The sequence below is a fragment of the Pongo abelii genome, chromosome 10, assembly GCF_028885655.2.
Source record: "Pongo abelii isolate AG06213 chromosome 10, NHGRI_mPonAbe1-v2.0_pri, whole genome shotgun sequence".
Classification (NCBI taxonomy): Eukaryota; Metazoa; Chordata; class Mammalia; order Primates; family Hominidae; genus Pongo; species Pongo abelii.
The window spans coordinates 51,063,341-51,170,318 of NC_071995.2; the positions used below are offsets into that span (position 1 = coordinate 51,063,341).

The window sequence follows — 106,978 nt, forward strand, 5'->3', positions numbered from 1 at the left end:
TTTTCTAGTAACCCAAACCGCGTGAGTTCCTAAGTTCTTTTTGTTGTTATTTCTCTTCTCTTGAAACTTAAACTCTTGCCTGAGCTCTGAAGATAAAGGAGGAAAAGGGGTGGCATTACCGATAGCGACTAAGCGACAGGTAGCTGAGAAACTGAGCTCTGACTGGAAAAAAGGGGGAAACCCGCACCCCCAAGATGCCTTAACGCACAGAGCAGCAAGACCCTCCAGGGCGCTGCGGGAGCGCGCAGCGCGGCGGGTAAACTACAACTCCCAGCGTGCCGCGCGCCCGGCGTTACGCCGCGCCCGCTGATTGGCAGCCGCGGATATTTGAAAGGAGGGGCTGGCGCGGAAAACGAAGGTTACATTTTGGATCCTCGCGGAGTACTGGTCAGGCGGTTAAGTCCTGTACCTAGGAAAGAGGGTGACCTCTGGGGCGGTAAGGCCGGAAGGGACTCGTGAGCGTGAGTACGTGCCGAAGTGAAGGGGATCCCTCGCGCGGACGCGAAGAGAGGCGTGGGTGGCTCCTGGAGGGAGTGTCGGGAGGCCTTGGGACGGCCCCGGGCCGCTGAAGGGCTGGGCCGAGGCCTCTGAGGTAGCGCGGCGAGTGGTGTGGTAGTGCGGTCGGGGATCTGTCCGGAGGAAGGAAGAGCGGAATCGTCCGTTTATAACGGGAGCACGGCGTCCTGGCGTGGGTTTTCCCCCCGATGAAATTTCTGATGTGATTCTTTGCCTCCTTCCACGACCTTCAGCCCTCTTCCCTTCCTCCAGTTAGCTTCATTAACGATCTTCTCTAATTGGTCTCCTTTTCCCTAGCTCTCCGGTGTCATGAGGAGCTTCAAAAGAGTCAACTTTGGGACTCTGCTAAGCAGCCGGAAGGAGGCTGAAGAGTTGCTGCCCGACTTGAAGGTGGGGGTGCTGCCTGGCTCGGGATACACCTGGCTTTCCAAACTGAGCTGTTTTGTGTTTGCCTTTTGAAGAGATGGATAAGTAGGGGACCCTCTCTGAGCAACCTTACTTCTAGTTACTTTCTCTACCTCTTTCCTGCCTTTGCTAGCCCCGTTCATATCTTTCTCTACTCCTAGGAGTTCCTGTCCAACCCTCCAGCTGGTTTTCCCAGCAGCCGATCTGATGCTGAGAGGAGACAAGCTTGTGATGCCATCCTGAGGGCTTGCAACCAGCAGCTGACTGCTAAGCTAGCTTGCCCTAGGCATCTGGGGAGCCTGCTGGAGCTGGCAGAGCTGGCCTGTGATGGCTACTTGGTGTCTACCCCACAGCGTCCTCCCCTCTACCTGGAACGAATTCTCTTCGTCTTACTGCGGAATGCTGCTGCACAAGGAAGCCCAGAGGCCACAATCCGCCTTGCTCAGCCCCTCCATGCCTGCTTGGTGCAGTGCTCTCGCGAGGCTGCTCCCCAGGACTATGAGGCCGTGGCTCGGGGCAGCTTTTCTCTGCTTTGGAAGGGGGCAGAAGCCCTGTTGGAACGGCGAGCTGCATTTGCAGCTCGGCTGAAGGCCTTGAGCTTCCTAGTACTCTTGGAGGATGAAAGTACCCCTTGTGAGGTTCCTCACTTTGCTTCTCCAACAGCCTGTCGAGTGGTAGCTGCCCATCAGCTATTTGATGCCAGTGGCCATGGTCTAAATGAAGCAGATGCTGATTTCCTAGATGACCTGCTCTCCAGGCACGTGATCAGAGCCTTGGTGGGTGAGAGAGGGAGCTCTTCTGGGCTTCTTTCTCCCCAGAGGGCCCTCTGCCTCTTGGAGCTCACCTTGGAACACTGCCGTCGCTTTTGCTGGAGCCGCCACCATGACAGAGCCATCAGCGCAGTGGAGAAGGCTCACAGTTACCTAAGGAACACCAATCTAGCCCCTAGCCTTCAGCTATGTCAGCTGGGGGTTAAGCTGCTGCAGGTTGGGGAGGAAGGACCTCAGGCAGTGGCCAAGCTTCTGATCAAGGCATCAGCTGTCCTGAGCAAGAGTATGGAGGCACCATCACCCCCACTTCGGGCATTGTATGAGAGCTGCCAGTTCTTCCTTTCAGGCCTGGAACGAGGCACCAAGAGGCGCTACAGACTTGATGCCATTCTGAGCCTCTTTGCTTTTCTTGGAGGGTACTGCTCTCTTCTGCAGCAGCTACGGGATGATGGTGTGAGTTAAGGACCTGGAGGTAGGGTGGGGACGTGGTCTGTGGACTCACTACCAGCCTAGGGTATTTGGCAAGATCTGGAAGTCCTGGCTCCCTCCTTGTTAAGCTGCTCTCTGGACTGTGCCTAGCGAGCCAGCAAACAGCCTAGTCTATCCTGAGAGGGCAGTGGCCCTTCTGGATGTCCTTCCTCGTGCTCCCTGGGCTCTGTCAGCTCTCCAGGACTCCGGGTCAGTCTTCAGCTTGGAGCCCTCTTTATCTCTCCTCCTCATACCGACGTTCCGCTTCCTTCCTCAGGTGTATGGGGGCTCCTCCAAGCAACAGCAGTCTTTTCTTCAGATATACTTTCAGGGACTTCACCTCTACACTGTGGTGGTTTATGACTTTGCCCAAGGCTGTCAGGTACTTTCTGGGAATCAAGGAACCTGGACTAGGCTCATAGGGTTTGGGGTTGCTCCACTGCCCTCAAACAGCTTTGGGGTTGCTTGGCTTTGGGTGTGGAGTGCGGTGGAGGTCATCTTGGACCCAGCATGACTCCTCACTCTCAAACCCTTCTTGTCCCTTCAGATAGTTGATTTGGCTGACCTGACCCAACTAGTGGAGAGTTGTAAATCTACCGTTGTCTGGATGCTGGAGGCCTTAGAGGGCCTGTCGGGCCAAGAGCTGACGGACTACATGGGGATGACCGGTTAGTGCCCTGGGTCCCAGGCACAGAGTTCGTGGGAGGGTCATCACCCATTAGGCAGGTGAATAGTACTTGCCACATGGTTCTGACCACTGTGAGGGTTCCTTATGGTTCAAGGAGGCAGTGAGAGAAATGTTTATAAGTACCAGCTACTCTGTGTTTAACACCAGTAGAGAAGTGATGAGGCTAACTTACAACAGCAGACACTATTTCCTCGACTGGAATCTAACTTGGCATTAACAGTTGTACCTAATATTGCAACCTTATGACCTTTCAATATTTTTTTTATTTCTATATTTTTTTAATGTTTTATTTTTTTCCTTTTCTTCACTTACCAGAATCCAGAAATCATTACTAATGACCTTTCTGTATATTTAACTGGTTTTGTTTTGTTTTTTGTTTTGTTTTGTTTTTTTGAGACAAGGTCTTGCTCTGTCACCTAGGCTGGAGTGCACTGGCACAATCACAGCTCAACACAGTCTCAACCTCCTGGGCTCAAGCGATCCTCCCACCTCAGCCCCCCTCTTCCCGAGCTCACCTTGCAGGTTCAAGCAACTCTCCTGCCTCAGCCTCCCAAGTAGCTGGGACTGCAGGTGCGCACCACTATGCCTGGCTAATTTTTGTATTTTTTGTAGAGATGATGTCTGGCCATATTGTCCAGGCTGGTCTTGAACTCCTGGACTCAAGTAATCTGCCCGCCTTGGCCTCCCTGAAACCCTGTCTCTACTAAAAATACAAAATTAGCCAGGCAAGGTGGTGCATGCCTGTAATCCCAGCTACTTGGTAGGCTGAGGCAGGAGAGTTGCTTGAACCTGCAAGGTGGAGGTTTCAATGAGCCAAGATTGCGCCATTGCACTCCAGCCTGGGCAAGAGGGCACTCCAGCCTGGGCAACAAGAGCTAAACTCCATCTCAAAAAAAAGGAGAATTCTTCCCACAGAGTACTGAAGACTGACTTTATTTTCTCCCAGTCATCTACGTTGATGGCCAAGAAGCTGCATAAATAAGTTATTATCATTTATTCAGCAAATATTTGTTGCCGGGTGCAGTGGCTCACGCCTGTAATCCCAGCACTTTGGGAGGCCGAGGCGGGTGGATCACGAGGTCAGGAGATCGAGACCATCCTGGCTAACACAGTGAAACCCCGTCCCTACTAAAAATACAAAAAATTAGCCGGGCGTGCTGGCAGGCGCCTGTACTCCCAGCAACTCAGGAGGCCGAGGCAGGAGAATGGCGTGAACCCAGGAGGTGGAGCTTGCAGTGAGCCAAGATCGCTCCACTGCTCTCTAGTCTGAGCGACAGAGCAAGACTCTGTCTCAAAAAAAAAAAAAAAAAATTTGTTGAGTACTCACTGTGTGCAACGCACTATTTGGAGTACTTGGATGTGTCAGTAAACAAAACAAAGATTCTTTCCCTCATGGAGCCATGTTCTAGTTTGGGGGGGAAAGATAAACAGATTCAGTAAATAAGTGAATTATCAACATACTAGAACGTGATAAGAAATGGGGAAAGGAAAAGCAGAGCAGGATAAGAAAGGGAATTGGGAGTCTAAGGTGCATGATGGGGGGCAAGTTACCACCTTAAATCAGGTGGTCAGGGTAGACCTCATTGAGAGAGTGACATGAGCAAAGGCCTGGAGGATGTGAGGGAGTCAGCCATGTGGGTTCCTGGAAAAGAACATCCCTGGCAGAAGAAACAGCCAGTGCTGAGGCAGGAGGGGTCTGGTTTGTAAAACAAGTGCAGATGGGCTGAGTGGTGTGAAGGGCATGGGCCTATTTGGGGCAGGAAGGGGAGAGCTGCCCCTTCCTCATTCCTAGCAGTAGGGGTTCCTGTCTGATCTGGAAGCTGCTGAACTGACCACAGATCCAGCTGATCTCTGCTGCCTCTCCAGGAGGAGAGGGTGGTGGGAGCCTTTCCTATGGTCAATTGTGCCTTTTCTCCCCTGCAGCTTCTTACACCAGTAATTTGGCCTACAGCTTCTATAGTCACAAGCTCTATGCCGAGGCCTGTGCCATCTCCGAGCCGCTCTGTCAGCACCTGGGTTTGGTGAAGCCAGGCACTTATCCTGAGGTGCCTCCTGAGAAGGTACAAGGGAATGAGAGGTGCAGGAAAGGAGCTTATGTGGTTGGGGAGTGGGGGGAGCAGGAAAGGGCCTAGCCAGCACCCTGTCTTGGAGTGGGGGGTTAATAGCAGCATGTTGGCACCAGTATCTGGAACAGTGTTTCCCAAACCTCACTGTACTGTTACTTACTGTTGACTCTTTTTTTTTTTTTTTTTTTTTTTTTGAGACGAGTCTCGCTCTGTCACCCAGGCTGGAGTGCAGTGGCACAATCTTGGCTCACTGCAACCTTTGCCTCCTGGGTTCAAGCAATTCTCCTGCCTCAGCCTCCCAAGTAGCTGGGATTACAGGTGCCCACCACCACGCCCAGCTAATTTTTGTATTTTTTGTAGAGACAGGGTTTCACCATGTTGATTGGCCAGGCTGGTCTCGAACTCCGGACCTCAGGTGATCCGCCTGCCTCGGCCTCCCAAAGTGCTGGGATTACAGGTGTGAGCCACCGCACCCGGCCTGACTCACTTTTTATATTTAGCCTGGTCCTAAGCTACTGGTTTCCAGCCAAGCTGCACATTAGAATCACCTGAGTGACCTTTAAGAAAATTCTAATGCCTGCCCCAAGTTAATTGCATCAGAATCTCTAGTGTTTGCCGGGCGTGATGGCTCACGCCTATAATTCCAGCACTTTGGGAGGCTGAGGCAGGTGGATCACCTGAGGTCCGGAGTTTGAGACCAGCCTGTCCAACATGGTGAAACCCCATCTCTACTGAAAATACAAACATTAGCCAGGCGTGGTGGCATGTGCCTGTAATCCCAGCTACTTTGGAGGCTGAGGCAGAAGAATCGCCTGAACCCAGGAGGTGGAGTTTGCAGTGAGCCAAGATTGTGCTACTGTACTCCGGCCTGGGATACAGAGCAAGACTCCATCTCGCATCTGAATATTTTCAAAGATCCCCCAGATGGTCCTTTGAGCAAGGAGAGTGAGAACCTGGGTTCTTTTTTTTTTTTTTGAGACGGAGTCTTGCTCTTGCTTTGTCACCCAGGCTGGAGTGCAGTGGCACGATCTCGGCTCACTGCAACCTCCGCCTCCTGGGTTCAAGCAATTCTCTGCCTCAGCCTCCTGAGTAGCTGGGATTATAGGCATGCACCACCATGCCCAGCTAATTTTTGTATTTTTAGTAGAGACGGGGTTTCGTCATCTTGGCCGGGCTGGTCTTGAACTCCTGACCTCATGATCCACCCACCTCAGCCTCCCAAAGTGCTGGGATTACCGGCGCAAGCCACTGCACTGGGCAAGAACCAGTGTTCTTAAGCAAGAATACCTGTGAACTGATGCGTTGGCGGGATTGGCAAGCAAGATGGGTCATAGAGGGGCTTGGGTTTCATCTTAACTGAGATGATAAGCCTCTAAAGGATTTAAGTGGAGGCATGACAGCAGACAGGCATTTTGGATTTCCCTGACTTTGCTGTGATGAATGGAGTGCAGGAGAAAAGACTGGGTAATCAGGCTGCTATAGTATCCTAGGCAGGGAAGGGTGGGCTGAACTGAAGCAGCTGCACGAGGGATGGAATGCAGTGGATGGGTGCAAGAAGCCAAGGATTAACCTGGTAGGTGACTGGCGGGAGGGAGAGTGAGAGAAGGGAACATCAGAGATGGCCCCACATTTCTTACTCAGGAGAAGGCAGTGCCATTTGCTGAGAAGGATTACAGGAGAAGCAGGTTTTCAAGGGTGTGGATGATGAACATAGGGGTGGAGTGGATTGCAGCCTCTGAGTTGAAGGCACTCAGAGTATTTCATTCTTAGGTGTCTCCTGCCTTGGGTGGGGGTGGCTCAGGAGGCCCACCTGCCAACCCCGCCCCCTCATGTGGTATATGTACCTATGCATGCATATCCCCTTCCACCATACACACTCACTGGTTCCTCTCCAGTTTGGTCTGTTCCCTTTCTCTGGTCAGTTGCACAGGTGCTTCCGGCTACAAGTAGAGAGTTTGAAGAAACTGGGTAAACAGGCCCAGGGCTGCAAGATGGTGATTTTGTGGCTGGCAGCCCTGCAACCCTGTAGCCCTGAACACATGGCTGAGCCAGTCACTTTCTGGGTTCGGGTCAAGATGGATGCGGCCAGGGCTGGAGACAAGGAGCTACAGCTAAAGTGAGTTGAGGGCCAGACGCAGTGGCTCATCCTTGTAATCCCAGCACTTTGGGAAGCCAAGGCGGGTGGATTACTTGAGGTCAGGAGTTTGAGACCATGGCCAACATGGTGAAACCCCGTCTCTACTACAAATACAAAAATTAGCTGGGCATTGGCCGGGCACGGTGGCTCACACCTGTAATCCCAGCACTTTGGGAGGCCGAGGCGGGCGGATCATGAGGTCAGGAGATCGAGACCATCCTGGCTAATACGGTGAAACCCCATCTCTACTAAAAATACAAAAATTAGCTGGGCGTGGTGGTGGGCGCCTGTAGTCCCAGCTACTCGGGAGGCTGAAGCAGGAGAATGGTGTGAACCCGAGAGGCGGAGGTTGCAGTGAGCTGAGATCGTGCCACTGCACTCCAGCCTGGGCGACAGAGGGAGACTCCGTCTCAAACAAAAAGTGAGTTGGGGAGGGGGTCAACCATGTTTCTGCCATGGATAGGGTGGCTTTTGGTACTCATGGTCATGTCCTTTCATCTTTATGTCTGAAAAAGACTAATTCCTTCATTTATTAGTTATTCATTGAGTGCCTACTGTATGCTAGCCACTGTGCTACTTGGGGGGTATAGTGGTGACAGTGGTCTTGCTTTCATGGAGCTTATATTCAACTTGGGGAGATATTTTTAAAAAGTACATTTTGTGTCTGTTTTTTTTTTTTTTTTTAATAGAGACAAGGTCTCACTATGTTGCCTAGGCTGGTCTTGAACTCCTGAGCTCAAGTGATCCTTCCACCTTGGCCTCCCAAAGTGCTAGGATTACAGGCATGAGCCAGTGCGCCCAGGCTTCATGTATGCCCTATGAAGACAATTAAACTGATTTGCTAAAAGAGGGAGCAACTTGAGGTGGGTTACTTAGGAAAGCCCTTTTTGAAGAAGTGATAGATGAGACCTGAGGATGTGAAGGAATCTACTCTGTAAAGATCTCAGGGAGCCTGGGCAACAAAGCGAGACCTTGTCTCTACTTAAAAAATATTAGCCGAATGTGGTGGCATGAACCTGTAGTCTATTTACACTTAGTTAGGAGGCTGAAGTGGGAGGATCACATGAGCCTGGAAGATCAAGGCTGTAGTGAACTGTGATCACGCTATTGCACTCCAGCCTGGGCAACAGAGTGAGACTGTCTAAAAAAAACAAACAAAAATCTCAAGGAAGAGAATTCCTTGCAGAGAGAGTAGTAAATACAAAGTTTGCAAGGTGGGAACAAACTTGGGGCCATGTTGAGAAAGCCAGCATGCTGGGGGCAGTAGGATAGGGGTATAGGATGGGGAACCATATGGAATGAAGGTGGCCAAGGTGGGAAGCAGCCAGGTCACACAGGGCCTTACAGGCCATGGTCAGGGCTTTGGAGATGATTCCTAGTGGGAGCCCACTGCCATTTGTTAAACAAAGGAGCAATGCAATCTGATTTAAATTTTTAAAGCCATGACTGGAAACCTACTGAGCAAGCCAAGGTTGGGGCTCCTCAGCATGGGAGCAGAGGCTTTATGCCTCCTGGGTTCCACCCTGGTGCTGAGCATGCCCTGTCTCAGGACTCTGCGAGACAACCTCAGTGGCTGGGACCCGGAGACCCTGGCCCTCCTGCTGAGGGAAGAGCTGCAGGCTTACAAGGCGGTGCGGGCCGACACTGGACAGGAACGCTTCAACATCATCTGTGACCTCCTGGAGCTGAGCCCTGGGGAGACACCAGCCGGGGCCTGGGCACGAGCCACCCACCTGGTAGAACTGGCTCAGGTGCTCTGCTACCACGACTTTACGCAGCAGACCAACTGGTAAGGAGTAGTAGCTGCGGAGCCCACTCTTGCTCCTTGCCCTAGGTCCTCTCACCCTCTTGAGAACCAGTTTCCCTCTTCACATCCCTGAGTGCTCCCTTCATCTTGTGGCCATGGGAGCGCATGCAAAGGGCGAGGCCAGCTGTTCTGCAGCTAGCCCTTCCCAGGGCACCGTGGCAGATACTCATAGTAGGCCCAGCTTAAGCACATCTTCTCCCTGCAGCTCTGCTCTGGATGCTATCCGGGAAGCCCTGCAGCTTCTGGAGTCTGTGAGGCCTGAGGCCCAGGCCAGAGATCAGCTTCTGGACGATAAAGCACAGGCCTTGCTGTGGCTTTACATCTGTACTCTGGAAGCCAAAATGCAGGAAGTGAGTGTGGCTGCTGTGGGGCTCAGCAGAACTGGGTGTAGGAATTACTGTCCCTGGGCCCCCAACAAGTTGGTATCAGCCCTTTTTTTGTTTGTTTTTATTTTTAGAGATGGGGTCTCTCTGTTGCCCAGGCTGGTCTTGAACTCCTGGGCTCAAACAATCCTCCCACCTCAGCCTGCCGAGTAGCCAGGACGATAGGCCCACACCACTGTGCCCTGTTTTATACCTCGATCTTCCCATCCAGGGCATCGAGCGGGATCGGAGAGCCCAGGCCCCTGGTAACTTGGAGGAATTTGAAGTCAATGACCTGAACTATGAAGATAAACTCCAGGAAGATCGTTTCCTATACAGTAACATTGCCTTCAACCTGGCTGCAGATGCTGGTGAGGGGTAAATGGAGTGTGGCATGGGCATCTCCATGGCTTCCTAAGAGTGGAACAGGGACCCCTGGTGAGGGAAACCCTGACCTTGTAGGGTAGGAGGTTGTGGAAGCAGTGGGAGGTTGGCGTAAAGGGCAGAGGATGTTATGGAGGAAGGCAAGTTCTCTCCAGATGGCCCATGCTGAGACAGCAGTCATTTTCTTCTGGCTTAACAGCTCAGTCCAAATGCCTGGACCAAGCCCTGGCCCTGTGGAAGGAGCTGCTTACAAAGGGGCAGGCCCCAGCTGTACGGTGTCTCCAGCAGACAGCAGCCTCACTGCAGATCCTAGCAGCCCTCTACCAGCTGGTGGCAAAGGTAATGGGGTGGGGCATTGAGGGGGACCCATATAAACAAGGACTAAACCAGAAACAGCTCCCTTGCCTTCTTTGGCCTGTGATCCTGCTGAGAAGCCATGAAAGCCAATGATGGAAGCGCAGGGCTGTATCACCAGTCTTATTTTAAATCCAAGCTCCCTCATTCATTAGTGTATGGCCTTGGGCAAGTTGCTTAACCTAAGCCCAAGTTTCCTTATCTCTAAAATAGGGGCCATGCTACTGCCTCGTGGCGTTATTATTCAGTGCGGCAGTGCATGGAAGAGGTATTGTGTAAATGGTCTGCTCAAATGTTAGCTTTAGTCTGGGCAACATGGCGAAACCCCGTCTCTACAAGAAATAAAAAAAATACAGCCCGGTGCGGTGGCGTGTGCCTGTAATCCCAGCTACTCAGGTGGCTGAGGCAGGAGAATCCCTTGAGCCAGGAGGTAGAGGTTGCATTGAGCCAAGATCGCGCCACTGCACTCACAGAGCAAGATGCTGTTTCACGCTATTTCATTAAAAAAAAAAGTTAGCTTTAATTATTAGATGATTTGTTACCTATCAGAAAAATACATAGATGCCTTTAGACACAATTTTACATTCTTACATTCTTATGTGTGCCTTCTTTTTTTTTTTTTTTCAAGATGGAGTCTCACTCTGTCGCCCAGGCTGGAGTGCAGTGGCGCAATCTGGGCTCACTGCAACTTCCGCCACCTGGGTTCAAGTGATTCTCCTGCCTCAGCCTCCTGAGTAGCTGGGAATACAGGCGCGCAACCACGCCTGGCTACTTTTTTGTATTTTTAGTATAGACAGGGTTTCACCATATTGGCCAGGTTGGTCTTGATCTCTTCAGGTGGTCCACCTGCCTCAGCTTCCCAAAGTGCTGGGATTACAGGCATGAGCCACCGCACCCAGCTTTCCCCCCCGCCCCCCCTGCCGAGATAGAGTCTTGCTCTGTTACCCAGACTGGAGTGCAGTGGCGTGATCTCAGCTCACTGCAACCTCCACCTCCTGGGTTCAAGCGATTCTCCTGGCTCACTCAGCCTCCTGAGTAGCTGAGACTACAGGCGCATACCACCACACCCTGCTAATTTTGTATTATTGGTAGAGATGGGGTTTCACTATGTTGGCCAGGCTGGGCTCGAACTCCTGATCTCAGGTGACCTGCCTGCCTCAGCCTCTCAAAGTGCTGGGGTTACAGGCATGAGCCACTGTGCCTGGCCTATAAGGCCATGTACATTCTTATTTCAGGGAGTTTCACAAAATTCCTGAAGCTCTACGCTAGACTCCACATTAGGAAACAAACAAACAAAAAAGCCTTTATACATGCTGTTAACTATGAGCTATTAGACCATATTTCTAGCAGGGGAAGCTACCTCAGCCCTAGATTTGAGACTTGGTTCTGCCACATACCTGTTATGTGAACTTAGACAAGCAACTTAACCCATGTGAGTCTTAGCTTCCTGTACTGTAAAATTGGGATTAGACTTGTTATGAAGGTTAAATGCACTGATGCGTGTAAGCCTGGGCACAGTGCCTGGCACATAGTAAGAACTCAGAAAATCCTGGCTATTGATGATGAATGGCATCTAGGCTTTAAAACAGTAGGGGCAGGGTGATGATTGCTTCATCTGGGTAACCTCATTCCACCCAGACTCTGAGGTCAAACTACAGTCCAAGGTCCCAAAGGGCTGGGGAGCAGAGGGTAGAAATAGAGGCTTGAGCAGGGGTGGAGTAAACTTGGCTGCTTCTGCTGACCAGCCCATGCAGGCTCTGGAGGTACTCCTGCTGCTACGGATTGTCTCTGAGAGACTGAAGGACCACTCGAAGGCAGCTGGCTCCTCCTGCCACATCACCCAGCTCCTCCTGACCCTCGGCTGTCCCAGCTATGCCCAGGTGAGTGCCCAACCAGCCTAGTCTGGGGACTGCAGGGGGCCCGTAGCTTTAGCGGCCCACCTCTTCTCTGAGAAGACAGGATATCAAAGGGGCAGCTTCTCGGCCTTTTACCACCACAACTGGCTGGAGAATTGTGGAGTGTGGAGCAGTTGGAGGCAGCCGTAAGAAGGGGAGTCATCTTTGTCCTTCCTGCAAAACCAGTTGTTCTTTAAGTTTACAGACTGCTGCAGGAACCTACCGCCAGTCTTGTATTTCCTAACTGGTTCTGTTGCCCTAGTTGATGCTTCATTGCTCATGTAAAGCTATCACAGTGTCTCCTGGTTGGTCTCCTTGCCTCCAGTTTCTCCCTTTTCTGCTTCGTCTTCTTAACGACCACTGGTAGGCACAGATGTGATCTAATCTCTTTCCTGCTTAACCCTGTTCCCTTTTGCCCCAATAATACTTGCCAGCACTTACGGCTGCAGTGTTTACCCCTGGATAACTTTGCCACAAAATATCTCACTCTTACTATTTTTGCATCACTCTAGTATATTGACTTTGGAAACAGAAGACATCATTCTGTTTATAGCATCTGTTTTTAGTGGTGTCATTTCCATTTACAAAATATAGTAATTCTTTTCTTTTTTTTTTTTTTTTTTTGAGATGGAGTTTCACTCTTGTTGCCCAGGCTGGAGTGCAATGGCGCGATCTCGGCTCACTGCAACTTCCACCTGAGTTCAAGCGATTCTCCTGCCTCAGCCTCCCGAGTAGTAGCTGGGATTACAAGCACCTGCCACCATGCCTGGCTAATTTTTGTATTTTTAGTAGAGACGCAGTTTCACTACTTTGGCCAGGCTGGTCTCGAACTCCTGAGCTCAGGTGATCTGCCCACCTTGGCCTCCCAAAGTGCTGGGATTACAGGCGTGAGCCACCGCATCTGGCCAAAATATAGTAATTCTTTTTTTTGTGTGATGGAGTCTCACTCTGTCACCCAGGCTGGAGTGCAGTGGCTCAATCTCGGCTCACCGCAACCTCCGCCTCCCGGGTTCAAGCAATTCTCCTGCCTCAGCTTCCCGAGTAGCTGGGATTACAAGCATGCGCCACCACGCCCAGCTAATTTTTATTGTCTTTTTAGTAGAGACAGGGGTTTCACCATATTGGCCAGGCTGGTCTCGAACTCCTGACCTTGTGATCCACCTGCCTCAGCCTCCCAAAGTGCTGGGATTACAGGCATGAGCCACTGCGCCTAGCAGCCTGCTTATTTTTTTAAATTTATTTTATTCATTTTTTGAGACAGGGTCTCACTGTGTTGCCCAGGCCAGAGTGCAGTAGCATGATCATGGCTCATGGCAGCCTTGACCTTCTGCGCTCCAGTGATCCTCCCACATCACCCTTCCGAGTAACTGGGACTACAGGTACATGCCACCACACCTGGCTAATTTTTAAATGTTTTGTAGAGACAGAGTCTCACTATGTTGCCCAGGCTGGTCTTGAACTCCTGGGCTCAAGTGATCTCCCACCTCAGCCTCCCAAAGTACTGATAATACAGGCATGAGCCACCGTGCCCAGCTACTGCTTACTCTGTATATAGCTTTAATCTAAAAGTGGTTAACCAGGCTGGGCGCAGTGGCTCACACGTGTAATCCCAGCATTTTGGGAGGCTGAGGCGAGCAGATCACCTGAGGTCAGGAGTTGGAGACCAGCCTGACCAACATGGAGAAACCCCGTCTCTACTAAAAATACAAAATTAGCTAGGTATGGTGGCACATGCCCGTAATCCCAGCTACCTGGGAGGCTGAGACAGGAGATCACTTGATCCCGGGAGGCAGAGCTTGCGGTGAGCCAAGATCACACCATTGCACTCCAGCCTGGGCAACAAGAGCGAAACTCCGTCCTGAAAAAAAAAGTGGTTAACCAAGTGTTAAATGGACATTTTAGAGAGTGAATCAATAACTCCTATGCAGATTATAATATCTGAAATAATGTAATATTTATTGGACATGTTGAACATTTTGCTTGTAAATGCTTTACTCCACTTTATTTATTTAGAGACGGAGTCTCACTCTGTTGCCCAGGCTGGAGTGCAGTGGCGCGATCTCCATTCACTGCAACCTCTGCCTCTCGGGTTCAAGTGATTCTCATGCCTCAGCCTCCCGAATAGCTGGGATTACAGGCACGTGCCACCACGCCCGGCTAATTTTTGTATTTTTAGTAGAGACGGGGGGGTGTCACCATGTTGGCCAGGCTGGTCTTGAACTCCTGACCTCAGGTGATCTGCCCACCTTGGCCTCCCAAAGTGCTGGGATTACAGGTGTGAGCCACGTGGCCACCCTTATTTACTCCACTTTCGTTTGAAGAGCCTGGCTGCCTTTCCTCATGTGCCCTCTGATTGCTTCCTTAGTTACACCTGGAAGAGGCAGCATCGCGCCTGAAGCATCTCAATCAGACCACTGACACATACCTGCTCCTTTCCCTGACCTGTGATCTGCTTCGAAGTCAACTCTACTGGACTCACCAGAAGGTGTTTCTCACTTTCTTAATCTCCGAAGGCCCTGGGTATTAGAAAGAATTTAGGATTTTCTTGATATTTGTCTGGCTTTTGAGATTTCCCTGGAGCTAGGTAGTATGTTCCTGACCCTGAGAGGCAGCATATTTCCTAGCCTTGCCCTCGCCAGCGATTTGCTCACCAGTCCTCCTCTGGTAGAGATACAGTCCTTTTCCTTCTTCAGGGGCAAGGGGGAAAGCCTGTCCTGTGACGAAAAGCTGGGACAACAGTGATCCTGGGAAGGCATGGGAGCTCTGGACTAGAAATCCAGGGGATCGCAAAGACTTGAGTTTTCTCCCAAACTAGTTGTGTGACTTGGGCACGTCTTCTGCCCTCTCATGCTCTAGTTTCTTCTCTACGTTTTTATCATTCCTAAATTGGTGGACAAGTCACTGGTGAGGGCAAAGCTAGGAACTGTTACTGCTTCTCAGGGTCAGGAACATTCTGCCTAGGTCCAGGGAGATCTCCAAAGCCAGGCAAATATTCAGAAAATTCTAAAATCTTTCTAATACCCAGGGCCTTCAGGGATGGGGCCACGTAATCTCCAGGGCCTCTCAAGCTCTGGAGTGCCTGACTGCACTTACTGCCTCCTCTGGCACCTTCTCTCCTTCAGGTGACTGAGGGTGTCTCTCTGCTGCTGTCTGTGCTTCGGGATCCTGCCCTCCAGAAGTCCTCCAAGGCTTGGTACTTGCTGCGTGTCCAGGTCCTGCAGCTGGTGGCAGCTTACCTTAGCCTCCCGTCAAACAGCCTCTCACACTCCCTGTGGGAGCAGCTCTGTGCCCAAGGTGAAAGAATAGGGTGGATGACCCCCCTTGGATGACATGTATGGTTTGTCTGCTGTCAGCTCTTCTCAAACCTCATCCCCTCTGCCAGCTAACTATGTGGCCCAGCCTACCTAGAACCTGCACAGAGTAGGCCTGGGATAGCAGATGGGTTTCAGTTTGCCTGCTGACTCTAAACAATTGGTGACTGCCTGGAATACTAGCCTGAAAGAATTTTTTTTTTCTTTTTTTTTTTCTGAGACGGAGTTTCGCTCATCACCCAGGCTGGAGTGCAATGGTGCAATCTCAGCTCACTGCAACCTCTGCCTCCCAGGTTCAAGCGACTCTCCTGCCTCAGCCTCCTGAGTAGCTGGGATTACTGGCATGTGCCACTATGCCTGGCTAATTTTTGTATTATTAGTAGAGATGGGGTTTCACCATGTTGGCCAGGCTGGTCTCAAACTCCTGACCTTTGGTGATCCGTCTGCCTCAGCCTCCCAAAATGCTGGGATTACAGGCTTGGGCCACTGCGCCCAGCCAGCTGAAAGGATTCTGAGACCCCATGGGATCTCAGAGGGAAGGAGTTATGAGATTGATTAGCTCTGCCTGCCTTAATACAGAAGGAAGCATGGGAAGCAGGCTTTGCTGCCTTAGTAGCTGAAGGTGGTGAAGTTCTGGCTGCATCCTCTCCCTTTTTCACCCCCCACCACCACAGGCTGGCAGACGCCTGAGATAGCTCTCATAGACTCCCATAAGCTCCTCCGAAGCATCATCCTCCTGCTGATGGGCAGTGACATTCTCTCAACTCAGAAGGCAGCTGTGGAGACATCGTTTTTGGACTATGGTGAGTCTGGGGAGGACAGCAGGGCCCTGTTGGAATGGACAGGCTATATGAGAGGGCTGTGGTTTTTTCTCCAGAGGATCCACACTGTGGCTGAGTGATGTTGGTCTTGTCTCTTTTGCTACAGGTGAAAATCTGGTACAAAAATGGCAGGTTCTTTCAGAGGTGCTGAGCTGCTCAGAGAAGCTGGTCTGCCACCTGGGCCGCCTGGGTAGCGTGAGTGAAGCCAAGGCCTTTTGCTTGGAGGCCCTAAAACTTACAACAAAGCTGCAGATACCACGCCAGTGAGTACAGGGCCAGAGGGTATGGCAATGATGGCACCAAAGTGCCATGCACCCTTGAACATGGATTCCAAACTGTTCCACAGATTACATGCTATGTTTAGATGCATTCGTGGAAAAAGGCATTCCACAGCTAAATAAGTGGGAAATGCTGAGTTAATCAAGATTAGATGTTTTTATTTCCTGTAGGACTCTCGTGTCCTTCAGTATGCGGATATGCCTTGCAAATCTCCAAAAGGGAGATCTAGTGTACAGTGTTTCCCTAAGAATGTTTTCCCACAGGATCCTTTTATTGAGGAATGCAGTTTGGGAAATCCTGTCCCAAGGCACAAGGAGAGTTGGGATTAGAAAGAAGTGTAGAGGGTTTTCCCCAGGGAGCCTTTAAGTCAGCTTAAGGGAGTGAATGCCTTTTGGAGGCAGGGAAGGACTGAGGTAGCTCGGCCTGGGAAAGAGGCAAAGAGAAAGACTCTCCAGGAAAACAAAGGATTCCTCTGATTGGTTCTCCTCTCCTCTCTCAACAAGGTGTGCCCTGTTCCTGGTGCTGAAGGGCGAGCTGGAGCTGGCCCGCAATGACATTGATCTCTGTCAGTCGGACCTGCAGCAGGTTCTGTTCTTGCTTGAGTCTTGCACAGGTGAGCAGCCATGTCCCCATGACCATAGGCGGTGCTGAAATGACACACACTACAGCACATCTTTCTATGTAAAGGTTCCGTTGCCTTTTTTTATTTTTGAGACAGAGTCTCGCTTTATTACCCAGGCTGGAGTGCAGTGGCGTGATCTTGGCACACTGCAACCTCTGCCTCCTAGGTTCAAGTGATTCTCCTGCCTCAGCCTCCCAAGTAGCTGGGACTACAGGCATGTGCCACCACGCCCGGATAATTTTTTTTATTTGTAGTAGAGACGAGGTTTCACCATGTTGGCCAGGCTGGTCTCAAACTCCTGACCTCAGGTGATCCACCCGCCTCGGCCTCCTAAAGTGCTGGGATTACAGGCGTGAGCCACCGCACCCAGCCTTTGTTCCCTTTTTAATCAGATACTGACTTCTGGTCCCAGGGCAACATTCCCTTGACTTTAGTCCAACCATTGGTCTCCCTCTTTCAGAGAGCCTGTCCCAGACTTACCCTAGTTCTAGTTTTCAGTGCTTCCTAATACATTTTGGCTATTTAAATTTGATTTAGATAATATTTAGGGCCGGGCTCGGTGGCTCACGCCTGTAATCCTAGCACTTTGGGAGGCTGAGGCAGGCAGATCATGGGGTCAGGAGTTCGAGACCAGCCTGGCCAACGTAGTGAAACCCCATCTCTACTAATAATACAAAAATTAGCCAGGCATGGTGGCGGGCACCTGTAATCCCAGCTACTTGGAAGGCTGAGGCAGGAGAATCGCTTGAACCTGGGAGGCGGAGGTTGCAGTGAGTGAGATCGCACCATTGCACTCCAGCCCGGGTGACAGTGCGAGACTCTGACTCAAAAAAAAAAAAAGAAAGAAAGAAAGAAAGATAATATTTAGAATTCAGAATTCAGGTCCTCAGTCACACTAGCCACACTTCGTGTGCTCAGTAGTCACATGGCTAGTGGCTACTGTATTGAGTAGCACAAACATATCCTCAGGAGGGCTGAAGCTAATAATAAAACATTGCATTGATGGCACATTTTGTCTCCTCAATCACATATACTTCTAGTACTTCATTTGCCCCACACTAGACCCCATAAAGCTGGGTGGGAGCACAGATTATTTTCATTTGTTAAATGAGAAAGTTGAGAAGTCAATGTTTGGGGCCAGGGTCACAGGGTAGGAGGCAGGATTCAGGTGTGGGCCTGCTGGGGCCAGCCTGCTTTTCTCAGCCATGTGGCCCCTGAGCTGCAGGTGTAGGGGCTTTGTGGCCTGCATTTGATCCACTATTGGTTGGAAAGAAAACAAAGATTTTACCTCCAAGGCGGGCGGATCACGAGGTCAGGAGATCGAGACCATTCTGGCTAACATGGTGAAACCCCGTCTCCACTAAAAAATACAAAAAATTAGCCGGGCGTGGTGGCGGGCGCCTGTAGTCCCCCCAAAAAAAAAAAAAAAAAAAAAAGTCTCAAAAAAAAAAAAAGATTTTACCTAAAAAATAATAAGCCATACTAATATTTGATATGTTATACAGTAATACATATCTATATACACATATATATACACATACGTATATAAAACACGTATATTAGAGAATTGGGCCCCAAGGTCGCTCAGGAAGTGCTTGATGCCATTTCTCCCCGTTTTGTAATTCTTGTTCTGCCTTCTCCCCAGAGTTTGGTGGGGTGACTCAGCACCTGGACTCTGTGAAGAAGGTCCACCTGCAGAAGGGGAAGCAGCAGGCCCAGGTCCCCTGTCCTCCACAGCTCCCAGAGGAGGAGCTCTTCCTAAGAGGCCCTGCTCTAGAGCTGGTGGCCACTGTGGCCAAGGAGCCTGGCCCCATAGCACCTTCTACAAACTCCTCCCCAGTCTTGAAAACCAAGCCCCAGCCCATACCCAACTTCCTGTCCCATTCACCCACCTGTGACTGCTCGCTCTGCGCCAGCCCTGTCCTCACAGCAGTCTGTCTGCGCTGGGTATTGGTCACGGCAGGGGTGAGGCTGGCCATGGGCCACCAGGCCCAGGGTCTGGATCTGCTGCAGGTCGTGCTGAAGGGCTGTCCTGAAGCCGCCGAGCGCCTCACCCAAGCTCTCCAAGCTTCCCTGAATCATAAAACACCCCCCTCCTTGGTTCCAAGCCTCTTGGATGAGATCTTGGCTCAAGCATACACACTGTTGGCACTGGAGGGCCTGAGCCAGCCATCAAACAAGAGCCTGCAGAAGGTTCTAGAGTCAGGGCTGAAGTTTGTAGCAGCACGGATACCCCACCTAGAGCCCTGGCGAGCCAGCCTGCTCTTGATTTGGGCCCTCACAAAGCTAGCTGGCCTCAGCTGCTGTACTACCCAACTTTTTGCAAGCTCCTGGGGCTGGCGGCCACCATTAATAAAAAGTGTCCCTGGCTCAGAGCCCTCTAAGACTCAGGGCCAAAAACGTTCTGGACGAGGGCGCCAAAAGGTAGCCTCTGCTCCCCTGAGCCTCAATAATACCTCTCAGAAAGGTCTGGAAGGTAGAGGACTTCCCTGCACACCTAAACCCCCAGGCCGAATCAGGCAAGCTGGCCCTCATGTCCCCTTCACGGTGTTTGAGGAAGTCTGCCCTACAAAGAGCAAGCCTGAAGTTCCCCAGGCCCCCAGGGTACAACAGAGAGTCCAGACGCGCCTCAAGGTGAGGTGGGACTGTTGCTAGGTGGTGGTGATGGTGTTGGATGGGGTTAGTCCTGGAGGAGAGTGTTTTATACAGCAGGTGTCCCTGTGGAATAGCTCCGCAGGGCCTAGTGGAACTTTAATCTCCTGCTATCTGCAGTACCCCAATATCTTGCTTTTTTGTTTTTTGTTGTTTTTTTGAGACGGAGTCTCGCTCTGTCGCCCAGGCTGGAGTGCAGTGGCGCAATCTCAGCTCACTGCAAGCTCCGCCTCTTGGGTTCACGCCATTCTCCTGCCTTAGCTTCCCGAGTAGCTGGGACTACAAGCACCTGCCACCACGCCCAGCCAATTTTTTGTATTTTCAGTAGAGACGGGGTTTCACTGTGTTAGCCAGGATGGTGTTGATCTCCTGACTTCGTGATCCACCCGCCTCGGCCTCCCAAAGTACTGGGGATTGCAGGCGTGAGCCACCGTGCTCAGCCTCTTTTTTTTTTTTTGAGACGGAGTCTCACTCTGTCGCCCAGGCTGGAGTGCAATGGTGTGATCTCGGCTCACTGCAACCTCCACCTCCCGGGTTCAAGCAATTTTGCCTCAGCCTCCTGAGTAGCTGGGATTACAGGCGGGTGCCACCACACCCAGCTTATTTATGTATTTTTAGTAAAGACGGAGTTTTACCATGATGGCCAGGCTGGTCTCGAACTCCTGACCTCAGGTGATCCGCCTGCCTCAGCCTCCCAAAGTGCTGGGATTACAGACGTGAGCCACTGCGCCAGGCCAACATCTTTCACAGCAAGACCTAGTTCCAAGTCTCCCTTTGTTTCAGACAGACATTTTCCTTAACTCTAATGTTCCTTTTACCTTTTCATCCCACCTTCTGTTCCCTCATTTTCTCCCTCCTTCCACACCCAAGAGTCGCTGCCCCTGATCTAGAGTGTTGGGTGTCATGTGAGAAGTTAGTTCTGAAATCGTCCAGGGTCCTGTGCGATGGTGCCTGATGGTGCCTCCACTACGCCACCTGCTGTCACAAGGTGTCTTGTCACTGAAGACCTCTTAGCCCTTCACCCTTTCATCTCAGGTGAACTTCAGTGATGACAGTGACTTGGAAGACCCTGTCTCAGCTGAGGCCTGGCTGGCAGAGGAGGCTAAGAGACGGGGCACTGCTTCCCGGGGCCGGGGGCGAGCAAGGAAGGGTATGAGCCTAAAGACGGATGCCGTGGTTGCCCCAGGTAGTGCCCCTGGGAACCCTGGCCTGAGTGGCAGGAGCTGGAGGGCCAAGAAGGTGGCATCAAGACATTGTGAGGAGCAGCGTCCCCGGAGGGCCAATGACCAGGCCAGGCCTGGCCCTGAGATCATGAGGACCATCCCTGAGGAGGAACTGACTGACAACTGGAGAGAAATGAGCTTTGAGATCCTCAGGGGCTCTGATGGGGAAGACTCAGCCTCAGGTAGGACAGCAAGGGTGAGGTGGAAGGTGCATGTTTTGGGGGTTTGTTCTGGGGCAAAGCACAAGCAGTAAGTGCTGCCAAGGAAGTACAGGAAGAATGTTCTTTTGCCGACTCTAAGGGAGTGGATTACAGAAGGAAGAACAAAGAGAAAGGCAGGGGGAGGGAGCACTGTGAAAAAGGCCTGCTCTCTCCCCAGGTGGGAAGGCTCCAGCGCCGGGCCCTGAGGCAGCTTCTGGAGAATGGGAGCTGCTGAGGCTGGATTCCAGCAAGAAGGAACTGCCCAGCCCATGCCCAGACAAGGACAGTGACAAGGACCTTGGTCCTCGGCTCCAGCTCCCCTCAGCCCCCGTAGCCACTGGTGAATATGCGACCCCTGACGTTGGTCACTTGGAGAGGGCTGAGTCTCTAGGGCTTTTGACCCCTCTGTCTTTCCAGGCTGGATTCTGATCTGGATCCAGTAGCCTCTGAACTTGTGTTTGAACCCCAGCACTCTGTCTATGAGCTGTGTGCAGGTCACTTAACCTCTCCAAGCTTCTATTCCTTCTGTAAAAATGGGGTTTAGGGGCCATGGTGGAATAAGTTGATGCCTGTTAGTTGCATGGCACCCCACTTGGCACATTGCCCTTCATAAATGGTAGTTGCTGTTTGCCATGTGGGAGATGAGACAGGGACTCTTCCTTCTTGGAAAGTTCCTATCAACTATGAAATAAGGAATTCAGCTGTACCAAGTGTCCTGACATTCCTCTAGGTCTTTCTACCCTGGACTCCATCTGTGACTCCCTGAGTGTTGCTTTCCGGGGCATTAGTCACTGTCCTCCTAGTGGGCTCTATGCCCACCTCTGCCGCTTCCTGGCCTTGTGCCTGGGCCACCGGGATCCTTATGCCACTGCTTTCCTTGTCACCGAGTCTGTCTCCATCACGTGTCGCCACCAGCTGCTCACCCACCTCCACAGACAGCTCAGGTGGGTGCCAACCATCCCCAAGACTCCTGCTGGGGCAGACTAGAGAGAAGGTCCAGACTTTGAAGGAATGAGACCTCACCCTCCCTGTGTTGCTTGCAGCAAGACCCAGAAGCACCGAGGATCACTTGAAATAGCAGACCAGCTGCAGAGGCTGAGCCTTCAGGAGACGCCTAGAGATGTCCCCCTGGCCCGCATCCAGCGCCTCTTTTCCTTCAGGGCTTTGGGATCTGGCCACTTCCCCCAGCCTGAAAAGGAGAGTTTCCAGGAGCGCCTGGCTCTGATCCCCAGTGGTACGCGGGCAGGCTTCTGGCCGGCTCCTCTGTCCTCTTCTGCATCTTCTTACTTAGGAGCTGGGTGAAGGAGTTTTAGGCATTGGTTAGTTTACGTAGATTTATGACTCTTATGTCATACCTTTTCACCTGTTAGCATCTTAAATCAGGAAGGTTTGTTGTTTTTTTTAAACCTCAACTTTGAATTACCAGCAAATTCAGTGTCTTTCCTCAGAGGTGAGTTCAGATGACTGGGGTCTTCTGTGCTAACATGAAACATATTCACATGATTTGAGTGCCTCACTTTGTTAGTTGTTGTGAGGGACACAAAGTACAAGTCATGGTCTCTGTGCACAGGGAGCTATTAGAGCAAGGGAGAGCACCTTGACCTCTAGTGACCAGGGAAGGTTTCTTGATGTTGTCTTGAGTGATGAATAGGGATTGAGTGCCCAAGACAGGGAAGGGAATTCCTTTAACAGCTGAATGATTCTGGCTGTATCCTGTGTGTCAGGGGTGACTGTGTGTGTGTTGGCCCTGGCCACCCTCCAGCCCGGAACCGTGGGCAACACCCTCCTGCTGACCCGGCTGGAAAAGGACAGTCCCCCAGTCAGTGTGCAGATTCCCACTGGCCAGAACAAGGTAGGATTCCTGGGCCATGGAGCACAGTTGGGCTGGATTGGGCTTCGGATCAAGCTGCTCACATTCTTTGTTGAGGGAGGGAGAGATGGTGATCACGTGGACAAGCAGAGCTCTCACAGCTCCATCTCCCAAAGCTTCCTCTGCGTTCAGTCCTGAATGAATTCGATGCCATCCAGAAGGCACAGAAAGAGAACAGCAGCTGTACTGACAAGCGAGAATGGTGGACGGGGCGGCTGGCACTGGACCACAGGATGGAGGTGTGTGCTCCTGGGGTGGGGTCAGGCCTGCCCTAGGAATGACCCGGGGGGTCCCAGTGTCTTCTCTACCAGAGGGCCTGGGTCAGTGCTAAAGCCACTTCAAATCCTTTCTGGAAGTGTAGACCTAAATTTAAAAATATGTCACCTGGGGAGAACTTCAGAGCCCAGAACTTGAAGAATATATGGGAATGGATATTTAAAGATACGCAGAAAAAAAAGGACTTAAACCCAACTATCAGCTTCCCAGTTTTAGCTTTCATTGCCACCTGTTCATATTTGTCACAACAGAGGGATAGATAATAGTCTATACTCTCCCAGTCTCAGAAAATGAAAAAAGTTTCTAGATTCTTGCCTTCTATGACTAACAGAAAGATACGTAAGACAGACATGCACATTGGAAAACGCATTTTCTCATCTCCAAAATGTCAGTGCCTGTGAGAAAGAAGCTCGGTTTCCTCTCTGACTGAAGGGTCTGCCCTCTGCATTCAGGTTCTCATCGCTTCCCTAGAGAAGTCTGTGCTGGGCTGCTGGAAGGGGCTGCTGCTGCCGTCCAGTGAGGAGCCCGGCCCTGCCCAGGAGGCCTCCCGCCTACAGGAGCTGCTACAGGAATGTGGCTGGAAATATCCTGACCCCACTCTGCTGAAAGTGAGTGAGGAAAGCAGGGAAGGGGGCCAGGCCCAGTGGCTTGCCCCTGTAATCCCAGCACTTTGGGAGGCCGAGGCAGGTAGATTGCTTGAGCTCAGGAGCTCGAGACCAGCCTGGCCAACATGGTGAAACCCTGTCTCTATGAAAATACAAAAATTAGCTGGGCGTGGTGGCAGGCACCTGTAATTCCAGCTACGCGGGAGGCTGTAGCAGGAGAATTGCTTGAACCTGGGAGGCGAAGGTTGCAGTGAGCTGAGATCACCGCACTCCAGCCTGAGTGACAGAGCAAGACTCCATCTCAAAAAAAAAAAAAAAAAAAAGGATAGGCGCCATGGCTTACGCCTGTAATCCCAGCACTTTGGGAGGCCGAGGCAGGTGGATCACAAGGTCAAGAGGTGGAGACCATCCTGGCCAACAGGGTGAAACCCCATCTCTACTAAAAATACAAAAATTAGCTGGGCTTGGTGGCACATGCCTGTAGTCCCAGCTACTCAGGAGGCTGAGGCAGGAGAATCGCTTGAACCCGGGAGGTGGAGGTTGCAGTGAGCCGAGATTGCGCCATTGCACTCCAGCCTGGGCAACAGAGCAAGACTCTGTCAAAAAAAGAGAAAGCAGGGAAAGGGAAGAAACTGGACTTAATCCTTTCCCAGCAGCCATCATGAATGAAGATGGTGCTCACCACCACTGTTTCCCTGCAGATCATGCTCAGTGGTGCCGGTGCCCTCACCCCTCAGGACATTCAGGCCCTGGCCTACGGGCTGTGCCCAACCCAGCCAAAGCGAGCCCAGGAGCTCCTGAATGAGGCAGTAGGACGGCTACAGGGCCTGACAGTACCAGGCAATAGCCACCTTGTCTTGGTCCTAGACAAGGTAAGGAGCTGGGGCAGAGGGGCAGTGTCAAGTGGGGAGTGAATACCAACTCATCCCCATGCCCCTTCTGACTTCTGCATATACCTGGCTGGGGACAGTAACCTCTTAGTGCTTTTTGCCCAGGACTTGCAGAAGCTGCCGTGGGAAAGCATGCCCAGCCTCCAGGCACTGCCTGTCACCCGGCTGCCCTCCTTCCGCTTCCTACTCAGCTACTCCATCATCAAAGAGGTGGGGTTCAGGGAGTGGTGTCTGGGGATGACTGGCGATTGGCGAAAACCTCAACAAAGAAGGGCAGAGAAACCTGAGAAGATAGGAGAGGGTCCTAGGAATGGCTCAGACATGGAAAGGGGCTGAGATTGTTAGAGCTTGGGCCTCTTGGTGAGACAAGCATCCTAATCGCCAGTGTCTCCTCCTCAGTATGGGGCCTCGCCAGTGCTGAGTCAAGGGGTGAATCCGCGAAGTACCTTCTATGTCCTGAACCCTCACAATAACCTGTCAAGCACAGAGGAGCAATTTCGAGCCAATTTCAGCAGGTCAGGGGTGCGAAGACAAGAAGAGGAGTGGGGAAGGGTAGACAACATACAGGGGCAACAAGCCTTTTCTCCAGAAACAGCTGTTGCAGCCCACCTTCTATCTAATGATCCCTCTGCCGTCTTTGCCACCTCACCCCTGCCATGCATTTCCCTATTCTCACACCCGCCTTTTCCCTGCAGTGAAGCTGGCTGGAGAGGAGTGGTTGGGGAGGTGCCAAGACCTGAACAGGTGCAAGAAGCCCTGACAAAGCATGATTTGTATATGTGAGTGCTTAAGGCAGGGATGTGGGGAGAGGGGCAGTCCTGAGGATGGTATCACCATGGGTTGCTTTGGGACTTGAGAGCCTCTGGAGACACAGGCAGAGGCCAGGTACTGCTAGCTCAAGACTCATCTTACCTCCTTCTGCCTTAGCTATGCAGGGCATGGGGCTGGTGCCCGCTTCCTTGACGGGCAGGCTGTCCTGCGGCTGAGCTGTCGGGCAGTGGCCCTGCTGTTTGGCTGTAGCAGTGCGGCCCTGGCTGTGCATGGAAACCTGGAGGGGGCTGGCATTGTGCTCAAGTACATCATGGCTGGTTGGTGAGTCTCCAAGGGCAAAACCCATCCTAGGGCATTAAGACTCCTGCCCTCACCCCAGGTTCTTTCCCAGGTCTGAATCTTGCCTCTCTTGTGCCCCATTTTCCTCCTATCCTAGTTCCCTGGCATGCCTGGACCATTAACCCTTAGCTCCCTTCTGTTCTCTTGTAACCAAGGGCCAAAGGAGTTTCTCATTGGTTCAATCCTCTCCACTCACCCACCCCCACCACCAATGGTGTTTTCCTGTGTATTCTGTTTTAGAGCTCTTACTTTGTATTTCTTCCTTTTCTTTTCCCAGCCCCTTGTTTCTGGGTAATCTCTGGGATGTGACTGACCGTGACATTGACCGCTACACGGAAGCTCTGCTGCAGGGCTGGCTTGGAGCGGGCCCAGGGGCCCCCCTTCTCTACTATGTAAACCAGGCCCGCCAAGCTCCCCGACTCAAGTATCTTATTGGGGCTGCACCTATAGCCTATGGCTTGCCTGTCTCTCTGCGGTAACCCCATGGAGCTGTCTTATTGATGCTAGAAGCCTCATAACTGTTCTACCTCCAAGGTTAGATTTAATCCTTAGGATAACTCTTTTAAAGTAATTTTCCCCAGTGTTTTATATGAAACATTTCCTTTTGATTCAACCTCAATATAATAAAGATACATCATTTAAACCCTGTTTTGCGTAGTTTATCTGAGAACATTTAAAGACACGGCATGACTGCCCCCTTCCTGCTATGTGGTACTGTAAGCTGACAGGAACAGGTTACAGGAGATCAAGTTTGAGTGCCTAAGGAAGAAAGGCAAAGACACAGGACAAAGCGTGCTGGGCCTGGCTGGGCCTCAGCAGACAAATCTGGAGTAGAAAGGGGCATCAAAATGCTAAGTAGAGACAGGCCCAACGAAGGATAGTGATAGACCCTTTGAGAGTGTTTTGGCCAGGTACTATCCGTCCATCCTGTCTTCCTGCCTCAGGTATCTTTGGAGTGCCACTAGTGTTTTGTTTTTTGTTTTTGTTTTTGTTTTGAGACAGAGTCTTGCTCTGTTGCCCAGGCTGGAGTGCAGTGGCGCAATCTCGGCTCACTGCAACCTCTGCCTGCTGGGTTCAAGCAATTCTCCTGCCTCAGCCTCCTGAGTAGCTGGAACTACAGGCACATGCCATCACGTCCCACTAATTTTTGCATTTTTAGTACAGACAGGGTTTCACCACATTGGCCAGGCTGGTCTCGAACTCCTGACCTCGTGATCCACCCTCCTCAGCCTCCCAAAGTGTTGGGATTACAGGCGTGAGCCACCGCGCCCAGCCATGGCACTAGTTCTAATGCCTCAGTTGCCCTGCCTGCCTCCTAAGTAGATGTTAAAGGCTACTGCTGTCTGCCCATATACACCTGTTACACTTACCAATGTGTAACTAGCAGTAGAGTCTGTGGATCTGTGGAGTTCTAGTGTGGTTTTTCTCTCCAATTAATTGTTAAGCTCAAGGGAAGCAAATATCTTACACTCTCACATATCCCTCACATATAGCACATGGTGAAACCTTTTTTTTTAAGAGACAGAGTCTAGCTCTGTTGCTAGTGTGCACAATCACAGCCTACTGCAGCCTCCAACTCTCCAGCTCAAGCGATCCTCCCACCTCAGCCTCCCATGTAGCTGGGACTACAGGCGTGTGCCACCAGCCCGGCTAATTTTTGTATTTTTTGTAGAGACGGGGTGTCGCCGTGTTGCCCAGGCAGGTCTCAAACTCCTGGGCTCAAGCAATCTGCCCTTCTCGGCCTCCCAAAGTGCTGGGATTGCAGGCGTGAGCCACCATGCCGGCCAAAACATTTTATTGATTAGTTTGTGCTCTACTTGGTTGACAATGGCGCTTCCTTGCCGTTCTCCCGCCACCTCACTGGCAACGGGTTATAAACCCTTTTTCAGATCCTACTACGTGTCAGCGTACTTCCGGCTGGGTGAAGATGGTTATAGCGAGAGGGGAAGAATTGGTTCAGTGATGAGAACATAGTTGGTTCGTGCCTTCGACAAGCTTTCAATCTAATGCCTGTTTTTTTCAAGGACAATTCAGAACGGTCTGAGAAGGGATTTTTTTTATTTTTTAATTTTTCCTGCCTTTCGGCCTCAGAGACCATCATTCTAAAAAGAGTTTAGAATTTCCCTGCCATTTCCATGCCGTGCGGGGAGGAACACTTGAAATCGCGCCTGGCGGGGTACCAGCAGGCAGCAATAGCAAGCGGGGTGGAGAGGAGCAGGGCTAGGCCCCCGAGCCGTCCCCATGGCAATCCAGCCTGCTTTCCAGTAGCTTATACCACCCACGTGGAGTGGCATACACTACTTTGTAACACAACTTAAGATTTTGCAGTTCCTTGTGGGCAGGAGTCCTGTTTGCTGCTACTTTACTGTACTAGGCTTAGGATATTTTATGAAAAGAACTCACAGAACAGTCTCTGAGAGGCTCAAGCCCCTCCTTCCCTTCCGGGACGGAGGATCATAGAGCTGTCTGGCGCAGCGAGGCCTCCTGGCGCCATCGAGACGCGCAGAGGACGGCTAGAGCGTTATTCGCCGAGGGACTTCCTCTTCGTTAAGTCCTCCTTCCCAACATGGCGCAGTCTATTAACATCACGGAGCTGAATCTGCCGCAGCTAGAAATGCTCAAGAACCAGCTGGACCAGGTGGGGACGGGCCCCAGAGGCACCTTTTTCCCGCTCTACATCCCCCCTGCCCACACGTACTTCTCGCGCCCGGTTCCAAGTTGGGAGCCTACCTTTCCCAGGCGAAACCTCTATCCGGTCCCAGGACCCGCCCCCTCCCCGGCCGCGCTCCCTTCTCCCCTTAGCCCTCTCATTGACCCGCTATCCCCGTCCTCTGTAGGAAGTGGAGTTCTTGTCCACGTCCATTGCCCAGCTCAAAGTGGTACAGACCAAGTATGTGGAAGCCAAGGACTGTCTGAACGTGCTGAACAAGAGCAACGAGGGTATGGGGTAGGCGGGTGAGGGTAACCTAAAGTGGCGAGCCAGTTTCTCTCGTCCCACCTCCTAACCCAGTTTTTCTTACCTGAAACGAGAAAATCCATTACATTTCGCATACTGCTTCATGAACCCTTTGCATGTTGCCTACCTAGAATTGAAATGTACAGGACATTCCTCTGCTCCTATTGCCCCTGTTTCCGTTCTTTTCACACTGTCTGTGGGTGCTGTGCCCTGTTGGAACTCTCTTTAACGTCTTACGTTGGAGCCGCTAACCTTCCCCAGGTGTTTGTCTTCATTGCTTTCACAGGGAAAGAATTACTCGTCCCACTGACGAGTTCTGTATCCTTTCCACAGGAACGGCTACCTGCTGCCTTCTCCCTTTCTCCCTCACTCCCCCAAAAAGCGGGGAGGGGGATTGTTTTGATTACTTCAGATTACCCTCTCCCCACAATGATTTTGAGGATACCCTTTTTTTCTTCTTTCTTTTTTGAGACGGCATTTCGCTCTGTCGCCCAGGCTGGAGTGCAGTGGTGCGATCTAGGCTTACTGCAACCTCCGCCTCCCGAGTTCAAGAGATTCTGCCTCAGTCTCCCGAGTAGCTGGGACTGCAGGTACGCGCCACCACGACCGGCTAATTTTTGTATTATTAGTAGAGATGGGGTTTCACATATTGGCCAGGCTAGTCTCAAACTCCTGACCTCGTGATCCGCCTGCCTCGGCCTCCCAAAGTGCTAGGATTACATTACAGGCGTGAGCCACTGCCCCCGGCCAAGAATACTCTTATTACACACTTTGTAGCTCTTTTATCTAACTTCACACCAACATCCAGCTAATGTCTTGTGAACACCAAGGAGTATGTATAGTTGAGATGTAATATTTCCCTTTGCTGTTTGAGAACATTAATATGGAGATAAAGCTGGTGGTTTACACTTTGCTAACATCTTAGAAGATACAGGCAATAGACAAAAATAGGAGGATATAGAAACAGGGAGCTTGGCTAATTAATCTTCAACTTCAGCTTAATTGTGGCTCATTTCTAAACTGTCACTAAGAAACCTGGATTGTGTTCACTTGTTCAATGTTTTACTTGAATGAGCAAGTTATGGCAGTAGGGCACCTTTAATCTATAGTCAGAGAACTGACAGGCTAAAAGGAACACAGGAATAGTAGTGTAATAGGGAATGGTTAAAAAAAAAAAAAAATTAGCCAGGCACGGTGGTTCACGCCTGTAATCCCAGCACTTTGGGAGGCCAAGGCTGGCAGATCACCTGAGGTCAGGAGTTCGAGATCGGTCTGGCCAACATGGTGAAACCCCGTCTCTACTAAATATACAAAAATTAGCCAGGTGTGGTGGCGCATGCTTGTAATCCCAGCTACTCCAGCGACTGAGACAGGAGAATCGCTTTAACCTGGGAGGCAGAGGTTGCAGTGAGCTGATACTGGGCCATTGCACCCCAACCTGGGCGACAGAGCGAGACTCTGTCTCAGAAAACAAAAAACAAACAAAACATTGACTTTGTCAGGAATTAGCTACTTCATGATTGAGGGTGTTAAGGGAAGTGAGGCTGGCTTTTTACTTGTAGTACTCTACAACAGTAGGAAAACATTATATCTAGTCTTTCTGGAGGGGCTAATGGGAAGAATTGCAAGAACTGCTTAGAGAGTGAGAGATGGGATGAGGCAGGACAAGAGGGTGTTCCAGCATACATCATTTTCTCCTTAAAGAACCAACTTCTCTGTCTTCTTTTCATTTGGAGTTATAGGTATTGTTCTAAGGCCTCCAGATTATTCAGTCCTTATGCCTTGTAGCTTTTTGGAAAAGGAGGGTCTTTGGAGGCCAAGCAGGCTGGTTGGCGGAATCATGGCTCGTGCTGGGCTAGTTTTTCCCTTAATTCTTGCTTCTCAGATGTATGTCCCTGGGAAGCTGCATGATGTGGAACACGTGCTCATCGATGTGGGAACTGGGTACTATGTAGAGAAGGTGAGTGAGAGCATGTGGATGCCCCTCTGAACAGGGAAGGGAAATTTAGGGGAAGCTCTAGAGTGCAGCATGGCCAGAGGGAGTCTCCTTTTAGCCCCTCATTCACCTCTGATCTTGTAGACAGCTGAGGATGCCAAGGACTTCTTCAAGAGGAAGATAGATTTTCTAACCAAGCAGATGGAGAAAATCCAACCAGCTCTTCAGGAGAAGCATGCCATGAAACAGGGTAAGTTTTTCCTCGGGCACCTCTTGACCCCATCTCCATGATAAAGAACATGGATTGCAGTGTGAACCACGGGGGTGTCCCCTTTGCTGGAGTAAAACTATGTCTTAGTTTCTCTTTGGCATCTTTAGAATCTGCGTATTGCATAATCACTATCTGTAGATTCCTGGGTTGAGCATTTGAGAAATTTAGAGGAAGGAAATCATGTTTGTGCTTTGGTGGAGCTCCTATTTAATGACGATGGAATGGGGGAATGAGATGAACACACAGGAAGGAATCATGATCCAAACAAACTAAATACCAGCAATTATAACCCCGACTGCACATGAGAATCACTCAGGAAGTTTAAAAAGAAATCTTGGGCCCATTCCAGGTTGACTAAATCAACTTGGAAGTCAAAGGAGGGGAAGTTGTACCAAGGTCTGTTTTTTTTTTTTTAAAAAGCTCCCCTCTGTTACAATCAGGGTTCAGAACCAGTGTTCCAAAGGTAAAAATCTTTCCACATCATAGTTTTCTGATTATGTCAGACTCATTTAATACCATATTGTGTTGGTTTTTATGTCTTTGGTTAGCAGTTGTTTTTTTTTTTTTCCGAGACAGAGTCTCATTCTCACCACACCCAGCTGTGTTAGCATATTGACTGATGCATTGTAGACCCTAAATTTGTGTTAGTGACCCCACAGTGGATCACTGAGTTAAAGTTTTATTAACAATGCCAGGCGCGGTGGCTGACGCCTGTAATCCCAGCACTTTGGGAGGCCAAGGCAGGTGGATCACCTGAGGTTAGGAGTTCAAGACCAGCCTGGCCACCAAGGTGAAACCCCGTCTCTAGTAAAGATACAAAGTTAGCCCAGGCATGGTGGTGCATGCCTATAATCCCAGCTATTCGGGAGGATGAGGCAGGAGAATCGCTTGAACCCAGGAGACGGAGGTTGCAGTGAGCCAAGATCGCGCCACTGCACTCCAGCCTGGGTGACCAGAGCAAGATTCTGTCTCAAAACAAAAAAAAAAAAAGTTATTAACAAACTGTAGTTAGTTGGCCGCCTGTCCTTAAACTTGCCTGTCACTTCTCCTTAACTCTAGGTTCTCCTTTTTGCTCCTAACCTTTGACTCTTACTTTTTTCCACAGCCGTCATGGAAATGATGAGTCAGAAGATTCAGCAGCTCACAGCCCTGGGGGCAGCTCAGGCTACTGCTAAGGCCTGAGAGTTTTTGCAGAAATGGGGCAGAGGGACACCCTTTGGGCGTGGCTTCCTGGTGCTGGGAAGGGTCTTGTGTTTTAATGCCAATAAATGTGCCAGCTGGGCAGAATGTTGGTCTTTTCTTGGATTAAGCAAGGGACTGGTGATGAGATGGGGGGGTGGTCGAGAGTGCGGGCCCCGTCCCAGAGCCTGATGCGCAGGGGTGATGCGATGCTCCTCTTGGAGGCTCCACCGCAGGGCCCTTTGACCAGCTGGAGGAAATCCTAGGCTGGGAGTGTGCTGCTGCTCACTCTGCGGAGCTGGTTGCCAAGGGAACGGTTGGCAAGCGGAAGTGGGGCTGCGCTGGCGCTTCCTCTTCCGGGTCGGCGCTCCTGCGTACCTGCAGGGAGCGTCTTATGGGACACCGCTTCCTGCGCGGCCTGTTAACGCCGCTGGTGCTGCCACCGCCACCACTCTATACCCGGCACCGCATGCTCGGCCCAGAGTCCGTCCCGCCCCCAAAACGACCCCGCAGCAAACTCATGGCACCGCCCCGAATCGGGACGCACAATGGCACCTTCCACTGCGACGAGGCACTGGCATGCGCACTGCTTCGCCTCCTGCCGGAGTACCGGGTACGGTCCGCGAAAAGTGACCCTGAGACTGCATGCATGCATGCCTCCGGGGTGGATGGCATTCTGCCAACAGGGTCCCTCCGATAGCGCCCGGCAGCCCAAGCACCCTTCCTACCCTCCCTGCCTCCCTGAAGTCCAGCATTAATCCCCTACCCGGCGACACCCGGCAGCCCCTTCACCCCTGTGTACCTCGCAGGATGCAGAGATTGTGCGTACCCGGGATCCCGAAAAACTCGCTTCCTGTGACATCGTGGTGGACGTGGGGGGCGAGTACGACCCTCGGAGACACCGATATGACCATCACCAGAGGTAGGTTCTCAGATACCATTTATTTAACTTCCTTGACCTCAGCTTTCCTCTGTGCTCCAATTCAGCCATCCACTGCCGTGATCCGCGTCAGCGAAAAGAACTGCCTAATCATTGAAATCAAACTCACACTAGGACTACACCATCCTTAGGGCCCTGCCTGTTCTTCACCCATCTCCTTGGCCTGGGATCTCCCTTGGTTCCTAGGGAGTCCCTCAGGCCCCTTATCTCATCTCCTTCCTTAGCCAAGGCTTTTTTTCCACCAGCAACTTCATCACCCCAACTAAATAAACCCATCTGTGATTAATCCATTCTGGTGCCCTTGCTGCTGCACCTAACTGCTGGGCCCACATGATTGTGGCATTTGGTGACAGTTCAGATGTGTGAAGTTTTCTACTTCATTTACACCCTTCCAAAGGGAAATCCTTCTTACTCAAGTAGCCCATTCCAATCCTTTTCTTCCCCCTCAAGCCTCTACCGCATCAAACTGAGCGTCCCTGCCTCTTCTCAAAAGAAGTTAAGCATTTCCTCAGTCTCCCACCTCAAACATCCTCAGCTCCCTCCTACCAACTAAGGGAAATTTCTTCCCTTCTATTGGAGGTTAATCCTCTGTCCTGTTTCCAGTCTATTACTTTCTTCTCTAGGATTCTTTTTTTTTTTTTTTTGAGACGGAGTCTCCCTCTGTCGCCCAAGCTGGAGTGCAGTGGCACGATCTCGGCTCATTGCAACCTCTGTCTCCCAGGTTCAAGCGATTCTCCTGTCTCAGCCTCCCGAGTAGCTGGGACTACAGGCGCCCATCACCACACCCGGCTAATTTTTGTATTTTTAGTAGAGACAGGTTTCACCCTATTGGCCAGACTGGTCTCGAACTCCTGGCCTTGTGATCTGCCCCCCTTGGCCTCCCAAAGTGCTGGGATTACAGGCGTGAGCCACTGTTGGCCTATCCTCTGGGATTTCATGTCACAGTTCCACTAGTGTCTCTGCCTCTCCTTCCCTGCAGCCTAAAACACTTCTCAAGTATCTTCCATCTTGAAAAGAAACAAAGGTATAAAAACAAAATCCTCCCTCAATTATACCACACCACGAAAAGTAACTATCTTGGAGAGAGGGATTATGATGTTTTAAGTCTCTCTCCTTGTTTCTTTTTTTAGCATACATATTATAAATGATGTCAGGAGAAAACCCTCCCAATATTTACAGCCTAAGCTCTCACCCTCACTTCTCAGCTACCCTTCAAAAAACAGCTGACCGTGGCTTCACCTCTTTCTTTCCAGTTCATTCCCCTCAAGCCCACTCTCCCAGTCTCTCCTCTGGAACTGCTCAACAGAAGGGCACCAGTTACCTCAGCACCAAACCAGGGAGCTGGTAAAGGGTCTCAACTGATCTCTTTAGCACTTGGCATTATTGACCACTTCTTTTTATCAAATTGTTTTTAAGACGGAGTCTCGTCACCCAGGCTGGAGTGCAGTGATGCGATCTCGGCTCACTGCAACCTCCATCTCCTGGGTTCAAGTAATTCTCCTGCCTCAGCCTCCCAAGTAGCTGGGACTACAGGCGCCTGCCACCACGCCCAGCTAATTTTTGTATTTTTAGGAGAGACAGCATTTCACTATGTTGGCCAGGCTGGTCTTGAACTCCTAACCTCGGGTGATCCACCCGCCTCAGCCTCCCAAAGTGCTAGGATTACAGGTGTGAGCCACCATGCCCAGCCTCATTTTTTTTATTTTTACTTTTTTTGAAATGGAGTTTCGCTCTTGTTGCCCAGGCTGGAGCACAGTGGCACTCAGCTCACTTCAACCTCCACCTCCCAGATTCAAGCAATTCTCCTGCCTTAGCCTCCCAAGTAGCTGGGACTACAGGCGTGTGCCACCATGTCCGGCTAATTTTTGCATTCTTAGTAGAAACAGTTTCACCATGTTGGCCAGGCTGGTCTCAAACTACTGACCTCAAGTGATCACCTGCCTTGGCCTCCCAAAGTGTTGGGATTAGAGGTGTGAGCCACTGAGCCTAGCCTGTATTTACTCAATATTTAATAATAAAAGTCAGTTAACAAATGGAGCTCCCTAGGTAATTCTGAGATTGACTGGTATTTAGAAATCATGGCTGTAGTTTCTGCTTCCCTAACATCTGTTACATCTTTTCTCTATTTTCTGCCCCACTGCTGTTCAAATTCTTGCCTTCTTTATTCACTTGAACCATTGCAGGTAATCTCCTTGCATCTGTTCTCCATGCTGGCTGGTGCAATGCTGTAACATGCACCTGCCTGCTTAAAATCACCCATTGACTTCGATTACCCACAGATAAAGTCCGATGGTCTGGCCCTGCCTGCCCTTCCAGCTTTTTCTTTTGCCATTCACTTCTCACACCTGAGCTGCCTTTCCTGAAGTTCCATCAAGACACTTGTCTCTCAGCCATCATTCATGTTGTTCTCTCTGCTTGGAATGCTTTTTCTCTTTCACCCCTTGTCTATCTGGTGGACACCCACTAATTCATCTTTCAGAACTGACCTGAAGGCTCTTCTGAACCCTTTCCTCATCCCTTCCTTCCTTTCCCTTGTCTCGTCTAGTGAGAGTACTCAGGGGGTTGTGTTTGTCGGCCTCTGGCAGATGAATCTGAAAGCGAGGACAGTGTCTTGGTTTTTTATCCTTAATGTCTAATAAAACATAAAATGTGGCAGATAGGAAGCATTGAGTTAACTATTGAATGAATGCATGGAGACTCTAGCCAAGGTCCCTCACCTCAGCCCCACCTCCCTATGCTCCTCAGGTCTTTCACAGAGACCATGAGCTCCCTGTCCCCTGGGAAGCCGTGGCAGACCAAGCTGAGCAGTGCGGGACTCATCTATCTGCACTTCGGGCATAAGCTGCTGGCCCAGTTGCTGGGCACTAGTGAAGAGGACAGCATGGTGGGCACCCTCTATGACAAGGTGGGGACCTGAGGACAGAGATGCCCCCCACATGCATTTCCAGCAGGCTGCCTGGGAACAGTGCTCACACAGCACTCAGCACTGGGCCTCGGGTCAGGGTTCCTGGCCTATAGCAGGCCCAACACTCATTCTCTCCCTCAGTCAGGCTCATCTCACAAGGGAATGGTGATACCTCCCCTGCCTACATCCTGGGGTGGTTGTGAGAAGTGGATGCTGTAATACATGGGGAAGGGCTTTGAAAACCATAAAGTAGCATGGCCCCGTCTTTTTATTGACACACACAAACAGCAATTGCTCAGCACCTTTGGGTAAACAGAGGGGAGGCTGCTTATGTGTGGAAACAGATGGCTCAGAGGTTCTGGCTGCCCTGAAGGTTGAAGGGAGCATATGTTAGGCACCACTGTAGTTCACTAGTGGCACATAAATTGGGAAGCTCAGCTGAGAAGAGTTTTATTATGAAACTGTCTTTGGATTCCACCAGTGTCCCCTGCAAGCAGCTTCCTGCTTTTGGGGAAGGAATATGGCTAGTGGCCCTGGCATGCAAGTCAGGTCACACAGTACTGAGGACACTTACTTGTTTACAAGTCAAAGCCCAGGTTTAGTCAGCTGTATTTCTTGCAGGTAGGCTATTGAATTCAGTTCTGAGTTTTTTTATTTTTTTGTTTTTTTTGAGACGGAGTCTCGTTCTGTCGCCCAGGCTGGAGTGCAGTGGCGCAATCTCGGCTCAGTGCAAGCTCCGCCTCCCAGGTTCACGCCATTCTCCTGCCTCAGCCTCCCCAGTAGCTGGGACTACAGGCGCCCGCCACCATGCCTGGCTAATTTTTTGTATTTTTAGTAGAGGTGGGGTTTCACCGTGTCAGCCAGGATGGTCTTGATCTCCTGACCTCGTGATCTGCTCGCCTCAGCCTCCCAAAGTGCTAGGATTACAGGTGTGAGCCACTGCGCCTGGCCCATCAGTTCTCAGTTTTAGCTTGCCCATTTTCTGCCCTCTGTAACTATAGAGTTTTTGGAATATCAAGATTTTAGACTGCCTGGGTCAGTTTTCCCTTCCACTGCTGAAGGGTTTCTAAACAACTGACTAAATTTTTTTTGTTTTTTTTTTTTTGTTTTTTTGAGACAGGGTCTTGCTCTGTCATCCAGGCTGGAGTGCAGTGGTGTGATCTCAGCTCACTGCTACCTCCGCCTCCTGGGTTCAAGCGATTCTCCTGCCTCAGCCTCCCGAGTAGGTGAGACTATAGGTGCCTGCCACCACGCCTGGCTAATTTTTGTATTTTTAGTAGAGACGGGGTTTCACCATGTTAGCCAGGCTGGTCTCGAACTCCTGACCTCAAGTAATGCACCCACCTTGGCCTCCCAAAGTGCTGGGATTACAGGCGTGAGCCACTAATCCCAGCAACAATTGACTAAATTTAACCCGTGTGTATTTTTTTTTTGAGAGACTGTTGCCCAGGTTGGAGTTCAGTGGTGCCATCATGGCTCGCTGCTGCTTTGAACTCTGGGCTCAAGCAGTCTTCCCACCTCCGCCCCTCAAGTAGCTGAGACTACAGGTGCATGCCACCATCCCTGGCTAATTATATATCTTAATTTTTTGTAGAGAGGGTCTTGCTATGTTGCCCAGGCTGGTCTCAAACTCCTGGGCTCAAGTGATCCTCCCACCTCAGCCTAAACCCATGTTTTAACTGAGCATCAGGTTGGGGTCCAAAACAAGAAGTGCTGGGCATAGGAGTTACTTTCTTAGTGCTCCGAGAGTAGCACTTGTCTGCATACCACAGGTGTACTGTTATGGAGGCCTATTTTGCAGGGTAATTTTGCATAAAGTTTCTGCCCCGAGATTCTTAAGGCATTATCCTACCATTTATTCAGACCCAGGAGACAACTGCTGATGTCATGTGGCACATTATGGGCTTCCCTGGAACCCTAACCCAGCAACCAGCTTTTGGTGTCTAGTCTCACACTCATTTTCTCCCACTTGACTTGTGTTCTCAACCAGAGCCCCTCCTGCACCTCATTAACCGTGTCACTGAATACCTATTCACCCCACCTGGAGATTTACCAGCCTTCAGCCACAGGGACCCACTCCCACAGAGAGCCTCTAGCACCTAGAGACCTTCCTTGTTCAAAAGTTAGCAGTCCCCTCCCTACACGTGTTGGCTTTGGTTTGGGCTTTGTGCAGCAGAATGAGCATGGATTAGAAATCAGGTGATCTGAATTCCAGTCACAGCACAACGAGCTGTCTGAGCTTCAGTGAGCTGCTGAACTTGCCAATTCTCCCTTTTCTTATCCAGTTTATGTTGAGAGATCCTCACAGGGCTGAAATAGTGTGTATGAACATACTTTGAATCATGTAAGATTTCACATAAGTAGCAGGTAGCCTCAAGAACGTTTCCCCTGCTGCTGCCTTAGATGTATGAGAACTTTGTGGAGGAGGTGGATGCCGTGGACAATGGGATCTCCCAGTGGGCAGAGGGGGAGCCTCGATATGCACTGACCACTACCCTGAGTGCACGAGTTGCTCGACTTAATCCTACCTGGAACCACCCCGACCAAGACACTGAGGTAAGGTGGCCTGGGAGGAGACCCTGAGACCTGTAAGAACCTTGGGTGGGGGGAAAATGGGAGCATTTGCTCCTCCTAAGCCCTAGCAAATTCCAAGTTTGGGCCAGCACCATGGTTCTAATTCTCATCATTCCCAGGCAGGGTTCAAGCGTGCAATGGATCTGGTTCAAGAGGAGTTTCTGCAGAGATTAGATTTCTACCAACACAGCTGGCTGCCAGCCCGGGCCTTGGTGGAAGAGGCCCTTGCCCAGCGATTCCAGGTATAGGCCTTGGAGGAGTCACTGTGGCTTGGGGATTACTGACTGCCAATCAACAGGAGCTCCTGCTTCTTCTACTCTAAACCCTAAACCTTTTTTTTTTTTTTTTTTTTAAGACGGGATCTCTCTCTCTGTTGCCCAGGCTGGAGTGCAGTGGCAGACAACCTCAACCTCCTGGGCTCAAGCAGTCCTCCCACCTCAGCCTCCTGAGTAGCTGGGACTACAGGCACACACCACCTCACCCAGCTAATTTTTGTATTTTTTGTAGAGACAGGGTCTTACTTTGTTGCCTAGGCTAGTCTCAAATTCCCGGGCTCAACTGATCCTCCAACCTCAGCCTCCCAAAATGTTGTGACTACAAACATGATCACTGTGCCCAGCCTACCTTAAACCTTCTAGCTATGCTCTCCCTCTTTCAGGTGGACCCAAGTGGGGAGATTGTGGAACTGGCAAAAGGTGGATGTCCCTGGAAGGAGCATCTCTACCACCTGGAATCTGGGCTGTCCCCTCCAGTGGCCATCTTCTTTGTTATCTACACTGACCAGGCTGGACAGTGGCGAGTACAGTGTGTGCCCAAGGAGCCCCACTCATTCCAAAGCCGGTGAGGCCCTAGGGAACCACCCTACAGACCTTCAGGCTTGTCTCAGCCTTGTTAAGAGGAGGCTGCCAACTCTGACCCCTGCTCTACTCTCTCTTTCTGCCCACTTATAGGCTGCCCCTGCCTGAGCCATGGCGGGGTCTTCGGGACGAGGCCCTGGACCAGGTCAGTGGGATCCCTGGCTGCATCTTCGTCCATGCAAGCGGCTTCATTGGCGGTCACCGCACCCGAGAGGGTGCCTTGAGCATGGCCCGTGCCACCTTGGCCCAGCGCTCATACCTCCCACAAATCTCCTAGTCTAATAAAACCTTCCATCTCATACTGACCCAGTCCTTGACTCATTCTTGCCCTATGCCATTCCAGAAACTTGTGAAAAGTGAAACAACTATTTATGTGTAAGACCCTGTGCTAGATATATTTTCTTCACAGTAACTTCTCAGCCTTGCTTCCCAAATCATTTGAAACCACAGTTTCTAGGGTTAAATAACGTGACCAAATTCACAAGTGGCTAAAAAGTGACAGAACAGGGCCTTAACCCAAAGTCCATGCTTTTTTCCCCTATTGTACCCCAGTGCAACTCCCTGGAAAAGACAGACTGGTAATTGAGTGGAAAACAAAAGGAAAACTTTTATTTATTATTAGAGGCAGGAATGTGGGGAGTGGGGCAGAACAGGTGGTGGCCCTGGGAGAGGGTCCCAAGGGGCAGAGGTTGGGGATGTCTCAGTAAAGAGGGGCAGGTCATGAATAGAGCCTCCACCCCCAGCTGGGGGTTCCTGGGCCCGGCCAAGCACTGGGCTAAAACGTGGAAACTGGGCATTGACAAAGTACAGCGGGATGTGGGCAATTCGGCCTGTGGACCAGCCCTGCAGAGAAGGGAAAGAAAAGGATCAGAGTCTGGGCCCAAAGAAGGGCCACCTGGCAGAGCCATACAGCAGCCAAGGCCCTCAGCTTCTCCATCCAACTCCTGGAAGCCCCAGCAGCCTGACGCACTCACCACACTGAGCAGGGCCCCTTTGTTGAAGGAAGGATGGAAAGTGATGAGCTGGGGCTGGGCTCCTGGCTCCCCCTGGATAACGCCACTAGAAGAAAAGGTGAGCAGGCAACCGGAGGTGAGAAGGGAGCTGAATGTAGTGGGATGTGGGTTTTGTGCAGGAAGGCTGGTGAGAAGTCCAGGCCTGAGGGCCCACATGGCACTTACCAGGGAAGGAGCTCAAACACAGGACTGTTTCGAGTGCGAAAAAGGAGGATGACTGGTTTACCATCCTGTACCCTTGGGTTTCCTGTAAGAAATGGATCCAGGGATAGGGGAGGAACTCTGAAGGCAGAGTCCCAGGACAGGGGCAGAGGAGAACTCCAGGCCAGGGCACGGCCTCACTAGATTAGCTGGGAAGATGGCTGTGGGCTGAGCCCTTCAACCTTGCCTCTTACCTTTCATAAGCACAGCCAGACGTTCCCCACTGGGGTCCCAGACCATGGAGTGAGCCTCTCCCCCAAGCCTGTGGGTAAGGACAGGTTAGGAGAGTTTCGGTGTGGTCCCTCCCACCTGCTTTTCACTGCCACTCCCTCAACCACTCAGCTCACCTCTCCTCACCATCTGGTGTCTGTATTGTTGTCTCAGACAGATCTGCCACAATTGTTGCTGACTTTGCACCTCCAACATGCCCCTTTCCCTCACCTGTGGACGGATAAAAGCAGAGAGGTTCTTGCAAGAAACAGGCTTCTCACTGGTCCCCCACCAGCTCACCAAAGGCATCAACACCTCGAAATCTCCTAAGCTTCTATATTTCCCTTTATCCTTCAGAGCTGCATCTTACCAAAGGTTGCTGCCTCCCTCTGACCACCCCAAATACTGAAGTGTTGCCCTAACTCACCACAACGTTCTGGAAAAGACAGGGAGTAAATCAGTGGCTCTCCCAATACAGTGAACAGCAGTCGGCTGCCATCTGGGCTCCAGCAGCCAGTCTGGGGTCAGGGAGCAAAAGGCAGAAGGTATGTCTATAGTAGAATGCAGGAGGGAAAGTAGAGGTGGCCGGGCTTGGGAGCATCAGGGGCCCATTGGAATCATCTCCTCCCCAGTGTCTGTGAATCAGAGTCCCCTCTTACCTGACAGCGCCCTGATAGAGTAGGCCACCTCTCACAAGTCCACATCTGGGCCTCCCAGACTCTGACCCAGAGAAAAGCAAATTACAGCTCAGGACCTCTAAGTTCCAAAACTTGGACCTACCTCCCTTGACAGAGCTTCCAGGAGCTAAGTGCCTTTCTCTAGGTCCTTGCCCTCCCTCCATCCTTCTCCCACTCACCGAAAGACAGCTGAAGGAGTGGTAGCCAGGATTTTGCTGCCATCTGGGGACCAGAGCAGGTTGGTCACCCCACCTCCTCGAAACCAGGGAAGGGGGACACAGGTCTCTGTTGAGACATCCCATACCTAGGAGAGTGGGGCAGGAGATAAGGGAAAACTCAAGCACCCTATCATTTCACAGTGGGCTGGCCTCTCTAATGTACAAAGAGCCAGAAATGAGAGGAAGCGGGAGAGGGACTGTGAAACATGAGGCACAGATTCATGCTGACAATTAAAGACAGCGGAATTTTAAACCTCATGAGTCTGATGGCAAAGCTCCTCTCTGGGTAAGTTTAAGACTGAATGGACCAAGGTCCCTCCTCCTTCCCCAAGATGTTTCCACCACCGAGTGAGGAACACTTTTGCCAGGACTGAAATGTGCATGAGGGGCAGGGACCCACTCACCCGGATAGCAGCATCCACGGGTGAAGCTGAGAGTAGTCGCCCCCCACTGGGGGCCCAGGCCAAGCTGGTAACAGGTGTATGCCCAGGATGAGACAGCACTTGGGCACAGCCAGAAGAGGGTCTGGAGGGGAACACAGAGGATGTGGAGTCAGAAGATGACAAGAAGCCATCCCCAAAATTCTATTTCTTTGCCTCCTGCTAAAACCTCCTATCCTGATGGCCCACTCTGGGCTCAAATCCAGGTTGTGAAAAAGGAATAAGGATTGTGGAAGTTAAAAGAAAAAAACAGCAAAGGGGAAAAAAGACCAAGTCATGAGCAGGTCAACAGAGAAGAGGTTATCTGCAAGGTCTCAGGCCAGGGTGAAAGAGAGTGCTTTCACGAGATAGGCCATGAGGAGACAAAACCTAACCAGTAACCTAGAAGGTACTGCCCTGGGGCGATATCAGGCCCCACCCCAGAACACAGATCTCTGCCCACAGGCCATCCAGCCTGGCCATCCATCCATCCAGAATTAATAATCTATGACATTACTTCAAGGTTCCAACCTTTTCTCTCCAGAGTTATCTAACACTCCTCAGAACACATCCTGTGCTCCCAAACAGCCCTCCTGCCTTGCCTTATCAAAGTGCCTCCCAACTCTGCAGCTCCCGCGTTTGCTGCTTATCATAAAGATGCTGCAGGCCGGGCGTGGTGGCTCATGCCTGTAATCCCAGCACTTTGGGAGGCCGAGGTGGGTGGATCACGAGGTCAAGAGATCGAGACCATTCTGGCCAACATGGTGAAACCCCATCTCTACTAAAAGTACAAAAAAATTAGCTGGGCGTGGTGGTGCTCGCCTGTAGTCCCAGCTACTTGGGAGGCTGAAGCAGGAGAATTGCTTGAACCCGGGAGGCGGAGGTTGCAGTGAGCCGAGCTCGCGCCACTGCACTCCAGCCTGGCGACAGAGCAAAAAAAAAAAGGTGCTCCATGTGGCTTGGCCTCCATCACCAGCAGGGAACTACCTGAGGGCGCCTGCCATGTGTCTGCAGCTGTGTATTTCCAGAGCCATGTGCCTGGCCTGACAGATGAAGGCTACTACCTGAATTAATGCCACCTTCTCTTTCCACCTAACTATAACCACCTTCAGCTCCCAGTGAAGTCTTAGTCATGGATGTACAATTTAATTCTCTTGAACTTTACGATAAATCACAGCTGCCTTTGCAGGTAGGTTCAGATTCATCTCATTCTTTTCAGTGGCTCCATTGTATACCACTCAGTAGATAAACTATAATTTATTCAGTCATGCCTCTACAAATGGACATTTGACTTGTTTGTAATTTTTTATTATACATAATGCTGTAAAAAATATTTCCTGGGCCAGGCATGGTGGTTCACACTCCAGGCTAGAGTGCAGTGACACAGTCATAGCACACTGCAGCCTCAAAGTCCTGAGGCTTCTGCCTCAGCCTCTAAAGTAGCTAGGACTACAAGCGGACACCCCACGCCCAGCTAGTTTTTTTATTTTTATTTTTTGTATAGACAGCATCTATGTTGACCAAGCTAGTCTCAAACTCCTAGGCTCAAGCGATCCATCTGCCTCAGCCTCCCAAAGTGCTGGAATTACACGCATGAGCCATCACGCCTGGCCTTGTTTTTTGTTATTTATTTATTTAAAAAAATTTTTTTAAATCGAGTTTCGCTCTTGTCACCCAGGCTAGAGTACAATGGCATTATCTCAGCTCACTGAAACTTCCACCTCCTGGGTTCAAGCGAATTCTCCTGCCTCAGCCTCCTGAGTAGCTGGGATTATAGGTGCGCGCCACCACACCCAGCTAATTTTTGTATTTTTAGTAGAAACAAAAACAAAAAACCAACAACCTTCCAGGCGTGGTGTACGCACCTTAGTCCCAGCTACTTGGCAAGGGGCTCACTTGAGCCCAGGTGTTCAAGGCTGTAGTGTGCAATGATTGAGTCTGTGAATAGCCACTGTATTCCAGCCTGGGCAACATAATGAAACCCCATCTCTAAAAAAATCAAAAACTGGGCCAGGTGCAGTGGCTCATGCCTGTAATCCCAGCACTTTGGGATGCTGAGGCAGGCGGATCACCTGAGGTCAAGAGTTTGAGACCAGCCTGGCCAATATGGTGAAACCCCCGTCTCTACTAAAAATAAAAAATTAGCTGGTGTGGTGGCACGCACCTGTAGTCCCAGCTACTTGGGAGGCTGAGGCAGGAGAATCGCTTGAACCCAGGAGGCAGAGATTGTTGCAGTGAGCTGAGATGGCACCACTGCACTCCAGCCTGGGCAGCAGAGTGAGATTCCATCCCAAAAAAAAAAAAAAAATCTGTGATCACGTATTTTTTCTTATAATACCTATTGTCAAGGTTTAGGTATCAGGGTTACATTAGCTTTATAAAAATAAATCAGGAAGATCCTGCAACAAAAAAAGGGAGGACAGGCCGGGCGTGGTGGCTCACGCCTATAATCCCAGCACTCTGGGATGCTGAGGCAGGCGGATCACGAGGTCAAGAGGAGAATCGCTTGAACCCGGGACGCAGAGGTTGCAGTGAGCCGAGATTGCGCCATTGCACTCCATCCAGCCTGGGCAACAAGAGTGAAACTCCATCTCAAAAAAAAAAAAAACTCATTATTTTCTTCTACAATCCACTTTGGTAACTTATATTTTGCTAGAAAATCAAACATTTCTAGCCACAGGGCACGGTGGCTCACTTCTATAATCCCAGCACTTTGGGAAGCCAAGGCAGGCGGATCACAAGGTCAGGAGTTCAAGACCAGCCTGGCCAATATGGTGAAACCCTATCTCTAGTAAAAATACAAAAATTAGCTAGCACGTGCCTGTAGTCCCAGCTACTCGGGAGGCTGAGGCAGAAGAATCACTTGAACCCAGGAGGCTGAGGTTGCAGTGAGTTGAGATTGTGCCACTGCACTCCAGCCTGGGCAACAAGAGTGAAACTCCTTCTCAAAAAAAAAAAAGAAATCAAACATTTCCTTCAGATTTTCAAATCTGTTGGCCTAAACATGTCCACAATATTCTTTTATAATTCTTCTATTTTCTACCATATCTATATCTTTCCACTTCTGAAAATAGTATACTTTGGTTTTCTTTTTCTCCTTAATTAGGCTGACCAAAAGGTTTTCTTCTTTATTCATATATATGTGTATATATAACATATATATATGCGTGTGTGTGTATATATATATATATATATACATTTTTTTTTTGAGACAGTCTTGCTGCAACCTCCGCCTCCCAGGTTCAAGTGACTCTCCTGCCTCAGCCTGCCAAGTAGCTGAGACTACAGGCGAGCACCACCACGCCCAGCTGATTTTTTGTATTTTTACTAAAGACGGGGTTTCACCGTGTTAGCCAGGATGGTCTCTACCTCCTGACCTCATGATCCACCCGCCTAAGCCTCCCAAAGTGCTGGGATTACAGGCGTGAGCCACCGCGCCCGGCCTTTTTTTTTTTTTTTTTTGAGACAGGGTCTCACTCTGTCGCCCAGACCAAAGTACAGCTGTAGTGGCGTGATGTCAACTCACTGCAACCTCCGCTTCCCGGGTTCAAGTGATTCTTGTGTCTCAGCCTCCCAAGTAGCTGGGATCACAGGCATGCACCACCACGTCCAGCTAATTTTTTTGTATTTTTAGTAGAGATGGGGTTTCACCATATTGGCCAGGCTGGTTTCGAACTCCTGGCCTTAAGATATCCACCCACCTTGGTCTCCCAAAGTGCTGGCATTACAGGCATGAGCCACTGCGCCTGGCCTGATTTTTGTATTTTTAGCAGAGACGGGTTTTACCATGTTGGACAAGCTGGTCTCAAACTCCTGACCTCAGGTGATCCTCACGCCTTGGCCTCCCAAAATGCTGGGATTACAGGTGTGAGCCACTGTCCCCAGCCTTTAGTCATAATTTTTTTTTTTTTTTTTGAGACAGAGTCTCATTCTGTTGCCCAGGCTGGAGTACAGTGGCATGACCTCGGCTCACTGCAACCTCCGCCTCCCAGATTCAAGCGATTCTCCTGCCTCAGCTTCCCGAGTAGCTGGGACTACAGGTGTGTACCACCACGCCCAGCTAATTTTTGTATTTTTAGTAGAGACAAGGTTTCGCCATGTTGGCCAGGCTAGTCACGAACTCCTGACCTCAGGTGATCCACCCGCCTCCACATCCCAAAGCGTTGGAATTACAGGCGGAGCCACCGCGCCCAGCTTATTCATAATTTAAAGAACCAGTTTCTGGTTTTATTTTTAGTTAGTTCTCACAGGTATTCTTTTTCTAATTTCATTAGTTTCTGATCTTATCAGTGCTAATTTTCTTCACACTTCCTTTAAGTCTTCTGATAGTCCTCTAAAAAAGTCTTTCCACCCCATAACCCATTGACACATTGTCCCCACAATCCAAAAAGCCCCCAGTTCTCTTTCTCCAGATTAGAGTATTCTCAGCAACCCACCTTGATCTTACATCTGCTTTTCCCATAGCCCTGGGAAGTGCTGTGAGGACAAAGAACCTCTCCTTTCAGACCTCCTCACCACCCACCATGCCTAGCATTGCACAACTCTCAGGCCAAGGTAAGACAGGCTACTAGGACTTACCGGGTAGACAAGGAGGTAGGGTCCAGGGTCCAGATAAGAATGCAGCTCTGGCAGGCCACAGCCAAGACAGAGGCACTAAGGGGCTTCCAGGCCAGAGCCGCCACATTTCGCTGCAGCCGGTGCTTCAGGGAGGGGACTATGGTGCTAGGGTGAAGGGGCAGGAAACTGAGTCAAGGCAGGAACACTAAGGCTCCAGGGACCAGAGTGCAGTTAAGGAGGGAAAGCCACAGAGAAGAAGGATGATCCATCCAGGGGCCAGGGGCACTATAGGACAGGAGGGGATAAAGGTTAGGTCTAGAAAAAGCACACATCCAGTTATGGAACTTCCCTGATCCCAATTCTGGAAGGAGCCCTATGAATCAGGTTCAAGAACTACAGGACTCCCCGGAACCAAGGCTGGCAAGGGAAGGTGATATTGACAAGTCAGAGCCCACCTGGTGTCCCCACACACACCTGCTGGCATTATACACACGGACTGAGTCATCTAGCAGGGCCACTGCAAACTTGTTGGTGTGGGGGTGCCATGCAAAGACACGCAAGCAGCAGCTGGACCTAAGGAAGGGGTTAACATGAAGAGTTCCTGCACCTATCCCTACCCTAGCCCAGAAGCTCACATTCATTTCCAGTAAGGACATGGTTTTTTTCTACTTTTTCTTGTATTCTTTTTTGGGGTAACAGGAGGAATAAGAATATGGTGAGCAATCAGAAAAGGAGTAGGAGTCTTTGCCTTCTCCCCAAAGGAAGTTTCGAGGTTCAGGACTTCCTTCCCACAAAGCTCCAGGGCTTGTATACTCACCAATTTGTGACTTGGGCAAATTCAGCAATCAGATCTTCGCTCCTGAGCTGTAAGAACAAGGTAGACACAGGACACACTGGGGCAAAAGGAGTCCATCTCCTCAATATTCCTACAGGGGAACTGGACCACTCCTACCCTCTGAAGTCATCACACCCAACCCTGACCTGCAAGGATCGGAATGGGGGCAGAGTAGGATGGGGACACAGCAAATGCAGAGGGCTGGGGAGGAAGCCAAACTTACAGACAGATGGGGGAAGAGGGACCCATGGAGAGAAGAGGCCCATTGACAGAGTGCCATGGCCCAGCCGGATGCCGTCTTCACCCACTCAAACACTGTAGGGTTGAGGAAGCAGCTCTGATTAAACCATTCACAGGCCTCTTACCAGGTACCCTCTAGGTCAAAGACAAAGAAGGACAGGCACTCCCCAGGTCCTTCTGCCCAGTAAGTGCTCTCAACACCACTCTGGACACCCACTCTGGGCTATTTGGGTAGGTAGAGGAGAGGACAGGAAAAATAGGGCTAAAAGAGGCTGAGCCAACAGGTGTCGGGGTGAGTTCAAGAATATGGAGGGGAGATAACCACAAAACTAGGCAAGGCTGGAGGGAAAAATACTTACCCTCTTCTTCTGAGTTTGCAATTTCATTTAGCACCCCAAAAAGGCCCACATCACGCCTGATAAGGGAGGAAAATGTGGGTCAGCTTACTCTGATCCCCTCTGTCCCTCTCTACCAGTTTCATTCATTCATTCAATATACATGTATTAAAAATATGGGCACTCACATTTAATGAGTGCCAACTATGTACCAGGCACTCTACATGCTGTCCTTTCATTTACATATCTCACAAATCTGAATGAGATTCTACCCACTTACAGATGAGACAACCAAGGCTCAGAGGACTTCTGGGGCTTTGTGAGCAGGTTAAGGAGCTGGGACTTGCTCTAAGACAGTGAATGGAAAGCCATGGAAGGGTTCTAAGGAGAAGAATAAACAGATCACACAGCAGCATTTTAGAAAGAGCAGTCTGGCTGCAGATTAGAGAGTGATAAGAACAGAAAAGGCCAGGCTGGCCCTGGTGGCTCACGCCTATAATCCCAGCACTTTAGGAGGCAGAGGTGGGCGGATCACGAGGTCAGGAGACTGAGACCACCCTGGCCAACATGGTGAAACCCTATCTCTACTAAAAATGCAAAAATTAGCCAGGCATGGTGGTGCGTACCTGTAGTCCCCGCTACTCAGGAGGCTGAGTAAGGGCAGGAGAATCACTTGAACCCAGGAGGTGGAGGCTGCAGTAAGCCGAGATCGTGCCACTGCACTCCAGCCTGGGCGACAGAGTGACTCTGCCACAAAAAAGAAAAAAAAAAAAAAAAAACAGAATAGAAAAGGCCAGGGGCGCAGTGGCTCACACCCGTAATCACAGCACTTTGGGAGGCCGAGGTGGGCAGATCACGAGGTCAGGAGATCGAGACCATCCTCGCCAACATGGTGAAACATGTTGAAAAATACAAAAATTAGCCGGGTGTGGTGGTCCATGCCTATAATCCCAGCTACTCGGTAGGCTGAGGCAGGAGAATCGCCTGAACCCAGGAAGCGGGGGTTGCAGTGAGCCGACATCGCACCACCACACTCCAGCCTGGGCAACAGAGCAAGACTCTACCTCAGAAAAAAAAAAAAAAGAGAGAAAAAATAGAAAAAGTCCAGGTGCAGTGGCTCAACCCTAGCACTTTGGGAGGCCAAGGCAGGTGGATCGCCTGAGCTCAAGAGCTTGAGACCAGCCTAGGCAACATAGAGAAATGCTGTCTCTACCAAAAAAATACAAAACTTAAGCAGGTGTGGTGGCACATGCCTGTAGTCCCAGCTACTTGGGAGGCTAAGGAGGGAGCATCACTTGAGCCCTGGGGGCTGACAATGCAGTGAGCCGTGTTCCATGTTTGCGCCACTGCACTCCACGCTGGGCAACAGAGCAAGATGCTGTCTCAAAAAAAAAAAAAAAAAATAGAGAAAAATAAATCAGTTAAGAATCTACTTCAGGGCCGGACGCGGTGGCTTACATCTATAATCCCAGCACGCTGGGAGGCCAAGGCAGGTGGATCACGAGGTCAGGAGTTCGAGACCAGCCTGGCCCAGATGGTGAAACCCCATCTCTATTAAAAATACAAAAATTGGCCAGGTGTGGTGGCTCACACCTGTAATCCCAGCACTTTGGGAGGCTGAGGCGGGCAGATCACGAGGTCAAGAGATCAAGACCATCCTGGCTAACATGGTGAAACCCCATCTCTACTAAAAATACAAAAAATTAGCCAGGTGTGGTGGTGGGCGCCTGTAGTCCCAGCTACTCGGGAGGCTGAGGCAGGAGAATGGAGTGAACCCAGGAGGCAGAGCTTGCAGTGAGCTGAGATGGTGCCACTGCACTCCAGCCTGGGCAACAGAGCGAGTCTCTGTCTCAAAAAAAAAAAAAAACCAAAAAAATAAAACAAAACAAAAATTAACCAGGCGTGGTGGTGTGCACCTGTAGTCCCAGCTACTCAGAGGCTGAGACAGAAGAATTGCTTGAACCCAGGAGGCGGAGGTTGCAGTGAGCTGAGATCACGCCACTGCACTCCAGCCTGGGCGACAAAGTGAGACTCTGTCTCAAAAAAAAAAAAAAAAAAAAAAGAGTCTACTTCAGGAACCTAGGAAAAAAAGGTGAAAACGGCCTGAACTGGTGGGGATGAAGAAAAAGAGACAGATTTGAGAGATTTAGGAATTAGCATAAACAAGATGTGAAGACTAATCAGACATTAGTAAAGGAAAGAGCAATACAACAGAAACACCTAGGTAATAATTACATCAGCTAATATGCTTACAATGTGCCAGCTCTGGACTAGGTGCCTCACATTAACTAATCAAGCCATTATGACAATCCTACAAGATAGGTATTCTTATCACTGCATTTATTTTTATTTTATTGAGACAGGGTCTTGCTCTGTGACCCAGGCTGGAGTACAATATCACCATCACAGCTCACTGCAGCCTCAATCTCCTGGGCTCAGGTATTCCTGCCTCAGCCTCCCAAGGAGCTGAGACTACGGGCGCACAACATCATGCCCAGCTAATTTTTAAATTTTTTGTAGAGATGGGGTTTCAGTGTGTGTGTGTGTGTGTGTGTGTGTGTTTTAAGACAGAGTGTGTGTGTGTGTGTGTGTGTGTGTGTTTTAAGATGGAGTCTCACTCTGTCACCCAGGCTGGAGTGCAGTGGTGTGAACTCGGCTCACTGCAACCTCTACCTCCTGGGTGCAAGCAATTCTTGCGCCTCAGCCTCCTGAGTAATTAGGATTACACACGGAGTTTCACCACATTGGCCAGGCTGGTCTCAAACTCCTGACCTGAAGTGATACACCCGCCTCAGCCCCCCAAAGTGCTGGGATTACAGGCATGAGCTTCCACACCCAGACTATCACTGCATTTTTAGATGAGAGAACAAAGGTGTGAAGAGGTTAATTAATATGAACAAGGTAATCTAAGTAGAAAGTAGCAGTCAGGATTCAACCATCTATCTACCCCAGAACCTATACTCAAACCACTTTTTCCTGAATGAGTAATATGATCATTCCTTAAAGTGAACCATCCAGAGAAGCAGATTTGGAGAGAGAAATAAAGAGACTGGATTTGAGCATAGTGAATATATGAAGTCTGTGAAATATTCAAGCAGGATAATTTGGCAAACACGTGAACACCAGGTCTGATGCATCGACTGGAAATCTAGCCCCAAGAACACCAACATTTAAGGGACATCAGGAAGAGGAGCCACCAAAAAGCCTGAGAAGCAGCAGCCGCAGAAGTAGGAGACAAGAAGGAGCCTGGGAATGAATGGCTTTTCAACAAACTGATATTCAACTTCACACACACAGCCATGCCCACTAAACTGTAATGAAGTACCAAAGATCAAAGCTTGACAGCACATGTGTTGGAAAACAGGCACTCCCATACACTGCTGGTGGGACCATATACACGTACGATTTTGACAGAGGGCTATTTGGAACAGCTCACAAAATTACAGATGAACATACCCTCTGAGCCAGCAACTTAATTTCTAGGAATTTATCCTACAAATGGTAATGGTATTAATAAAAATATTAACTAACCCTTTTTTTTTTTTTTTTTTGGAGATAAGGTCTCACTCAGTGCCACTGCACTGGCACAATCTTGGCTCACTGCAACCTCCACCTCCCAGGCTCAAGCGATTCTCCTATACATAAGCCTCCCGAGTAGCTGGGACTAAAGGTGCATGCCACCATACCCAGCTAATTTTTGTACTTTTCTTGTAGAGAAAAGAACATGGTTTCACCATGTTCCCCAGGCTAGTCTCGAACTACTAAGCTCAAGCAATCTGCCGGCCTCAGCCTAACAAAGCGCTGGGATTATAGGCGTGAGTCACTGTGCCTGGCATAAATAACCCTTAAAGGAATTAATATGTGCCATTAATAGGTCCGGGTGCAGTAGCTGTAATCTCAGCACTTTGGGAGGCCAAGGCAGGCAGATTACCTGAGGTCAGGAGGCCAGACCAGCCTGGCCAACATAGTGAAATCCCATCTCTACCAAAATACAAAAAGTTAGCTGGGCGTGGTGGCACATGCCTATGGTCCCAGCTACTCGGGAGGCTGAGGCAGGCGAACTGCTTGAACCTGAGAGGCGGAGGCTGCAGTGAGCCGAGATCGCACCTCTGCACTCCAGCCTGGCAACACAGCAAGACTCTGTCTGGAAAAAAAAAAAAAAAAAGAAAATGAGCCGGGCGTGGTGGTTCACGCCTGTAATCCCAGCACTTTGGGAGGCCGAGGCAGGCACATCATCTGAGGTCGGAAGTTCAAGACCAGCCTGACCAACATGGAGAAACCCTGTCTCTACTAAAAATACAAAATTAGCTGGGCGTGATGGCGCATGCCTGTAATCCTAGCTACTCGGGAGACTGAGGCAGGAGAATCGCTTGAACCTGGGAGGTGGAAGTTGCAGTGAGCTGAGATCGCGCCACTGCAATCCAGCCTGGGCAACAAGAGTGAAACTCCATCTCAAAAAAAAAAAAAAAGAAAATGAAACCAGGTAGTGTAGCTCCACTCCTACAAATGCAAAGTGGATGACCTATGTAGGAGATTATTCAGTGCAACCTTATATCTGACCTTGCTGAGCTTTAGGTAAAAGCTCAGACGTGGTAATGACATGAGGTGGGAGCAGGGAGCAGGTTCACCTAATCAAGCCAGAAAGCAAGGCAAGTTACTAGAGATGAAATGGAAGTACTTTTTCCATAGTGTTCCTGGGAAGGGCAAGGAAGGGAACCTGACACTTATTGAGCATTTGAGTTCTACAATAAGGACTAAAAATTTCATATGATTTAGGATATACAGCTCTCATGGAGACAGCCTGAATAAAAGTCTTTTGAAGAACACCCCAAGGTAAAGGGGTGGTGACTCATTTTCCAGGATCTGCAGACTATGACCCAGGAAACCCTTTGCCATGCCTCACCAAATGTTGATGCATCTCTTCCACACTTGCTCCCGGTGATGGATGAAGGCAGTTCTTGTGCCATGGTCCAGCCTTCCAGGGGTCTTTAGGGGATCCTTGGTCAGGTGTAGGACAGGAAGATTGATCCACTATAGCACAAAAGTGAGGGGTGTGACGGTGAGTCAGTCTCTTCCCAAATCTTTAATTCCTTGCCATCTCCAACCCACCGCTGGGCTAAGTATAAGAGATTCCAGAGGTCTGTTTCCCATTTCCACAAAGCTAACACTTGTGAGACTGGGAAACAAGTCTTAGCTCCCGTATCTGTGCAACTAGAATAATATTTCATAGGGTTGCTGTGATTATGAAACCATATAACATTTTTAGAAAACACCTGACTCAGCCCCTTTCTTACATAGCAAATGCTCAATAAATGTCAGTTTCCCTTCCTTGTCCTTCCCAGGAACACCATGGAAAAAAATTCCAGGTTGTATCTTTCTGATCCTCCCCAGATACTGTCCCCAACTTTTAGATAGTTCTCCCGCATCCTCACACTCCCTAGATTCTCCCTCATTCTCTCCATTCCCTCTAGGCCTCCTCCACAGCTCCTTAACCGTTCCCCTGTTATACTCCAATCCCAGTCCTAAAACAGATTCCAGCCCTTCTAATCTCCTGCCGGGGCCAAGCTGTTTCCAGTCCGCCAGACTCTGTGACCCTGCCCCTGTCACACTGCCTCCCTTCCCCAGTTGTCCCCTCCCTCCTCGCCCTGGCCACCTGGCCCCGGAAGTCGGGGGGCGGGCTCTCATAGCTACTGCCCGTCACCAGCTCGTTATTGTGCTCATATAGGGTGACTTGACCCCGAGGCGGTGGAGGAGGGAACAACCCCAGGGAGCACATTTTGCCGGTTCGCAGGACGTCTGCAGTCGGCAAACTCCTGGCCGGAACCACACAAACCGCACTCCCGCAACTCGGTTCCAGGGCTAGATTCGTATGCGGACGGGTAGCCGCAAGGGACAAACGGCGAGGCGGAACTCAACGGAAGTGAAGAAAAGACTAACGGGAAAGAAAGAAGGACAAGTACGCGGTCCCGGGACAGACCTCCAAAGCTTCTTCCTGCGCCCCCTGGCGGCCGGAGGGGGAGCAGCGCGGACACGTCCCCGGGCCAACCATTGGTTACCAGGCTGGAGTGGGTTTTTTTTCTGTTGTTTTCCATGAGACTACTGTTTTTCCCAGCTCCGAATTCCAAAACACCTTCTCCCACTCACTATCTTAGCGCTTAGAAAGTCTGAAATAAGCCACATTCAGGGAAGTACCAAATTAACCCTCCCAGGCCTGTGGATCACCCAGAGGAAAATACAGGCTATGTCACAGGCAGCTGGCTGGAAAGCTGAGGGAAAAGCCTCAGAGAGGAGGAACAGTGCTGCAACCACAAGGTTAGGCGTCCTGGAAAGGGAGGTGGGGACGGTTGGAAAACTAACATTTCCTGCCAGGCGCGGTGGCTCACGCCTGTAATCCCAGCACCTTGGGAGGCTGAGGTGGGTGGATCATCTGAAGGTCAGGAGTTCGCAGACCAGCCTGGCCAACATGCTGAAAACCCCATCTATACTAAAAATACAAAAATTAGTCGGGTGTGGTGGCGGGCACCTGTAATCCCAGCTAATCGGGAGGCTGAGGCAGGAGAATCTCTTGAAGCCTGGAGGGAGAGGTTGCAGTGAGCCGAGATCGCACCATTGCACTCCAGCCTGGGTAACAAGAGGGAAACTGTGTCTCAAAAAGGAAAACTTTATTTATTTATTTATTTTTTTTTTTTGAGAGACAGGGTCTCGCTCTATTGCCCAGGATGAAGGCAGTGGTGCTATCTCAGCTCACTGCAACCTCTGCCTCCCCGGTTCAAGCGATTATCCTGCCTCAACCTCTGGAGTAGCTGGGATTACAGGCATGCGCCACCACGCCCAGCTAATTTTGTATTTTTAGTAGAGCCGAGGTTTTACCATGTTGGCCAGGCTGGTCTCAAACTTCTGACCTCAGGTGATCCGCCCGCTTTGGCCCCCCAAAGTGCTGGGATTACAGGCCTGAGCCACCTTGCCGGGCTGCAAAACTATTTCCTGAGCACTTGTTACCATAAGTGCTTGTATAATCTTTACAACCCCATAAGGTGGGTGCTGTTCTGTCACCACGAGGAAAGTGAGTCACGGAGAGATTGGACCTAGATACACCCAAACCAGTTATTCTCACTTAAGAATAAAAGTGAGGCTGGGTGTGGTAGCTCACACCTGTAATCCCAGCACTTTGGGAGGCCGAGACTGATCTCTTGAGCCCAGGAGTTCAAGACCAGCTTGGGCAACATAGCAAGACCCTGTAGCTACAAAAAATTCAAAAGTTAGCCAGCGTGGTGGTGGCAAGCATCTTTAGTCCAGCTACTCAGAAGGCTGAGATGGGAGAATCGAGACTACAATGATCCAAGATAGCACCACTGCACTCCAGCCTGGGTCAAAGAGCGAGACCCTGTCAAGCAAGCAAGAGAGAAAGAAAGGGAGAGAGAAAGAGCCAGGCACGGAAGAGCCAGGTGCAGTGGCTCACGCCTGTAATCCCAGCACTTTGGGAAGCTGAGGTGGGCTGATCCCCTGAGGTCGGGATTTTGAGACCAGCCTGACCAACATGGAGAAACCCCATCTCTACTAAAAATACAAAACTAGCCGGGCATTGTGGTGCATGCCTGTAATCCCAGCTACTCGGGAGGCTGAGGCAGGAGAATCCCTTGAACCTGGAAGGCAGAGGTTGCAGTGAGCAGAGATCGCGCCACTGCACTCCAACCTGGGCAACAAGAGCGAAACTCCGTCTCAAAAAAAAAAAACACAAAGCAAAACAAAACAAAAAAAACGGGAGGGAAGGGAGAGGGAGAAAGAAAGGAAAGAAAGAAAGAGAATGGGGGCCCCTCTTACAGACTTTGGAAAAAACATTGAATTCTTTGAGTCTCACTTTTCTCATTTGCAGTGTCCTAATTATTTCATATGGTTGTTTTCCATACAAAATAATAAAGTGAAGCTATTTAATAAATTTTAAAGTGCTAAACAAATGTCAGAAGTTAATAGCTATAACTGTGCCATCAACCAGGTGACCTTGGTCAGAGTTCATTAACAAATGTTAAGTGATTTGAAGATGTAGAAGGCAGTCCCCACTCCCAAGAGCGACCAGTCTCATTGAATAATCTAGGGGGCATTTAGTTCTAGTATTCTGGATTCCCTGTCTGCCCTTCTTTTTCACCTGAAAAATTCCCCCCAAGAGAATTATTACCAGGTCAGAAAACAAAGGACTCCAGAGTCTCCTGAAAATGCACTTCACCTGAGAAGGCAAGTGGATCTCCTCTAATCTAGTACTTCTCAACTGTTAAGGGACATAGGAATCACCTGAGCATCTCCTAAGGTGGCGCTCAGAGGCTATAGTTCCAAAGAATCCCCAGCTGATACTGCACAGACCACATTTTAAGTAGCAAGGCTCTAACCTAGCGGTCCCCAACCTTTTTGGCACCAGGTTTAGTGGAAGACAGTTTTTCCACGGGGAGCGGGGCAGGGAATGGTTTTGGGATGAAACTGTTACACCTGAGATCATCAGGCATTAGTTGGATTCTCATAAAAAGCGGGCAACCTAAGTCCTTCACGTGCGCAGTTCACAACAGGGTTCGCACTCCTATGCGAATCTAATGCCGCTGATCTGACAGGAGGCGGAGCTCAGCTTGCTCAGCTCGCCTCCTGCTGTGCGGTTCCTTTACAGGCCACCGACACTACGGGCCATGGCGGGACCCCTGCTCTAACCTTTTCCCATAGCCCCATTTAATTTCATATATGAGTTCACCGTCACCTGGGAAGTCACAGAAAGCTTGAAGAGCATAAGGTATACACACTGGGGATGGTTTGGGGAACCTGGCTGGGAAAGCTCTCCCTGAGAAGGGGAAGTGGGCAGGTTTGAGGGAGAGGAAGTCGGTGACTGACAGATTAGTGGAGAGCACTGAGGACCCACGATAGTTTCCGTTTGTACCTTAGTCATAACACCATCCAAACCCAGATACCCCTAGGAAAAATCACTCCGGCCTGCAACTTGCATCCTTCGATGAAACCTCGATTTTCACCAACAGGTTATAATGATCGGTTAGGTGCCTGCATCTTACGCTGTAAGGTGAACTGGAGAGAAGGAACAGTGCTGTTCCGCCCGCTGCCCCCGCCCTGGCTTGGCACAAGTACTGTCCCCTCCCCCATACTGCTTATTTAACGTTTGTGGAACGCTCTTCACCATTTGCGGGTTCTAGAAAGGCCCAAGTCCAGGCCCAGCGCGCTCACCCAGTAACTTCACCAGGGGGCGCGGCTGGCCCGGCGACGCAGCGACCGTGACCCACCGCCCTATGGGCTCCGAGCGCTTAGCGGGCGGTCTCCGCCGGCCCCTCCCTACGACCTGGGCGGGAACCGAGACAGCGCGCAGGCCCCTTCTAAAAGGGGCCCCCTACTTTGGGAGTCGTCGCCGGAGCCTGGGTGCCTGGAGCTCCGCCCGCTACCCCTTCCCGGGCCCGCTGTGAGCCCGGCGTCCCGACCCGGGGCCGGTAACCAGGCGCACATGGCCCGCCCGGCCCTGTTTGTCCTGGCAGCGCGCCGCCGCTATTTGAAGCGGTTTTTATCTCCCAGAAACCAGCAAAACCCCAAGCGGAGTCTAGGGAAGATGAAAGGGGCCGAGGAGTTGGGGAGGGGAGGACCGCGAGGCTGCGGCGGGCGGGAGCTGGCACCGGACAGGCGGAGACCGGGAGGCGAGAGGGCCAGACTCTGGGGGGTCCGGAGGAGCCCGCCCGGCGGGGTTGGGGCGGGATCCCGGGGGGTCCACTCTTGGCCGCCGCCTCGCTCAGACCAGCTCCGAGGCGCCCCCCGCCCTTCCTCCGCCCCAGCCCCCTCTCCCAGGTCTTTTCCGTCACAGCCCCCAGCCCACTAAAGAAGTCTTCGGAACTCGGATTTCTTCAAAGCGCCTTTGAAGCCGTGCGCCCAGCCGGAGGGCAGGAGATTTCGCACCTGGGCGGGGGCGGGAGTGGCGTCAGGGTGGGGAGGGGGCTCCTAACCCGAGCCCGCCCAGGATCGCTGGCCCCCTCCCACCCGTAGCAGCACCTCTTGCGACCCGCGCGGTGGACAGTCCGACGCGGGGCGCAGCTGGGAGTCGGGCCCAGGCCGGGGGGAGCGGCCTGTGAGCCCCCTCAGCCCAGCGGGGTAACCTTGGGGGGCGGGGGCCGCACAAAGCCCTATTGTGGCTCGGGGATGCTGCCACAGAGTGGCTTTTGTTCTTCGGCTAACTCCGTGGCGGGCACGACTGATTGCAGGCCCGGGGCAGGGGGCGGGTTACGTGCCAGGCCCAGTTTGCCCGCCGGGAGCCACACCACCGCCCGACTGGGGCCGCGCAGGAGTCCGCACTGCAACCGCGGTGCCCGCGCTCGGGTCGCGTCACTGCCCTGACCAGGCTCAGTTGGTGCAGTCCAGAAAGGGCCAGGGTAGAAACCAGTGAGTCTTCCCAACTCTGCAGAAAGCACTGCACGCCCAAAAACTGAACACCGCTGGAGGATTTGACCGAGAAACAATTTTGTTTTGTGTTTTGTTTTGAGACGGAGTCTCGCTCTGCCGCCCACGCTGGAGTGCAGTGGCGCGATCTCAGCTCACTGCAACCTCCGCCTCCCAGGTTCCACGATTCTCCTGCCTCAGCCTCCCAAGCAGCTGGGATTACAGGCACCTGCCACCACGCCCGGCTGATTTTTGTATTTTTAGTAGAGACAGGGTTTCATCATGTTAGCGAGGATGGTCTCGAACTCCTGACCTCAGGTGATCCGCCCTTCTGGGCCTCTCGAAGTGCTGGGATTACATGCATAAGCCACCACGCCCGGCCGATAAACTATTTTACCACGAGCATAGGTAAGCAAATGTGCACAATAGTAGCCCATGAGTAGTCCCCAATTTGCTAAGGAAAAAAAAACATTGGCCCTCGCTTCGCCCTTCCTCTTCTCCTTTTCTCACCAGGACAAAATTTCAAATCCAACTTTTATTTATTAAATTAAAAAAAAAAGACTCCACAAAGGGCACGATCCCTTCCATTCCACAATGTTCTCTCCCCAAGCTCCAGCAGCTTTAACCCTTTAACTTGGGGCCTTGAGACAGCAGGGGACAGAAAAGGAGGATCCAAAGTTACAGGAAAGGCACGAAGCGGCTTTGAAAGTCACTGGAGGTGCAGATGGGAGCATCCGAAGTCCCAGGGTGGGGGTGCGTGGATGCACCACCAGATCAGCTTGGGGGCCTCTGTCCTCCTAGCTCTGTAAGTTCTTTCTCAGGGCTTCTAGGCACCAGATCTAGCATAGTGCCTTGCACAGAGCAGGCACTCAATACATACTTGATTTATTTGAATCTGATCCCAGAGAAAGGATTCCCCACCCATTCTTCAGGAGGTGCACCCCCAAACCAATGTCCTTCTGTTAGATGGGCTTCCCCAAAGAGCACATCTAAGATGGCAGCTGCAAGCTCTCCATAACCATGGCAACAGGGGATTAACCTGATGGGGTCATGGTGTCTAAGGGGAGGGGCAGTGGAGGAACCTGCTCTGCGGTCAAGGGAGATGGGGTACATTCCAGTCCTTCTCCCCTCCATAGGACTTGAGGTTTCACAGCTTCTGGCTGGGGCTGGGGATATTAGGGATCCCCCTAATCAAGAGATACCCCATCAACTCTTTAGCAGAGATGTAGCTAACCCAATTTGTAGAGACTTCATTACAAGAGAAACCCTATCAACTGAGATTCTGATGATAGACATTCTATTAACAAGATCTTCTCCACTAACATTTTGTCTATACAGAGATGCATTTGACTAGAATTTCCTTAGCAGAAATGGATCCACTTCCCTCCCCAACTCACTCTACCTGACCCGTCATCATAACTTACATAAATAGAATTATTACTATTCATTACTCCTGGTACATAGGGGTTAAATATACAGGCCTGGGGGCAGCCTCCCTGACCCTGGGGTCACCCCATCTTTGGGATCAGATCCCCACTGGTCTGCCCCCTTCTTGGCACCCTGCCTCTGGCCAGGTCACTAACCCCAATACCCCTAACCATGGTCCCTGATGAAGAGGCCACCAGGGGGCAATAAATTATCATTATCATTGTGTTTGTAAAAAGGAAAAAGTTCTGGAGAATGGAAAGCAATGGTGTAAGAAGTTGGGAAGACTGAAGCATGAAGGCTGAGGGACAGCAGTAAATAAGCTTGAGAAGCAGAAAGGGTACATGTCAAGGAGTGAGATGGAGAAATAGTGTTGGGAGCCCAAATAGAAAGTGAGTTGGTGTGACAGGGCCAGAGGCTAGGAAGCCCGAGTGCAGGAATCAGGCATAAGGGGAGGGCCTGAGATGAGAGTTTGCAGAAAGCCAGTCTCATGGTGAAGAGAGAAGGTGAGCTGAGGAGGCATGCAAGGAGATACCCAAGCCCAAAATGGCCAGGAGGGAGAGAGCCCTGAAGGATGGCATGCATGGGGTAAAGAGAGTCATTGGCAAGCAGTGGTCTAGAGAGCCAAAAGAGACTGGCAGGGCAGCCCTGGGGTGGGAGACCTTCCACCCGGCTCAGATCTCCAGCAAGTTGCTCTGCTCAGGGCTGCCTCCAGGGGCTTTCTCTGGGGTTGCTGGCGAGGCAGAAGGTCGGGGCGTCTGACTGGCCTCCTCTTCCCCCGTGCTGCGGCCCTCCCCCAGCTCCTTGGGGCCACTGGGAGGGGGACCCGGGCCTGGTTCTCCGTGGGTGCGCTGGTGTTTGCTCAGGTGGTCGCTTCGGGTAAAGCGCTTGGAGCACAGCAGGCAGGTGAACTTCTTCTCCCGGGTGTGAGTGCGCACATGACGCTCCAGCTCATCTGAACGAGTGAACCTCTTGCCGCAGAAGAGCCAGTTGCAGACGAAGGGCCTCTCGCCTGTGTGCCAGCGCAAGTGGGCCTTCAGGTGCGAAGCCTTGCCATACACCTTGCCGCAGCCAGGGATGTGGCAGCTGTGGATGGGCTTCTTCCGCAGCCCAGCCGCTGCTGCTCCCAGCCGCTCTAGCTCCTGGCAATTAGGGCAGTCACAGGAGGAGCGCCCTGCCCCACTGCCCCCATATCCACCACTGCCCCCGGTGCTTGCACCCCGTGGGGGTTTGGCTCCACCACTCCCCTCCAGCTGCCCACTATTACCCACTGCCTTGGGTTTATAGACATCTTGGGGCAAGACATGCTGGGGCCCTGGTTGCAAGAGGTGGGGAGCTGGGTAGGGGGCTGGATTAAGGGGAGCAAATTCGGATGGGTAGGTGGGCAGCTGGGGGTTCAGTGGAGGCTGAGCTGGACCTGTGGGCAGTGTCCCTTGCAGCCCATCACCCTGGCCCTGCCCACCACCTAGCCAGTTGCCTCCAGGGTGCATATCCCACCATGGAGTAGGAGTGTTGCCTGGGCCTGGTGAAATGCCTGCATGGATGCCTGCCTTGTACCAGGAGCCATAGGGGTGTGTCATGTCCAGAGAGGTGTAGACACTGGGCAGACAGTCAGAAGAGCTGTGTCCCTTGGGCACTAGTAGCCCAGGGTCCTGGGTGCCCGTGGGCCCAGGGAATGAGTGGGAAAAGGGAGGGTAGTCATTGGCATAGCCTGAGGTGGGTGCTGGAGGACTGCCTGCAGGTGAAAGGAGCCCATTAGTGCTTGTAAAGGGGGCTGGATAAGCATCCCCCATGGTTTTGGAGGCTGAAAGGTCACTGCCCACAAAGTACGGCTTCTTTGTGCCTGCTTTGCCCAGAGTTGTTGAGTCCCGCAGAGGGCTGGAGCCACCAAATTTGCTGCACGCTGCCGTCAGCATGGCCAGGGGACTGGAGCCATAGTGAACTTCCTCCTGTGGAAAGAGGGACGCACTGCTTAGGGAGAGGGGAGGAGAGGTGCAGAATGAAGGGCAACACTTTAGGACTGAGACCTAGAGACATCCACAACAGAACAGAGGGGTCAGGGAAGAGTTGAAGAGGGTGGAGAATTACAGGTAAAAGAGGTTAGCCAGTGAGAACTGGACCTCAGGGCAGACACACATGGAGTCATGGGAAGAAGAACAGAGGCCCAAGACTGCAGCTCAGTATCCCAACCGAGGACGCAGGAAGCAGAGCTCATTCTGGAGTTACTAGGGGTGTACTAGGGGCCTCCAAGGAACAGGAGGTTCTTTTTCTTTTTTTTTTTGAGATGGAGTCTAGCTGTTGTCGCCCAGGTTGGAGTGCAGTGGTGTGACCTCGGCTCACTGCAATCTCCGCCTCCTGGGTTCAAGAGATTCCCCTGCCTCAGCCTCCTGAGTAGTTGGGATTACAGGCACCTACCACCACACCTGGCTCATTTTTTTGTATTTTTAGTAGAAATGGGGTTTTGCCATGTTGACCAGACTGGTCTCAAACTCCTGACCTCAGGTGATCCGCCCACCTCGGCCTCCCAAAGTGCTGGAATTACAGGCATGAGCCACTGCGCCCGGCCTTTTCTTTTTATTAAAAAAAAAAAATATATATATATATATATATATATATATATATATATATATATATTTGAGACAAAGTCTTGTTCTGTCACCCAGGCTAGAATGCAGTGGCCCAATCTCAGCTCACTGCAAACTTTGCCTCCCAGGTTCAAGCAATTCTCCTGCCTCAGCCTCCCACATAGCTGGGATTACAGCCGCACGCCACCACATTGAGCTATTTTGTATTTTTAGTACAGACGCGGTTTCACCATGTTGGCCAGGCTGGTCTTGAACTGATGACCTCAAGTGACCCAAAACTCCTGACCTCAACCTCCCAAAGTGTTGAGATTACAGGTGTGAGCCACCGCACCCAGCCAAAAAAATATTTTTAGAGACAGGGTCTCACTCTGTCTCCCAAGCTGGATGGAGTGCAGTAACACCATCACAGCTCACTGTAGCCCCAAACTTCTTTCTGGGCTCCAAGCGATCTTCCACCCTCAGCCTCCAGAGTAGTTAGGACTACAGGCACATGCCAGGGGCCCTTTTTAAATGGCTGTGAGAAGAACTGGGGATAGAGACAGCAGCTAGGTGAAGTGAGAATTGGGGATCCTGACCCTTGGAAGTAGGTTTGGAGCAGACCAAGGCCATGGGCAGGGCCTTGGAGTGGAAAGATGAGGCTCAAAGTGCAGTGTAGGGAGAAGGTCAAAGTATTAGGGGACTATATTTGCTCCCATGACAGATTTTCCCAGCTTCATCCCATATCCCATATTCCATTTCCTGTCGCTGCTTCAGCTCCTGACTAAGGCAGTGGCCTGTCTCCCTGAGGTCCAATCCTCATGTCCCTGCTAAGGAATCTCTTGGCAGAGACTCCGGCTGGGGAGCAAGAGGAAGTGATGGTGGAGACACTGGGACATTGAGAGGGAACAGGGCTGCCGCCAAGCCCGAACTGTGGCTGAGACAAGAATGCCTTTCAAGCAGGCAGTGAGCACCTCCTGCTTTGTGGTGCCAGCTGGTACCCCTTTGAGAGGGCTGGAAGAGCCCAAAGTCATCATGCCCTTCCAAGGCAAGGAATGGGGTGACTAAGATACTGGCCCACAGCCACACTGCTTGATGCCTCAGTGTCCCCTAACATGTAGTCCTTCTAGCACCGTGAATGAAGGAAGACATGGATGTAGTGCATGGGAGTCTTTTAGAAATGCAAGGGTATCTTCTAGCTGGGCGCGGTGGCTCACGCCTGTAATCCCAGCACTTTGGGAAGTCGAGGTGGGTGGATCACTAGATCAGGAGTTCAAAACCAGCCTGGCCAAGATGGTGAAACCCCATCTCTACTAAAAATACAAAAAAATTATCTGGGTGTGGTGGCGGGCACCTGTAATCCCAGCTATTCAGGAGGCTGAGGCAGAGAATTGCTTGAACCTGGGAGGTGGAGGTTGCAGTGAGCCAAGATGGTGCCACTGCACTCCAGCCTAGGCTATAGAGCAAGACTCCATCTCAAAAAATAAATAAATAAATAAAAGAAATGCAAAGGTATCTTCTTAATACCCACCATGCTGCTGCTACCAGGCCAAACGACTCTCAAGATCTTCACCTCTCAGGAACTCATGGTTCCTGATGGTGCCTCTCCCTGGGTGAGGCATCCAAGGAGGAAATGCCCTACAGCATCCCTGGCTGGCATAGATGGTCATTCATTGCTGGGAATCCCACCAAAAAAGATGTCCTCAAAATCTACCCCTATACAGTTATATAGGTACGAAAGGGCTAGAAGAACAGTTTTGAGGATTGGGTTCTTCATAAACTGGATATGCCTGATCCTTTCCCAGTAAGGCTGAGAAAAGAACTCAAGAATCCAGAGTTCTCACACCTGTCTGGTAGCTCTTAGCACGTAGTATGTGTACAATGCCAATCCGAGAGGTGGGCCTGGGGCCCTGGGGTTGCCATGAGGCGTGTGTGCAGTCCCCACTCCTGCGCTGCTCCCCAAGTGCAAACCTGCTGCTCCTCCTGCGCAGTTGCCTCTCTCTAAGGTCTCGTTGACTCCCAAACTGAGCCACCAAAAGCTTTCTCCAGTCTAACCACAGTGAACACTCACAGTTCCTCCTAGTCAGGGTTTCCCGGGAACCCCTCATCTTCCAAGCAGCGGGTGAGCTATGGCAGGGTAGCTGATGGGGAGGAGTCAAATCCTAGCAGAAAGAAGAGGTAGAAACATGGAGTTCAAAGCAGAGAGGCAGATACCCAGAGACATGGGGCACAAAGGACCTGCGTAGGGTGAGGGATTGACAAAAAAGACCCATAGCAATGGGGGAAGGAGGACCTGAGAGGAAAAACTGGCACTGAATAGCAGAAATAGCTGTAATTCCAGCGCTTTGGGAGGCCAAGTGGGGGAGGGTTGCTTGAGGCCAGGGGTTTGAGACCATTCGGGGCAACATAGTGAGACCCCATTTCTATAACAGATTTTTAAATTAGCTGGGCTTGGTGGTGCATGCTGTAGTCCTAGCTCCTCAGAAGGCTGAGATGGGAAGATCACTTGAGCTCAGTAATTAGAGACTGCAGTGAGCTATGATTGCGCCACTGCACTCCAGCCTGGGCAACACAGCAAGACCCTGTCTCAAAAACAACAGCAACAACAAAAAAGAGGCAGAAATAGGCAGGGACCTAAAAGAGCAGAAAGGTAAAAAGACACAAACTAAGAAGGAGAGATGATGGAAAAGAGACTGGGCTTGAAAAGCAAAGGAAAGCAGAGAAGAAAAGAAAGGAGTGGAAAAAAGAAAAGGGGGAGGAGGAGGAAGAAGGCAGCCTTCCTACCTAAGAGAAAACCACCATGGTGCTGGGCTCTAGAAAACCCCCAGACCAGGCCACTCCTCCCTTCTTTTCCCCCCTGACCGCCCCCTCTCCCTCTGCCCAGCCCGGCTCCAATGGTTTCCCTGCGGTCGGTTTATTTTTAAAAACGCCGACGCCGTCCCCCACCCGGCCCTCACACTGCGGCCACAGGGGCCTCAGCCAAGCCCAGGGACCCCACCCAGCTGTGGGGAGGGAAGGAGGGGTGAAAGAAGGCAGCCAGCCCCAGGCCAACAGGAGACCCCAGGCCAACAGGAGACCCCAGCCCTGGGGAGTGGAGGCCCAGAGGGCCTTCGAGGGCAGGGAAGGGGTAGAGAGGAACCAGACCCACTCAGAATGCTCTGGGGGCTACGGGCTGAGCACGTGGCTAAGTTTCACCACAGCCTCAGTTTCCTTCTCTTGCTGATTGTTCTCTCCTGAGAACTTGGGGAGAGAGTACTGGTTAAGAGTTCTAAGCATGTGTCCCCATACCTGATCAAATGTGTTCCCTTCCCAGGGCCCAGCAGTCCAACCTTCGAGCTGTTCCCTCCCGACCTCCACCCCACCACCCTTAAAACAAAGCAAAACAAGACAAACAGAATTAAAGTATTGAAGTGGGAGTGTTTGGAAAAAGAACAAGATAAGAGTTGTCCCAACTCTCCCACCCAGATGTGGAGCAGGGGAGGGGGACCCCCCTCCTCCCAGGGAGTTTGTGGTGCAGTGCCCAGCCTGGCCTCCCGGTGGAAGTGCTCACTAGACATCTCAGGGCTGACTGGCCTTAGGTTTGGAGCAGTCAAGGTCCCATTTTCCAGTTCTCAACTTTCTCACCCTTCTCCCAAGTTTCTTCGTTCTCCCAGCTTCCCAATTCTCCTTTCCCACCTAGCACCCCAACCATTTCTTCCCCCTCCCTATTTCCCTGAATCTCACTTGGCCGAGGTGAGCCCCCCATCAAGCAGCAGCTGCTTCCCTCTCTGAACCCCACGTTCTTCCCACTGCCAGAGAGCCCACCCATACAAGGCAGAGGGGTTCCTGGGGAGGTGGGGAGGAAGTTGAGGGCCCAGGTACCCAAAAACTAGGTGCAAGTGATCGAGGGACAGGAGGGACTAGTGTGCCTTCGTGTTGCAGGCATCTCCAGCTCACAGGAGTGAGGGCACATGAAAGTCTAGCTTCCACGACACTCTCTTTTCGCCATGCACTATCCCAATCCCATGTCTTTCCAGCAGGCCTCTGGGGCAGTCCCTCCCAAGCCACCAGCGCCACGTTGGCAACACTGGCATGATGCCCACGCCCACTGACACTGTCCCTGCCCTGGGTGGACCCAGGATTTCCATGCATCTTATTCCTCAAGACCACAGTGTTTCAATGATGGCTCAAAATAGAGTCTGTTGGGGAGGTGGCAGGATGACAGTCTGCCCTCATCGCAGCTACGGGTAGACCCCTGGCTGGATACAGAGTGTGAAAAGGGACGTGGTGTCCATCTGGTTGGCTTGCATGCTATTCCCCCAAACTCAGCCACAAACTCACTATCTCACAGCCTTGTGCACACACCATTTATCACTTGGACTCACAGCACTCAGATGGCCCAACTTACACACACACACACACACACACATACACACACATACTCTCTCGGAGCCCGTGGCACACTTGACTGCACCCAAACGATTACACTCAGGCCAATGAACACAGGTGTTAAAAGACTCCTGCCCCATCTCGCAAACACACACCTCTCCCACAGGTTGAGTGAGTTGGCTTCCTGTTTGGCCCAGCACCCCTGGGCACTGGGAAGAGAGATGTGGGACCCAAGAATAGAGAAGAGTCAAGGCTACTGAAGGGGACTGACTTTCGGGGAGGGCCCTCTGGCCCTAAATTCCTGCAGAGAGACCCAGAAAGCAGGACAGAGATGGTGAGAGAGGAACAGTGTCAGAGACCCAGAAGCAGGGAGGAATCTGGCCCTGAGTGGCTGTGAGCCCTGCCTTCCCAACTCTGTGCCTTGGGTCCCCCAGAAGCCACAGTAGAGTCAGAAATTTCTCAAGACGCCAAACCCTGACCCCAGTGGTACCCCAATTCCCTTTGTCCCCAGCGCCAGAGGCAAGGGATGCTGGGGTCCCAGCCCGGAGGGGAAGTGGCCCAGTCCGCCCTGGAGCCTCCCACTCCCAAAATAGAGCTGAGTTTGTCTTTGGCTGAAAGCTAAATATTTGTGAGCCGGGCAAGCGGCCTCAGACCCTGTCCCTCCTCCTTGGTTCCCTCTCAGGCCTGGGCTCAGTTCCCCTGGTCAGCCCCCCCACATGCACAGGCTGGCCTCCTCCTTTCTCTCATAGCCTACCTCCTCTCCTCCACACACCAGCTCACAGGCCCAGCCCCCTCCCCACAGAACCAGGCAAGATCCTGCCTGGGCTACGAGTCCCAGGAGACAGGACCCCTAAAGAGCTATACCCAGTTGCTGCTCTGTGCCCACTCAACCAGTCCTCTCTGCCTTCTATCTCTGCTGCCAGCTTATGTATTTCCCACCCCTCTCTCCTCACTCCCCCTCGCCTCCTCCCCCTCCTTTCTCCATCGCTTTTCCACTCCTCACAGTCAGTGTGCTTAGCTGACCTTAGGTAGGGGTCCATGCCTTCTTCTGACCTAATCCCCTCTCACCCTCTTTCCACTGCCCTCTGACCCCTGGCCCTATTCTTCCCTCCCTTTTCTCCTGCCCTCTGCTTCCCCTTTCTTGGACCCCACTCCTCTCTCCTCATCAGAAGGACCCCTGGAATTGACAAGCACCACAGCTACTATCTATGTGAGTTGGAGGAGGTGGGTGGGCAAGGACTAGGACCATTAAGGTTGTGGCTGGTTTCCTGGGGGGAAGAGGGGACAGTTACCTCAAGCAGGGAGGACGCCATCCTGAGGCTGGGGAACGGGTCCCAAGGAGCCAGGCAGATGGAGAGAGCTGAGCCGGGGGGAGAGAGAGAAAAGGGAGAGGGAGGGAGAATGGGAGAATGGGAGAGAAGAGATCTAAAGTTAGAAGGGACCGGGGTGGGGGGTGGGGGGTGGGGGGCTGCTCTCTGTCTGTAGGGATCCACCCTCTAATTACAGCTTTCCCAGTGGAGAAGGCTCCAGATCCAATGAGGAGGGTGAGAGAGGGAGGCAGAGGGTCCAAATTTCCTGCTCCATTTGCTGAGCTCCCCAAAGAAGGGATCAGGGAGGGAGAGGAGAAAAAGGGGCGCCCATGGAAGGGGTGGGAAGCAGGAAGAGGGGAGAGCAACACGGGCAAGTTGTCAGGGCTTCCTCGGGGGGCTGCTGAGGGGAGAGGTTAAAGGGATGGTGGACCCCGGTGTCCTACACGCGGCAGCAGTCCCATAGGCATCTGTGGGCACCCCTCCCAGAGCTCCCCAGTGTCATGTACCTGGGGGAACCTGGGGCTGGCTGTCCCGAGTCTCTCCTCTCTGGAGGTCTGGCAGGGAGAGTGCAGGTAACGGGTGGCCTGAGGGTGCTGGGAGGGATCCGCTGTCTCCCAGGCCAGCTCCACTCCTGTTCCACTCAGGCTCCGGTCCTACAGTCCTACTCTGACTCCAGAGTCCTTGCTGCTGCTCGGCGGCTGCTGCTTCTGCTACTGCTGCTGCCTAGGCTGCTGCCGCCCGCCGCTGCTGAGGGAAGGAACAGGAGGGAAAAGGAACAAACCCCAAACCACTAATTAGAGATCCGGGGGGGGATGGGGGGTTGGGGACGACACTCACACAGAGAGACTGGAACGCACTGACATGCACACTCATGGCCAAACACAGGGGTGATGCATGCACACGTACACACAGTCCCACTCACATGGGTACAGCCACTATCATGAATGAACACAGACGGACACACGCAAATGCACACAGTGACGCACTGGAGGCACACGCACCACACCCGCCCCAGCTGACCATGGAGAGGCTTGCTTCCCCAGTCACCCACCTGCCTCTAGATCAGGAGAGCAGTGTGTACGTGCCCCTGTGTGTGTGTACGTGCCCGTGTGTGTGTGTGTGTGTGTGTGTGTTGTGTGAAGAGGCACGGAAGGTTCTGAGGTGGAGGTTTCTGCTGCCTAAACTTTTAGTGTCACTGAGGTTGGTTCCAGAGCAAGGCCTGGAGGAAGGGTTGAAGAGTTGGGGAAGGCTTGGTATTGGCTTGGGGGTCCCTCAGTCTTCCTCCCAATGCCTCAGTTTCACTGTTTGGAGGTGATACCTAGGCCTACCTCACTTTGTGGGGCAGAACCTGGATCTTCTGATGAAGAGAAAATTTAAGACAAGCAGGAGTGAGGGTGGCGGTAGAAGGTCATTGGGTCAACTCATTCATGCTGACACCTAACCTCTTTGGATTATTTCCCCCAAAAAGAAATGCCCTAACCTCCATCATTCCTTGTCAGTTACCATCCCTGGGTAACCAGGTTACCATCTCTTAGAGACCACGGGTTTAATCTCCATCCTTTGGTGGACAGTTCTCCAGAGTGATCTGACTTTCCTGGGAACTCCCGGTTCTCTTTCTCATTGCCATGCATCAATTCCCTCTTCCACAGAAAGAACTGAAGTTAGAACTTAATAAGGACTTCCCAACTTTGACTTCCCATCAAAATAGGAAATAAGAGAAGGAAGGTCAGCCAGGTTAGGAGGGAAACCCAAAAAGTCTATTACCTGAAACCTGGGCCATGGGCCCTGCCTGAGGTGTTTATGGGAGAGAGGACTGGGCAGCTAAGTGGTGGAACCGGCAGCTCTCCCACAGGGGGGCTTAGCCCGCTGGGGTTGTTTTGCAGATTATTCCTTAACACACACCTCTCCCCCTCCCAGCTCTGTGTGTCAGGGGAATAAAGCCCCGTCCTTTCCACTCTCATCACTCCGCAACACCATCCCCTCACTTTCTCGGAGTGCCCACTTCCTTGCTCCTTTTGCTCTCCCAGATCTCCAGAGAAAAAGCTGGGAGGTGGCAGGAGCAGACGGAGGTCCACGGAGGGTTGCACAGCAGTTTCGCCAGCAGGCAGGCACCAATTTCAGGGTAGGGCCCAGGATTTCTGGATTCTAGCCCCATGATTTTATTTACCCCAAGGAACTCTGGGAACCCAAGGTTTAGGGGAAGGGTTTGGGAACCAGGTGGCTGATAGACAAAGAGAAAGCAGCAAAAGAAGAAACAGAGCAAGTGAAACAGTCCAAGACAATCAGAAGAGATGTCACCAGGTATAAGAAAAAGAGAGGAAACAGGAAAACAAGACCAGATGTGTGGCTTTAAACAACAACAACAACAACAACAAAAAACAGAGCAGGAAAGAAACTAAAAAGATAAAGAAACAGGCCCAGAGGAACAAAGATGGGGAGACAATGGCTTGGGAAGGACAGAGAAAATAGCCTGAGGCATAGCCAGGTCCAGAGGAGGAGGAGGAGGAGGAGGAGGAGGAGGAGGAGGAGGAGGAGGGTTGTGTTGCCAGGCAGGTGGGGGGGCGGGGAAGGAGTATAAATAGCACATAATTGTGTCCGCTGATTACACGGGCCACCCCACCCGTCTGCCTGAGAGGAAGTGCCCGTGGTGGGGTGTCCCTGTGACCTCGCAGTCTCCCCCTTGTGGGAGGAGTCTGAGACTGAGGTGCCAGATGGATTTCTGGGGCCCCGAACTCAGAAGTTGAGAAAGAGAAGCTTTAGAGACATTCCTGTATCACCAGCAGAAAAGCCCGACCCAGTTAGATCAGGCAGGAAACTGAGGCAGAGGAGGAGAAAGTCTAGACTCTAAAGAAGAGATAGCAGGTGAGGAGGGGGTTGGGACTCAGATTAGATGAGAGAAGAAAGGAAGAAACTGAAGGGGAAAAGGAGGAAGGATGGAAAGATAAATGGACAGACAGGGCTGGGGAGAGGAGTTGGAAGGAAGGGTCACCTTCTCACTCCCCGTGTGGGCTTTAATCCCTAATCCTAGTCGGGAAGGGGCAGACATATTCAAATCCTACTACTGCTCAGGGAAATAAAAAGGAGGAGCAGAGTCCCAGGAAGATGTGAGCCAGTGCCCCGATGTGTCAACATAGGATACCCTCTGGACACAGAGACTCTTCCCCACCAGAGATCAGCGCCAAAGATAGGCAGAGGGGCTGCCTGAATCCCCCAGCTGCTGCCCTCAGGAGCCCCCTGGGTTCTGACTTCTCCATGTCCTTTTTAAAAATAGTCCTGTAGCCCAGCTGAGGCTCTGGTGTTCCTGGGTCCAGCTCCCCAGTCTCCTTCCCAGTGCCCTGAGGGGCTGGGGGCAGCAACTGGAAGCCCTAACCAAGGACCTACCTCCACCCTCTCAGGCCTCCCTCAGCCCAGCCTCCCAGGGGGTGGGGCAGCCCAGGCAGAGGCGCCATGTGGCAGGGGCGGGTAGAGGCTGCGGCTCTGGTCCTTCCAGTATAAACCCCCTAGGCATCTGGTTTCTATCCACCACCCCCCACCACCCTGGGGGCCCCTCAGCCTCCGCCCATGGCCACCCAGACACTGAGCTCCAAGGGATGGATGCCCTAGAAGGAAGGGGTGGGATGATGCCTTTCTGATATCCCAATGCCAGGACTGGGCTGAACCACAGGAACCACTCCCTTCCCACCCTCCCCTAGGAGAATCAGGGTGGGCTTTCTAGGTTAGAGGGGGTTGAATCTGGCACCTGCCTCAGTTCTCCAAATGATTTTGGATCTTTTTGGAAAGACCAGTGGGATGAAAACTGGGGAGAGTGGGGCCAGGTGCGGTGGCTCACGCCGGTAATCCCAGCGCTTTGGGAGGCCAAGGTGGGTGGATCACCTGAGGTCAGGAGTTTGAGACAGCCTGGCCAACATGGTGAAACCCCGCCTCTACTAAAAATACAAAAATTAGCTGAGCATGGAGATGGGTGCCTGTAATCCCAGCTACTTGGGAGGCTGAGGCAGTAGAATCATCACTTGAACCCAGGAGGTGAAGATTGCAGTGAGCTGAGATCACGCCATTGCACTCCAGCCTGGGCAACAAGAACAAAACTCGGTCTCAAAAAAAAAAAAAAAAAAAAAACTGGGGAGAGTGGGAGACCTGTACCCCCTATTCCCAAGGGATGCTACCTCCGTCGTCCACACCATCACCCTCTACCATCTTTCTAGGCTGGGCTGTCTCTAAGAGCCTCATCCAAAGGGACTCCCAACTCTTCATTGTTGCTGTTATAGAAGGTTTGACTACCCTGGGGAGAATCACCAGAGAACAGTGAGCAGAGCCCCTGAAATAGAGACTGACACATGTCCTAATACATACCTGATGAGGGACACATTCAGATCTGCATACTTGCACACACACAAGGTGACACATAATTCATACACATTTGTACTATGCAGGCATCCGTATTGACACACACTGATATATACATATACAGATAATGCTTACCCCAAGACACCCTAACCCCCAATCATAAAAATGCACACACCAGTATATATACATGCATACAGACTCACAGCCACCTAGAATACTCCCCACATGGACTCACAGACTCCCATCAACACACGTATCTACACATGTGGCAAATGTCACATACATATAGCCAGGGCTACCATTACAACTTTACAGCCCTGGAGATCTCTGTGGTCTCCTAAAGGGCATTTGGGAACCCCTCTCCCTATAAGGATCTAGGGATAAGGGTGATATGGAGGCCACTGCCAGTCCTGCAAATTGCTGCCTCCAACTCCTACTAGTATAAGAAGCTCTAGTGTACCTTTAGGTACTTTTGATCCAATACTCCACACACACACCAGAGTTCAGAGACCCAGATGGCCCCAGCGAACTCCCTGGCCCTGGGGAACCCCAGCATCCCTACCCCCACCCAGGCCCCTGCTGCTCTGCGGCCCCGCTGACTCATCTCTCCCTCTGTGGAGCTCCCCAACCACAGGGGCCTGGAAGAGAAGCTTGGAAAGTTGCACTCATGTCCCGGGCCCCTGGTCTGGCCACTACCCGCCCATGCACCCAGCCCAGCCCTTGTCTCCAGTGGATACTCCAGCGACAGAGAACATAGAGGGGTCAGGAAAGAAGAAGGCACCCAGAGACAGGGAAACAGAAAGACACAGGAGAGACAAAGAGGAAACAACAAATGGTGGGCATACAGACGAGAGACCCTGAGGATCAGCTACTAGTCTGTTGGGTCCTCTAAGAGCAATGGGGCTGATGACCAGGAAAGCTTGCTCCTCGGGTTGAAGGAACATCCATTAATGGCCTCAGGATTTAGAGACTGCCAAATGCCTTGACCCAGCATTTCTGACACTAGGCTCAGGGTACTTGGGGAAGAAGATCCAATTGTAGGAGGCAAAGCTGAGGACACGGGGTAGAAGGGAAGCTTTTAAGAGGCTGGCAACCTTTGTATAGGACAGCTTGGAAAAGGAGTTCCTCACCCCAACAAATATGTACACAAATTTACAGGTACAGACAGACTACAACTTCCCTCCCTCTCTGCTAGGTCTCCCCATCCCCTCTTCCAGCACCAGGGCTACAAGGCAGGACTTCTGGGACTGACTCTGGCTCCCCTCTTCCCTGAGCCTTGGGTTCCTTCATTGACATTGAGCCCTGATATAATTCAGCAGCTTTAGGAGAGGCAGATCAGAATCAGAAACAGAAATGCCATGGAAGGAGCAGGAAGGAATCTGGATGGCAGGGGACAAAGCGGAAAATGAAAGGAGGAGGAAGACTAGGGTCTGATTCTGAAACAAGGGGACCTGTCCTGGATGCCCGTGTCTAAAATGGGACAACATTGAATTAAGTAAGAACCTGGTCATCTCTAGAAAATGACCCTTTGTAAAAACGATACCCTAGAATCTGATCCATGAAATATACTAGTGTCTTTCATAAGAAGAAGTTGGAGTGATGGAGTTCTGATCACATCATCCCTAGGAATGAGGGTGAGCAACTCAAGGGGATGGTCCTTCAAAATCCTAAATACAGGCCAGATGAGGTGGCTCACACCTGTAATCCCAGCACTTTGGGAGGCCGAGGTGGGTGGATCACTTGAGGTCAGAAGTTCGACACCAGCGTGGCCAACATGGCAAAACCCTGTCTCAGGCTGGGCGCAGTGGCTCACGCCTGTAATCCCAGCGCTTTGAGAGGCTGAGGAGGGCGGATCACGAGGTCAGGAGATCGAGACCATCCTGGCTAACTTGGTGAAACCCTGTCTCTACTAAAAATACAAAAAATTAGCCGGGCATGGTGGCGGGCACCTGTAGTCCCAGCTACTCAGTAGGCTGAGGCAGGAGAATGGCGTGAATCTGGGAGGTGGAGCTTGCAGTGAGCCAAGATTGCGCCACTGCACCCCAGCCTGGGTGACAGAGCGGGACTCCGTCTCAAAACAAAAAACAAAAAAACAAACAAACCCTGTCTCTCCCAAAAATACAAAAATTAGCTGGGTGTGGTGGCGCGTGCCTGTAATCCCAGCTACTCTGGAGGCTGAGGTAGGAGAATCACTTGAACCCAGAAGGCAGAGGTTGCAGTGAGCCAAGATTGTGCCACTGCACTCCAGCCTGGGAGACAAGCAAGACTCCATCTAAAAAAAAAAAAAAAAATCCTAAATACACACGTCTCCCCGCTTTCTCTGGCCTGCTGCATTCTTCTCGGCAGCCCAGATTTTTGAGATGTGGAATGAAACTAAAGAACATTCTTTCATCCAACAAATGTTCAGAAAGCACCTACTTTGTGCCAAGCACACTGGGCTAGACTTAGGCATGCAATAACAAGCAAGACAGACTCATCCCTTCACCTCACAAACTAACCAGCAACTAATATAAAAGAGTAGGAAGTATCTCGATAGAATAAGTACTGGAGGGCCGGGTGCGGTGGCTCACGCCTGTAATTCCAGCACTGTAGGAGGCCAAGGTGGGTGGATCATAAGGTCAGGAGTTCGAGACTAGCCTGGCCAAGATGGTGAAACCCCATCTCTACTAAAAATACAAAAAAATTAGCCAGATGTGGTGGCAGATGCCTGTAATCTCAGCTACTTGGGAGGCTGAGGCAGAGAATTGCTTGAACCTGGGAGGCGGGGGTTGCAGTGAGCCAAGATTGTGCCACTGCACCCCAGCCTAGGTGACAGAGAGAGATTCCGTCTCAAAAATAAATAAATAAATAAATAATAACTAATAAAAATAAAATAAAATAAAAAGTAAGTACTGGATGTTATAGGAGACAAAACAGTAAATCTAAGCCAGTGTTGGGGGGGAATTAAGGAAGGCTTCCTGGAAGGGAGGATGACTAAGTAAAGAAACTGAAGGACGAATAAGAGTTATCAAGTAAAAAAAGGAAGAGTGGTGCCAGTGCAGTGGCTCATGCCTGTAATCCCAGCACTTTGGGAGGCTGAGGTGGGTGGATCACTTGAGTCTAGGAGTTTGAGACCAGCCTGGGCAACATGACGAAACCCTATCTCTACAAAAAATACAAAAAAAAAACAAAAAAACAAAAAAAAAAACATAGTCTGGGTGATAGAATGAGACCTTGTCTAAAAGAAAAAAAAACGGAAGAGTGTTGTAGGCAGGGGGAAGAGTATATGCAAAGGCTCAGAGGTATGAGGGATTAACAACTTTTGAGATGCTGAAAATTGAGTATGAGTGCAACACAGAGTGGAGGCTGATGGAGAAGTTCTAATCAGCTATGCAAGGGGCCTAGACTTGATCCAAAGGCAACATATGAGAATACTTGTATATTAGAGAAATGACTGACTTCAGAGAGGAGAATGAAATAAAGGCTTAGAGCCAGGCGGTTCTGGGTAAATCAGGCATTTACAATGGTGCAAGCTTGGGTGAGCTATTTAACCTTTGAGGCCTAAGATTCCTCTCCTGCTGAAAGGGGCAACCTAATATGGTAACTCCCAGGGTTGTTACAAGGATTAGCAATAATACGTGTAGAGTTCTTAGCACAGTGTCTGGCACTTAGTAGTCGCTCCATAAATGGTGCCTATCAGTATTGTCACAGTTGGGAGAAGGGCAAAATTGGAGGCAAGGAAACAATCTGTTGCAGCAGTCCAAGCAAGATGTGGCCTGCAGTAGCAGAGAGGATGAGCAGAAGTCAATGGAGGGGGCCAGCACAGTGGCTCATACCAGCACTTTGAGAGGCCAAGGCAGGCAGATCACTTGAGCCCAGGAGTTTGAGACCAGCCTGGCCAACATGGTGAAACCCCTTCTCTACTAAAAATACAAAAATAGGCTGTACCAATTTTTGGCACATGCCTGTAATCCCAGCTACTTGGGAGGCTGAGACATGAGAATCGCTTGAGCCTGGGAGGCGGAGGTTGCAGTGAGCTGAGATCGTGCCACTGCTCTGCAGCCTGGGCGACAGAGCCAGACTCTGTCTCAAGAAAATGAAAATAAAAAAATAAGTCAATGGAGGGGTGATATTGAGGATGTGAGGTGGAGAGGACTTGGTGTCCAATCAGACGTGAGGGGTGAGTAGTCACAGATGACTTCCCTTGATCTGTGTGTTGATGTGTGCACTTGCACACAGGACATGCAGGCATTTTAGAGGTATCTATTCAGTTCTGAGAATGGCTCTTGACAGTTGCTGGATCTGGCCAACAGAGTGAAGGGCCAGGGCAGTATGTGAGGACCTGGCCCTCAGTCTCCCAGAAGAACCCCGCCTCACCTCTGCCCTCTGCCCCAATACCTCCTGAACTATTTTCTTTCCCCCTTTTCACCCATTTCTCCCTCTCCCCACCTTCCATCACCTCCCCTACATAGGAACCCGCTGTAAGTTCTAAGCCTACCTAGGCCCACTCTCTCCCATCCTTCCTTTTTCCACTGCCTCAGTTAATGAGGGTCCTTGGGACTTAGCTACCAACATTACCACCTCTTCCCCACATAGCCTCAATGGGACGCCCCTCTCTGGATTTCAAAGCGCTGTTCAACGCCCCCCATCCACCCCCACCCCGCGTGGACGTGTGAGGCAAGAAGGACGGTCGAAGCTGAGGCAGGACTGGGGGAGTCTTAGCCCCCAGCCACAGCTGTGGGGGAGATAGGCACCCTCAGACGGACAGGACAGGTTGTGAGCTCCGGGGCTGCTGGGAGGTCTCTCGCGGCCTAGGCCAGGCTCAGGGCCGCCGGGGATCTCGCCTCCCTCCAGTGCCTCAGTGTCCCGGCGTGGCCGAGGGGCGGGCGGCCGGGGGGCGGGGCGCGGGCGGGGCCGGCCGGGCCAGGCGCCCGGGCAGGAGGCAGCTGCATATCTGCGGTCCCGACCACAATTGCTGGGAGTCGCGTCCCGGAGACTGGCGGCGCTGACTCTGCCCGCTGCGGCCGCCGCGCCGATTAGAGCCCGAGAGGGAGCGCCAGCCCGGGGGAGGGGGCGGCGGCGGGGGAACTCCAGATGCCCCTTCGCCTCCGCCCAGCCAGCGCCCCCCGCTGCCCGGTCCAGTCCTTTCTCAGCCGCCCGAACCCAGGGCCGGAGTCCTGCCTCTTCCGCCGTAGCTTTCTCGAGGCTGCACCCAAGCTTCTTCCTCCGGATCTTGCAGTGCCCGAGGTCCCGACGGTGCTAACATCCCGTTGACCCCCAGCCTGCCAGTCTCTCATGCCCTTTCTCTTCCCCATCACCCCACACAGAGAGGAGTAGGGATCTCAGAGCTCCCCTATTCTCTTATCCTCCGCTCCCCAACGCACTCTCTAGGCAAACGCCGTTCCAAGCCAAGAAAGGGGTCAGAGACTCAGAGGACGGGCTTTCCAGGGCCAGAGCACCCCCTGCTGGCTGGCCCGAAGCCCCTCCCCCTCCCCCTCCAGCTGTGACCTCCAGCTGTGGTGGCTGGGAAGAGCTGGCCCCTTTGATCTAGGAGCGTGGCAACCCCCTCCAGGCGCCCCATTAACCTCCATTATCCCAATTAGGCAGCCCTCCCAGTCCTGGATCCAAGCTTCAAAGCCCCCTCAGTTGGGAGAAAAGGGAGCTGAATCGTATGCCCCCTACCTCCCCACCAAGCCACACCACTTTCAGACAAGACCCAGGTGCTCTGGTCTCCAGCTTGTGTACGTGATAGCAGGGCCAGAAGAGGGACCCTCAGGGGCCACCCTCGTCCCAATACTGAAACTTCATTAAAAAGAAAAGCAGATAGGCAAGGGGACCCTCTTTTGCTGGCCCATTTTCCTGCATTCAATGATTTCAGTGGCAGCATCCAGGTCCTGGCTGACCTGAGCTTCCCATCAACTTGTCCAGCTTTATCCTGTGGAAAGGGGAGCCAAGAGCCAACCCCCTCCTCCCTTAATCCTATCTCAACACTCCCTTCCTCCCTCCCTCCTGGAACAATTTCCGCTGGGGGAGCCAGAGCAGGGCCCAGCACAGTGGCCGCTTCCTGGAACATTTTCCTGTATCCGAAACCGCGGCTCCCTCCCCAGGGACCGGCTGATCAAGGCCAGATGGGAGCAGGGATGGGGGAGGAGGAGAGGGAGCCAGGCTCTCACCATCACCCCCTCCCAACACATAGGCACACCACAAGAGCCCCTGCCCTGACACACAGAGGCTGACACAGGCACACACCACATGTCATAGTCACACCATGGGCATTCATGGGGACACATGAACCACAGAGGCCAGGTCCTAGAAGAAGTTAACACACCTGTAGATGATCACACTCTCTCTCTACCTGGCCCTCTAAAGGACCCTAAAGCCTTCCTTGCCCGATAAGGAGACCTTAGGAATCCAAGAACACTGGCACAGGATAGCAGAAGGACCTCAATTAACAGAGGAGACAGACGGAGACAGACAGAGACATCTAATGTGCCCTGCCAGACAACACCCACCTTCCCATTCCACTTCTAGATGGTGCTCAGGCCTGCCTAACCCATCTCTCCAGGATCCTGGGAACTGGGGTAGAGGAAGGCTGTGGGAGCTTCTTCTCAAGTGCTACCTTCAGAGCACTTTCTAGTTGCTTCCAGATCCTTGGAGAAGATGCATATGATGTCAAGTGGGCTCACTCATGGCAGCCAAGGGACAAAGAAAGGGGAAGAATGTGTGCAGCTGCAGGGAGCTCTGGGAGCCTAGAGGAGGAAGGAGAACACCAGAGTAACTCCTCGGGACAGAGAGTAACCCTAGGGATTTTGTGGCCTTACTGGTGACATACTGCCCCCAGCACTGCTCCTCCTGATCTCTTCTATCTCAGCCTTGGTGATTGAGAAGAAGAGGTTAGGGACTGTGCTCCCAGCTCAGCCCATTCTTCAACTATATTATCTTCTGCCCATCACATTTCCAGTACAACACCCTACTTTTTTTTTTTAGACGGAGTCTTGCTCTGTCACCCAGGCTGGAATGCAGTGGCACGATCTCAGCTCACTGCAACCTCTGCCTCCTGGGTTCAAGCGATTCTCCTGCTTCAGCCTCCCAAGTAGGTGGGACTACAGGCATTCGCCACCACTCCTGGCTAATTTTTGTATTTTTAGTAGAGATGGGGTTTCACTATGTTGGCCAGGCTGGTCTCAAACTCCTGACCTCAGGTTATCCATCCACCTTGGCCTCCCAAAGTGCTGGGATTACAGGCGTGAGCCACCATGCCTGGCCCTGAAGACCCTAAAGTCTCGCTCTGTCCCCCAGGCTGGAGTGCAGTGGCACGATCTCGGCTCACTGCAAGCTCCGCCTCCCGGGTTCACGCCATTCTCCTGCCTCAGCCTCCCGGACTACAGGCACCCGCCACCAGGCCCAGCTAATTTTTTGTATTTGTATTATTATTTTATTTATTTATTTATTTATTTTTTCTGAGACAGAGTCTCGCTCTGTCGCCCAGGCTGGAGTGCAGTGGTGCGATCTCGGCTCACTGCAAGCTCCACCTCCCGGGTTCACGCCATTCTCTTGCCTCAGCCTCCCGAGTAGCTGGGACTACAGGCGCCCGCCACCACACCCCACTAATTTTTTGTATTTTTAGTAGAGCCAGGGTTTCACCGCGTTGGCCAGAATGGTCTCGATCTCCTGACCTCCTGATCCGCCCGCCTCGGCCTCCCAAAGTGCTGGGATTACAGGCGTGAGCCACCACGCCCGGCCTATTTATTTATTTTTTGAGACGGAGTCTCGCTCTGTCGCCCAGGCTGGAGTGCAGTGGCATGATCTCCGCTCACTGCAAGCTCCACCTCCGGGGTTCATGCCATTCTCCTGCCTCAGCCTCCCGAGTAGCTGGGACTACAGGCGCCCACCACCACTCCCGGCTAATTTTTTTTTTTTTTTTTGTATTTTTACAAGAGACAGGGTTTCACCATGTTAACCAGGATGGTCCATCTCCTGACCCCATGATCCGCCCGCCTTGGCCTCCCAAAGTGCTGGGATTACAGGTCTGAGCCACCGTGACCGGCCTGAAGACCCTAATTTTTACATCCCTCATTTGTCTTTTGCTAGAAAGGGCACAGATTTGTGCATGGATACACTATGGGACAGAACTATGGAAAAGCTGAGGATGGAGATACATAGTCTTCTCTTTCCTGGAACATATTACTGGTTTAGGGAAATATTTGAAATTGGAAAGTTCCAGAAAATCTGGGATGCATGGTTACCATAAACGGATGAGGGACTGACTATATAATCATAAGAACCAAAGCTAATCAGGATGGCCAAAAGTCCTTGTGTTCTTTCTTCAGTTTTGTGGCCCAGTTAGAAGGTATATCTTCCTTTCCCAAGCTCACCTGGGGTGGCAACACGTCAAGCCATCTTTACTCACATGTTTAATGGTTTGCCTCCAACTATCCAGAAGTTATTTATTTATTTATTTATTTATTTATTTATTTATTTATATTTTTGTAGAGACAGGATCTCCCTATGTTCTCTAGCTGGTCTTGAACTCCTGGGCTCAAGCCATCCTCCCACCTCGGCCTCCCAAAGTGCTAGGATTACAAGCGTAACCCACCATGCCTTGCCCAGAAGTCCTTTATGTGGTATAACCATCATCGTCTATCTTCCTTTTAGCTTGTAACTTTTTGCTCTAGCTCCAATACAAAAGACTATTCGTCAATTTGGTAGTCAATGGCATTTATTGAGTGGCCTCTTGGGTGAAACACTATAGAGAAAATGCTGTATACAACCCTCAGTCCTTGCTCTTAAGGAATTTAGTAGTGTGGTTAGGGAAAAGAGATACAGGAGAAAACTAGGGGCCAGGCGCAATGGCTCCCGCCTGTAATCCCAGCACTTTGGAAAGCCGAGGTGGGCAGATTACCTGAGGTCAGGAGTTTGAGACCAGCCTGGCCAACATGGTGAAACCCCATCTCTACTAAAAATACAAAATAATTAGCCAGGCTTGGTGGCGAGTGCCTGTAATCCCAGCTACTCAGGAGCCTGAGGCAGGACACTCGCTCAAACTCAGGAAGCAGAAGTTGAAGTGAGCCAAGATCGTGCCATTGCACTCCAGCCTCCAGCCTGGGTGACAACAGAAAGACTCCGTCTCAAAAACACACACACACACACACAAAAAAGAAAGAAAAGAAAAAAGAAAAAACTAGGGACCATATTTGAAGGCATAGATGACGCACTTTACTTCTCAATGCCTCTATTTCCTCATTCAAAAATGAAGGAATTTGCCAGGCGTGGTGGCATGTACCTGTAATCCCAGCTACTCAGGAGGTTGAGTTACAAGGATGGCTTGAGGCCAGGAGTTCTAGACCAGCCTGCACAACATGACTTTTTTTTTTTTTTTTTTTTGAGACAGATCACCCAGGCTGGGGTGCAGTGGCGCAGTCTTGGCTCACTGCAACCTCTGAGAAGACCATCTCTAAAAAAAAAAAAGAAATAGTAATTTGGCTATGTCTAATTGAGAACCACTAGTCTCCATGATCTCTAAGTTCCCTTTCTGATTCACCACAGGAATGAACGGAATTAGTTAATAAAGAACACATTGGCTGGGTGCGGTGGCTGATGCCTGTAATCCCAGCACTTTGGGAGGCCAAGGCGGGTGGATCACCTGAGGTCAGGAGTTCGAGACCAGCCTCAACATGGAGAAACCCCGTCTCTACTAAAAATACAAAATTAGCTGGGCATGGTGGTGCATGCCTGTAATCCCAGCTACTCGGGAGGCTGAGGCAGGAGAATTGCTTGAACCCGGGAGGCGGAGGTTGCGGTGAGCCGAGATCGCGCCATTGCACTCCAGCCTGGGCAACAAGAGCGAAACTCCATCTCAAAAAAAAAGAACACATTAGGCCAGGTCTGGTGGCTCATGGCTGTAATCCCAGAACTTTAGGAGGCCGAGGTGGGTGGATCACCTGAGGTCAGAAGTTCGAGACCAGCCTGGCCAACATAGTGAAACCCTGTCTCTAATAAAAATACAAAAATTATTCAGGCATGTTAGCACACACCTGTAGTCCCAGCTACTTAAGAGGCTGGGGTAGGCCGGGCGCGGTGGCTCAGGCCTTTAATCCCAGCACTTTGGGAGGCCAAGACAGGCAGATCACAAGGTCAGGAGATCAAGACCATCCTGGCTAACACGGTGAAACCCCGTCTCTACTAAAAAAATACAAAAAATTAGCCGGGCGTAGTGACGGGCACCTGTAGTCCCAGCTACTCGGGAGGCTGAGGCAGGAGAATGGTGTGAACCCGGGAGGCGGAGCTTGCAGTGAGCGGAGATGGCGCCACTGCACTCCAGCCTGGGAGACAGAGCAAGACTCCGTCTCAAAAAAAGAGGCTGAGGCAAGAGAATCGCTCGAACCCAGGAGGCAAAGGGTGCAGTGAGCCAAGATTGCATCACTGCACTCCAGCCTGGGTGACAGAGTAAGACTCCGTCTTAAAAAATAAAAATAGGGCTCGGCACGGTGGCTCATGCCTGTAATCCCAGCACTTTAGGAGGCCGAGACAGGTGGATCACGAGGTCAGGAGATCGAGACCATCCTGGCTAAAACAGTGAAACCCTGTCTCTACTAAAAATACAAAAAAATTAGCCAGGTGTGGCGGTGGGCGCTTGTAGTCCCAGCTACTCGGGAGGCTGAGGCAGGAGAATGGCCTGAACCCGGGAGGCGGGGCTTGCAGTGAGCCGAGATTGCGCCACTGCACTCCAGTCTGGGCGACAGAGCGAGACTCCGTCTCAAAATAAATAAATAAATAAAAATAAAAATAGGCCGGGCACGGTGGCTCAGGCCTATGATCCCCGCACTTTGGGAGGCCCAGGCGAGCGGATCACTTGAGGTCAGGAGTTCGAGACCAGCCTGGCCAACATGGCGAAACCCCATCTCTACCAAAAGTACAAAAATTAGCCAGGCTTGGTGGTGAGCACCTGGAATCCCAGCTACTCAGGAGGCTGAGGCAGGAGAATTGTTTGAACCCAGGAGGTGAAGGTTGCAGTGAGCCCAGATCACACCACTGCACTCCAGCCTGGGCGACAAGAGCGATACTCCATCTCAAAATAAATACATAAATAAATTAAATAAAAAGAACACATTAATATGTTAAACAAGAAAAATCTATCAGGCGTGGTGGCTCATGCCTGTAATCCCAGCACTTTAGGAGGCTGAGGCAGGTGGATCACCTGAGGTCAGGAGTTGGAGACCAGCCTGGCCAATATTGCAAAACCCCATCTCTACTAAAAACACAAAAATTAGCCGGGCATGGTGGCAGCCACCTGTAATCCCAGCTAATCTTCTCAACGAGAATCGATTGAACCCGGGAGGCAGAGGTTGCAGTGAGCTGAGATCACACCACTGCACTCCAGCCTGGGGGATAGAGGGAGACTCTGTCTCCAAAAAAAATAAATAAATAAAAGAAGAAAAATCACATCATCAATTTAATGGATGCTAAGAAGACATTTGACAAAAGTCAAGATGGCTATTCTTAATGAAACTCATTTAAAAAAAAAAATGATAGAGATTACCATTTTAGGATCCTTCTTTGAAGGTGAAATGTGTTTTTGTTTTTGTTTTTGTTTTTGAGACGGAGTTTCACTCTTTTTGCCCAGGCTGGAGTGCAATGGCGCGATCTCGGCTCACCGCAACCTCCACCTCCTGGGTTCAAGCGATTCTCCTGCCTCAGCCTCCTGAGTAGCTGGGATTACAGGCATGCGCCACCAGGCCTGGCTAATTTTGTATTTTTAGTAGAGATGGGGTTTCTCCATGTTGATCAGGCTGGACTCAAATTCCCGACCTCAGGTGATTCACCCGCCTCGGTCTCCCAAAGCGTTGGGATTACAGGCATGAGCCACGGCGCCCAGCCTGAAATGTGTTTTCTTAGAGTCGGTGGGAGCGACGTATAAGAAGGTGGGTAGGGAGGCCGGGCGCGGTGGTTCACGCCTGTAATCCCAGCACTTTGGGAGGCCGAGGCGGGCGGATCACGAGGTCAGGAGATCGAGACCATCCTGGCTAACACGGAGAAACCCCGTCTCTACTAAAAGTACAAAAAAATTAGCCGGGTGTGGTGGCGGGCGCCTGTAGTCCCAGCGACCCGGGAGGCTGAGGCAGGAGAATGGCGTGAACCCAGGAGGCGGAGCTTGCAGTGGGTAGGGGCCTGATTTTTTTTTTTTTTTTTTTTTTTTTGAGACGGAGTCTCTCTCTGTCGCCCAGGCTGGAGTGCAGTGGCGGAATCTCAGCAAACTGCAAATTCCACCTCCCGGGTTCAAGCAATTCTCCTGCCTCAGCCTCCGGAGTAGCTGGGACTACAGCCACGCGCCACCACGCCCAGCTAATTTTTGTATTTTTTTAGTAGAGATGAGGTTTCACCATGTTGGCCAGGATGGTCTCAATTTCTTGACCTCGTGATACGCCCGCCTCGGCCTCCCAAAATGCTGGGATTGCAGGCATGAGCCATCGCGCCCGGCCCTTTTTCGTTTTGTTTTGTTTTTCTTTGAGACGGAGTTTTGCTCTGGTTGCCCAGGCTGGAATGCAGTAGCACCATCTGAGCTCACTGCAACCTCCACCTCCCAGGTTCAAGCTATTCTCCTGCCTCAGGCTCCTGAATAGCTGGGATTACAGGCGCGCGCCACCATGCCCAGCTAATTTTTTTCTGTATTTTTAGTAGAGACGGGGGTTTCGCCATGTTGGTCTCGAACTCTTGGCCTCAGATGATCCGCCCGCCTCGGGCTCCCAAAGTGCTGGGATTACAGTCGTGAGCCACCGCGCCGGGACAGCTTTTTGTATTGTTTCTGTCTTGAAGCCCTCATGGTAGAGGTGTGCACCACAATCTTTTCCGAGCTTAGGATCTTTAAAGGTCTTAACTCTATCCAATTCAGCATATTGGAAAACAGGAATGTCAAGGCGTGCTGCAAATGAGAAAGGATTCCACAAAAAGAAAACCCTCAGGGGAAAGGGCAGTATGCAAAGAGCTTCTTCTACTCTTTTCTAGACAAGACCTTCCCTTGGGCCCACTGCCCTGGAGAATGAGAAAGGCTTATTACTACCACCAGGTGGCAGAAGTGAGCCGCTCAACACCACCTATCACAGACTGCTTGGGGCTCATGGCTGGAGGCAGAGTTTTGGCACCTTTTTTGCAAGGGACAGTGGCAGAGTTGTGAGCGCTTGAAGCAAGGGCTGAGGTGGGAAAAAGTCTCAGAGTTATGGTGCTTATTCTATCGTTCCCTACAGTCTTGGTACAGAGAGGGCAAACACAAGGTATCCTGACTCCTAGTCAGAGTTCAGCAAGTGCTGGTCTATTTCTTGCCCCACTAGCCTACCTGTTGCTTTTCACAGACATTTCCTAAGCATTTACTGTGTGCCAGGTATGTGCTAGAAATGTACAATATAGCATTTAACAAGAAGTGTGCAACCTAGTGGAAGAGAGCTTCCATACAAGTGTACAAACACTACACTTGTATGGTACTGAGAGGCAGTTTGAGTAGCGCTTAAGTATACTCCTTTGGAAGTCAGAGTAGGGTGTGAATTAAAGTGCCAACGCTTGCTAGTTGCACCATCTATCTGAGCCTCAGTCTCCTTGTGTATAAAATGGGGGTAGAAGACCTTCATAGTAGACTAAGATGATATATAAAAATTCACTGCATAAGGAGAAATACATAAAGGTCATTGCCTGCCACATGGCAGTTATTACAAAGGCCAATGCTGAGGTAGCAGTCCCCAGCTTAGTCTTGAGGAGACTTCCCAGAGAAGGGAACCACTGTGTAGAACTGTGAAGGATGAGTCCGGGCGCGGTGGCTCACGCCTGTAATCCCAACACTTTTAGAGGCCAAGGTGGGCAGATTGTTTGAGGTCTGGAGTTTGAGACCAGCCTGATCAACATGGAGAAACCCCGTCTCTACTAAAACTGCAAAATTAGGCTAGGCATAGTGGCTCATGCCTGTAACCCCAGCACTTTGGGAGGCTGAGGTGGGCAGATTGCCTGAGGTCAGGAGTTCGAGACCAGCCTGGCTAACATGGTAAAACCCCATCTCTACTAAAAATACAAAAATTGGCCGGATGCGGTGGCTCACGCCCGTAATCCCAGCATTTTGGGAGGCTGAGGCGGGGCGGATCACGAGGTCAAGAAATCGAGACCATCCTGGCCAACATGATAAAACCCCTTCTCTACTAAAAATACAAAAATTAGCTCGGTGTGGTGGCATGCACCTGTAGTCCCAGCTACTTGGGAGGCTGAGGCAGGAGAATCTCTTGAACCAGGGAGGCAGAGGATGCAGTGAGCCGAGATTGCGCCACTGCACTCCAGCCTGGGCAACAGAGCAAGACTTTGTCTCCGAAAAAAAAATAAGAAGAAATACAAAATTAGCTGGGCGTGGTGGTGCATGCCTGTAATTGCAGCTACTTGGGAGACTGAGGCAGGAGAATCTCTGGAACCAGGGAGGCAGAGGGTGCAGTGAGCTGCGATTGTGCCATTGCACTCCAGCCTGGGTAACAAGAGTGAAACTCCATCTCAAAAAAAAAGAACTGTGAAGGATGAATGGCAGATGCATACAGTACGGTGGGGAAAATGTGGCAGTAGGGGAAAGTGGGCCAGGAGGAGTAAGACAATCTCTGGAGAACATGAATGTACACACCCTACTTCACCAGCACAGGGACAGCACAGGCCCAGCTTCCCACAGTGGAGGCTAGCATGGTCTGGATTCTCTCTGCAAATCAACATGCATTTGGTGAATACCTGTTAGGAACTTCTTTCAAGAGTTATAAGAGTTGGCCGGGCACAATGGCTCATGCTTGTAATCCCAGCATTTTTGGGAGGCTGAGGGGGCAGATTACCTGAGGTCAGGAGTTCGAGACCAGCCTGACCAACATGGTGAAACCCCATCTCTACTAAAAATACAAAATTAGCCAGGTGTGATGGCCCACGACTGTAATCCCAGCTACTCGGGAGGCTGAGGCAGGAGGATCGCTTGAACCCAGGATGCAGAGGTTGCAGTGAGCCAAGATCACACCATTGCTCTCCAGCCTGGGCAACAAGACCAAAACTCTGTCTCAGAAAAAAAAAAAAAGTTATAAGAGTTAATGAAGATAAGGCTGGGTGCAGTGGCTCATGCCTATAATGCCTCCGCTTTGGGAAGCCGAGGTGGGTGGATCACCTGAGGTCAGGAGTTTGAGACCAGCCTGGCCAACAAGATGAAACCCCGTTTCTACTAAAAACATACAAAAAATTAGCTGGGCATGGTGGCACGTGCCTGTAATCCCAGCTACTCGGGAGGCTGAGGCAGGAGAATCGCTTGAACCCAGGAGGCAAAGGTTGCAGTGAGCCGAGATCGCGGCACTACACTCCAGCCTGGGCAACAAGAGCAAAAACTCTGTCTCAAAAAGAAAAAAAAAAGAGTTAATGAAGATAAAAAAAGAGTTAATGAAGATAAATAAAGAGCCAGGAGCTAAGCACAGTGGTGCATACCTATAGTCCCAGCTACTCTGGAGGCAGAGGCAGGGGGAGACCTTGGGCCCAGGAGTTCAAACATGCAGTGATCTATGATAATGTCATTGCACTCCAGCCTGGGTGACAGAGCAAGATGGATGGAAGGAAGGGAGGGAGGGAGGAAGGCAGGAAGGAAGGCAGTAGGGAGGGAGGGAGAAAGGAAGGAAAAGAAAATAAAAGAAAAAAACAAAAGAAGAAACAAAAGAAAAGAAGGGCTGGATGTACTGACACATGCCTATAGTCCCACAGGAGGGTCGCTGGAGTCCAGTTTGAGCCCAGTTCCAGATCAGCAACATGATGAGACCTACATGATGAGATTTTTTTTTTTTTTTTTTTTTTTTTTTGAGATGGGGTCTCATTCTGTCACTGAGGGTGGAGTACAACGGCATAATCTTGACTCACTGCAACCTCTGCCTCCCAGGCTCAAACAGTTCTCCTACCTCAGCCTCCTGAGTAGCTGAGAGCACAGGCGTGCACCACCACACCCAGCTCATTTTTTTTGTATTTTTGGTAGAGACTGGGTTTCGCCATGTTGCGCAGGCTAGTCTTAAACTCCTAAACCCAGGTGGTCCATACACCTCAGCCTCCCAAAGTGCTGAGATTACAGATGTGAATCACTGTGCCCGATGAGACCCTGTCTTAAGAAAAAAGAAAGAAAAAAAAAGAGGCTGGGCACAGTGGCTCATGCCTGTAATCCCAGCACTTTGGGAGGCTGAGGCGGGTGGATTGCTTGAGTCCAGGAGTTCCAGACCAGCCTTGGCCTCTGGAAGGATTTGTGAAACCCCACCTCAGGTAAAAATACACACAGACACACAAAATTAGCCAGGCATGATGGCATCCACCTGTAGTCCCAGCTACTTGGGAAGCTGAGGTAGGAGAGTCGCTTGAGCTTGGGGAGACTGAGGTTGCAGTGAGCTGACGTCCTACCACTGCACTCAAGGTCTAATCTTTTCTTTGTTCTCAGAAAGCCGACAGAAACTTAAAAGAAGAAAAAGAATGAAGAGTTATTGAAGGATGTGGAGTAGGGAGGTGAAATGACCAGACTTTCACCATGAGAAAGTATTACACAGAACTATAAGGTAACATGTTTGAGAATATTCATGACAGCTTTCTGGTTCAAGAAGCTAGTTCTTGGCCAGGCGTGGTGGCTTCACACCAGTAATCTCAGCACTTTGGGAGGCTGAGGTGGGTGGATCACCTGAGGACAGGAGTTCGAGACCAGCCTGGCCAACATGGTGAAACACCATCTCTACTAAAAATATAAAAACTAGCCGGGCTTGGTGGTGGGTGCCTGTAATCCCAGCTACTTGGGAGGCTGAGGCAGGAGAACTGCTTGAACCCAGGAGATGGAGGTTGCAGTAAGCCAACACGGTGCCACTGAACTCCAGCCTGGGCAACAGAGTGAGACTATGTCTAAAAAAAAAAATAAAAGAAGAAGCTAGTTCTCCATCTTGCAGGGAATACTATGCAAAAGTTAGAAGTGATAAACTAGGCCATGTGCAGTGGCTCACACCTGCAATTCCAGCATTCCAGCACTTCGGGAGGCTGAGGCAGGAGGATTGCTTGAAGCCAGTAGTTAGAGACCAGCCTGCTCAACATAGCGGGACCCCATCTCTATGATAAAAAATAAAATAAATGGGCCGGGCGCGGTGGCTCATGCCTGTAATCCCAGCACTTTGGGAGGCTGAGGGAGGCGGATCACCTGAGGTCAGGAGTTTGAGACCAGACTGGCCAACATGGCGAAACCCCATCTCTACTAAAAATACAAAAATCAGCCGGGTATGGTGATGGGTGCCTGTAATCGCAGCTACTTGGGAGGCTGACGCAGGAGAATTGCTTGAACCCGGGAGGCGGAGATTGCAGTGAGCCAAGATCATGCCAGTGCACTCCAACCTGGTGACAGAGCAAGACTCTGTTTCAAAAAGAAAAGAATTGGTTGAGCACGGGGGCTCATGCCTATAGTCCCAGCACTTTGGGAGGCCGATCCAGGCAGATCACAAGGTCAGGAGTTTGAGACCAGCCTGGCCAATATGGTAAAACCCCGTCTCCACTAAAAATACAAAAATTAGCCAGGTGTGGTGGTGAGCGCCTGTAGTCCCAGCTATTCGGGAGTCTGAGGCAGAAGAATCGCTTGAACCCAGGAGGGGGAGGTTGCAGCGAGCCGAGATCATGCCACTGCACTCCAGCCTCGGCAACAGAGCAAGACTCCATCTCAAAAAAAAAAAAAAAAAAAAAAAAAAAAACCAGGGAGACTGAGACAGGCAGATCACGAGATCAGGAGTTCGAGACCAGCCTGGCCAATATGGTAAAACCCTGTCTCTACTAAAAATACAAAAATTAGCCAGGTGTGGTGGTGAGTGCCTGTAGTCCCAGCTACTCAGGAGTCTGAGGCAGAAGAATCGCCTGAACCCGGGAGGGAGAGGTTGCAGTGAGCTGAGATCATGCCACTGCACTCCAGCCCGGGCAACAGGGCAAGACTCCATCTCAAAAAAAAAAAAAAAAACCAGGGAGGCTGAGACAGGCAGATCATGAGATCAGGAGTTCAAGACCAGCCTGGCCAATATGGTGAAACCCTGTCTCTACTAAAAATACAAAAAACTTAGCCGGGCATGGTGGTGTGCACCTATAGACCCAGCTACTCGGGAGGCTGAGGCAGGAGAATCACTTGAACCTGGGAGGCGGAGGTTGCAGCGAGCCGAGATTGTGCCACTGACTCCAGCCTGGGCAACAGAGCTAGACATTGTCTTAAAAAAAAAAAAAAATAGGCTGGGTGTGGTGGCTCATGCCTGTAATCCCAGCACTTTGGGAGGCTGAGGCAGGCGGATCACGAGGTCAAGAGATTGAGACCTTCCTGGCCAATGTGGTGAAACCCGTCTCTACTAAAAACACAAAAATTAGCTGGGCGTGGTGGCGCATGCCTATAGTCCCAGCTACTCAGGAGGTTGAGGCAGGAGAATCACTTGAACCCGGGAGGTGGAGACTGCAGTGAGCGGAGATCACATCACTGCACTCCAGCCTGGCGACAGAGCGAGACTCCGTCTCAAAATAAATAAATAAATAAATAAATAAATAAATAAATAAATAAATAAGCTTGGATGTGAACCTTGACCTGTGGCTCCACCAGCCAGATTCACTTTACTCCATTGTGTGTTTTTTATTTTTTATTTTTTTTATTTTTTTGAGACAGAGTCTCACTCTTTCGCCAGGTTGGAGTGCAGTGGCACGATCTCAGCTCACTGAAACCTCCGCCTCCCATGTTCAATCGATTCTCTTGCCTCAGCCTCCCAAGTAGCTGGGATTACAGGTACCCACCACCACTCCCAGCTAATTTTTGTATTTTTAGTAGAGACGGGGTTTCGCCATGTTGGCCAGGCTGGTCTCAAACTCCTGACCTCAAGTGATCCACCCACCTCGGCCTCTCAAAGTGCTGGGATTACAGGCATGAGCCACCGTGCCAAGCCTCCACTGTATGTATAAAGGTACAGACTAGTAAGTGCAACAAAGTGTTAACAGCTGCATGCTTAAAGACAGTAGAGGTTGCAATGGGGGCTCCTGGAGTAGTGTGGCCAATTCAAAGAGAAAAGAGATGTTTTTGGAAAGGACTCCAGAGCTGAAGCTTAATCTAAGACTTGAAAGGTGAGTTCTTCCCAGCACTTTGGGAGGCTGAGGCGGGCAGATCACCTGAGGTCGGGAGTTCGAGACTAGCCTGACCAACATGGAGAAACCCTGTCTCTACTAAAAATACAAAATTTATCAGCTGGGTGCGGTGGCTCACGCCTGTAATCCCAGCACTTTGGGAGGCTGAGGTGGGCGGATCACGAGGTCAGGAGATTGAGACTATCCTGGCTAACACGATGAAACCCCGTCTCTACTAAAAGTACCAAAAAATTAGCCGGGTGTGGTGGCGGGCACCTGTAGTCCCAGCTACTCGGGAGGCTGAGGCAGGAGAATGGCGTGAATGCGGGAGGTGGAGCTTGCAGTGAGCTGAGATCGCGCCACTGCACTCCAGCCTGGGCTACAGAGCGAAACTCCACTTCAAAGAAAAAAAAGAAAGAAAAAAAAGAAAGGTGAGTTCTTGACCTACAAGAGAAGGGCTCTCCAGAAGGGCAACCTATGTGTGTATCAGTGTAATGTCACAGAGGAAGGTACTTGGTCTATTTTTTTTTTTTTTTTAAGAGACGGAGTCTCACTCTGTTGCCAGGCTCGAGTGCAGTGGTGCTATCTCAGCTCACTGCAACCTCTGCCTTTCGGGTTCAAGCAATTCCCCTGCCTCAGCCTCCCGAGTAGCTGGGACTACAGGTGTGCACCACCATGCCCGGCTAATTTTTTGTATTTTTAGTACAGACAGGATTTCACCATGTTGGCCAGATGGTCTCGACCTCCTGACTTCGTGATCCACCCGCCTTGGCCTCTCAAAGTGCTAGGATTACAGGCGTGAGCCACCGTGACCGCCTGGCACTTGGCCTATTTTGTGACTGATAAGTAGTTGAGTGGGCATGACTAAGAATTCTACTCACACCTCTAGGTGACAGGTAGGGCCTGGAAAGACTTTTATTTTTATTTATTTATTTTTGAGACCAGAGTGTTGCTCTGTTGCCCAGGCTGGAGTACAGCGGCGCAATCTCAGCTCACTGCAACCTCCGCCTCCCAGGTTCAAGCAATTCTCCTGCCTCAGCCTCCTGAGTAGCTGGGACTACAAGTTCCCGCTACCATGCCTGGCTAATTTTTGTATTTTTAGTAGAGACGGGGTTTCACCATATTGGCCAGGCTGATGTCAAACTCCTGACTTTGTGATCTGCCCGCCTCAGCCTCCCAAAGTGCTGGGATTACAGGCGTGAGCCACGGCACCCAGCCGAAAGATTTTATTTCATTTGTTTGTTTGTTTGTTTTGTTTTGAAGACAGAGTCTAGCTCTATCCCCCAGGGTGGAGTGCAGTGGCACAATCTCACCTCACTGCAACCACCGCCCCCTGGGTTCAAGGGATTCTCCTGCCTCAGCCTCCCCAGTAGCTGGGATTACAGGCACCCGCCACCACGCCTGGCTAATTTTTGTATTTTTAGCAGAGACAGGGTTTCACCATGTTGACCGGGCTGGTCTCGAACTCCTGACCTCAAGTGATCTGCCCGCCCTGGTCTCACAAAGTGTTGGGATTACAGGCGTCAGCCACTGCGCCCGGTCTTGATTTCATTTATACCATATGATGAAGTCTATGTTCAGGTGTTCAGTAAGAGTCCCTGAGGCCACAATGTGGTGCCTATTTTGATGAAGATCAACCGGGAGACCAGGAATCTGTTAAATGCATATACAGTAGCAATGCAAGTAAGCAATGAGGGGGTTGGGGCTTGTGGATAACTAAAGCAGTGACTAGAGGTATGGAGAGAGTGGAAGAGTTGGGTCTGAAAGATATTCGTGGAATAAAATTCATGGAACTTTTTTTTCTTTTTTTTTTTTTTGAGACGGAGTCTCACTCTGTTGCCCAGGCTGGAGTGCAGTGGCACGATCTTGGCTCACTGCAAGTTCTGCCTCCCGGGTTCCTCCCATTCTCCTGCCTCAGCCTCCCGAATAGCTGGGACTACAGGTGCCTGCCACCACACCCGGCTAATTTTTCTTTTTTTTTTTAAGACAGAGTCTCAGTCTGTCACCCAGGCTTGAGTGCAGTGGCGTGATCTCGGCTGACTGCAACCTCTGCTGCCCAGGTTCAAGCGATTCTCCTGCCTCAGCCTCCTGAGTAGCTGAGATTACGGGCACCTGCCACTGCGCCCGGCTAATTTTTGTACTTTTAGTAGAGACGGAGTTTTACCATATTGGTCAGACTGGTCTTGAACTCCTGACCTCATGATCCACCCGCCTCGGCCTCCCAAATTGCTGGGATTACAGGCATGAGCCACCGCGCTCGGCCGCCGGCTAAATTTTTTGTATTTTTAGTAGAGACAGGGTTTCACCGTGTTAGCCAGGATGGTCTTGATCTGACCTCGTGATCCGCCTGCCTCAGCCTCCCAAAGTGCTGGGATTACAGGCATGAGCCACCGCGCCTGGCCTCCTTTTTCTTTTTTAGACAAAGTCTCACTCACTGTTGCCCAGGCTGGAGTGCAGGGGCACCATCTCTGCTCACTGCAACCTCCACCTCCCCGTTCAGCGATTCTCCTGCCTCAGCCTCCTGAGTAGCTCGAACTACCGGCACATGCCACCACGCCTTGCTAATTTTTGTACTTTTATTATGGACAAGGTTTCACCATGTTGCCCAGGCTAGTCTCCAACCCTGGGCTCAAGTGATCTGCCTGCCTCGGCCTCTCAAAGTGCTGGAATTACAGGCATAAGCCACCACGCCCAGCCTTCTTTTATTTTATTATTTTGTTTTATTTTAAATTGATGAGATTTGATGACTAATTACATATGCTGTGACGGGATGATGAAAGTTTGAGAGGGAGAGAGTAGAAGTTTGTTGGGGAGTAAACTAGACAGAAGTTCCCTGAAAAAGGGATAACTTGTGTATGTATGTCCTTCATTGCAAGTAGGACAGTATATTATAATTACCTGTGTATGCATCTGCTTCCTCTAGCAGGCCATGAGTCAGGTCCATGTCTCATCCCCCTCATCTTCCCCAGTGTCTAGCACACTGTCTTGCACACAGCATGTTCAACACTGATGAAAGAACATCAGTAAAGAGTGGCCTTAGTCTGGGGTGGGAGTAAGGAGAGCAGAGAATGGTGGGGGTGTAAATAATCACATGAGTTGGAAGATAGGAAGTTCTCCAGGCTACTCCCTCCCTCCTCAGCCTTAGTCAAAAGTCTGACCCATGAAGGATTGCTCAGTTTTCTCTGAGTCCTTTCCTTCTCTGGTCTAGCCACACAGTGTGATAGATGCTGACTAGCTGGGACATGGATATCTTCAGTATGAGGAAGAGGGTCTCACCCAAATTCTACTACTACTGCCCAGAAACCATCCTATTTATTTTTATTTTTATTTTTTTTGACGGAGTTTCACTCTTGTTGCCCAGGCTGGAGTGCAATGGCACAACCTTGGCTCACCGCAACCTCTGCCTCCCGGATTCAAGTGATTCTCCTGCCTCAGCCTCCTGTGTAGCTGGAATTGGCCCAGCTAACTTTTTGTGTTTTTAGTAGAGACGGGGTGTCACCACGTTGGTCAGGCTGGTTTCAAACTCCTGACCTCAGATCATCCACCTGCCTTGGCCTCCCAAAGTGCTGGGATTACAGGTGTGAGCCACCACGCCCAGCCCAGAAACTGATTCTAAAAAGGCACTGTATGGGAGAAGCCTCGGACTTCTACTTCCCTTCTCTAAACCACTAAGCCTTGAGATATATGGCAAAAGGTGACATGTCCTTGGCCCTGTGCCACAGGCTCATTTGGCAAGGGAAAAAGAGAAAAAAGCAGTTGAGAAGGTGCTGAACTCCAGCAAAAAGGAAAGTAGGCCATGGGCCTGAGGCTTGTGATGTGAAAGGAGAAAGGAGCCAGTGGGGATTTGTATTGTTACGATTATTATTATTTAATTTAAAAATTTTGGGCTGGGCACGGTGGCTCACGCTTGTAATCCCAGCACTTTGGGAGGCGGAAGCAGGTGGATCACCAGGTCAGGAGATCCAGACCATCCTGGCTAACACGATGAAACCCGGTCTCTACAAAAAATACAAAAAATTAGCCCGGCGCGATGGCGGGCGCCTGTAGTCCCAGCTACTCAGGAGGCTGAGGCAGGAGAATGGCGAGAACCCGGGAGGCGGAGCTTGCAGTGAGCCGGAGCTTGCAGTGAGCCGAGATCACGCCACTGCACTCCAGCCTGGGCTAAAGAGAGAGATTCCGCCTCAAAAAAAAAAAAAAAAAATTTGGTTAGGCGTGGTGGCTCAGACCTGTAATCCCAGCACTTTGGGAGGCTGAGGAAGAAGAATGGCTTGAGGCCAGGAGTACATGGCTGTAGTGAGCTATGATCATGACACTGCACTCTGGCCTGGGTGACAGAGCGAGATTCTGTCTTAAAAATTTTTTTAAATGGGTTGGGCGCGGTAGCTGACGCCTGTAATCCCAGCACTCTGGGAGGCCAAGGCCGGCAGATTGCCTGCGCTCAGGAGTTCAAGACCAGCCTGGGCAACACAGTGAAACCCCATCTCTACTAAAATACAAAAAATTAGCCGGGCATGGTGGCATGCACATGTAGTCCCAGCTACTAGGGAGGCTGAGGAACGAGAATTGCTTGAACCCAGGAGGTGGAGGTTGCAGTGAGCTGAGATCGTGCCACTGCATTCCAGCCTGGGCAACAGAGCAAGACTTATCTCCAAAAAAAGAAAAAAAATTAAAAATGGCCAGGTGCAATAGCTCACACCTGTAATCTCAGTACTTTGGGAGGCTGAGGTGGGCGGATTACCTGAGGTCAGGAGTTTGAGACCAGCCTGGTCAACATGGTGAAACCCTATCTCTACAAAAAAATACAAAAATTCGCCCAGCATGGTGGTACGCACCTGTAGTTCCAGCTACTCGGGAAGCTGAGGTAGGAGAATGCCTTGAACCTGTGAGGTGGAGGTTGCAGTGAACCAAGATGGTGCCACTGCACTCCAGCCTGGGTGACAGAGTGAAACTCTGCCTCAAAAAATAAAAATTAAGGCCGGGCGCGGTGGCTCATGCCTGTAATCCCAGCACTTTGGGAGGCCGAGGTGGGCGGATCACCTGAGGTCAGGAGTTCGAGACCAGCCTCCACAAGGAGAAACCCCCATCTCTAGTAAAAATACAAAATTAGCCGGGCGTGGTGGTGCATGCCTGTAATCCCAGCTACTCAGGAGGCTGAGGCAGAAGAATTGCTTGAACCTGGGAGGTGGAGGTTGCGGTGAGCCGAGATCACGCCATTGCACTCCAGCCTGGGCCACAAGAACGAAACTCTGTCTCAAAAAAAATAAAATAAAATAAAATAAAAATTTTAAAAAGTAAATAATAAATAAATAATAAAAAATAAAACTAGGGGCCAGGCACAGTGGCTCACGCCTGTAATCCCAGCACTTTGGGAGGCTGAGGCAGGTGGATCACGAGGTCAGGAGTTCAAGACCAGCCTGGTCAAGATGGTGAAACCCCGTTTTACTAAAAATACAAAAATTAGCCAGGTGTGGTGGCAGGTGCTTGTAATCCCAGCTATTAGGGAGGATGAGGCAGAGAATTGCTTGAACCCAGGAGGGGGAGGTTGCAGTGAGCCAAGAATGTGCCACTGCACTCCAGCCTGGGTGACAGAGTGAGACTCCGTCAAAAAAAAAAAAAAAATTAAAGTTAAATAAAACTAATATTGTTGGGGCCAGGCATGGCAGTTCACACCTCTAACTTTAGTACTTTGGGAGGCCAAGACGGGAGGATATCAAGGCCAGGAGTTGAAGACCAGCCGCGGGGCAACAGAGCCAGACCTCATCTCTACAAAACTTAGAAAAATTAGCCGAGTGCAGCCGGATGCGGTGGCTCACGCCTGGAATCCCAGCGCTTTGGGAGACCAAGGTGGGCAGATCACGAAGTCAGGAGATCGAGACCATCCTGGCTAACACGGTGAAAACCCATCTCTACTAAAAATACAAAAAAATTAGCCGGTCATGGTGGTGGGTGCCTGTGGTCCCAGCTGCTCGGGAGGCTGAGGCAGGAAAATGGCGTGAACACGGGAGGCGGAGCTTGCAGTGAGCTGAGATCGCGCCACCCCACTCCAGCCTGGGTGACAGAGCGAGACTCCGTCTCAAAAAAAAAAAAAAAAAAGAAAAAGAAAAATTAGCTGAGTGCAGGGGTGAGTGCCTGTAGTCTCAGCTAGTTAGGAGACTGAGGTGTGAGGATCACTTGAGCACAGAAGTTGGAGGCTGCAGTGAGCTACGATCATGCAACTGCACTCCAGCCTGGGTGACAAAGTGAGATCCTGTCTCAGAAAAAAAAAAAAAAAAATTGAAAAATTTAACCATTTGTACTGTTAAAAAATCATTTAGGGCTGGCTGGGCGCAGTGGCTCACGCTTGTAATCCCAGCACTTTGGGAGGCTGAGGCGGGTGGATCTCGAGGTCAGGAGTTTGAGACCAGCCTGACCAACATGGAGAAACCTCTCTCTACTAAAAATACAAAATTAGTCGGGTGTGGTGGCACATGCCTATAATCCCAGCTACTCAGGAGGCTGAGGCAGAAGAATCACTTGAACCCGGGAAGCAGAGGATGCAGTTACCCAAGGCTGCGCCATTGCACTCCAGCCTGGGCAACAAGAGTGAAACTACATCTCAAAAAAAAAAAAAAAAAAAAAAAGGTGAGTTTTTTTTGTTTTGTTTTGCTTTGTTTTTTGTTTGTTTGTTTTTGAGACGGAGTCTGGCTCTGTCGCCCAGACTGGAGTGCAGTGGCGCGATCTCGGCTCACTGCAAGCTCCGCCTCCCGGGTTCACGCCATTATCCTGCCTCAGCCTCCCAAGTAGCTGGGACCACGCCCGGCTAATTTTTTTTTGTATTTTTAGTAGAGACAGGGTTTCACCGTGTTAGCCAGGATGGTCTTGATCTCTTGACCTCGTGATCTGCCTGCCTCGGCCTCCCAAAGTGCTGGGATTACAGGTGTGAGACACCGCGCCCAGCAGGTGAGTTCTTGACCTGTGGGAGAAGGGCATTCTAGAAGGCCACAACTATGTGTGTATTAGTGCAATGTCACAGAGGAAGACACTTGGCCTTTTTTTTTTTTTTTTTTTTTTTTTTAAGATGGAGTTTCACTCTGTCGACAGGCTTGAATTCAGTGGCGTGATCTCGGCTCACTGCAGCCTCCACCTCCTGGGCTCAAGCGATTCCCCTGCCTCATCCTCCTGAATAGCTGGGACTATAGGCGTGCACCACCACACCCGGCTAATGTTTCGTATTTTTAGTAGAGACGGGGAAACTCCGTCTAAATAAATAAATAAATAAATCATTTAAGGCCGGGCGCGGTGGCCCACGCCTGTAATCCCGGCACTTTGGGAGGCCGAGGCGGGCGGATCACGATGTCAGGAGATTGAGACCATCCTGGCTAACACGGTGAAACCCCGTCTCTAGTAAAAATACAAAAAAAAAAAAAAAAAATTAGCCGGGAGTGGTGGCAGGCGCCTGTAGTCCCAGCTACTCGGGAGGCTGAGGCAGGAGAATGGCGTGAATCCGGGAGGCGGAGCTTGCAGTGAGCCGAGATCGCGCCACTGGACTCCAGCCTGGGTGACAGAGCGAGGCTCCATCTCAAAAAAAAAAAAAAAAATAATAATAATAATAATAATTTAAATCAGAAGAGAAGAAAATGAACCTAGAACACCCATCATCTGTTAGCAATCATTATTATTATTATTATTATTATTATTATTATTATTATTTTAAGACGGAGTTTCACTCTTGTTGCCCAGGCTGGATGGAGTGCACTGGCGCGATCTGGGCTTACGGCAAACTCCGCCTCCTGGACTCAAGCGATTCTCCTGCCTCAGTCTCTAGAGTAGCTGGGACTACAGGCACGTGACACCTCACCCAGCTAATTTATTTTAGTAGACAGGGGGTTTTGCCCTGTCAGGCGTGGTGGCTCACGCCTGTAATCTCAGCACTTTGGGAGGCCAAGGTGGGCGGATCACTTGAGGTCAGGAGTTCAAGACTAGCCTGGCCAACTTGGTGAAACCCCATCTCTATTAAAGATACAACAATTAGCAGGGCATGGTGGCTCACGCCTGTAATCCCAGCTACTCCGGAGGCTGAGACAGGAGAATTGCTTGAGCCCGGGAGGCAGAGGTAGCAAGGAGCCGAGATCGTGTCACTGCACTCCAGCCTAGTCAACAAAGCAAGACTCTGTCTCAAAATAAATAAATAAGTAAATAAATTCCATCAGTGGTCACTGCACACTTAGGGAAATGCTAAAGAAGCAGAATTGTAGTCAGGGAGTCCTGCCTGACCTGCCTTGAGACCTTGGTCGGACACACTTCTCAAGCTCTGTTTATTTCTTACCTTTGGAAAGGGATAATATATCTACAGATGTTAGTTATGAGTTTGTGAATGACTGGAGAAATTCTTCCTGGGACACTCCCAGGGACCTTTGCCCAGGCACCTCTGATCGCCTACAGCGGCGGGGGAGGGGAGCGCTGAGCGCTGGCAGGAGGCGGTGAAGTTTAGTGCTTCTAAGCAGGGCATCTGGGGCGCAGGCAGTGGTGCGGAAAACCCCTCTTGGAGACAGAAGTCTGTGGCGCTCCTGTCCTCTCCCTCCTTCTTCTCTCCACTATTTTCCTGGTTATAGCAAGAAGGAACTAACATGGACCTTTCCCCTACAGGAGCCACCCACTCGCCCAGTTTTTCTCCCTGGGGGCAGTGAAGGCTTCTGGAAGAAGCGCTGAGAAGTCAGGTGTAAGGCCTCCACGAACTTCCCCTAGCTTCTTGGGCTGGAGGGAGGGAAGGCAGGCAAAGCAGGAAGGAGGGGTTTGTGACTGGGGAGAGCCAGAGGGCCCACCCCTACCCGGAAACTGGGGGTGGAGAGGCCCCAGCCCAGCTCACGCCAGTCTTCCAGCTCCGGGCTGGGCCTGAGGCCGGCAAGCCCCACCCCATTCCTCTGGGCACCTCGTGGCCCGGGCGGGTTTGTTTACGAATCCGGCTCCCTCCTCCTCCAGCCCGGCCCTTCGCCCGCCCCCAGGGTGGCCCCAGTTCCGTGGGAGGGGGAAACAGAGCCAGCCCCTGGTCCGCTGCCCTCCTCTCGCCTCCCCTTCCCTTCCTTCCTCCAGCCTCTTCCTAGAATGCCCACGGAGGGCAGGTCCTTTTCCCACACCTGTCTGGGCCATGCTCCTTTTCTGGGAATGGGGTGGTGTCCCTTTCTCCTCAACTCTGGACTCTGGAGCGGACTCAGGACTACTTGTCTCAGGAGAGGAAGGAGAAAAGGAAACTGCTTCACTTTTGGTTAAAAGAGGAACTTTTTTTTTTTTTTAAAGGCTGAGCTGGGCCGAGCCGGGCGTGGTGGCCCACGCATGTAATCCCAGCACTTTGAGAGGCCAAGGCGCGGGGACCACTTGAGGTCAGGAGTTCGAGACCAGCCTGGCCAACATGTTGAAACCCTGTCTCTACTAAAAACACAAACATCAGCGGGACGTGGTGGCACACACCTGTAATCCCAGCTACTGGGGAGTCTGAGGCAGGAGAATCGCTTGAACCCTGGAGGCAGACGTTGCAGTAAACGGAGATCGTGCCACTTGGCAGTCCAGCCTGTGCAACAGATTGAGACTCCATCTCAAAAAAAAAAAAAAATCTAAATGCTTAGCTGCCAGGCAGGACCTCATCCCACTTGGGGTGCAGGGGTCTGGGTTTGTGTGGGTACCACAGGGGTTAGTTGACATTAAGCACACCTTCCTCAGGGGTGTGGCAAGCCTAGGCTCCCTGAGAAGCCTTAGGGGTTTGGGTATTTGGGGAAGGGAAGGGAAATGTTTTAATTATGTGTTTGTTCCAAATTGGAATCCCTAGGGGTCAGATTTAAATGTTCAGGAAAGCTATATGTTTGATCTATTTGGGGTATTAGCCAGTCTCTGACCCGCCTCAGTTCCCTGAGCCTGCCTTCTCCAGTTCTCAAGAAAGTAGATGGATTGTGAAACTTCCAGTCTCTCAGCAATCTCTCTTCCTCTTCCTCACCATGCCTCCAACTGCTGTTGGTTTTATTTGGTAAAGGATCTTCAAGCTCCAGAGACCATCAACTGGGCTTACTGTCAGGGAATATTAAAAAAGGTTGAGCCAGAGTTCAGCTCCAACGATAACTAAATTGTGTTCCTGACCATGCCTCCCAACCCTCAAACAAAAATTCTCATTTTGCAACCAGCCTTTCTCCTTCAGGGCCTTCAAGACCACCAGAGCCACAGACTGCAGAACTGAATGAATGCCTTCCTAGTATTACTAGGTGCAGCCTAGGCAGGGATGAATCACAATGCTTCTCAGATAAGGAAAGAAAGACGCAGCAAAGGTACAGAATGAGTCATTTTATTTTATTTATTTATTTATTTATGAGACAGAGTCTCGCTCTGTCGCCCAGGCTGGAGTGCAGTGGCGCCATCTCGGCTCACTGCAAGCTCTGCCTCCCGGGTTCACGCCATTCTCCTGCCTCAGCCTCCCCAGCAGTTGGGACTACAGGTGCCTGCCACCATGCCTGGCTAATTTTTTTGTGTGTGTTTTTAGTAGAGACGGGGTTTCACCACGTTAGCCAAGATGGTCTTGATCTCCTGATCTCGTGATCCGCCCACCTTGGCCTCCCAAAGCGCTGGGATTACAGGCTTGAGCCACCGCGCCCAGTTTACAACAGAATGAGTCACTTTAAATAATGTTAATAATAATAAAGAAAAGGCCGGGCGCGGTGGCTCAAGCCTGTAATCCCAGCACTTTGGGAGGCCGAGGCGGGCGGATCACGAGGTCAGGAGATGGAGACCATCTTGGCTAGCGTGGTGAAACCCCGTCTCTACTAAAAATACAAAAAATTAGCCGGGCAAGGTGGCGGCCGCCTGTAGTCCCAGCTACTCAGGAGGCTGAGGCAGGAGAATGGTGTGAACCCGGGAGGCGGAGCTTGCAGTGAGCCGAGATAGTGCCACTGCAGTCCGGCCTGGGAGAAAGAGCGAGACTCCGTCTCTAAAAAAAAAAAAAAAAAAAAAGAATATTGGCCGGGCGCGGTGGCTCATACTTGTAATCCCAGGACTTTGGGAGGCCGAGGCGGCCGGATCATCTGAGGTTGGGAGTTGAAGACCAGCCTGACCAACATGGAGAAACCCCATCTCTACTAAAAAATACAAAATTAGCCGGGCGTGGTGGCGCATGCCTGTAATCCCAGCTACTCAGGAGGCTGAGGCAGGAGAATCACTTGAACCCGGGAGGTGGAGGTTGCGGTAAGCTGAGATTGCACCATTGCACTTCAGCCTGGGCAACAAGAGCGAAACTCTGTCTCAAAAAAACAAACAAACAAAGAAACAAACACAAAAAAGATTATCAGCAACCAGTTAACAGCAGCCAGTCCTGAATTTCTCACAAGTTCTGGGCTTGCCAACCAGAAAGAAGCTCGTCTTGTTTCAGTTTCTTTTTGGATCAGTTTCTTGCCTTTCCGGGGCTCTTAAAAGACTTCCGGGGATGTATGTGATGTTCCATCCAGCTTCTATAGTCCTAATTGCACTGAATGATCTTAGCCTGCTTATCACAAGCTTCTGATGTGAAAAGTCTAGGCTTGTTTTCTTGTTCAGAGAGGTGGAAAGTAAGAGTTTAGAAGACTGCAAGACTTTACTATTTTGTCAAAAGACTCTCTTTTTTTTCTAGCCTCCTTTATCCTAGAGTAGGCAGGACAGGTAAAATAAATTTCAGTTAGTCCACTTTGTACTTAGCTGTAGTTGAGAGTTTGATGGAGTTTCGTTCTTGTTGCCCAGGCTGGAGTGCAATGGTGCAATGTCCGCTCACCGCAACCTCCACCTCCGGGGTTCAAGCGACTCTCCTGCCTTAGCCTCCTTTGTACCTGGGATTACAGGCATGCGCCACCACTCCTGGGTAATTTTGTATTTTTAGTAGAGATGGGGTTTCTCCATGTTGGTCAGGCTGGTCTCGAACTGCCAACCTCAGGTGACCCGCCTGCCTCAGCCTCCCAAAGTGTTGGGATTACAGGCGTGAGCCACCGTGCCCGGTATGTAAAATGTTCTTAATTATCAGATTGCTAAATGGGAGACTGAAAAAAGCTGAGGATTGGGTTCAAAATCAGGAAGAGGCCCGGTGGCTCACGCCTGTAATTCCAACACTGTGGGAGGCTGAGATGGGCGATCACTTGAGGTCAGGAGTTTGAGACCAGCCTGGCCAACATGGTGAAACCCCATCTCTACTAAAAATACCAAAATTAGCCAGGGGTGGTGGCATGTGCCTGTAGTTCCAGCTACTTGGGAGGCTGAAGTGGGAGAATTACTTGAACCTGGGAGATGGAGGTTGCAATGAGCCAATATCCTGCCACTGCACTCTACCCTGGGCGACAGAGTGAGTGAGACTCCATCTCACAACAAAACAAACAAACAAACAAAAATTAGGAAGAGTGATTTAACTTTTATAAGGCACCCAAATGAAAGCTGAGAATCAATCTTAGTATTATATCTGGAGACTATTCAGGATGGTCAGGATTAGGTTTCCCCTCCCATTTAACAAAAATGTTTACTGGGACTCAACTATATTCCAGGCCCTGAGAATCCAAAGTGAAAAGGCATCATCCCTGCCCTCAAATCACTTAATCTAGTCGGGGAGACAGGATACTTAGATACCTCTAATGGAGGCAAATAAAAGGAGCACAGTGGCCAGTGTATTCAATAACTGAGGCAGGTAGGAAAGGCTTCATAGAAGTCATTCTTATAAAAGATATGAATTTGGCCGGGTGCAGTGGCTCACGCCTGTAATCCCAGCACTTTGGGAGGCCAAGGCAGGTGGATCACAAGGTCAAGAGATCAAGACCATCCTGGCCAACATGATGAAACCCTGTCTCTACTAAAAATACCAAAATTAGCTGGGCGTGGTGGCGTGCGCCTGTAGTCCCAGCTACTTGGGAGGCTGAGGCAGGAGAATCGCTTGAGCCCAGGAGGCGGAGGTTGCAGTGAGCCAAGATCATGCCACTGCACTCCAGCCTGGCAACAGAGCGAGACCCGGTACCCCCCGCCACAAAAAAAAATGGTTGGACCCGGTGGCTCATGCCTGTAATCCCAGCACTTTGGGAGGCCGAGGTGGGCGGATCACGAGGTCAAGAGATCGAGACCATCCTGGCTAACACGGTGAAACCCCGTCTCTACTAAAAATACAAAAAATTAGACAGGCGTGGTGGTGGGTGCCTGTAGTCCCAGCTACTTGGTAGGCTGAAGCAGGAGAATAGCATGAACCCGGGAGGCAGAGCTTGCAGTGAGCCGAGGTCGCGCCACTGCACTCCAGCCTGGGCCACAGAGCGAGACTCCATATAGAAGAAAAAAAAAAAGATACGAATTTTAAGCGGGGCATGGTGGCTCATGCTTGTAATCCTAGCACTTTGGGATTGAGCTCAGGAGTTCAACATCAACTAGGCCACATAATGAGATCTCAACAAAACATCAAAAAGTTAACCAGGTAGCCAGGCGCAGTGCCTCACACCTGTAATCCCAGCACTTTGGGAGGCTGAGGCGGGCAGATCAACTCAGGTCAGGAGTTCAAGATCAGCCTGGCTAACATGGTGAAACTCCATCTCTACTAAAAATACAAAAATTAGCCAGGCATGGTGGCACATGTCTGTAGTCCCAGCTACAAGGGACGCTGAGGCAGAAAGAATTGCTTCAATCTGAAAGGCAGAGGTTGCAGTGAGCAAAAGTCGCGCCACTGCACTCCAGCCTGGGAAACAGGGCAAGACTCCATCTCAGGAAAAAAAAAAAAAATGCCGGGCGCAGTGGCTCACACCTGTAATCCCAGCACTTTGGGAGGCCAAGGTGGGCGGAGGATCACCGGAGGTCAGGAGTTTGAGCCCAGCCTGGCCAACATGATGAAACCTCATCTCTACTAAGATACAAAAATTAGCCGGGCATGGTGGCACACACCTGTAATCCTAGCTACTTGGGAGGCTGAGGCAGGAGAATCACTTGAACCTGGGCGGCAGAGGTTGCAGTGAGCTGAGATCGCACCACTGCACTCCAGGCTTGGAGACACAGTGAGACTCTCAAAAAAAAAAAAAAGATAGACACTGCGTGTGTGCATGTGAGGGATCTGAATAGCCTTGACATAAGTTGGTTTTTTGTTTTTTTTTTTCAGTCTAAAGAACATTTTTTCAGGTTTTTACAGAGCAATTGGATCATGTCATTCATTTGCTCTCAGGGACTATCAATAAACTAGTATACGTCTAGGGCATTCCTCACTGTCCTCATGCTGAATTGTCTTCTTCTGGAGGAGCAAAGGGGAAAGGATTGTAAAAAGGATGATGGCTATCGAATTTCTGAATCTAGGTCTTTTTGTCCGTTTAATTTTAACCTAATTCCCAATTCAGGTGTAGTCTAGGACTATGGAAAAAACACAGGCTTTGGAACTAAACAACAGTCATAGTTTAACCAAAATATCTGAGCCTCAGTTTTCTCATCTGTAAAAGGGGACAACTATCTCTTAAATTGGTAGGAATAATTAAATTAGATAAATATGTGAAATGTTTAGAATACTCCACGGTGTTAAGTTTCCTCTCCCTACCTCCACCCTCAAGCAAGTTTAGGTATGGACAGTTGCTGAATGGACTAAACAGCTATTTGAATCTTCAGAGCTTGGTTTACAAAGATGAGCAATGCAGTTTCTTCCTTCCAGGACATTTCTCCCTTTCTGGAAGTTTCTTTTCCCCAGTTTCTTCTTTTGGTGTTTTTGTTTTGTTTTCTTTGAGACCGAATCTTGCTCTGTCACCCAGGCTGGAGTGCAGTGGCATGATCCCCAGTCACTGCAACCTCCGCCTCCAGGTTCAAGCGATTTTCCTGCTTCAGCCTTCCGAGTAGCTGGGACTATAGGCATGCGCCACCACGCCCGACTAATTTTTGTATTTTTAGTAGAGACGGGGTTTCACCATGTTGGTCAGGCTGGTCTCGAACTCCTGACCTCCAGTGATCTGCCCGCCTCTGCCTCCCAAAGTGCTGGGATTACAGGCATGAGCCACTGCGCCCAGCCTTCTTGGTGTGTTTTAAACTAGGTTTAGGGCCTAATCACTTGAAAGAGCTACTTAAAAATAGGTTGAGGGTGGAAGTCTAGGAATCTGCCTTTTTTGAAAAAGGACCCATTGGATTCTGAGAGTGTGTGACATTTCGTTTTGAGAAACCTTGATATAGTGAGAGATGAAATTGTTATGTAATCTGATAAATTTTATAATAAAGGTATCTAAGAGGATGATGCCATTTGATCCGTCCTGGGAGTAGGGGCAGGATTTTTTTTTTTTTTCAGGAGCTAGACAATAAAAATTAAAAAGCATTGATATATTTAGTTTTTTTTTTCTTTGAGACGGAGTTTCACTGTCGTTGCCCAGGCTGGAGTGCAATGGCCCGATCTTGGCTCACTACAACCTCCGCCTCCCGGATTCAAGCGATTCTCCTGCCTCAGCCTCCCAAGTGGCTGG

At 50.9% G+C, this 106,978-nt stretch overlaps 5 protein-coding genes across 15 annotated transcripts; 3 read left to right on the plus strand and 2 right to left on the minus strand.

Moving 5' to 3' along the window:
- The first annotated feature begins 319 nt into the window (after positions 1-319).
- ESPL1 (extra spindle pole bodies like 1, separase) lies at positions 320-26,354 on the plus strand. Of its 7 annotated transcripts, none has more exons than XM_024257506.2 (31): positions 320-688; positions 814-906; positions 1,083-2,144; positions 2,437-2,541; positions 2,707-2,827; positions 4,771-4,907; positions 6,836-7,029; positions 8,600-8,839; positions 9,063-9,207; positions 9,452-9,590; positions 9,803-9,942; positions 11,703-11,837; positions 14,218-14,337; positions 14,975-15,146; positions 15,838-15,966; positions 16,091-16,247; positions 16,767-16,876; positions 18,531-19,519; positions 20,573-20,942; positions 21,139-21,300; positions 21,691-21,904; positions 22,004-22,194; positions 22,685-22,812; positions 22,947-23,069; positions 23,559-23,714; positions 24,413-24,583; positions 24,707-24,811; positions 25,001-25,116; positions 25,297-25,380; positions 25,529-25,693; positions 25,989-26,354. In XM_024257506.2, the coding sequence occupies exons 2-31, from the start codon at positions 826-828 to the stop codon at positions 26,188-26,190; spliced, it is 6,363 nt and encodes a 2,120-aa protein (XP_024113274.1). In that variant the 5' UTR covers positions 320-688; positions 814-825; the 3' UTR covers positions 26,191-26,354. The 7 variants fall into 7 exon arrangements, with proteins under 7 accessions (XP_024113274.1, XP_024113272.1, XP_024113273.1 ...); XM_024257504.2 differs by having other exon boundaries at positions 320-465; XM_024257505.2 differs by having other exon boundaries at positions 320-461.
- Positions 26,355-27,972: 1,618 nt separating this feature from the next.
- Positions 27,973-32,161, plus strand: PFDN5 (prefoldin subunit 5). Of its 2 annotated transcripts, NM_001132155.1 has the most exon segments (6): positions 28,252-28,349; positions 28,549-28,651; positions 28,954-28,985; positions 30,553-30,627; positions 30,748-30,853; positions 31,980-32,156. In NM_001132155.1, coding segments are annotated over 6 exon segments (465 nt in total). In that variant the 5' UTR covers positions 28,252-28,277; the 3' UTR covers positions 32,057-32,156.
- A 209-nt stretch (positions 32,162-32,370) lies between these two features.
- MYG1 (MYG1 exonuclease) lies at positions 32,371-39,630 on the plus strand. Its single transcript, XM_009247782.3, has 7 exons — positions 32,371-32,666; positions 32,863-32,975; positions 35,739-35,898; positions 38,302-38,454; positions 38,592-38,714; positions 39,131-39,312; positions 39,423-39,630. The coding sequence occupies exons 1-7, from the start codon at positions 32,448-32,450 to the stop codon at positions 39,604-39,606; spliced, it is 1,134 nt and encodes a 377-aa protein (XP_009246057.2). The 5' UTR covers positions 32,371-32,447; the 3' UTR covers positions 39,607-39,630.
- A 281-nt stretch (positions 39,631-39,911) lies between these two features.
- Positions 39,912-58,141, minus strand: AAAS (aladin WD repeat nucleoporin). 4 transcript variants are annotated; one of them, XM_054527989.1, is made up of 16 exons: positions 58,055-58,141; positions 52,938-53,065; positions 48,059-48,114; positions 47,683-47,774; positions 47,442-47,488; positions 47,099-47,197; positions 46,646-46,789; positions 42,053-42,173; positions 41,610-41,734; positions 41,413-41,473; positions 41,181-41,271; positions 40,891-40,984; positions 40,738-40,805; positions 40,508-40,589; positions 40,304-40,388; positions 39,912-40,172 (listed from the first exon to the last, which is right to left on the minus strand). In XM_054527989.1, the coding sequence occupies exons 4-16, from the start codon at positions 47,737-47,739 to the stop codon at positions 39,948-39,950; spliced, it is 1,299 nt and encodes a 432-aa protein (XP_054383964.1). In that variant the 5' UTR covers positions 47,740-47,774; positions 48,059-48,114; positions 52,938-53,065; positions 58,055-58,141; the 3' UTR covers positions 39,912-39,947. The 4 variants fall into 4 exon arrangements, with proteins under 4 accessions (XP_054383964.1, XP_024113280.2, XP_024113278.2 ...); XM_024257512.2 differs by lacking the exon at positions 58,055-58,141 and adding an exon at positions 56,949-57,164; XM_024257510.3 differs by lacking the exon at positions 58,055-58,141 and adding an exon at positions 53,688-53,980.
- An 826-nt stretch (positions 58,142-58,967) lies between these two features.
- On the minus strand, positions 58,968-61,808 carry SP7 (Sp7 transcription factor). Its single transcript, XM_024257156.2, has one exon. It carries the CDS (start codon positions 61,777-61,779, stop codon positions 60,538-60,540), a length of 1,242 nt encoding a protein of 413 aa, XP_024112924.2. The 5' UTR covers positions 61,780-61,808; the 3' UTR covers positions 58,968-60,537.
- Positions 61,809-106,978: the final 45,170 nt, after the last annotated feature.

Excerpts from the sequence above, each read along its gene's own strand:
- ESPL1 (XM_024257506.2), top strand. The coding sequence starts at position 826 with ATGAGGAGCTTCAAAAGAGTCAACTTTGGGACTCTGCTAAGCAGCCGG. Across the intron at positions 20,943-21,138 it reads TGGGGAAGACTCAGCCTCAG|GTGGGAAGGCTCCAGCGCCG; the intron begins GTAGGACAGCAA and ends CTCTCTCCCCAG. Across the intron at positions 24,812-25,000 it reads GCTACTCCATCATCAAAGAG|TATGGGGCCTCGCCAGTGCT; the intron begins GTGGGGTTCAGG and ends TCTCCTCCTCAG.
- MYG1 (XM_009247782.3), top strand. The coding sequence starts at position 32,448 with ATGGGACACCGCTTCCTGCGCGGCCTGTTAACGCCGCTGGTGCTGCCA. Across the intron at positions 35,899-38,301 it reads TGGGCACCCTCTATGACAAG|ATGTATGAGAACTTTGTGGA; the intron begins GTGGGGACCTGA and ends CTGCTGCCTTAG. Across the intron at positions 38,715-39,130 it reads CCCTTGCCCAGCGATTCCAG|GTGGACCCAAGTGGGGAGAT; the intron begins GTATAGGCCTTG and ends TCCCTCTTTCAG.
- PFDN5 (XM_009247780.2), top strand. The coding sequence starts at position 28,278 with ATGGCGCAGTCTATTAACATCACGGAGCTGAATCTGCCGCAGCTAGAA. Across the intron at positions 28,350-30,552 it reads TCAAGAACCAGCTGGACCAG|ATGTATGTCCCTGGGAAGCT; the intron begins GTGGGGACGGGC and ends CTTGCTTCTCAG. Across the intron at positions 30,628-30,747 it reads CTGGGTACTATGTAGAGAAG|ACAGCTGAGGATGCCAAGGA; the intron begins GTGAGTGAGAGC and ends CTGATCTTGTAG.
- SP7 (XM_024257156.2), bottom strand. The coding sequence starts at position 61,779 with ATGCTGACGGCAGCGTGCAGCAAATTTGGTGGCTCCAGCCCTCTGCGG.
- AAAS (XM_024257510.3), bottom strand. The coding sequence starts at position 53,810 with ATGTGCTCCCTGGGGTTGTTCCCTCCTCCACCGCCTCGGGGTCAAGTC. Across the intron at positions 47,489-47,682 it reads CCCTCTTCCCCCATCTGTCT|CTCAGGAGCGAAGATCTGAT; the intron begins GTAAGTTTGGCT and ends TTGTTCTTACAG. Across the intron at positions 41,474-41,609 it reads ACTCCTTCAGCTGTCTTTCG|AGTCTGGGAGGCCCAGATGT; the intron begins GTGAGTGGGAGA and ends TCTCTGGGTCAG.